Source organism: Labrus bergylta, chromosome 20 (assembly GCF_963930695.1).
Source record: "Labrus bergylta chromosome 20, fLabBer1.1, whole genome shotgun sequence".
Taxonomy (NCBI): domain Eukaryota; kingdom Metazoa; phylum Chordata; class Actinopteri; order Labriformes; family Labridae; genus Labrus; species Labrus bergylta.
In genome coordinates, this window is record NC_089214.1 from 4,973,673 (window position 1) to 5,101,671 (window position 127,999).

The 127,999-nt window shown below is 40.2% G+C and overlaps 4 protein-coding genes across 12 annotated transcripts; 2 read left to right on the plus strand and 2 right to left on the minus strand.

Moving 5' to 3' along the window:
• Nucleotides 1-1,358: 1,358 nt before the first annotated feature.
• map3k15 (mitogen-activated protein kinase kinase kinase 15) lies at nt 1,359-26,317 on the minus strand. 2 transcript variants are annotated; one of them, XM_065948797.1, is made up of 30 exons: nt 25,556-26,317; nt 23,306-23,445; nt 22,843-22,866; nt 22,427-22,507; nt 21,773-21,966; nt 20,682-20,850; nt 20,477-20,583; nt 19,106-19,276; nt 18,803-18,915; nt 18,336-18,495; nt 17,820-17,970; nt 17,625-17,732; nt 17,054-17,103; nt 16,068-16,163; nt 15,804-15,891; nt 15,592-15,725; nt 15,358-15,485; nt 14,931-15,061; nt 13,399-13,504; nt 12,118-12,275; nt 11,848-12,031; nt 11,329-11,506; nt 10,452-10,626; nt 8,644-8,829; nt 7,741-7,846; nt 7,266-7,509; nt 3,415-3,527; nt 3,213-3,319; nt 3,044-3,120; nt 1,359-2,448 (listed from the first exon to the last, which is right to left on the minus strand). In XM_065948797.1, exons 1-30 carry the CDS (start codon nt 25,863-25,865, stop codon nt 2,355-2,357), a joined length of 4,083 nt encoding a protein of 1,360 aa, XP_065804869.1. In that variant the 5' UTR covers nt 25,866-26,317; the 3' UTR covers nt 1,359-2,354. The 2 variants fall into 2 exon arrangements, with proteins under 2 accessions (XP_065804869.1, XP_020513073.2); XM_020657417.2 differs by lacking the exon at nt 22,427-22,507 and having other exon boundaries at nt 25,556-26,316.
• A 1,442-nt stretch (nt 26,318-27,759) lies between these two features.
• On the minus strand, nt 27,760-62,649 carry sh3kbp1 (SH3-domain kinase binding protein 1). 5 transcript variants are annotated; one of them, XM_020657423.3, is made up of 19 exons: nt 62,395-62,648; nt 55,003-55,160; nt 43,864-43,978; nt 42,776-42,882; nt 42,412-42,550; nt 42,126-42,205; nt 41,090-41,179; nt 35,584-35,650; nt 34,742-34,836; nt 34,463-34,558; nt 34,278-34,329; nt 34,082-34,153; nt 31,688-31,826; nt 31,511-31,581; nt 31,267-31,373; nt 30,915-31,046; nt 30,180-30,391; nt 30,035-30,098; nt 27,760-29,488 (listed from the first exon to the last, which is right to left on the minus strand). In XM_020657423.3, the coding sequence occupies exons 1-19, from the start codon at nt 62,396-62,398 to the stop codon at nt 29,450-29,452; spliced, it is 1,839 nt and encodes a 612-aa protein (XP_020513079.2). In that variant the 5' UTR covers nt 62,399-62,648; the 3' UTR covers nt 27,760-29,449. The 5 variants fall into 5 exon arrangements, with proteins under 5 accessions (XP_020513079.2, XP_065804873.1, XP_065804874.1 ...); XM_065948801.1 differs by lacking the exon at nt 34,082-34,153; XM_065948802.1 differs by lacking the exons at nt 55,003-55,160; nt 62,395-62,648 and adding an exon at nt 52,707-52,993.
• An 11,571-nt stretch (nt 62,650-74,220) lies between these two features.
• tfr1b (transferrin receptor 1b) lies at nt 74,221-87,021 on the plus strand. Its single transcript, XM_020657429.3, has 19 exons — nt 74,221-74,338; nt 76,855-76,903; nt 77,029-77,233; nt 77,736-78,009; nt 79,168-79,305; nt 79,628-79,712; nt 80,203-80,325; nt 80,426-80,521; nt 80,729-80,868; nt 81,420-81,589; nt 81,706-81,825; nt 82,239-82,324; nt 82,408-82,471; nt 82,555-82,622; nt 82,704-82,771; nt 83,349-83,439; nt 83,877-84,104; nt 84,213-84,362; nt 84,745-87,021. Exons 2-19 carry the CDS (start codon nt 76,871-76,873, stop codon nt 84,955-84,957), a joined length of 2,352 nt encoding a protein of 783 aa, XP_020513085.2. The 5' UTR covers nt 74,221-74,338; nt 76,855-76,870; the 3' UTR covers nt 84,958-87,021.
• A 919-nt stretch (nt 87,022-87,940) lies between these two features.
• On the plus strand, nt 87,941-105,639 carry tnk2a (tyrosine kinase, non-receptor, 2a). 4 transcript variants are annotated; one of them, XM_020657418.3, is made up of 22 exons: nt 87,941-88,147; nt 89,132-89,234; nt 91,318-91,959; nt 93,514-93,676; nt 93,907-93,977; nt 94,181-94,393; nt 94,905-95,054; nt 95,184-95,279; nt 95,399-95,580; nt 95,717-95,843; nt 95,962-96,108; nt 96,334-96,428; nt 96,933-97,127; nt 97,935-98,026; nt 98,178-98,222; nt 98,320-98,555; nt 98,982-99,185; nt 99,284-99,936; nt 101,652-101,787; nt 102,457-102,552; nt 103,431-103,558; nt 104,285-105,639. In XM_020657418.3, the coding sequence occupies exons 3-22, from the start codon at nt 91,825-91,827 to the stop codon at nt 104,289-104,291; spliced, it is 3,171 nt and encodes a 1,056-aa protein (XP_020513074.2). In that variant the 5' UTR covers nt 87,941-88,147; nt 89,132-89,234; nt 91,318-91,824; the 3' UTR covers nt 104,292-105,639. The 4 variants fall into 4 exon arrangements, with proteins under 4 accessions (XP_020513074.2, XP_020513076.2, XP_020513077.2 ...); XM_020657420.3 differs by having other exon boundaries at nt 91,318-91,944; XM_020657421.3 differs by lacking the exon at nt 102,457-102,552.
• The last annotated feature ends 22,360 nt before the right edge of the window (nt 105,640-127,999 follow it).

Consider the following 127,999-nt stretch of genomic DNA (forward strand, 5'->3'; position numbering starts at 1 on the left):
AAACTTTAAGACTAACTTAATTTTATTATGTCCAGTTCTGCACTTTTAAATAAAGTCGTGATGGCTGACTCACAGTCACCAATCGCATAACAAGCAACAGCAAAGTCAACGGTTAACGTCACTTTCGTCACTGAAAGGTCATTACGTACGCAGGGCTCTCAAGTTTTGAACTGAGTTCAGAGTGAGATTTTGGCTGCGGCGGCAGTTTGGATAAAATCTGATAAAAGACACATAAATTCGTACAAATAAAACTATTTATTGACAACATTTCTTAGTGCAGGGGTGCTTATCTGCCCTCCCTGGTGGGAGATTGTGTGTGTGTGTGATTATGGTTAGTGTTGTGGTTTAATCTGGTAAATTTATGACTTTTTTCTTGTAAATTTACGAGTTTAATATCGTAAATTTACGAGAATAATCTCGAAATTAAAAAAAAATAAAAATAAAAAAATATGTGGCCCTAATCCTCCGTCGTAAAATCTTACCCGGATACAGCAATGCTATTTATTGATTGGCTGTTGGGTAGCTGTATTTCTTTTTATGATTAGCTGGTGCATGGCAAGCTCCTTCTGAACTCTATGGGAAACCCCTTTGATTCCTATCTGTTCCATAGTTTAAAAAAATAGCGGAGCAACTTGGTGGGCATTATCCTGGTAATTTATCTGCGTGAGAAATACAAGGTGTGAGCGTGTGAACAGGTTGAAATGTGTGTTAAGAGCATTGCATACTTCTATATAATAACCTATATTTGGTTTATTATACACAATTTAAAGTAAAATTCTACATTACTTTAATTTGAAAAAAATATTGTGATCCAAAAATGTCTGAGGGTCCCTTTGATGTTAGCTTTCCTACATCTATTATAGCCTAACCCTTTTTTAACCGTAGACTGTAGCCTACACAATGGGTTTTTAGACACAGCCTGTAGTATAATCTTACAGATTGGCTAGCACAACTGCTGTACTGCAGGTTAAGTGACCCATTTAAACCCGAAAATCAGATACCTTTCCTTCAAAGATCAATAGTGCACCGGATGTAACCAAATACTGAAATGTGTTATTTGAACACTATCACTGGCCAAGGCTACTGTTTGTTTACTGTTAACAGAGTAAAGGAGTGAAAGTAGAATAGGCTTAAACTCTCAGGCATGAAGGATACACAAACAACCTGTCAGTGAAATGAGATTTGTGTAAACTACCAGCTCAGGCTGTAGATAACTGTCTATTTAAAATTTGGATACCTATTGACGGCCTCTATATTGGGTCTGACGATTGTTCAAAAAGAATCACAATATTAAAATATTTAAGCATCTACTGTATTAAAGCACGTGAAGAATATAGACGATACCATAACCCGAAAAATGAAAACAATTTTTATAACTTCCTGATTTATTGCAGTTGTAAAGCCATCATGAAACTGACAAGCACATAAAACAGTTGGAATAAAAAAAACATAGATACAGGTACACACAAAGAAGAAACTGAAGTAATTTCATTGAAAACACAATGCACAATAAATAACATGCGTAGAAATGTAAAGGCGATGATGCAGACCGTTCAAGATGTATGTGCATGCTTCAATAAATCATCAATGTTGCCACATTATTTTACAAAACTTAAGGCCTTGAGATTTCCGTTTGGCATTAGTATTCTGTCATCGATAGGGATTCCCGGTGATATGTGGAGGATCATCACTGCACAGTTTTGGACTAAGGATATATTAAATATTGAAAGTATTCCACATAAAACAAAGACTTTATCTTAAAATTTGGCAGAAAAACGAGGGCGTAGATGGCCTAGCGGTTAGGTCGCGCCCCATGTACAGAGGCTATAGTCCTCCAAGCGCGCAGCCCGGATTCATGTCCGACCTTTGGCTCCTTTCCCGCATTTTATTCCCCACTCTCTCTCCATAGATTCCGGCCTTTCCACTGTCCTATCAAATTAAGGCAAAAAGCCCCCAAAAAAGGGGACACACTTGGAAAGACGTTGATAGATCAGTCTAAAAGTCATGGAAATCTTCCAAGTGATTTAGCATGTTTTATCTGAGTAGAATGTATGTAAATTGATATTACCGATAATTTGTCATTACAGACGCTGCCATACGTAGACATTTAAATGCACTCACAAATACATACAGTTGTGCCTGCACTTAAGCGCTTTGGTCAAGTGTGACAGTGTGTGAAGCCGAGCAGTCGAAACACAGATTCAGTCAGTCCTGCATGTGTGAAAAGAGAGACATAAACATGAAAAGGCACTGAGGAGAGAGGAAGAGAGTAGAGGCAGCAGTGAAGGGCTGACGGTGAGCAGATGTGTTTCTGCAAATCAAGAGTCCTCCAGAGTTGTAGTCCCTGTATCCCATCATGCATCATCTTCTGATTGGTCATCAACCCTCAGCCTCTCTCGCTCTCTGTGCCGCTGGATGGCCCGCCAGATGCGGCAGAGGACGCCACCCCTACCAGGAAAGAAATGTGAAATATGATAGATGTATGCATAACGTATTCTGTATGAGGATGTCAAAGGCTCTTTTGCTTCTTTTGGATGGAAATACTTATCATCTGTTTATTTTTAAATCTAAATCTAAGGTAGTATAAGACATTATGTAGACCGTTTAAAAAGAGAGCTGATTAAAAAAGTCTCACAGTTTAACAGTAATTATGATCAGCAGGCTTAGAATACATGGAAAACTTTTCTACAACTATTTGTTAATGACACACTGATGTGTCAAAGCTTTCAAAGATGAGCCCACCACGCCTGCTGAGTTCACGTTTTAAGGTTTTCTTCTCTTGATGATGTGAACGCTGGACATTTCTTTAGAACCCGGCAAACTTAATGTCAAGATAGCCTGAAGCTTTACGAACACTAAGTTTACTAAATAACCTTGGTATCTAAATGTAAATGAAACCCTGTTGTTTCTTAGAACCTGCAGACCAGGGTGTGGGCCTTGAAGGTACCGTTTTTATTTGTGCTTCATCGTTCTACACTTTCAGAACTGTCAACACATCGTTTTTAAAGACTTATTAAGACCAAAAAAACACGTTTGTTGATACCTGAGATGAAGACAGCGGAGGTCATCTCTGGAAACTTCATTTAGAACGTCAGTCAGTGTGTATTCCTCCAGTACGAACTGCAATAGAAGCACACTCAGCCATCAGGTTAATGCGTAAAATAATGTGCTTAGGTAATAAACTGAAGTTCAAAGGCTAATTGGTACTCTACCTTATCTATTGTGTCAGCTTCTGCTCCCTGCTCTTTCAGCCAATCGGTGAGCTGCTTATCTGGCTCGTGGTCCGCTGGGATGTGGAAGATGGATGGAGGGGAGATGTCTGTAAGACAAATGGAGGGTTTGAAAAGGAAGAGACGCACACGCACACGCACACGCACACGCACACGCACACACACGTTCGGTCAGTTTGTTTACCCGGTGGTTTGTGTCTGACTCTGACCAGCTCCAGGTCATGTGTTCTCTGCTGCAGGGTGGACTTCAGGACGTGCTGGTACTCCTTCTCCTTTTGCAGCAGCTCCTCCAGCAGCCTGCAGGGGGCACCATAGAAAACTGTGACATCTTTATTATACAGGCGTTCAGTAAGGAGGTCAGGGAAATAGAAAGTGATCATAAAGCTAAAAAAAACTGCTCCTTTCTCCTCCACTCTGTCCTCTTGAGCAAAATTTAAAAAACCTACAAAAATACAAACAAAATACCTTTCAAATTAAAAAGTGAATTCTGATCATCCTGGTCATCAAAAATTAACCTGGGATTACAATTTTTTAAAAAAGCCTAAACTATAAAGATACATAATAAACATCGCACAGAAAGTAAGGAAATTTGTGTTTGGTTGATTATTTCTTTGTGGTAACAACACTTCTGAATAACCCAGAATAAGCTGTTTGGCATTGGCAGAGAAGATTTGGCAATTTCTTTTGGGCACAACCCACATGCTCAGCTCTGCTGCTCATCCCACAACTGCATGTTCCTTACAAATGTGGCCCCATTTAAAAGGGAAATACAGGCGTTCCAACAGTATAAGATTTGCATTGTTACAACAAATAAATAATCTACCAAACACAAATGTCCTTACTTTTTGTGCGATGTTTATTTAAAAAACTCGTAAATAAATAATTAATATAATTATTCAAATTGTAAAGGTTTAAGATAAATGATACATGCTAATGGCTGTAGTTTGATATCTACTATGTTATACAGAAGTATGATTTATAAAAATATCCACCTGCCAAAATCTACATACAAAACTTTCTGTATGCGCATGTAAAATAATGCACATTTTTTCTTATTATACTTTGTAATGAATCAGTCCAACACAGTTATCATGTAATGGAACAAGTTTCCTTACTACTGGTCTAATAAGCACAATATATCCTAACATCCGTCTGGAGGAGATAGATGTATTTTCAGTCACAGACATAAACTTCTAATCTGCTCAATTTGTTCAAATGTTTGTTAAATCAGTGAAAAGAGGGTGAAACTCTCTTCAAAATGATTGAGAGGACAACATTTCCTTGTGTTTATACGGGGGCGGCAGAGGCATGCCTCTCAATATCAGAGTGTAAATCAGAAGAAAAAAAAAGTCATTATCTGATCATGCAGTGTGAGTGATGAAATATGTCCTAAAGTCATGACGCACAACAGCTCCTGACAGGTTGAACGCGATTAACGTGGAGCGTATTTCGCAAGAACAGAGCAAGCAAACCACTCATGGTTGTTTATATAGTCTCACTGCCTACACCCAGGTGGAAGTGATACCAAGAACAAGAAATACAAGCACATCCGTCCTTTATATTTTCCAAGGTTTTTTGGGGGGACTTTTTTGATGCCTTTATTTGAGAGAGGACAGAAGATAGAGACAGAAATCAGGGAGAGACAGAGTGTGGAGCGGCTCAGGTAAAGGAGCCACAGGCCTCCGTACATGGGGCGCGAGCACTAACCACGAGGTTACCCGCGCCCCCCTCTGTCTTTTCATTTTGAAGTAAAATAAATATTATCGTGGTGTAATCCAAAAATACAAATAAACACATCTTTTCAAACATTTTTATAATGTCTGAACTAAACAGCTTCAAAAACTTTCCACCATATCGCAAAGTTTCAAAGGAGGTTTAATAACACCAAAGAGGGGTGGATGAAAACCACAAAGACACCACAAAGGCTGTGACAAAATGCTACAGCGACAGACGTGTGGACCTCAGCCAAGAGGAAGGCCACTTAACTTGAATACTTAAAATAAAAAATGGACAGAACTGATAAGAGACTCGTCATTCACTGAATAGTAACGTCCATGTATTCAAGTGTTTTGGAAAGTGGACACTTTAAAATGTGAGATCTGCAAAGGTCTACATCTGTCTCCCTCTCTAGTTAGTTAAAAGGTCTCTTTAATGCTTTGGATGTTCACTTTTATAATGTGTGGTTGTGAAAGTATTCCTCAATCATTGCCAGCTCTTATCATCATTTCATTTGGTTCCGCCATCACACAAACTGGAGGAGCATTCCAGGAGAAAGGCGTTCGGTATGTTTGCTATTTCAGCAAAAGCTGCCTCCCCCACCTTTTCTCTTTTTTTTGTGTTTACGTGGCAAGAAAACATGAAGTCAAGAAAATGAAACTCATTTTGAACTTTCAGTCTACATCCATGCTACCAGCTTGGACTGTACTTAGCCCTTTAAATTTATATGATATAGAAAAAATAAGGTTTGTTGTGAATTTCATGACATCCTGTATTGTTGATGTCATGAAGTTTCACTACAAACATACATGATTTAATTTCTGAGGTAAGTCTCTTAGGTGCATCTTCTTTGCAAAATATTTAATATATTAAATATATCCAAATATTTGTGGATTTGTTTTACATTTATATAGAATGAAATATATTTGTGTGTGCATTGAAATACATTTGTGAATCCTTCTGTGTGCATTTGTGAATATTAAGACTGATCTAACTCCATACCTTTGCGTCAAATTTCATGGAAATCAATTTAACTTTGGTGAATATTTCTAAGGCAAACACAAAAGTGTCAACCTGATGATGCCACAGAAGAAAAAGCCAAGGGATCAACAAATTCACGAGGACTTTACCTCTCAATATGACTTTCATGAAACCTTTGCCCGGTGTTATTGTGCAAACTACCATCGATTATTTGGTTTTTCATTCTAACTGGTGTCATTTAAAAATTGTTGGAGTGGTTAAAAATGGTAGAAGGTTAAGATTTAGTTAAGTGGAGATTTTGTGGTGGAGCTTTTTATTTTGACTTTAACATCATCTATTTATGTAACCTCAGCGTATGTCATCACTCTGTGGTATTCAACATGTGTCACAGGCAACCTTAGAGGTTTGCTTTCTAATGTTTTCTATTTGTGTGTGTGTGTGTGTGTGTGTGTGTGTGTGTGTGTGTGTGTGTGTGTGTGTGTGTGTGTGTGTGTGTGTGTGTGTGTGTGTGTGTGTGTGTGTGTGTGTGTGTGTGTGTGTGTGTGTGTGTGTGTGTGTGTGTGTGTGTGTGTGTGTGTGTGTGTGTGTGTGTGTGTGTGTGTGTGTGTGTGTGTGTGTGTGTGTGTGTGTGTGTGTGTGGGCATTTCGTGTCTGTGCAGGTGCACAGTCTCTTTGTCTCATGACCTCTCTTATTCATGACTTGATTTCACACAAAGCAAGCGTGCCTTCAGGCAATTTTTGTGTGTGTGCAGGAAGTACAGTAGTATTATTCAAAAGCATTTCCTCAACTGAAGTTTCCAACAACAAAAGAAAACTTTGGCTGTTCTATTTCAAGAGATACCTATTGTTTTCTATTTGTGCATCAGTGATCTGCAGAGGTGTGACTTTGTGCTAGTATGTTGCATTTCGTAACTTTACTCATATAATAAAGACTCTAGGAGCATGCATGGGTTCAAATCCCTGTGAATGTTTTATTTCAATAAAACTGAAGATGCTGTTGTTGCTTGTTGGGAAATAAACGGCAATCTGGGGCCGGATTCACAAAACCTTCTTTAAAAAAAAAATGTCTTAAGTGCTGATTTCTTTTTAACTTAAGACAAAAGTTAAGAAGATTAGATATTTTCACGAAAAAAGTGCTTTTTTTTTCAACTTTCTTCATACATTTTTTCCTAAGAAAATAAATAACATAATGTAAGCCTTTAAATTCATTCATTTAAACACATTTGAGACAATCGATTTGGATTTTCAGTTTTAGTAAACTGGTCTTAGGGTTAGGGTTAATTTATTGTTAATTTGTTTATGTGTCAACACCGAGTCAGACAAAGAAAAAAATCTTACCTATTGGTCTCCTGTTTGAGCCTCCCCAGTTGAGCGGCAAGTTGATGATACGGGCGCTGGTGCTCCTGGGAGTGGGCAGAGTTTAGCGTACTGGTCACGGATTGGATGGGGTCAGCGGTCCCGGTCCCGGAGTCGTCAGCATGAGGAGCTACAACAGGACCAAACTCGGCTTCTTCTTCATCCACTTCGTCTTCCTTCTCTGCTCCCTCGCACTCTGACGCCGGGCCAAAGTGGGTCTGCAGCTCTGAGGGTTTAATGCTTGAAGGTCAATTTCAAGGTCCCCACATTTTACTGTATTTTTCAACCGCAGGGCTCTTCACACAGGACCTTATGTTTTGAGTCCACATGACATCTCATGAATATTTACCCTGATATTTATGTATAAACATGCAGACACATGGCAGATCGCTTCTGCGTGTGTCCATTAGATGGAGGTGAACACTCAGTTTAGACTGCAGCCATCTGATGCACCCACCTGGTATCAGGATGGTGATGGCAGCCTGCACAGCTCGGCGGATGATGTTGTCCATGGCAAACATCCAGTGAGGTTTAATGTGATGGTTTCTCAGGACTTTGTTTACCTGAGGACGTCACACATTAAGAAACAAGTATATATATTTAAAGTTAAGATAACGCCCTCACACACTGAAATCACACACTAGTTGCATTTAATTCTACATCTCTGTACTGACAAGTCAGATTAATCACATGCAGCTCGAAAGTTAAATGAACTGTATACATGTAATATGGGACATGTTTGCGCAGCATTATTACAGTTGTATCTGAAAAAGTCAACATGCAGGACATTTGTCTTCCAATTTGCTTGCACTTTTTTAAGGCACTGCCTCTCTACACTCTACAATAATTATAATATAATAGTCTTCTAACCATCCTTTATCTAGCCATTAGCCAACCACAAACGAACATGCAAATTCCACACAGAGAGGGGGGGCTTCAAACCAGGAACCTCCTCGCTTTGAGGCAACACCTCTAATCACTGCACCATCATACAACAACACATATTGTAGTCCTGTATATGAATGTTTAGAAATAAAATGAAAACAAGAGTCCCATTTTTTCAAAAAAATTACTTAAATCATTTCTTTCTAGAGTACATAGGAAGATGTTGAACTAAATCTGAATAAAAAGAACTGATGTTAGCTACATATATCATTTTTAAAACAACAATAATTTGAGTCTTAAATGTTCTTTTACTTGTTTTCATCCCCTGTAACCCTGAATACAAGCTTGTTAAAAAGAAAAATATATTTTTATAAGGCTTATTAGAATCTGTTTTTAGTGTACCATTGCGGCTATGGACTGACTCAGATGTACTGTATGAGGTTCTGTAGGGATTTAGGCTGTGTGCGGAGCTTACCGAGTCCTGAAAGCCAAAGAGGACCAGCTGAATCTGGTTGATGGAGGTGGAATCGAAGTCCAGGTCCAGCTTGAGCTTGGAGATGGTGGCGGCCATGACACGCCTCTCGGGGGAATGGATGAAGTCTCGGAGGATGCAGATGATCTGCTTGATGTGGTCGACAGACAGCTGGAGCTCCTCAATGCCCTGTACAAACACATACATGTACATATTTAGACAGACATTCATAGATGTGGACGCTGACTGAGCACCGGGGTATCAATGTGCCAATGGAAAGCATAAAAGTCTGATAGTTGGTAGACAATGAATGCCAGATTGATATAAATGAAGGTTTTTAGACCTTTTAAGAGAGACATTTGAAGATATTCTTTTCAAACATTTGCTTCAACTAACACCATTCAAAGGTTTTAATAACATGTACCATCAAAGTCTGCCAGGGCAGGTCAGTAAAGCAACCGTCTCTTGTGCCCCCTGGTGGTTGTACCCAAAAAGACACCGTGGCCGAAAACGAATACAGGCTTCTTGTCTTGTGTTATGAGTTTAAATGATATTAAAACTTTATAATACACATAATAAAGTTGACACTTCTGGTCAAATTGACTTGTTCTAACAGGTGGGATAAAAGCATCTGAAGCTTTTCCATTATTAATGTGGTCTTAAAGACCAACACATAACCACAACCTCCAGAAACGAGAGCTTCAAGCAGTTCCTTTAATTGTTATCTATATTTTGTGTTTGTTTGTCTACCTATAACATGGTCGCTCTCTATTTGGGATTCTAAACTTTAACTCTATGTTGCCCATCTAAACATTTTTAATATGGAGCTTAATGGAGAAATGCAAAAAGTGAATTTTTACACCGTTCATAAGAATCATAACTGTTATAAATGTGACTCAAGTTGACATTTTTGTCTCTTCTTCAGTGAACTTGTAAGTCACATATGGACATCATGATATATTCTACTGGATAATGATTCACTTCATCACTCTCTGTCCATTTAATTCTGCTTATCTGAGGTCGGGTAGCGCTCGCAGCAAGTGCAGTAAGTCGACCCAGACTTCCCTCTCCACAGCAACATTTTCCATTTCCCCCTGGGGGATTCCGAGGCGTTCCCAGGCCAGACGGGACATATAATCCCTCCAGCACCTTCGGGGTCTACCCCGGGGTCTCCTCACAGTGGGGCGTGCCCGTAAAAAACCTCCAAAGGGTTTTGTTACACTCTGTTGTTATATAATCACCTAATGCAAGCTACAATCTTTTTGTTACTATAATGAGGTTTTATTTTAGGTAAGCATTTCCATCCAACTGTTTTATTATTATGCAGAAATAGAAAATTTGCACAAAAGCACATATTATGCACAATGCATAGCATCGAGTGGATTTTGTTGTTGGGAGCTAAAGTTATAATTTTTTTTATTCTATGTTAAGAAAGGGGATTCATTTAGTTGTCCAATCATACACATTGTGCACATGGCTCATAGTGTAGATAGGAGTAGTCACATTGTTTTCTATTGCTTCACGTCCAGAGGATTTACGCTGAACTTTCAAAATTAGCCTTCAGCTCTTGTTCCTCAAACGTGGAATCATTTACACCACACTCTTAAGACTGACTCCCTGATTTCTATTGGACAAATCAAGTCAAGTATCTCTGTGCAAAGGTTTTCACTGGGTATTGTTCTCTGTGGTTTGCTTGGTTTGATTTGATTGTGCCTTTTTCTTTTTTTTGTATCCGTACTTCTTCGTAAATGAGAAGTCCTCGATGACTTTGGCAGCTTAAATAAAGGTTAATGAAGAGGCTGAAACAACACCTGGATGTGGTTCTCCTTCAGGTTGGAGATGACCTTTGCCTGGTCTTCATTGAGGACTTTGTACAGGATGGCCCGTCTCTCGCTGTCCTTCTTGAGCAGGAACAGACCGCCGTCCCTGTCCTCGGGGGAGGCGGGTGCACTGCGGTCCTCTGACACCGAACCTTCATCTGGAACACTGCAACACACACACACACACACACACACACACACACACACCCAGACAGGCACAGTGTGATCCGACTGCAATATAATATAAGACATCTAGCACAGAACTGATTTACAGCTGTGTGACGCCGTGTCCAGTTTATTTACAGATACAAGCCTCTCCTGGCTACTCTGTGTGCACAGGAGAGTGCAGAGACAGCATGAGTCAGCAAGTGCACACATATACACACACACACTTGTCTGTGCACACGCAGGTGTGTGTATGTGTTTGTGTGTGTGTGCCTGTGCGTGTATGCTCAGTGGCAAGCCAAAGCTCATAAAATGATCAGAGCTCATTACAGTACATCCGAGTTGTTAAAGGCAACGGAGCGCACTGTGAGCACGATAAGACCACCTGTCACAGAAATACACACACTTTAACGCACACTCACGCACATTCACATCATTTCACACATTCTGTACTTCGCCCGCTGGATTTTTCATGCGCTTAACCATAGTTAAGGTAGTATACGTGTATATTTTGCATTCAAATTGAGTCTGACAGGTTAACATCAGTGCTGCAGGCAGGAATATATTTTTGAACTTTCTGTAAAGCAGCAGCATCTGAATCAAAGAATATCCAAAATATTAAAGAAGTCTGAGCCTCACCACTAAAAATGAGCACCCTGTAAAATGTTTAGACTCAGTTCATCTGGATCAACTCTATACGAACCTCAGGTAGTTGGAGTTGGGGGGTTTGAGTAGATTCTCGGAGCCGGAGTTTTTCTTTTTCTGGAAGAAGACGTCGTGTTTGGAGTCGCAGTCGGGGCTCACGGAGCCATGCTCACTGCTGCTGCTCCCGGCGGCCTCGCACTGCAGCTGAACGGGCAGAGAAACGTTGTGGATGTAGTCTGCAAAATCATCCAAAACAAGAAGAAGACATGTGTGAGTCTGAGAAGTTAGTTTAATATGTCAACTTATAAGGAATCTATTTCTATTTCTTATTTGGAAAACTTTAATGTAATCTCTTCAATGTTTGAATTTGGACTGCAGTTCCCATTTTAAACGCTAGGTGTCAGAGTTAAATATTACTCCTTTAATGTGTGCAAATCGGATCTTGACAACTTCAGAGCAGACAAAGCCCTGCACCCCCCCCTGAGATCCTCAGGGCACCCCACTAAGGGAGGCCCGTCTAAGAGAACCAATGTCTTGAAGGCTAATATCAACAGTTGATTTTGCTTATTGATGCAACCTGACGGTTTGAAGGCGATCTTGCTCTTCTTTCCCTTCGTGGTTTGTCTGACAAAAGTGTCTTTGAGGAGGTCTGAGGCGATGGCTCTCTTGTTGGGGTCCGGCTCAAAGCAGCGCAGGATGAATGACTTGGCCTCCAGTGACAAGGACTCGGGGATCTCTGGGTGGATCTTAAACATGCCCACCTGTACGATAAACACAGTAACACCAAAGGATTACCACACAACAACAATCCCTTTATGAGGAAGAAACACATGTACTCCACACCAACCTTAAACATGGCCGCCTGTGGTTCTCCCAGCTCATGAAAGGGAGGTTTCCCAGTGGCCATTTCTATAATGGTGCACCCCAAAGACCAGATGTCAGCCGGGGCGCCGTATCCTCGAGGGCCTTTATCAATGATTTCTGGAGCCATGTACTGAAGAGTCCCTGTAGGCAAAGAGCCGATAGTAACCACAAACAAACCGTCTCAAACCAGATAAGGAGACGCAATAAAGACACTGAGAATGAGCAAATCTTTGTCTGACTAATAAAGTGAAACTGAGATTTTGATAAGAATGTGTGTGGACAGGTGACAGAAACTGGAGTTTTAGCACAAACACAGATTTTTGACTGCCACAACATCAGATGTGTTATTGGGAATACACGCTTTCAAAGCTGTACACTGAATGCACATTTCAGTAGAAGATGAACAAATTCCACATGATTGAAGTTCATTTCACTCTGAAAAAGACGGCGCACATGACATTTAAAGTCCCAACGATGACCTTAACATTTAGTATTTTTGTCTCTTAGTATTGATCCACAGTCGGCAATGCAGAGACTTAGAATATGTAGTTCTCTCTAAGTGATGATAAAAACAGTGAGAGATGGTGAGCGCTATTAAAAGACTGAGTCAGAGGACAGAGAGGGAAGCAGCAGAGGAGAAGGACACACACACACACACACACACACACACACACACTAACACACACACTCGCACACACCTGCTAATGAAAGGTAAACACCCTTCTGCCTCTGCTTGATTAGATAATCTAATTACACATCTCAGTGGCTGCTGGAGAAGGCCAGATGGTCAATGAATGTGCATGTTTGTACGCGTGCACACACACATCGGGACACGCTGGTGTGTGTCTGAGTGTTTCCATAGAGGCTGATAGCAGCTCTTGACATTTTGAGGGTCATTTGATATTTACACTCATACTCCGCAGCATCTCGATGACTCCATTAATGCAGGGAAGACTAAACCACGGGCTTGTGATGTGGCAGCGTCTATTGCAATAAATCCATTTCTGGTGCGGTTTCCTCGTTCTGTGTGAGTCAGGTTGTTTAGTAAAGAGTTCTTTTAATAGTTGAGTGTCTCCTTTTTTGATAGATTAGATTGGTTTATATTTGTTAGAGATGTTGACTTCTTGAAGTCCATTTCGGTTTATTAAAAAATATCATTTCAGTATTTTGAGACTTGGCATTTACACATACAAGTCATACTTCAGTTACTGAGAGGACAACAACGATCTCTATTATATTGTGTTTTCAATAGTTAACAAGTTACCTGTGAATGTCTCTGTACAGGGGTTGACTCCCGCCAACCGCTTAGAGGTCCCAAAGTCTGAGATCTTCAAGACGCCACTGTAAGTATTCACCAACACATTGTCCCCCTATTAGAGAAACAGACAGAAACAAAGGAGCTGTTTACACAGATATGTTGGCACAGATAAAAAAAATATGAAGTTAATATTTAGCCCTCACATACAGCCAGATGTCAACGTTATCTTATGTAAAGTTCAGTCAAACGTCCATTCATGGCCCGGTCTGTCTTTGTCTAAAGGTGTGTGTGTGCGGATTATATACTTTGGTAAAAAAACAAAACAAAACAACAACCAGCCATAATTCGACCTGATGGATCAGTGGTTCTAAAAGTGGGGGTCGCAAAACTCTCAGAGGGGGGAGTCCCTCACTCAGTGCTTAATTCTGTGAATGGAAATGACTTGTATTCTGTTTCTAGCCTTTCTTACAGGAAATTACAAAATTAACAATTTGATCATTTTGAGGCTGTTGTGTTACCAGTGAATAGACATATTAGAGTCAATCAATCAATTTTTATTTGTATAGCGTCAACTCATAACAAGTTTTATCTCGAGACACTTTACAAAAAGCAGGTAAAATACCTTACTCTTTGTCTGTTAACATTACAAAAGAGCAGGTAAAAGACCTTACTCATTGTTATGTTACAAAAAGCAGGTAAAAGACCTTACTCATTGTTATGTTACAAACAGCAGGTGAAAGACCTTACTTATTGTTATGTTACAAAGATCCGGCCTATCCATCATGAGCACTTTAGCAAAGCAGCAAAAGTTACAGTGGTAAGAAAAAACTGCCTTATTAAAAGGCAGAAATCTTCGGCTGGATCCCCGGCTCATGATGAAACAGCCTTCACAGGCCTAGACTGCACCGGGCTTGGAAGGGGATAGGTGGAGAGATGGGATAAAATGCAGGAAGAGGGATAGGGAGCAAGGGGGTGGGGGGAGGCAAGCCGTCCATCAACAATCCGGTGGGGAGGGGGGTTGTTCTGGCAGAGTGTGTGTGCGGCTGTGCGAAAAGTGAAATGCTTGAACCATCTCTCGGGACAGCGGTGATCTGCAGTTTCTAGCACCTTTATTTTGATGCTCGCCAGCTGAAAAGTTTGGGAACTACCGTGCTAGATCCACGTACGAGGTGGATTTACATCCAGTGATTTGCATTGCTTAGCGTAAACATGTGTCACTTTAGCTTATTTCCCTAACATTGTATGAACATGCATCGCTTCCAGATTTTACTGTGTGAACAAAACACATTACTGAATAAAACAAATACACAATTTTGTCATTTTTTTCTGGCAAGGTTTGGCTGGAGAAAATGTTCCTTTTAACTTAAACAAATGAGAATTGAGATGAATGAAAGATCATTTTTGACCTCTATTTTTATTTTGTTTTCAGAACTTTTTTGGGGTGAAGTCTGAACAATCAAAATAATCCTTACACCACAGTGATGCTACACTTGAACTCCATTCCCCGATATTGTTTTTTTTAAAGCGCGTCTTTGTACCTTTATATCTCGGTGGACGATCTGGTTCTCGTGCAGGTACCGGAGCCCCTCCAGGATCTGTCTCGTGTAGAAGATTATCGTCGCCTCCTTCAGCGGGCCCCATTTAGACCGCAGCAACGCAGACAGGCTTCCTGGAGAAAGGAGAGAAGGATTGTCCAAAACCTATCATGAAACGGGAACATGACCAAGGCAGTTAGAGAGACCGCCCAGTAACTGAGACGTCACAAGCATCGATCTCTGAAACAGGCATCATCAGATCTAAAGATTATCTGCCTACGCGCCCTGAAATTAGATCTAAAGTACAAAGCAAACAAAGACTTGATGTGGTGTTTCTTTGATACATTTCTATCTCACCTACAGGGAATAATTGAGTTCTTAAAGAAAGCACTAATAAAAGACTGTTTTACAATCTCCTACAAACACACACCTCCAGGTACTTGTTCCATGAAGATCTTGATGTATCCGTTCTCAGAGACAGATCCCAAGTACTGGACAATGTTTCTGTGCTTCAGGTACTTGTGAAGGGCAATCTCTTCATGAAGGGGCTGAGAGTATCTAAACACACAGGAAGAAAAGTCAATCCATCGTTTATTCTGCGACAAAACAAACTAAAATAGAAGATACAGTTTTCTAAAAAAAAAAAAAGAAAACTAGGATTAACCTGCTGTCTCTCTCAGGGATTTCTTTGATGGCGATTCGGACCTGGTTGCTGAGGTCTCTCCCAGCATACACCACTCCATAGGTGCCTCTTCCCAGCACCACCCTGTCTCCTGTCTCATCTGTGTCGTACTCATACTGTAGCACAGAAATGCTCGAATGAGTAATCTGATGTTTTCTGTTAAATACATCAATTGAGCTTCTTTCCAAACTGACCTCCAGTGTATCTCCGTCTCCTTCGCCCTCCAGCTCCACAGCGTTCCCCGACCCGTCTGTTATCATCTCCTTCACCATGGAGCAGAACCTGACGTCCACATCGACAACACAAGCAGCAGCACACATCATAATAACATCGTTATTCCCCCAAGCCACGGCAAGTCGGTGGTCATGTCAAGACAATCGCACAAACGTACAGTACAAACACTAACACAGACAAGCACACACACCTACACAGACACATCTAGAGGTGTGTGTCCTCACCGACCGCACTGCTCTTCAGTGGAGAAGTAGATCTGGAAGTCGTCCGAGTTGTCGTGGACGTAGAGGAAGCAGCAGCGTTCGTCGAACTTACTGATGCTGGAGAGCAGAGGAGTGGAGTTACATGAATCTTTACCTTTTGTTTATAAAAAAAAAACATGATCTGAAGCAATGTGGATCAAATCCAAATGTTCTCTTAAACCATCCTTTGAATATGTTACTGGACTTAGTTTGTTAAACGCAAAAAATAAAACCAGTGGCTCAAATCGTGTACATAACGTTTGCAGTTGAATTTATTGTTATGTGCACGATTTCAGTCATTGGTTCCTTTTTTTTTGTGCTCATAATGAAGATAATTCCAAACTTTGTACAGATTGGAACATTTATTTTATTCAATTGAATTCGACCATTTGATTAATCCCTCAAATTGTAAGGTTGTACATGAAGACATAAACAAACACAGCGATGAACAGACAACAAATACTGACACATACGAGCAAAAATATGGAAGAAATACAGTAATGAATAAAAACTGACTTTAGGCAGACATAAAACAACTGAAGAAAAAACAATGAAATGATCTGATGACCCTAGCTATTCTGTGTAACGCATTGCTCTGGAATAACCTCAAACTCCCCTTTCCTGTTTGCTGATAAAAAAAAAAACCTTTCCTGTTTGCTGATAAGAAATCACAACTCGATGATTAACTGTTTGAAACTTTGCATTGAAATGTGAAGACAGGACGTCATAAAACCCTTGGAATAATCCTTTGATCTAAATTGGTAAAACAGCACACTTGTCTATGTGTGAACGACCTTAGAATAAACACAACTCAGGAACACAGCCGTCTGCCGAGATTCTTTTTTTTTTAAATGTCAGATATTCAACCCTTAATTAATGGGTCAAAATGTCAGTTTTTTTCTTTTTAAGATGATTCACTTGAAATAATCAGAAAACGTGCACGTTCACCTCCATCTTTAAATACATACCTTATGCCTTTGATGGACATCGCGGTGAAGTTCCACTCGTGGATTCCTTTCTGTAATTCAATTCAATTCAATTAAAAAAACTTTATTTGTCCCTGGGGGGCAATTCAAAGGCACACAGAGCAGTAAATTAACAACAGTGCAAATAGATGAAACATATTAACCTAAATATAAAGTGTCACAGTGTAATGACAGTTTTGTCCAGAACTCCCATTAAATATATTCATATTGGTTATGTTTTGTCTCTTTAAAAGAGGCCAGATTTCCATCCAACTGAAGCCCAAATGTAAACCTCATTCTCCCCAAAATCCAACAAAGACTCTTTTATAAATATCAGGATGTTGATGTATAAAGATTTTCCAAATTTTCCAAGTGGATGAGATTAGTAAAATGAGATGAAAACACCGTGTAAAATACAAAGATGGGAAAACTGTGTAGAATATAACTTATTACTACTGGGTTTATTTTTTGCTTTACCAGAAATTTTCTAAAGCCCTAAGTGACCGATAAGTGTCGGTGTAACAATGCAATGATACGTGGTTGAAAGGTATTGGCTGAGTGGTGATGTTCTCACAGTTTCTGGAGGAGAAACATGCCAGATCGACACGTTCTTCTCTTCAGCCTCGTTATTGATGGACACGTAGGAGGGCTGGTAAACTTTAGTTGGCTCCAGAATCAGCACCTAGAGCAGAAAGATTCACAGGAATGTTAGTGTGCACATCTACATATCTGCATATCTGCACATCGGATTATGTTTCAGAGTTTGTACTGGAAACCGCAGTCGATTGGTCGTTCCCTGCGTGGCCTCTACGATGATGTCCATCCAGAAGTTGAGTCTCTCCCTGAGGGGCGAATGTTCGACCGACTGCTTCTTAAACCTCTGGATCAGCTGCAGGTTCTGAACCACAGACTTTAAATACCTGAAAAAATACACAAAAATGATCATTTCCATGGAACCAAACGAGGACACATACAGTAGAACTGCATCATAAAGGACAAAAAGAATGAAGAGTAACTGTTTCTTTTACATCACACTCCATTTCAAGAAATGAATGGTTATCATTTTGATTGTTACGTCCTGCTAACTCAAAATGTAGAATACATCCCTGACGATAAACATACTTATTATAAAAATAAGATGCATTTCAGTTGTGCTGCTGCATTAAAATACATTATTTTTTAGAAACATACAGTTCCTTAAAACACCAAGGTTCAAGACTGCACTTTTAATGATTACGTAAATGAATTTGAAAAACGTAGAAAAAATAAATATGAATTACTTTACCAGAGAGGTGGCTTCAGTTTGAAAAGCTTCTCCGCAGCCTGAGTAGCTTTAGGGATGTCGCTAGCTAGCATGCTAACAGTGAAAAACTGGCCGATGTCCCAGTAGTTATTCATCTTCTCCAGCGAGCCTTTGCGCCCAAGCAGACTGTTCAACCGCACACCTAAGACAACCGATTACACACGTGAAAACATCGTGGAAAATTCAACCCATTTTATTTTTTTATTTCATTTTTTACATTAAACTGTTAACCTTAAGTTGAACGAGTAAGTAACGTTTCTGTAGCCAAATCAAAAAATTGTCCTCATGTGTTGGAAACTAAACTGCCATTAATGCATCACAGATACAGTACACAGGAAATAAACTGACTCATGACAAAAGTTCCAACTGAACAAATAAACCTTGATTCGTCCCGGTTTGTGGAAGGATTTCATAAAGTCAAGTTGGTGTCGGGTTCAGGATATTCTTACCTATTTTCCTCAGTTCCATGGAGCTCTCAAACTGTTGGCCAGCAACTATGAGGAGGACTGCGAGATTGATCCCCGAGTAGAGAGTGGGCTGCAGCTCAAAACCCTTTCTATACCTGCAGGTGATAAATGTACAGTAAATAATTAGATTCAGATCTTCAGCATTTTAATCCAGAAAGATAAGATACATTCATAATAGAGTTAAACGAAGTTGACTCTAAGTGTGGCTGCTAATCAAACACATTGAAACTATAATTACTTAAAGAAACAGACAAAACATATTCTATAAAGTGCAGACTGTCTCACCACTGTATGGCGTTGTCCCTGTTTTTAGTGTCTTTGCAGTCTGAATCCAGAAAGATGTCCTTGTATATCCGTCCACAGAGGCAGAACATGTCCGGCGCAGGATGTTCACACGACTGCAACACCTGCAGCATCACCTCGAGAGCCTGCTCCCTGTCTCCAGGACTATTTCTCCTGCACATATACAAGTTTATCAATAAATGCAAGGAATATTTTTAATAGTTATACAGCGCTGGGTTCTTAAGTTAGCTGAAATAAGTTTAGAAAGATTCATTAATTCAGTCCAAAGATCAAAAATAAACTCTTGTGTTTGACTGTAATTACTGATCATATTTACAGGCTAATGAAATTAAAAGTTCAATCAGTGATTTACCACACAACTTGACACACAAAGTAAACATACAGGTGGTTTTAAGATGACTAAACGTTACTATAATACTAACATTGAGTCAAAAGCTGAGATGGAAGCTACTATTCTGCTAGCTAGCTTCCATTAGCAGGAGTTTAATGTTGTGTAGCGATGCTCTTCATCATGACAGGATTTAACGCTACAAAAAATATATGTAAAGCTAGATTTTATTATTTCAATAAAAGTAATAACATGCATGATAAACATAAATATCGTATCCAAATATGTGACTGAAAGATTGTATAACCCCAACAAATAACACAACTATGACGGGAGTTAAAAGAGTAAGATTTCAGTGATTGCTAATTTAGCAGTTAAAAGCTTTATATGTGATTTTTCACACTTAAATATAATATAAATCAAGTCTATAATCTGAAAATAACTCTGTGAGTCATGACTGTCTACAATGGGTGTAACACCTGAGTCCCACTGTCTGTGATGTTTTCAGAGTTTTCAGAGTCCTATCTTCAGTTTGTTTACATCGCCAGGACGGCCGGCTGACTCCTCCCCTCGTGTATAAAAGTTGTTTAATTGAGGGACTAGAGAAAAGAAGAATAACATACTGTACTCACTGCTTAACTGTGTTTCTAGATCACGCTCATTTCAGGTAAATTTACATGCAGTGTGAAGATACCAGCATAATAAAGATCGCTAGCATTAGCATGCTAACACAACAATGCAGCGCAAGTTGTTTTGGTTTCATGCTGGTGCTCAAGGGCGACATCTGCTGGATCAAAAAAAATCACATATAAAGCCTTTAACGTTAGCTAGTGAAGCACAGCTAGTGTTTTCTTCTAGTTTGGAAGAAATGTAACCACTTCCATATTTAGTTAAAAAATTATATTTTAAACACAACAAGAGCTTAGTTAGTTTTATAAAGTTAGGCCTAGGGAAAAAGAGATGAAAACATATCAGGTAACGCTTTAGTTAGAGGCTAGCTGTGGTAAAATCCAGCCTCAGCGTACCTGTTGAGGGCGAAGGCGTAGTGAAACTGGATCATGGGCTGGGTGGCCAGATCACACGTCGGCAGCATCTCCAGAGTCTCCACCAGCTTAACCATGGCATCGTAGTCCTTGGTGGTAAGATATGGAATAAGGCTTTAAACTTACATGCAATGCAATTGTGTTTATATTGATCCTATAGTGTTTCTCCAAATGAAGACAGACGTACCTGTATGTCCCTGTAGGAGAACAGCAGGTTCATAACGATGTCCTGGGTGAGGACCTCTGTGTTGTCGATTCGTAGTTTGATTCGGGAGAGCTCCTTGGCGAGCTCTTCTCCCTGGTACTTCTCTCGGGCCTTCCTGATGTCATTTAGGAGGGTGTCCTTAAAGGAAGCACTGCAAAACACAAAGAGACAGTGACAGTAAAAAAAAAAGACAATAACATGCAGGAAGTAGTCGTAATAACAAAAGCCTCTTCTCTTCTTTAAAATCTTTAAATCAGGTGAAAAAACAGACCATGTTTTAAACATTTTCTACACATAACTGTTCAATAATGACATATCAACATTTTTGTTTCTTCCATTTCCCATCTGCACAGCTGTCCCAAGAGTCAGCCTCTAGTCAGACACTTTAATGACCACCTCAATTACTTAAATAGCACCTTTAATTTAATGTTTGCACTGCCTGTTATTTAACGTCTGTTTTTTGATAATCTGCTTTTTAAACATTGCTGTACATATATAAACAAAACAACTTCAGAAGGTCAACACTTTTTTATTTTTTATATTCAGGTCTAATTACAGATTTTTTCCTCAACTGTTTATAGGTTCTTGTTTAAATTGCACATATATTTTTATTTGTATCCCTGCACGGGTTATGTACATTTCTTGTATAAGTCTATTTTTAATTGCACAGTTTAAGTTTGATTCATCTAGGGGTATTCTTTAAATCTTTTTTCAGGTTAATATATATGTATGGCAGGGGGAGGGGCGTCGGTTTTGTGGTTTAATTTGTATTAAATGTTTCATATCATGTACGTCTTTTTAACCTGCTACTGGATGCTTTGAACTTCCCTCGGGATCAATAAAGTATCTATCTATCTATCTATCTATCAAAGTCAACCTTTTTTGATTTGTCTAAAAGCAAAATCAATGTTCTCTCTTTGTAATGTGTCTTCTGCTCCATTAGGTTAAGACACACGCAGCCACTCTAATTCAAAGCTGTCAGTTTGGGCCCTTCGAGACGCGATACCCATCACGTCTCAGGTGAATGAAATGTTTCTTCTGTTTGGTGATGATGATGCCTAAATGTGTCTCACCAGGATGTGACGTGGATGTCCTTCAGCAGGCTGGTGAAGCGGTCGGTCAGGGGGACGCAGAGCGGCCCCAGCAGGTTGTCCCAGCTGGGCTGCATGTACTCACTGGCCCTGCGCTGAGCGTCGCTCTCGCAGCACATGTACTCATGGTTAGGAGTCACTATGTAGGGGATGAAGTAGTAGTTCCCACTGGATGCCTGGAAGAAGAAAAGAGGGGGGGTGTTCACGTCAGGAAGACTGTTTTTTGTCAAGGTAAGGGAGGACTCAGGTCTGGATTTTCAGTGCTGGAGATACACAAGCAAGATGCTGTTGCCAGGTGTTAAAGGAATCAAGGAAGGGAAATGGATGAAGAAGGTAGAGATTGAAGAAGGGATCGGTAAACAGAGCATAAGGACACCACTGAGATTAGTCATCATGACCACTTCAGCAAAGATAAGTTGTGTTATTTATGTCTATTTTTAGGGTCACTTAACACCTCTGATACATCCACCATGTCTGTGAGTCATTTCATTCTTCTTCTACTCTGTGAGTTGCATGCTGTCACATCCCATCGGGAGGTCAGTGTTTTAGCTCCTTCTCCATTTTCATTCTGAAATATTGTTATTATTAGTTCCTCAAGGTATCTCCCATCATGCCTTGGTGCAGCATGGTACCTACTTTATTACGCAATCCAGAGCCTCTGTACTCTGGAGGCAACTGAACCCAGGGAAAACCTACAGCTGGGGGACGAGAGGCCTTCTACACACGCACATAGAAACGAAAAGAAAGAAAAGATATATAGAAAATCTGTCACTATGATAAATGGGTAATACAAGCGCAAGTTTCTATCTGGGGACCCTGGCATGCATGGCTTTGATTGAGTGTCCGAGCAAATGTTCAAGGGTTTGTGCAGAAGAGAGAGAGAGAGAGAGAGAGCATGTAGATATGCATTCCTGCATGCATTGCCTGAGAGTACCACCAGTACTTGTCTAAAATATTATTCCAGAAATAGCAGAACAATCTGTGTGAGCATAAATCACTGTGAAACACACACACACACACACACACACACACACACACACAGAGAAACTTACTGTGTTCTTCTGTGCCACCATGTCCTGTAGGGAGATAAAAAACAAAGAGCCTGTGAGATCAGATTTCAAGACTTGAAGTCAAAGTCAAAGTGTGTATTCTCGAGGCACACTTGAGTTGTATCTTCTCATACTTTGAAACAGCTGTTTCCTCCTGGCAACACAGTGCAGCCCTGACTGGACTGCACACACACTGACCACATGCACACCAACACTCTCACACACACACACACACACACACACACACACACACACACACACACACCCACCCACACACACACACACACACACACACAAATACAGACTGTAAATAACTGTGTGGATCACTTTGTTCTAAAGAGGTGCACAGGAATGGCATGCATGAACTCTAAATACACCAGCAGGGCATTCAAATATGTATTTGTGTGTGTGTGTGTGTGTGTGTGTGTGTGTGTGTGTGTGAGTGTGTGTGCATGTAGGTGTGTACCTTCAGTGACTGGGCAGTGTCAGGGTCTGTGTCATGGTACAGGATGACGTTGTTGGCCATGTCGAAGCTCTCCCTCACGCCCAGATGGTAAAACAAGGAGGGCTGCCGGAACACATCGCTCATGTCCACAACCGCGATGTCTGGAAGAACGGAGGCGAGAAGAAAACACAAAGAAAAAAAAATGTCTCTGAGCACATTCTTCAAGGACAATGGAGTCAATGTCTGAAGAAGTGACCCTAAAACAATAAAGTGACCAGAGAGCACAATATAATACAATATGACACAACACAACACGATATGAAACCACACAATACAACACACACTACATAAGATATGATACAACACAATAAAGTAATATGCACTTTATTGTTTTCATGGGGGACTCTCTGTTGGACTCAAGTGCTTTACACCTTTTCCTGCATTCACGTGATAGATTCAACTATAAAAACAAACCAATCCACATGTAAAGTGAGCAGCATTTATCACTGACAACCAAATACGACATTTGCAGAATTCTTCTCGTTTTGGAAATAAAGAAACCGTTATCAGCATGACAAGTCGTGAAGAACGACAAAGAGCTTCCAGTTGTCTTTCATTGTGTGTTTTTTGTTCACTCGGGTAGTTTGGAGGTCCTTAATTTCCCTTGGCGCATTGTAAGAGGATTAAAAACAAAAGGGATAAAGGTAATTATCCCTTCTAGTTTTCTCTTATCTGCATATTTTTAACAACAACAAAAAAACCAGAAACAAGATGAGGAAGAAAGACTCAAACATACATAATGATGTGAGAGTTAATAAAGAAAAGATGTCGAGAAAAAGGGCGTCAGGGCGTTATCCCGGTGTACAGAGGCTGAAATCCTCAAAGCAGACGGCCCGGGTTCAAATCCGACCTGTGGCTCCTTCCCACGTGTCATTCCCCACTCTCTATGTCCTTAATGTCCGACTCTATCCACTGTCCTATCTCTACAATGAGGGCATTAAAGGCCCATAAATAACTTTTTGAAACAAATTTAAAATGAATATGACTAGTTGAGCTGAGATCCGTCTATTTCAGTGTACTGAAGATGCTGAATTTGCTTTTTAAGTCACTGTAATTATCAACATGCTAACATTTATAATGGCAGCGACAGGCAGCGCACAGAGGCGTAGCACAACATCTACAGTTGAGAGTGTCATGTCAGGGCATGAAAAGTACAGGTTAAACAGTCCCTGCCCTCCATTGCACCTAACTGACTAACTGGGAACCTTTTTTTTTGCCTGCAATGACAAGTCAAATGTATTTCTCTTCCCTTCATTATCACATGCTTCTACTGGGCATAAACCAAACATTTACCAAAGTGTATCTTATCTAAAAGTGGAAGGATTTCCAGGAACTATGACATCATCAGCAAATAAGAGTTTAACTCAAACAGGTGTCTTGATAAATATTATCAGTAAGATGCAACACTTAAGACTTAACATCTATCACAGGTCACGAGGGGTCAAAGCTCATCAGAAACCATTTTTATTGAATAGTGCTGAAATGTATTGCAGCGGTGTGACTTTTGACATGCTCTGATCTTAACTCCTCGTGTTTTAACTTGGTAATTTCTTATCTTAATTACTTTGTCTATTTATTTTTTTTACTTTACTTTACTTTATTTACTTTTTATTTTTATTAATATTATATATGTTTTTATCCTTTAACCACTTGTTTCTTTTTCTTTTACTGCTCTTACCTTCTTGTTGCTGTTATCTTTTGATTTGCTTTTAGCTCTTTTAGTTTCTTACATATTTTAAAATCTTTGCTCCTCTTGGTCTCAGCTCATGTTGCTGGGTTCTTGTGTTTCCTGGGTTCTTATGATGGTTCTTATGATGGTTCTTATGATGGTTCTTGTGTTTCCTGGGTTCTTATGATGGTTCTTATGATGGTTCTTATCATGGTTCTTGTGATGGTCTGGTTATATATGTCTGTTGGGCATCGTGTACTTTGGGTTCTTTTCTGTTGAATTGTATTTAATTATTTTTAGTATTTTGCATTTGTTATGTTCTTGCTGTTGTTTATGTTCTTCTGTGTTTGGTTTAGTTTGTTCTTGTTCTTGCTGTTTGTCAAAGCACTTTGTCAACCTGTGTTTTTAAAAGGTGCTACATAAATAAAGTTATCATTATTATTATTATTATTATTATTATGCTCAATTTATGCATTATTTTGGCCATACTTACAACTATAGAAATTCATAATCTACACAGGTATGTAATATGACAGACTCACCTGCATCGTAGAAACTGTCCAGCACTGATGTCTCTCCAAAGTCCAGCCGTCCGAAGGTGACGGTGGTCAGCAGGGCGCTTTCTGAGTCGCAGGCTCTTTGCAAACACTGCAGCGCTCCGGACTCTGGTCCTCTGGCCATCCCCGCCTTCAGCCCGTCGTTCAGGACGTAAACTACCCGCAGAGAGCGCTGCTTGGCGGGTGGACTCGGGCTGGACACCTCACCCCTCTCCCGGTCCCTCTCCACCAGGCAAACCCCGGCTGAGTGTTCCCCTCCCATGTCGGTGACCTGAGCGCTTTGCCCGGTGTCCATAGCGAGGTTCAGGGAAGTCTTTCTATTTTATCTACTTCCTTTTCCCAGTAAATTTCCACTTTGGGCTCCCGTACTTCCTCTATTGGGTTTCTTCTGTTGTGTCCCGTCGCTCACTTGTTGCGCACCTGCCGCCGGAGAGGAGCGCGTCTGAGTTTGTCCCCCCGCATCTCCGCCTCATTAACTCACATCACCTGCCGATTATCTCGCACCAAGAAGCCCGCTTCACCCACAGACCAGATCCGACCAGATCCGGGGAGAAAGAGGAGTCAATGTCGAGGGGTTGAGACCGACAAAAAGACATCCAAAAAAAGATATGAAATATAGGCTACTCTTTTGATTTCCTCTCGTCTTCACTCTGGTTGAAAAGTTTCTCTCAAGGAGTTTGTTTGATTCAGCAGGACACAATCATGACCGTGCTGTTCACAGCCTGAAATGTCATCCTTGTCTCTCCGGTGGTCTAAATATAAATCTGTTTGTCCGCCTGGTCCACTCCTCTTAAACTGCAGCCAAGTTATGTCCACCACATGGCTAATAAAATCAACACAGGACTGACCTGAAATCATATTCCCCTTATCAAATATAAGTGGGTATGTGGCTTTTGTGACTTACATTTTCATACATTTTGCCTATTCTAAAGATTTAAAAAAGTTAGTAGAGGATTAGGGTCAGACATGAGACATAAATAATGATAGGAAGATTTTTTTCCCATTAGCCTATGCACTTAGAGAATAAGTTGAAATGTCCAGAAAAAAGTTGAAATATTGAGAATTAAGTTGAAATAGGGTACTTTTTTTTTTTTTTTTTACTAAATTGTACTCAAATTAAGCCTTTCTTTTGTATCCATTAATACTTAAAGGTGTCTATTTCTAGCTAATGGTGTTGTAAGCTAGAGTGCCTGAATGCTTTCATTACTGTTAATAGCTTTATAAAAGCATAGCAAGTGTTTAAATTGCTGTAGTTGATCTTAGCCATGGGAATTGTAATGCTAGCCATGGGGAATGATTACCCTTTAAATCAAGTAAATATTAATCTTTATGGTTTTGATTTGAATTGGCTTACCAACAGCTTTTTAATGATGTGAATTTGCTGTTGTCCAGCTGACTCATAATCATCCAAATCTTCCTAAATGAACTATCAGGACGTACTGAAATTCTGCTTTGGCTAGATATCTACTTCAAACATCCATATTCATGACTTCTAGTTCAGCACAGAACACACAGGCTCTTCTTAATTTGGTATAACATGATTTAGAAGGTAAAACAACCAGAGAGTATTTAATGTAAACTGTTGTCCAGTTTGTTTAAACTGGTGCAATGTTGTTTTACAGCATCGTCATGGTTTTTGACATAAAGCCTCAAAGGTCTACAGTCAACCCTTTTAGACCACACACATGCTGCATAAACAGTCGTGATTGGCCATTATTTAAATGTCAAAGGGATTCAGAGTTTTCTTGTTTGTATTTTAGGAAGAAATTGAATCTTCTTAAATGATAATTTCAATAACAAAGCATTAAACATTTCAAAACAAGTGGATGTTGCAGAAGTTGAGTTGCATTATGTGTTCTGTCACATATTCACAGATTTGGTCTGTTTTCTTTTTTTTCTTTTTTTAAATAATGCTGATGCAGATCTCTTGCAGTGGTTTCAATGGTCGTTGAATCTGAATCAGCAACTTCCACTTCTCTGTTTACAAAGACCTTTTTTGTCTATCTGGCAATCACTCTTTAAAAAGTATTGACGAAGGAGCAGTAATTGCTTGAATAAGTCTTGTAACGAGCAACAGAAATACACAGATTTCTTCCTTCGCTGTCTACTACACACAAACTTTTTTTTCCCCCCCTGGCAGATATTTGAAGAACTTTTGACATTAATAAAAAAAACAAAGTAAGCGCACATACAGTACATAATAGCATCTTTATTACACTGAAATATAAAAGTATATATTTATCACTATCCTGGAGAGAAAGGACCAAGTCAAGAAAACAACTTGTAGCCTCAGTTGTAGCAGTTTTCTTGTTGTCATACGAAAGAAAGAAAGAAAGAAAGAAAGAAAGATAGAAAGAAAGAAAGAAAGGAAGAACAAATATTTGGAGTCAAAACAGGAAGGCCACAGTGACGGGTTGCCATAGATTCTGTGCACATATAAGGAAGGGAGGCAAACAGCCGTACATGCAACCACACACACACATGCACACACACACACATTTTTCTTCATTAACCTGTGAGGTCCTTTCAGTGACTACATTCCTCAAACCCTGTCTTTAACTTTTCCCTGCTACCAAAAGAGCACCAGGAACATCAGATGCATATGAACAACTATTTTGTTATTTTGGGGGATATGATGCAACCAGCACAGTTGTTTCTTTACGTTTCTGGAGTCATGAAGCAAAAATTCAAAAGCAAAAAGATAAAATGATACGTTTTTTGTCCGGAAGGCAATACTCTTAACAAAACAAATAAGACATATAGGGTATGTGCACACAGTTTCATGTGCTTTTCTGTGCATAATCTTTTTTTTATCTTTTATTTTCAGTCAAATTTCTATTTGAATTTTGTCAAATAAATTATATCTACTATGCTAAGCTACTGAGCTGCAATCAATAGCTGAATTGAATACATTACAGATCTTGTGATATAACTCCCAAGGATAACAGCCACTTTCCCGAAATGTACATTTTGAAAATAGCACCTACAGTAGGCTACAACTTGTCATGTTGATAGGATTTTCATTTCATTTTAAAATGATGGAGGAAGAGTCATGATGTGCTTTTAAGTTTAACCTCCATATAGCTAAAACATTTAACCACAAATTTATGATACTAAGAAGAAAGAGCTGCAGGTAAATTAATCAACGCTTGTTCTGATGCTTCAAAATCACCAGCCTGCAGTGTACCACAGAAACATCAAGGTCCATTATGTGTCCATTTACACTAATGCTAATGATGTGCCTTCTTCAAGTGTAATGTTTTAATCAACCAAAATCCTAAACCTTACAATAAGAGGTCAGGTCTGGCCAAAACAACCTAGCTTTACAAAAGGTCCCCATTATGTTGGATTAAAACTCCTGTCCCCATTTTGTAGGAAAAATAAGAACTCACTCTCTCACACACACACGTACTGATATGAGGCAAAGGCCGCAGAGTGGACACAGAACAGCACAGAGGTCGTCTGAACCAACTGGGCTACGGATGTCGATTTTTCCGAGTTTCCTTCATACTTCTACATAAAAAGTACCAGTGAGACCGCCGAGGCAGCCGTGACATCATTGTGGCAACACTCACAGCCACAGGACTCGGTCAGTCAGTACCAGTGGCACAACAAGTAATCGGCAAGATAACAGTAAACTTAACAGAGAAGCCTCTTTAACAGAAAAATTGAAAGAAAGAAAAACACAGGATAAGGCGGCATCGGGGGAGGGGAAGGTGGCTGTTTCAATATTGATGTGTTGTTGCTGATGTTGACCTTGACGATCATTTGGCACAAACTTTGTTTTGGCTGTAGTTTCTCGGGCCAACAGTGAGAATGTTTTCAAACGCTGGCCTCTGATGTGTCGGTCATAGTGCACTGATGATAATGATATATTCTTCATTTTGACAGGTTCTTCTTTATGTGCTCTACTTCCATCTGTCAAACAAAGAGATATGAGGTTGTTTAAGTTCCTGCAATAATTGGTATTTAATTGCTGCCTTTTACATTTTATCTAATCTAAATTTGATTTGTTTTCAGGCAGTGTTTTACAAAGAACACAGGTTATTTATAGACCAGGAAACATTTAAGAACTCTTGTTTTGAATTGAGAAAAAAATAGGTGTTGGAAGGAAGATTTTTTAAGCATTATAGTACTTTAAAAATGTATGGATGCAATAAACAATGCATTAGAAATACCTTATTTCTAACTATACATGATGAGTAAACTTAATTTTGCTGAACATGTCATGATAATTTATGATTTTTAGGTTCATTCTGTTGCCACTTCTAAAATATAATCACAAGTGAAGTAATACATGCAGAAGCAAAATGCTTGTTAGGTACATAATGTAGGATATTTTTATTGTATACTTTGATTTTCATAGCTCATTTATTCAATTATTGCCTCGATTTTTTAACCTTATAAAGTCAGAATGGTTGGATTAATGTACATACAGACCCAGAACTCTGTGCTGACCCTCACCTGTAAACTAAGACGAATCTTCTTCTCTTCATCTAATGCGTTCGACAAATGCTTCATCTCCTGCCTGAAATACACAAAAAAAAAAAACACATCAGCATAATGACTCTTACACACTTGTACGCAAACACCTTGGTGTGTGTTGTACCTGTGCTGGCTCTTCAGCAGTTCTACAGAGGACCTCAGGTCTCTCAGCTGGTTCCTGAGTTCCTCAAGTGTTGGGGGGGTCAGAGGTGAATGGCGGAGCTCGGGGGAGGGGGTCAGACCCGAGGAGGAAGACGGGGACACAGGGCGCTGGCTGGAGTTCGGCGGGGTCAGGACAGAAGGCTTGACGGGCAGTGGTGCTTTACAGTCAGGTACCTGAAGGCAAATAAAGACCCAGATCGGTCATTTTAAGAATTTAGATGTTATATTTTAAGGTTAGGTCATATTGCCCTCAACATATGTGACCTTAACTGTTAGTGGTGTTTTTTATGATTTTGAAGAGCTGGCAGAATTCTAAATAACAGATAATAACAGAAAATAAGTTTTCTTTAAATATTAACAATTCCAGATCAAAATGGGAAAACAATTTGTCATACGGTACATTGTGAGATATTATAAAAAGCTCCAAACAAGCTATAACTGGATATCTGCTAAGCACGATGACATGTACAGTCGTGGAATATATTAAAATAGCCACTTTTGACTGGAAGACCCTATTATTTTTTTCATTTGTAAATGCACTCTAGCTGTAATGTTTACATGCAAGCAGTTAGTCTGTGGATCAAGTGCTGATAAGAGCAAAAAACCAATATTTTTAACATTGCTCTCAAACATGAAAACTGTGCTCTGCTGCCCTCTGCTGGATGAAATAAATACTGAGCAGTTAAAGTGGCCGTACAGAGATGTTGTGGAGTCCTTTCCTCAGGGTAACTTCCAAAGGTTTGAGGGTGACTGTTTCTAGTTCCTCCCTCCGTCTGTCCTTTCTGTCCTCCGCTACAGGTAAGTCCATATCAATACTGGACAAGGAAGACTACAGGAGAAAGAGAGAGAGATAAATAGCTTTAATAATTCAAGTAATTGAAGTTAATGTATATATCTTTCACAGTGACCTTTGACAACTAAAATCAAATAATTGTACCCATAAGTCAGAGTAGATATTTGTACTTAATATAAAGACAATCCCTGGAGTATATCAGGAAATGGAAGGACTAACAGAAAATGTGAAACAAGCCAACAATGAGAACACTTACTGCTGAGATGATCTGTGAGCGAGGCCGGCGGTCTGTGACTCGAGGCCTAGATGCCGTCGGATGACTCAGCTTCTCCGTTGACAACACCACGGCGTCCAGGTCCGCATCTGTTCAAATAGAAGCACAAAAACACACTTTTGTTATGTTAGGTTTCACCTGCGTACAGAGACAAACAGAGCGCTCTGACAGCTACTGAGGAACCTTATCTTTGATCTCATTGGTCGACGCTCCTCACCAAACTCACCAGTGTCATGTGACCTGTCAGGGGCAGAATCTGGTGTCGAAGCCCCGCCCTCAGACTTGGGGCTTTCACACCTGAGCAGGTAAACCATACAACAACATTAGGCTGTGTATGCTGAGATGATTATGGGATTTTTCTTTTTTTGTTCGTAAGAGTGTGCATGTATGAGAATGTACTGACGCTAAAGTGGGCGGTCTCTCTGGGCGCCGCGGAGGTTGTGAGGAAGAAGAGGAGGAGCTAGTCTTTGGGGGGAGGGGTTTCTTTGGGAGGATGGATGGGAGGGATGGCTTGGGGATTTCTCCAAACTTGCCCTCTTCACCTACACACACACACAAACCAAAAACACATGAATGATCAAAATGACATATATACACACACGTGGTGAGGAAACATGCATGATGAGAAAGAAGAAGACAGGAGTTCAGAGATGAAGGTAGGAGCTGCAGCAAGCTTAAGAGGATTGTGAAACACAAAAAAAATGAAGAGGAAGAAGAAGAAGAGGAAGAAAGGTCTGTAGTTGCCCCAGGCTGGCAAAAGAGAGGAAAACAAAACAGGATTACAAGGCCAAGTAAGGTTCAGGAAAATCAGCTGTCAGGTAGGATTTGTAAGTAATGTTACGGTTTGTATTATTTCTATTTGGGTTATAAGTGTGCATGTCAGTAAGCTTGAGATATGAAACAACTGAGAAGTGAACAAGTCAAAGAAACTGCTGAGGATAGTGTTTTTGTGGGTTGTTTTTAATATGAAGAGCTTCTCCTTAAACTCATTTAACTGTAAAATGTGAATTATTTGCTTGATATTTATACTGCCTTTTATAAGAGATAAACTGCCATTTATCTCTAAAAAAAGTTTTACACATTTAATAAAACATAAATTAAAAACTTTGTTGAGGATGACTTTTTTTTTAAATTAATTTCTTTCTCATTAATCATCTCAGGACCCCTACAATTTATCTTATGACTCTTTACAGGGGCTGGAGCCCTAGTTTTGGCAGAGGACCAACATAAGAACTTACATTAGGTAGTTTTTATGATCATTAAGCAAACTGTAACAGCAATTTATACTTATGTTATTATCTATTTATTTTTAATTCTTTTAGTATTTATTTATTTATTTATCCATTTATTTACATTTTTGTCAAAACTGCAGCTCAGCTGATCTATTTTTTTTATTTATTTTTTATCTATTTTTTAGTATCTATCTTTTTTTGTACATTCTTAATTTTTCTTTTTTATTTAAATTGTACTGTGTTCACTTTTTGTTTGCGATCTTTGCTCTTTACTGCTGTAACAATGTAAATTTCCCCGTTGTGGAATAAATAAAGGATTATCTTATTTTATCTTATTTAAATTAAGTTGATGGATCTTTATTGTTTTTAAGCATTTTGGTTAAAAACAAATCATAGTAATGACAGTAGTACACTTTGCTTTTTGATGCATGTTTTGCTTTTTACATTCATTTTTTTATATATACTATATATAAAGGAAACTTCTTCCACTGCTTGCATCAACTCAAAAACAGAAAATGACTCCAGAATTTTTGAATGTATTTGTCATGTGAATAACGCTCATTGGTAAGATGCACTGAGATAACATCAGAGACAACTGAGAGCTTGTGTCTCGCACCAGTCTGTCGAAAACAAAACCACAGAGCTTGAGACTTCCTGTTGCACAGACTGTTGCAGACACCGTTTTTTTCCAATAGAATTAGTGTTCCTCTGCTTCAAAAAGGAAACGAACATGCTGTAAGCGATTATTCCGCGGCTCTTGTTTCAACATCAACACAGAAACAAAGAAATCTGCTGCATGTTTTGCTCCATTTACAGCTGAAAAAAAAACACCCTCTAGCATAGTTACTGCTGGAATAATTATATTAAGCATATCAAGTGTCAAAGTTAGTAATCTATCCACTACCAGCTGAACAGAACAAGGAGGGGCTGTTCTCACAAAGATACTTTGACTGATCTCTAGTTAAAAAAACAAGTTTAATTTGTCCCTGAGATTTTCTAAATCAAGTTGGACTATATCACAAAAATAAAGACTGAGTAGTTTCAAGCATCAACAATTAGACATTTTTACCTTCAAGCTAATCAGGGCTTAGGACCGTGGTAACAGCCTGGAAGTTACACCAGTGCTGACCACATATACTATGCTTTGACATCCATTTTTTATTTAAGATAATGAAAGTGACTTCCCACCCTACAGGCTCAAAAATGATACTTCATCTGGCACTTTTCAATTTTAAGGTAAATAACCGTGTCACCTTCAAATTCTACAAAAAATTATTCTGCCTGTGGTGGATGGTTGAAACTGAGCAGTAGAATGCAGATACTACGAAGGCCATTTGTTATACTCTGAAAAAGTCTTTATCTACCCAGAACTTATTGGACCTGTTTAGCATAGTAATAGCTTTTTGCAGCAGGTTATTTTCCTGAATTCTGACTATTTGTTTTATCTATGCCACAGTCAAAATGTATTTTTGTGAAAACAGCCCCCCCAGAAGAAAGTAGTTAGATGCTGCAGGAGCTGCAGGTTGAAGGTCGGCAGAGCAGGGCCAAAGTCATCATGACTGTACCTCGATCCTGGTCCCTCTGTGGCAGATGTTCAGGTCGCTCAGGAGGAACCTTCTTAACCTCCGACTTTTTCTCTACAAGTCAGAGTTCACACGTTTCTGATTTCTCTTTTCTATCCATCTTTTTTTTTAATCCTCTCAGAAAACCAAAAAATATAGATACAGAAAATGAAAATGAAAACACACGGTGTTACTGTACCTGTGTTGTGTTTCGCTGAGGGTGCACTGGGGGGAGGCGGCTTCTTTGGTCTCTGTTAACCCACACAGACACAAACGCAGATTAAAAAACACTTTGAGGTTTTCTCCCCTTTTTGAGACGCTCTCAGCTACTTTAATCACCGTAAACAAAGGATATTTTGCATGTGTGTTCCTGGCAAAATGTACCTCTTTCTCCGGTTCTAGCAGCTTGACAAAGTTATCTGGAAAAACACCTTGCCTTCCCCCGATCTCCCCCATCCACCAGCCTGCATCTGCACAGTCCTGCACAGAAAAGAGAGAAATGTTTGGTCTGAATTCCATCTTCAGTGTCTGATGGGATGCATGTGAGTGTGTATCTGGATGTAAAATATGTTTCCATTACAAACATTAAATCTAACTAGATGATGCAAACATGCAGCACACCCACACACAGTAAACACACACACACGTAATCGACTCACTGACCCTGGTGATGATGTTGACGATTTCTCCCTCTTTGAGTGAAAGCTCGTCTTCATTTTGTGCTTCATATGGAAAGAGGACCTTACATTGCTCCCGTCCTGCCAATCAAAAGGCAAGACAGAGTTAGAGAAAAACATCCACAGAACTGAGAAACAACATATTCAGTTTAAAAATCTGTTATTCCAGCTTCATACTTAAAAGACGAGCTAATTTATTCTTTTAAAATATTCAAAAAAAGGAAATCTGGGAATAATGACAGCTGACAATGGTGTAATCGGTTGTTCTGTAGTTACATCAATGAGGAAATCACACATTTAGCGGTTCATTGCCTAAAATTAGAGTGTAAAAAGATTTTCAAAAGGACAACAAGAAGATCACAAATTTATAATCTGATGTAACAAATACGACATCTGAATTCAGCACAGGTAGTTGTTGTGATTTTGTGAGTTTGAGCTCATTTTGACGGAAAACGTGTGAAATTCAAATTCAGGGTTAAGAAAACAGCAGTGTTTGTTTTGTTTTAATCATCATGATAAGGTTTGTTTTCCTTTTAACACAGCTTGTTTCTGCTTTAATTTGTTTACAACATCTTGAAGGAGACGTTTGCACAAGCAACTGAAACCATCAAGATGGAAGCATTTTCAAAATAATGGCTCGTCTTGACTAAATTAGAATAACATCACAATTTACATAAACAAGGCTGCCACAGAAGTAAACTTTAAAAGTGAGTCTGGGAAATATAGGTTAAACCCTTTTTATGCATTTTGTTTGAGGTTACAATTGAAACAGTTTATCAGACTGTTTAAATTAAACGTTTGTCATTCAGTGAAGCTCTATCTCCTCACCTTTGGCTTTGCTGTCAGGTTCAGTCTTCATGCTTTCAGGAGCCCCGCTCGCTGCTTTCTCGTTGACCTGAGTGAAGCACAGACAGAAGAAACTGTTTGGTTTTTGACACCTTCATGTAAAATGTTATCATCTCAGTGTCACCACACTCAGGTCTGCTCAGGACTTCCTGTGCATGCTACGTTCAGTCTCGACAAAGATCTCTGGAGGATATTGTGACCCTGTTTGATACAGCTGCTGTTTGTGTGAAAGTGACAGCAGAGTTAACTTTCAGGAGATGTCACAGAAACTGACGTCTCTGGAAGATTTCTTCAGCATGTAATGAAACTATGAATCAAACGTATTTGGCATTTACAGTGTAAAAAGACATATTGGACTTAAAGATGGGTTCAGAAAAAGCAAAACCAAACATTTTTTCCCAAATGTTAAAAACTACTTCCACATGTAAACATAGCCCTATTTTAAAGCTTTCTTTTCTTACCATAGTATCTGAGTTAAGAAGTAAATTACCGACACAACTTTCAAATAAACCTCAGACTCCCTTAAGGTTTTACATTTTAAGAAATTTTGTTTGCAAAGTTATTCTTGTTCATCACAAAAAATGGTGCTCTTAAATGACACAACAACCTAAACGCTCATAAATTCAACAGCTACAACTCAAGCTGTTTTTTTTATATAAAAGTGTTTATGAGAACTATTGAGAAATTGTTTTTTTAATGGTACAACAGCAGCTTTATTACACAGCTTTATTCTTTGTTTGGATCCCTTTTGCTCTTTAAAGGCTTTATATGTGATTTTTTGATCTAGCAGATGTCGCCCTTGAGCACCAGCATGAAATCAAAACAACTTGCGGTGCATTGTTGTGTTAGCATGCTAATGCTAGCGATCTTTATTATGCTGGTATCTTCACACTGCATGTAAATTTACCTGAAATGAGCGTGATCTAGAAACACAGTTAAGCAGTGAGTACAGTATGTTATTCTTCTTTTCTCTAGTCCCTCAATTAAACAACTTTTATACACGAGGGGAAGAGTCAGCCGGCCGTCCTGGCGATGTAAACAAACTGAAGATAGGACTCTGAAATCTCTGAAAACATCACAGACAGTGGGACTCGGGTGTTACACCCATTGTAGACAGTCATGACTCACAGAGTTATTTTCAGAGGATATACTTGATTTCTATTATATTTAAGTGTGAAAAATATATATAAAAGCATATAAAGCCTTTAAAGAGTATTTTGTAATATTCCCAGGATGCACATGAAATCATTAAAATGAAAAAAATAAGAAAAAGCAGTTGTCTGGCACCACTTCAATTGACGCTAGCTAAGTAGCTAATAGTTCTGTTTAGCTAATTGAGCTAAAAGCTAATGGTAGCCTGCTATCAAGCTCACAATGACATTGACAACTAGCCTTTTTATGTTTAGCCTTCATATACCGTTTACTGTGTTCACCATCTAAGTTTAGCATGACAGCATCCTTTTTGCTAATTAGCGCTAGTCAGACTGTTGTCCTCAAAGCGGGTTCAAAAACAGCCTGTGGCTCTTTCCCCGCATGTCGTTCCCCACTCTCTCTCTCTCTCCCTGATATCCGACTCCAACCACGATCTTGTCTATAAAAATAAAGGCATAGAAAGCCCAAAAATAAATCTGAAAAAACAATTTTTGGCCTGAAAGTGAAACATGAAACATGGAAGTTGAGGTATCACCAAAATCGTAAAATAGTTGTGATGATGTTTTACTCTAAACCACAGGGGTGAAGCAACCAACTGGCAGTCATTAGCGATTTTAGAGTAACGCTGTAAGCATGACAAAAATGTGAAAATCTACTTACTACAAAAATAAAATCGTAGAAAGTAAAAAAAATTACCTAAAATAAATAAATAATCCTTTCTCTCTGCAGCTCTGTCCCACAGCTCCAAACTGACCAGCTTATTAGAGAGGATGAGATCAGGTTCACCACAGAGCTGATTCAATGAAGAAGCCTGAGAGTGTGTGTGTGTGTGTGTGTGATTGTGCGAGTGTGTGTGTCCTGTGTGTTCTGTTAAAGGAGTCGTTGTTTTGCGGCTGGAGTGGATCCCTCGACAGTATTTGTGGAACCAGGGTGGCTCTTCCACAGGAAAACACACACATTCACAAGACCCAGTCTGTCCCAAACACACACACTGCTCTGTTCTGTTAGAGGGAGAGAGAAAAAAACACCACCACCACCTCCTCCACCACCACCAGCTTCCCTCCTCCTCCTCCTCTCTCTCAACCCTTCCCGCTCTCCCTCATGTGGAGCCGGGAGCAGTGAGATATCTTAACGACATCACGGGGAGGTTGAATGTCAGAGTATCTCATATTTAAAAAGTGCCGCAGAATTAAATCCCAAAACCCAGAAATGAGTTAGCATTTGCACTTGCTGCTGCTGTATCTCAAGTCATTTGGTTTCTTGGGTGGATTCTTTGCAATGACTATAAAACAATGCTTACTGAAAGAATCTGTATTTTCTCCCTTTCTCCTGCTGCAGTTTGGATATCTAAATTCCAATTAAGGATATCAGAAACAAGCGGCAACCTCTGTTGAAACAAGAAGCCACTGCGTACAGTAAGAGCAAAAACATGCAGTTCCTTGAGTGTCCACTAGAGGCTGGCTCCAAAAGTCCATATTAAATGCCGATTTTCACAGCAGAAATTAACATGTTTACAGCCTAGTAAAAATAACAGTTTTGGTCTTTATAGATCATTTCTTTTGTTTAAGATGTACAGGGCATCACTTTTTTTTTTTATAGCCCATCGTTTTTGAATAATTAGGGTTGTGATCTGACCAAAAGGTGGAAGCATTGTAGCTCCTCCCTCTTTGCCCGTTAAGTGGAGTTAGCATTTCCAATATGGGGACCGAAATGTCGTTCTTCCTACAGACTCTCCAGAAGCCAATGGGTGATCCCACTGAGACTATGTCCATGTTTTAAATATGACCAGGAATAGTTTTTAATTTGAGATTTTATATCAGGTAGACTAACAACATTTATGAGCTTTAAAGATAAGAGCTTCTCATCTTTTCTGGAAATATCTTCTTGTTTGAACCTAACCTGACCTTTAAGTTGAATTTGCACTGTGCATATTGTGGTTTTAGTGTTGCAGAGGCAGGGGATTCCAACACTCATGGGGTTTTTTTTGTGATACCGTCTCATGGATGACACTTCTGGGAAAGAGTTTACACTGCAGACTTTTGTTTCACACTGAGCACTCAGCTGATCTCAAGGACAAGTGACTTTGACGCACTGCAAAGACACAAATCTGCAAGACACTTCCCCTTTTTTTCACACTGGCGCTAACAGAGCACTGGCTCTGATTCATCCTGATGCAAATAATCATCCAAATTATTATTTCAAGCTAGCAAAGGCACTCCAAATGTTCTCAAACTTGCATTTAATCACTTTGTGCTTCACTTTTATCACTTTGTGCATCACTTTTAATCACTTTGTGCATCACTTTTAATCACTTTGTGCATCTCAACTTTGTGACATTTGCAGGCAGATCAACCACACAGTTGACGTGGCGTCATGTGACTCAAAGACCCCCTCGTCCCGGATGGAGACGGCCTGCTGTCACCTCCTCAGAGCCTCATTAGAGAGCAGAGCGTCTCGTCTCACCATAAAGCAACATCACAACTTCCCGCTCAGCAGGACAGGCTGACACACATCCTTCAGGGCAAACACACACACACACACACACACACACACACACACACACACACACATGTGATGTGGTTTCATCTCTTTGTGGTTGAGCTACTCAAAAAATGATTTGAAGGTTTCAGCTAGCGTCATACAGAGGGAAGATTTTTTCTAAAGGCTTTTATTTAAACTCAAAAACAATGGATTATGAACCTCGTTTTTCATAGAGCTTTAAATGTTCTGATGATCAAAACTTGTTTCCAGAAGCCGTTTCACTCGGCCGAGATTGGCATTTTGGAGAAACATTGATTACTTTTCAATTCTTTTAAAACAAAATAGTCAAATTTAAGGGGCCGTTTCCCCAAAACAACAAAACCCTGGAACCAACCTTTTTACTTCTAGAATTGGTTTGATGCAAAGCAGATATCTGCTTTTAAAAACATCTTTAAAGCTTTTGACTTCTTGTCAATTTTGGCGCCCACTGTGGGCAAAAACGGTATTTCATATTTACCTGCTAATTTTGTCCTGTATAAGTATTTTTCAAAGACAAAATATCTCATCATGCATTCTTTTAACGTCCACATATATTACTCACTGAGTCTCTTCCCTGAAAAGTAAATAAATAAAGTCTGTTTAGCAGTTTGCTGTTAATCTCCTTATCCAACACTGACCCGGTGGCAGCGATAACAGGAATTAGAAAATATGTTTCTACAACACTTTTTATCTTGATTTTCTTGTCATTTGATTTTTTTTTCAGGTCATATCGAGACATCAGTTTTAATTACAGTCTGTTTCATGACCAGCTAAAAACTGCTCACAGCAGCTTTAAAACTCGGGTGTACTCTGCATTTGAAAGTAGATAATTAAAACGTTCTCTAAATACGACAAAAAAATCACTGGCAAAACCACACGTTTTTCTTTGTTATTTCCAAGCACCAGGCCTTTAATTCCCAGCCATAAATTAGCATGATTCGAAACATTTTTCCCCTCAAATCAGTATTCCCTGCCCTGAAACAGCCTTTAAAGTCTTATTGTGACTATGAAAGGAACAATTTACTGCAACAGAAACGTTTTACTTTGTTCCTAACTTTTGTAATCTTAATAAGAAAACTTGACAAAGCCTAGTTTTCTGCATTTCGTCATGTGATAAGTTACTTAAAGATAAAACTTCTGTGTAGCTGAACAGTTTAATTTAACATTAAAAGTGCACATTACGCAGAAAACAAAGCTGGGGATAATAGAAGGAAAAACATGAGCGCATAGAGGAATAGAGGAACAGAACCTACCGTCCTCTCCTCAGGTTCAGTCAAACTCAGACAGACGGAGCTCCAGCAGCAGCAGACAGAGTGTGTGACTGTGACTGTTTGGTGTGTGTGTGTGTGTGTGCGAATGTAAACGTCAGTGAAAAGCTGTATCACCTCCCTCCTCTCTGCCGCTCTCCCTCCCTCTCTCTCTCTGCCCCACCGAGCTCTCACTTCTGCTTTGCTTGTCAAATCCCAGCAGGGTGTGTGTGTGTGTGTGTGTGTGTGTGTGTGTGCGTGTGTGTGTGTGTGTGTGTTGTTTTGTGTCAACACTAAAACGACTTCCTGTGCCGTACAACTGTATCCAAGGAAGGGGAGGAGCCAAGAAAATAACGGGGACTTCCTTCCCTCATTGCACACAATACAATGATCACAGTATCAAAAAATGTATGATGTGAATGTGTCCAAGGTTTGTGTGTGTGTGTGTGTGTGTGTGTGTGTGTGTGTGTGTGTGTGTGTGTGTGTGTGTGTGTGTGTGTGTGTGTGTGTGTGTGTGTGTGTGTGTGTGTGTGTGAGTGTGTGTGCGTGTGTGTGTGTCAGTGTCTCACCTTGTCCCCCTCTGAGTCCATGTCTATAGACCGTGGTCTGAGCTTGATGGGCTGATCTTTGAAAATGTCACCAAAGCCAAATCCTTTGACCTAAAATGATGAAATGACATAAAACAGAGTAAATGTAAAGGTACACCAAAAAAAAGGTGGTTTTTGTGGTTTGCATTTCAAAAAGTGACCCGTGTAAAGCTTCAAGAACTTGCCCTTATATAGTTTGCTTAGTGGGCGGCAGCTGCTGCAGTCAGCTGAAACCGTCTGAGTGGGTTTACTGGGAAATTTTGCACATTTTCTGCATACAAAGTGTCAAAAAAAAAAAAAGAAGCCTGCACTTGTTACCAAAGTGCACTGAATCTCAGGGGAGCAGCTCAGCACAGCTGTAAAAATCTGTTTTTACTCTCTGCACCGGAGCTATCTTTAGATGCTGATGGTGAGCCCCGAAGAACGATAATCTGTCTCATCTGGGATTTCAAGTCTCTGCCTTCGTTTGTATTTCAAAATCGGTAAAACTTAAACCCTGATCAGCAACGAATGTCATCAGAAAACACAAGCTCAGATGATGTTTTAGACAATTAGAAATGTAACAGTGTTTTTAAATTGACTTCTACGCAGTTTTGCCCCACTAGCAGAGCAAGGCAAAGGCTGTGGCTTCTTATGCACAATGCATTCTGGTACATGTAGTCGATGGTGGTAGAGCTCGCAAGGCAGGAGAAGTCGACTTTCGCTGTTTTTGTAGAGATAGGACGGTGGACAGAGTTATAAGTCCGGAGAGAGAGAGAGAGAGAGAGAGAGAGAGAGAGAGAGAGAGAGAGAGAGAGAGAGAGTGTGTGGAACATTTTGCGAGAAAGGAGAGACAGGTGCGAAACCAGGCTGCCCGCCTGAGGCTGCCTGCCACGCTCACCAACCACCAGCACCACTCGAAACTGATCTTTAGCTGAAGATGACGGATGATTTACATGAAGTGAGAAAGTCAGATATTTCCCTCCTAAAGGCGGTGAATCAAACATTGAGAAGTCAGGAGAATGACATCATCGTTTACCTTCTTGGGCTGGATCTCTCCTGATCCCGTTTCTGACCGACTGTCTGCTCCATCACTCTCACTGCCTGGACTGTCCTTACCTACACACACAGACACACACACACACACACACACACACACACACACACACACACACACACACACACACACACACACACACACACACACACACACACACACACACACACAAACATAGACCTTAGTTATGCATGTGAAAATTCTCACATCTAAAGTTGTGGTTTACATGTGGATTATCCTCCTGCTTTCTGATTGGCTTTCGACTCACTGGTGCGGCCGCTTCGCAGCTCCTCCTGAGACGTGTCTAAAGACGGCGTCTCCGACTCTGTCAGGATCTCTTTGGTGAAATTGGACGGAAACATTCCAGTCTTCCCATTTAGAGACCCCTCCCACCAACCCTCCTCTACCTGAACACACACACACACACACACACACACACACACACAACAAAAACAACACGGAGTAACTTACAGAAGCAAAGATTTACAAACGTACTGGATCAATGGTGGTGAAAATATCTACCCTGGATTCAACTATTTTTGAATATTGTTAATTGCAGTATTGATTGATTATTTGTCTGAAAGGTGCTGTATAAATAAAGTTTGACTGATTGATTAAATAATCCGTCTCACCTCTGCGATGATCTCAATGACATCTCCTATTTTCAACCCTAGCTCGTCTTCATGCTGAGGCACGTAGCTGAACGCTGCTTTACACCGTCGCTTACGGATCTGCTCTCCTGCAGACACACACACACACACACACACACACACACACACACACACACACAGGACAAGAACACAAACAAACATATTTTAGGCTTACATGTGACATAACTAGCTTTCACACTTATCCATACTCAGGACTTACAGTGTGTGAGGATGTGTGTTCACTGACTTTTTAAACACTCTCATGACCGAGGAATCACTTTTAAACTTTCAATTAAAGGACGTCTTACTGACCAGCGAGGACGCCAAATGCTTCACGCCCGGCTGTAAGTAGTTTGCTCACACTCATTAGCCTCCTTATCACTCTGACTCATTCCACACCAACAAGGCCGTTTAAAAATAACCCTGTAGTTCTTCTACTGTCCACGAGGTGGCACTCCTCCTCAATATAGAGCTGTTGCATATCAGGGTGTGAAAGCAGGCATCATGAAGTCCTTAGATCCTTCATTTGAGTGAAATTACTACTTATAATACTTGTTGTATCAGTGGCTGTTGTGTGTCCTTGTGCTACATGTGATATGCATTGAACATATAAATATAGAACTCTATATACCAAAGAGGACTCTTCTTTAGTTAATTAATGGGAGTGTAAAAAGTCACACACAAAGATCAACATCATTACAAAGACATTTTTACAACTTGTTTCAAAGGGAGAACAGAAAATCCCTTTGAATTCGATAGGCCGACACCACGAGATAGTGATTCTCATGTAATTGGTAATGATAGCCTTCAGATGATTGTAATAAAGGACATTAAGGTCCGTTGGTGGAGTAACAGAGGTCATGGAGTGGTATGAAGAGAAAACATTCAAAAGTACAGGTACCTCAAATACTGAGTTATATTCCACCACTGAGTGTGTGTTTACACTGACAAGCGAGGAATGCTTGACCTAAATCTTTCTTCACACTAAGAGGATCTGTGTTTGAGACTGAAGACTTAAACCTGCCAAATGACCACAATAAATGTGTGTGTGTGTGTGTGCGGTCAGGTACCTCTCCTGCCCGGTCGTACGCTGGAGTCGGACACGGGGCTGGCCCTTCCATTGGAAAGCTCCGATCTGATCATGCTGGTCTGTCCTCCATCCCTCTTTGCCTCTTTCTTTATCTCCTGCGAAGAGAGAGGAAAAGGAGGTGAGAAGTTAGGAGGAGGGAGGAGGAGGAGGAGGTGAGGAAAGGTGAGAGAGAAATTACACAGATTCAGGAGAGAAAATGAAGGTGACAGAAACAGAAATAACCTAATTGTGAAGAAGGAATGTCACTAAAGGAGTCGCCTTGTGTTTCTCTCTCCAGGCTCTGCTGAGATGTTACCTTCCCTAGAAATGGACTGACTGATGAGGACAGACTGACTTTGTCGTTTGTCCACCAAAATGTGTACAAACTTCCACTTTGACTTCAGTATGAGCGTTCAGATTTTGACATTCCCTCCATGATTTATCTTTATTCCTTTCACAAGAAATGGTACTGGGAGAAAACAAATGAAAGACATAATGCCTTTGGTGCAACAGAGACCAAAAAAAAAAAAAAAGTATTATGGAAACAATGTAGTCCTTTTTCTCTTTGCTTTAATTGGATTGGGCAGCTCAAGAGAGACAGGAAAACAGGGCAAAGAGAGAGTGAGGTTGAAGAACACCAAATGGCAGAGGATCGGGGTCAAACCCAGGGCCAGGGAGTCGAGGATTTTGCCTCCTGTATGTGGGGCACCTGCTTACAGTCTGAGCTAAACTGGCACCACGAGTGAATTCTTGTTATGTCTGATCCAAAAAATTACATAAAAAAACAGATTTTCTTCTGAAATAAATACAGCTATAAAGGTCAGCAGCTTATAACAACCTGCATGTATTCTTAAACACACAGAATGAAAAAACGATAACAAAAGATGACGTCGAGGCTGGAGGGGAATCATGGGAGCGATTCTCCATCTTTACCTCGATGAAAACTAGCCCAAAGTTGACCGTAGTCGAGACAAACGGGAAAACAGACCCGAGGAAGACAATATGTTTACAGTAGGGCTGGGCACGTTAACGCGTTAAATTTGCGTTAACTCATTAATTAATTATCGCTGTGTTATATTTTTTTGTCAACAGCTACCAGCGACAAATCTAGCGACTTTTTCTGGTGTTATTGGAGACTTTTTTGGTGTTAGAAACTGACGTGAAAGCACGTATTGCTCTGCAGTTACTGTCCTCAAAGAGCAGCGAGTGACCCAGCTGCAGTCAGAGAGCAGAGAGGAGACCCACACCACTCTGCGTCCAGACTGCAACGAATGCAATAAGCTTTAGTTCTGTATTTATTTGCTTTGATTACATTGTTTAAGTTGAGAAGTACTTTTGAATTCATTATTGGATTTTGCGTATAACAATGCGATTAATCGTGATTAATCACAGGAACTCATGCGATTAACGCGATTAAAACTTTTAATCGTTGCCCAGCCCTAGTTTACAGACAAGCTAATGCATCCAATCACAATTTACTAAACATTTTATCCACAGCAGCAGTATGGTAGCTTTTAGTAGCAGTTCCTGTTATCTTATGAAACAGTCTTTGACGTAACATCCGGTGATTGGATGGATGACAACAAGTGTTCATATTTATCAGCCAAACGATCAGACGAGCTGCCGGGGGAAACAAACGCTGTGTGAACATCTAAAGCAGCAGAAACACTAAAAGCACACAGAGGGTGAAAAAAGACGAAGAGGTCAGAGGTCAGAGGAGCGGCTGGAAAAAAAAGAAACAAGATTAAATGAAAGAGAAATCGAGGAGGATTCTTTCTGTCCCTCGACCTGCTCCACCCGGAGACGATGGGATCCTCGGAACCTGGATTCAGATCCTGGAGATCAGACATGTACCTCACAAAGGGAGATCGTCAACATTGGATGCACTCTCACAACATCCAAATAATTTTTTTATAACACTCAAAACGTGGTTTCAGGTGTATCGACAACTGAATTATTCTGAAATGTATCTATGAAGATGTGTGGCACCCTAACTTCAGCAAATAAATCTGTGAATGACTAATCTATCCCTTAGAATAAAGGCCCTCCTGCATGGTAAGTGTGTGCTATAATCCTGTTTATATTATTTAATACATGCAAATTCAACGGTATCTGTTAATCCCCTTGTGCCGTGCTGCAGAGGCAACATTGAGGTATCAGTATTAAAAGTTATTAATCCAGGAAATCCTTTATTGTTTACCTGCAGGCAAACCAGCTTGTAAAAGGCTTTGACAACCATCACTGCCTCCTTCACTGCTGCAACCTTTCCCTCTGCTGACTCTCTGTCCACATGACTCTCTGTCACTTGAAGAAAGCATCACAAGACATCAGGCGAAACTGATCAAGAGAAGCGGAGGGAGACAGGAAGACACACACGCCGAGCGACAGAAGAATCAACAAGCGGGCCGATGGAGGAGACAACAAACATGGAGATGTTCAGATTGGAGACACACACACAGCAGAAAGTACACTAGCCATGACGGTTCACATCCCTTTACCACATTCATCATGACACTGTTTCATAAGCCCTGGCCTGTGGCGAACGCAGCCCAGTGAAGCATACGGGCCTGGGTATACTGACTCACAGAATCTAGCCCCTCATGCACACTCCGGTTGTGTTTGGCCTGGTGCGGTGCGAAAGCCTTAATGAGCCTCTGAGATCCAAAAATATACAACACGGGAAGACGTTTCCTAGACAACAGCAGAAGATCATTTTAGGCTAAGAGACATTTTAGGAGATACAAAGGTTGTGGAGTCGACATAAGACTGTGATAAGTAAGATTCTGTGTTGAAAACAAGCCCTCGTCTTGTGAAATTAAATCATAAAGTGGGTACTCTGCAGAGGAGAGATTCACATTCAACAGAGATGAGGAGATAATTCAATTCTGATAAGAGGAAGTGACAGATTAATCCTCAAGGACAGAGCAGAAATTGTTTTCTAAATCATAACATGTGATTACTGAACACAAAGAAAGATGTGTTTTTTCACTACCAAGCATTTTACTACTCACCATGCACACACCGGCAGCAGGCTAAAGGGGGGGAAGCTAGAATGCTAATATCATGCTGTGGGCTACTGCTATGTTCCAGTTTGCAATTTTTTTAAACTAAAATAGACTTTCTAACTAAATATTTTAATTTAACTGCTTCAAAATTGATTAGCAACTGCAATTGTTAGTGAAAGGAGGTTCATATTTCAAGGTCAAACAACAGAGCCGCTAACCCAGTAGCAACTGTTAAACACTAGCTCCGGTCCCTGTTTTAATTAACCAAAACAATACACTGTGCTTGCAACACCTATTTGTCTTTATGTCAATCAATGGTGTTGCCAAAGCTGTTGCTGTTTTAACCACTAAAAAACATCACTAATACAAGACGAGTCAAAGATCAATACTGATTTGTCTGTACATGTGTCAATCAATCTCTGGTTGCGGCTGTTGCTTAGCTAGCCTAGCTTATCATGTTTACAGGATCCGCTGCATAAGGACAGGCAGGTGTCTAAGGGCTGCTTGGGAGGGCAACTTTGCATACAACATTGTGTAACCATTACAGGTCACCGATCTGCGGAGTGATACATGTTATGTGGCTTTGCGGTAAAATTAAAGTGTCCCAATTTGGAGGTTGGAAAATGTGATCACCCTACATTACCGCTCCTCCATTAGATGTGTTAACTGATCATTTCCCTTCTTTCGAGACAGAACAGCAAGCTTCAAAAACATCCAGATGTATTTTCTATCCATGCAGTTAAGGTGTCTAATTAAATTAGACAGTTAGCAAAACAGTGCACAGTGAGCAAACCATATTCTAATTTCATGCAACACACAGGTAGTATTACATTAAGGGTTGTGTTTCCAGCGACCTGATACGTGTGATGAGCTTAAAAGGAAACAATTTTTTTGCCAAGACTGTATGTATATGTCTGCCATTTACAAGTCAGGGTAATTTGTTTAGCCGTTAGAAGTATACCCAAATAGAAAGGAATTTGTAGGCTGTACCTGCTGACAGAATATAAGCAAGACTGTAAACATGAAAACTCTGTCAGTGTTCTGTTGCTGTGTTGCGTGACCTCGGCCGAATACATTCTGAGATAATCCACAGTCTGTTTAATTTCCTCATTGAACATTTACAGCAGAAACAGAAATATTCAACTATTCACCAGCTGACGTTAGAAGCTAACTGTGTGTGTCTGTCATGAGGAGCAGCGCTGGATTGACTTTGGTTTACTGTGACCTGAAAAGCGTAATGAATTAAACATTAAGTACACTTAACAAAAATAATTGCATTACTCAACAGTAAATCAAGAAAGCATTACATTACTCAAGAGGTGTTTCCACCACTTAGCATGCCATTAAACAAGTCAAAAGCCATCACAACCATTTCTCTACATATTCTCTTCTATCTTCTATTTCACAAGTTCAGAAATAAAATAAAAGAAACATTGTGGTTTATCAAGCACATTACTGTGAACCATAATATAGACTAGGCTACAACACCTAGTCTATTTTTAGTCAAGGTGGCTTCAGTGTTGACACACTCTCTAACCAAGAAAAATGCTGTGAAAAGCAATAGAAAGAAGGCAAAGCAAGATAGATATGACACAGCTAAAAAAAAAAAGAAGAAGAGAACAGTGGGCAACTTGAATTACATGTAAATAAAAAGACTGTCGATATGGGAAGGTGGTAGCTAGCCAACAGTTTCATGGCTGGTAAGTAGAAGCTAGCGACAGGTGGCGATTTGCAGGAGGCCCGGGATAGCTGGTTAGCATCAGATAGTCAACAGACAACAGAGTGGGGGATTTCCACACAGCACTTTTATTCTACAACTTTATCGACCATACAAAGTCAGGTCTCCACGACACTATAACTGAACATAAATGAACAGTAAAACATAGATATCCTGCACTAACTCAATACTGAAGTTGAGAGTCCTTTCACGATCTTTCATCAGACAAGATGACGGTCATAGATATACTCTCACAAACTCAAAACAAATCAGAGGCACCACCTTTTGGTGCTTTGTGGTACTACTCCTATCTTCTGACTGTTATGTAGGTTAACCAGAAGGTTCCAGCTAGTTATACATTACGCTGTCCAACAAGATGACTTTGGGGTTAACAACCCATGTAAATAATAACACTAGGGATTCAAGTAGACTAAATATAAAAAAACAAAGTGATATAAGAAAGTTCGAGCTAGTAGAAAAGAAAATTAGTCATCAATGGTAAAAGCTAGCAGTTAAAACTTCACGGGCTAAATAGAGAAAAAAAACTGAACGACTAAAAGTCATAAAGCAGCTTACATTAAATGTCAATAACCTACGGTAATAGCTAGCAGCATAAAAGGACATGTGACTTTTGAAAACTTTGAAGATACCAAAAGGACCTAGCTAGCAGCCAAAACAAATATGAAAAACTTTATTGTGCCAGCGGATGCTAGCTAGCAGCATGGACAACATCAAATAGAAAAGCATCAGAGTTACCTAAAGGGGCTAGCTAGCCACTAAGAAGATGGCGCTTTACCAGCAAATTTTGATAGATGTAGAATTATGGTCCTTTTTTGGTATTCCCCAAACCTCCTAGCAAGACTATTCAACTAGCTAACAGCCAAAATATCAAAATAAATACATAGTAGGGCTGGAACTATATTTATTTATAGCAGTGGTTAGGAAAATATTTAAATGTTTTATGATTTCTGTCCACTGAGATCAGGTCAGTTATCTTTCCTTGGTCAGTGTTCACAGTTGAAGTAGGCTAATGCATGTTGAACCAGGAAGAGACTCTCATGTCCTGCAAAACAGATACACACATTCATTGAGGAACTTACATACAGACGCAGACACAGACTGACTGGTAAAGAAGAAACAACATTTTTAACTTGGAGACTCAGACTGCATAAGCCAACCTACGCAAAAAAAAAAAAACCCACAGCAGCTTATTTGTTAGCCTACAGCTTCCCTTTTTAAGAGTGGGGAAGGAGAGGCAGTGTTTACTGGCTGTTTTGGTTTTATGCTTCATGACAAGCAGTGGATGATCATTGCTAAAAGCCATCTGTTTTCTATTCAGGCTGCTTGTTTTTAAATAATTAATAGATTTGAGTTTGGAACTGGAGACTAATGACTGCATGGCTTTTCAAAAGAAATCAAAGGCCGACTAACTTTATTGTTCATGGAGACCTTTGTTACACAGCCTTCATGCTCTGCTGCAGTTCCTCCTGTGAGGATGTGAAGGTAACCCCGAGTTAAAGGAAACCCAGCTGAAAAGAGAAGAGGAAGACAACGTGATTCATCGTATCAGAGCAGGAAACACCTGCATAATGTAGGCCGCAGTGGTGGCAGTGTGTGTGTCTGTGTGTTTGTGTGTGTTTGTCTGCATAATGTGTGATAGCTGACAGCAAGTATGTTATTTACACAGCTCAGCTTTAATGCTAAACATTGCCTTGTGCATCCCCAGTTGCCGGACCTCTGACCTTTCCCTCACGTCACAGATAAAAACAAAGTAATGCAGTGTAGCAGCTAACGCCAGCTGTCTTTTTAACACCGAAAATTAATCTGTAACTCAAGGACAAAGATAGAGAAAATGGGGAAATAAAAATAGAGCTTAGCTTTTAAAAATCCTTGTGTAACGCAGAGAAATAATGATGCAAAATATTATTTCCCTTCTTTTCATAAGTGTCATCCTTATTGCACAACTCTTTAGTCACAAAGTGTTGACACGAGCTGTTTTTATAAAGATGTTAATATACAGAACAAACATTTCAAATGAAAGCTCTAACAACAGAAAGATTAATCCACAAGATCATTTTTAACTGTTAGATTTATCATTGTGTAGAGAAAATGACAAACTGAGACGTCTTGGTTTGCTTCTTTTCTCTGTTTTTCATCATTTTAATGTACAATATGTGGAACTTTATAACTTTGAGTTCAAGTTAGAGACAAAAAGACTTTGAGTCCGACACAATATGAAAGTAATTTTACTACATTTATAGTCTTAAAGAGAAGTTTATGTCAAACTGTGTTTATGTTGTTATGTTGTGTTTATGTTTGTGTTTATGTTTAATTATAAAAAGGACTTAACTTACCTAATTATTATTATTTATTTTTTTTTAACTTCTCAAACTTTTTATTCCAAATTTTCGTTCATTTTCAGACATCAACAGCTAAAAACCGCCAAATCCAGTTGCTTCTTTGCAGTGTGAAGAGCAATGTTCGGCATCTAATATCAATTTAGAGCATGTGATTCTAATTTGTAACACCTACTTATCCAATCTACAGAGGTCAGGTGATTTCCATAAACACTTAGCCAAGTTGTTATTGTCAGTATATCACCTTTTGAATTGAACTGAATAGTAATAGTCTTTAAAGGTTTTGAAAGGAACTTTGCAGAAGTGTGGAGTTCCCTGCTCTTGACAAACAGCAGCTGCTTGTGTTTCTAGATCTTTGGCCGTACAAAACATGGACCTAGTCTCTGAAGGGACATTATGAAGCCTAATAAAGGCGACGGCCATCTTGGAAAGCAGTCAAAGAGGTGGAGCTGAGGCAGACCGAGTGAATACCTTGTTTGCTGAAACAACCAACCATACACGTTCCAAACGATGAAAACAACTGAAACCAAGTCGACAGCTTAAGTTCAGTCAGCCTTAAGCCTCCTGGTGAACAGCTACAATACACTCGCCTGAGTTTTAAGCCTTAACTAAAATATATAATTCATAAAAATAAAACTCAACCCCAACCCAGAAGTGTTTTTGAACCAGACTGTGACCCTTTGTATTACTGCTATAAAAAAGGTTTTCTCAAATGGGCTCTGATGAGATTTCTTGGCTTTTGGAGCCAGCCTCTAGTGGACACTCGAGGAACTGCAGTTTTTCTGCATTGGCTTCACCGGAAGGCCGCTTGGTCTCGATGATCTATTGCTACAGAATTTAAAGGCATGGTTAGTGTCATATCCATGTCACCAAAGAGAAGTTTTTCAGGATAAAGAAACTTTAGCTAGTTAGTTGCACAGCTAATCCGTCTGAGGCTTGGCAAATACACATAATTTACTCGCTAATTTCACTAATGCTAAAATAGCTGTAGTAGCTTATAGTTTTGTAATATCAGAAACATCCATTGCTTTTCTAAGTCAACTCATTAAGTAGATAAGTAAGTAAGAAAAGTTTATTTATACAGCACTTTGAAGAGCAGACATCACAAAGTGCTTCACAGTAAAAGCTTCAAGTCCAGGATTATCAGCTTGTTAGCCATAGCTAATCATACATTTGTGTTACAACTCTGAGGGGTTTTGAATTTAGAAATAAACACACCTTTGTGTTAACTACAAAACACGCTAACCTTATGACCTTCACAGCTATCTGGAATGAGTGTCAGCTATGACGGCAACATCGGGGGATGCTTGCATACCATCACTTCCTGTTCCCCCCTTTAACCTGCCTGTCCAACATCCCCCACTTCCTACACACACACACACACCCACACACACACACACACACACACACCCACACACACACACACACACACACACACACACACACACACACAAACAAACACACACTCATCAGCTTTGCTAAGCTTAATGTCACTGATTCCCATAACTGCAGTCTTGTGACAGACCAGTCTGGTATTACTGCATTACTCACAGCCTCCTTTCGCCTCGCTTCACACACACACACACACACACACACACACACACACACACACACACACACACACACACACACACACACACACACACACACACCGGACACACACTCACACTCAGTCTTCACAGGCCCATTGTCCGGCTGCCTGACACTGAATGAGAGCTGTGACATTCAGTCAGCACAAATAAAGCCTCGCTGCACAGTCACCAACCTGACAATACACGGACTTCTCCAGCCTCCCAAAACGTGAACTCCGCTCGCTCTCAGCGTTAAATTGTGGCAATTTTCAACTTCCCCTCATGGTACAGTGAACCAGACACTTCCCCCTTCTCATCACGGTAAACATACTATTCTATTACGCATATCAGAAGCTACAGATGACTCAACTTTTCCTTTTTCTTTATTCTCACACTGATACCTGTGTTTAGTTCACTTTGAGCCACTACAAATCGATGGTTTTGGAAGTTTTGGCTCAAACTAGAGCATCAGATCTACTGTACAGAGACACAATCTAAAGATATCGTAACATAAATGACAAACAGTAGAAGGAGAGTTGTAAATTACCAACGAAATAGCTTGGCAGTCAAAGACAAAGTTCTCCAAGGGGGACTAGAAAGTGTATCATATTGTATGGTAAGTTCTCAGATCCTAATGTAATTTTTTTCAGTTTCAATAAACCAAAAACCCTGCGATTTAAAGTTTTCTATCACAGAGGACAAAGAAAAACACAAACTATTTACATTTGAGAGGTTGAAACGTGAGTATACTTGTGAATGAATAAGGCCAAATAGCTATGTATCTACAAGATTTGTAGACAAATAGCTACTTCAGAAATATAGAAGAAAAGATTCAAGATTCATCTCTGAAGCTTCTGTCCTTGTAGAAAATATTCATGTTTCCCCAAGTGTTTACAGCCTTGTGCTTCTGTATCGTCAACTTGTAACTGTATGTGTGGGTGGTGCAGTCACAGTTTAACTCAAACAACATGACAAAACTGCAAAGTATAGAAAAAAAACACAAAAGTTAAGGGGAGAAAAAGAGGAAGTCATGCTAAGTCCAACAATTTTTTTGCCATTTTTTTTTTTTTCTGTGCTAAACCGCTGCCAGCTGAGGACAGACTGCCAACAAGACTCGTGGTGCCTGAATGTGCTGCAGGAGCCTCGAGGTGCAAGTATGTTTCAGGAAAAGTTCTTGTTGCATCATGGTTGAAAAGCCCATGAAACCTGACACTCGATTTGACATGAACCCCTAAAAGAAGTTCTCATTTGTTAATGAAGATTATCGGTGCAAAATGTGCATCAAGTTTGTAAGTTTCATTGCGTCATGCCTGTCTCCATTAAGGCAGACATTAACATTTAGGTTTGGCTGTTTGTAGTATGAGAAGGTCTTTAAGGATTGAGTGTTTTATCTCAATGTAGACACTTCATTTGTGTTCACTAGGTCACATGCAGCAACAGAGCAGGTCTTTGACCTTTACCAAAAATCTCCCAAACTACACGGCATGTAGTTCTGAAAATTACCCGTGCTAAATCTTTCATTGAGATCATGATGAAACCAGCCTTTCCACTACTCTCTGCCTCTGCCAGGGTGCTCGCTTCTGTCACACTAACCCAGATGCCAAACTGCCGCTCAACAAAGTCACGACTGTTTGCAGTCCTGAGTACACAATGGAGCAACAAGATCCAAATCGACATCAGGCAGGTCTAAAACCCCAACATGTTTCCAATCACAGATGGAAGGCTCATCTGTTGGTCTTCTTTTTGGCCAATTTAAACATCAGTAACAAATAAACATTCTCCTCCCAACAATGGCTCCAGGTGGAGTTTGTGAACCTATTTATTCAAAGTGTTGGAAATAAATCTGCTCGTAATACAAACACCACGACAACATTTATCAAGAGTGGGTCATATTCTATCAGAAATAGAGTGCAATACCTATTCACTGCATTTTCTCCTCTTATCATTCTTTACCCATTTTTTTTGTCATCGCTGTCTGAAATTAACCCGCTGTCTTTTTCTCCTTTGGCCAACTATCTTCTGTTTAGATAACCCTCATGCATGTCACTCTGAGGATTCATGAAGTGATGATGGGGTGAGTCAAAGAGCCAGGGAAATCTTAGGACATTTGATTTTTTTAAATATCAATATTTGGCATCAGCGATGCATCACAAAAGTCAGGACAAAGATACAGCATCTCAGGAAATGTTCAGGAGGTTTGTGCATTAGTGGAAAAAAGAAACTCAGTATAATGTCTGACCACAAATGCATCATTACCATAAACTTCCTCAGTGCTAATTCTGACACCAAATCGTATCTCACCCTTCAAAAAGGATGCCAACCTCATCCGTGAATGAGCTGTGTTTTCTTTCACAAACCAGCACTGCAGTGACACACTTCACTCCGCATGTTTATTCTGCTGCTATTTATGGAGGGCCTCTGGTGGTTTTTTAATGAAGCAAGCGAGACACCGAGAATGAGGAGAGAACAAGAGAGAGAGCGATTACTCACCCTGACAAAGTTATCTGGGAAAAGCCCCCTGCGTCCGCCAAGCTCGCCCTCCCACCATCCTCCATCATCCCGCCGTATGTTCACGATGATGTCGCCCACCGTCAGGCTCAACTCATCGTCCTGCTGAGCCTCATAGTCGAACTCCACCACGGCCTCCACTGAGACACAGGGAATAAAAGAGAGGGGGAGAGAGAGGGAGCGTGTGTTAACAAAAACCCACATTAAAAGGTCAGACAGAGCAGAGGTGTCACATGGCTCTTTATAGTTATTTCCAGGCACAGGGGTTCTGATTAGGTTGTTTGCGCAGGTTTTTATATCTTGACCTGAAACTGGGCGTGAAAGAGGAAGCCATGTACGGACAAACACACACAACCCTTAACCAACATCTATAAAAATCTACATTTAAATGAAATCAATCAGGGCTATAAAACTGCAGAGATAAAGGCATAACTCACACGGTAAATTTAGCATAATGTACATTTTCTCAGCACCTATCCTGTCATTAAATCATAGTCATTTTACACTCAATCCTCTACAGTTCAGTGTTTCATTTTCAAACAGGAAACCAGCTTTCACTTGCTCATTTATGTGACCTTGAGAGTTTTCTAGTAAACAAATTACAGTTGTGTTTCGCATCCAGTGGTTTTTTTTCTTTGTGTGTCCTTGAGATCTGACAAACGTAATGATGCATTTCTTCCACCATAAAACCAGGACTTCCAGTGTCTTCCACTTAGGATGAGTGATGAGCAGCAGTGTCACAAAACAACATCTGTTTACATCCAAGAGACAACGGCCTCAAGCTCACATGGTAGTTATGGTTTGTTGTTATGTGTAGTTGTAAAAGGCCTGCTGTAAGTCTGTCCACTCCTTAGACATACAGTAAGTGGGGTCTTAAGCTAGTGAGCAAGTTGCACAAGACTGAAGACTGAAGTGGTTGCATATGATTAACACCAACAAGGACATGCTGCTCTCCTCTTCCAAACACTCTCTCTTGAACTCTCACAGTTCTGGTTTGATACTTTTAAAAATTCATCTTGATCTTGTTAGTTTCTACAAACTTGCCTCCCACAGTTTTTTTCCCAAAGTCTTCTTACATCAAGGCATGCATTTACACCCAACAGTTACGTAAGCCTGTTTTCCAGGGAACAGACCCCCTGTAGTAGCAACAGATCATGATTTAATTGGACTTTCTAGATTGAATGGATGGACGTCATGTTTGGTCCTTTCTCGCACATTTTTCAAACAACAGATCCTGCGTCAGTGTTTGGTAATTGGCACCTTAACTGTGTCTGAAAAGATTAGAGTAAAGAAAAGGTCTAATAAAAAGCTGTTTCCAATAAAAGCCTTGCCATAAGTAGCAGCTAGAAAATATGCACACGTCTTTTTCTTCTTGTTTTTTATCACACTTGCATCAACACAAACAACTTGTGGCTGCTCGTGCAGCTCATAATAATGTTTTGAATGTGTCATATCACTTACTTGGTCGCTTTCTTAAACCCTAACCTTTAAACAAACACACTCGTGCACACTCATATTGACCACTGAGGCCTGCGTAGGCTGCTAAATGAGGGGGTGGAGGAGGGCGTTTCGGGGGGGGGGGGTTTGGGTAACCATGGGGATAACTGGGGTAGCTTGCGACGACTCTGACAGATTGGCTTCTTCCCCAAAAGGATCTCTGCCTCACACATATAGTATCATACATGTTTCAACACATTTAATGCATCACCAAGCGAAAACCACAAGAGTGACACGCTAGCCAAAAACAACCGCACATATTGGGAAAGCAGCTGTGTAAAAAGTGGAAGGTCACGGCGTCTTTAGGAGTTTAAATCAATGGGAAAGGAGGACGAGGAGGAGGAAGATTTCCACAATGCTTCAAGATGAAGCAGACAAAGCAAATGAACGCAGTCCAACTTGGCCCCGCGCTCAGATGGGGAGGATATGATTCTGGCTCAAGATAACTAAAGAGATTACCCGCAGATGAGGCGGCGACGTGGCGCAAATACCGTCTTTGTTTTCTATTTTTGTTGCTCTCAGCGGTGAAGTTTGTGAGGAAGTGTCAGATACCGCTGCAGCAGAAGAGGAAAGGTTTTAAATTAGGGGAAGTATGTGCTGTGAATTAATATCGTGTAGCAGTCGTCTTGTGAACCACCAATCGTTAGTGCTCTTCTGAGTGGCAGATCGGGAAGAAACACGGCAGTCCTTCCACCACCCACGTCAGTCAACAAACACACAAACTCACTTTACTGCTGAAGAAGAAGACGACGACAGCTTGTGGCTCAGCACAGGACATCACAGAGTGCAAAGACGGCTGCACGGTTTAAGTGTCACAAAGTTAAAGCCAAGAGTCCTAAAAAAAAACAGGGAACTTATCTGTGCAACAGATGTACAGCAGCCAGCATTTAATATCCCTGATGGACACAAGCACAACAATGCACTTTACAGAAATGTGCAATGCCAGTAGCTGCATTCTTAAAAAGTATACTTGATACTGATATTCTGTATTTATCTTATTTGTAATCACATCCTACAAAAAGACAGAAGCCATGGCTGAATTGAGAAATCTATTTTCTGTCCTTAATGGCTTTATATGTGATTTTTTGATCCAGCAGATGTCGCCCTTGAGCACCAGCATGAAACCAAAATGACTCACGGTGCATTGTTGTGTTAGCATGCTAATGCTAGCGATCTTTATTATGCTGGTATCTTCACACTGCATGTAAATTTACCTGAAATGAGCGTGATCTAGAAACACAGTTAAGCAGTGAGTACAGTATGTTATTCTTCTTTTCTCTAGTCCCTCAATTAAACAACTTTTATACGTGAGGGGAGGAGTCAGCCGGCCGTCCTGGCGATGTAAACAAAGTGAAGATAGGACTCTGAAAACTCTGAAAACATCACAGACAGTGGGACTCGGGTGTTACACCCATTGTAGACAGTCATGACTCACAGAGTTATTTTCAGAGGATATACTTAATTTCTGTTACATTCAAGTGTGAAAAATCACATATGAAGCCTTTAAAACTAGGCTATCGTGATAAAGCCTATTTTTTTTGTAGGTTACACATGCACACTGTAGTGTATTTAGAGTCAATGCTACATGGGCTACAATGGCCTATCCAAGTCTGAAACCTCCTCAGGTCTGTAAAAATTGGTCCCTGATATCCTAATTTTCCACCTAGCATGCTATCGCAGCAAATGTCTGTAGAGCCCACATTAGCATAAAGAAATCCCTGACCAGAGAGCTTTACAGTATAAATACTAGAATAACAGAAAAGCTTTTGTTTGGATGTCATTCAAGACACAGATTATATGTTTATACCAGGTGTTGGTGGGGTAACAATAACACACTGTAATCAATGGGGGCATGCAGCGAGAAAGCCTGCACTCAAGCCCTTCCAGAGAGGGGGCGTGGTCAAACACAGCTCATTTACATATTTAAAGCTACAGACACAGAAACAGCCTGTTCTGAGCAGGGCTGAATTAGAGGGGTTTATAGACATGATCAAATACAGGATCAGAGTGGATTTAGAACAAGAAACTTCTCCGACCTCTGAGACTCATTTAAACTTGTTGAGAAGGAGGATAATATTTGACCTTTATAGATTATTTGCACACACTCTAACACTCATGTTTTGTGGTGATACATTGTCTGTTCGAGGATAAAAGTGACAGTCTGGAGGCTTTAACAAGACAAGACGCTGAATATTTGAAGCCTGCAGACAAAACAGAACTCCCACTCGAGCGGTCAATAAAACACACATACAGGAACAGAGCCTCCTCTCTGAGCAGCTGCAGTGAGTTTAGATAAGGGGAAACTACTCGTACAGACAGAGTAAACTCTGCAGAGCGAACGCTGAACCTGTGTGTAGTGGTGGATTCTGTTGCTGATGATGTCAAGAACAGCTGCAGGTTTCTGTCTGTAAAACATTCACGCTGGACTGCAGCCCAATGGGAGTGAAAAACACCCACTCCAACTGTGGATCGGGATCCCAGACTTCAGCACATTCTCCCACATGAAATGACATTTGCAACTATTCTCTGCTCATTATTCTGTCACAGTTTTTTTTTAAGTTACATGTCACGATTGACTTACTCAGCTGCTTCGGTTCAGCAGAAGCAAGAAAGAGATCGACAGTTTTCAATTCCTCTAGTGAAGGTTGCAATAATGTATTTTTCTTTCTGTTGAGAGTGATGCAATAGGCAAACTCGACTCTTTAACAAACATGTCACTGTTTAACTGTTGAATGTTTGCACAAAAATGGGAAGGATGTGTCGTCAGTTCAGTGGGAGTGAAGGTCACAGTTTTAGAGAGACAAAGTGGACTCTTTTTTCGCCTTGAAAACTGCAGCAACGGTAGAAAGAGATCATCTAAAAGTGTGACGGTTTGTCTTCATTTTTTACCTCACCTTAAGGAGTAAACAAAGAAATAACCAAAACAACAAACTACCACAAGGCTTTTATCATCATGTATTTTTAAGTAAAATCTCCTTGAATGTTCCACACTTGTTTCATACTGTGTTTCTATGATACTTTAAGCTTCATAGTTTCATTACAAGAAGCTCTTTGAATTGCCTTGTTGTTGAAATGTGCTATATAAATAAACCAGCCTTGCCTTGCCTTACACTACACATGAAGAAGCCCTACAAGGGAAAGTAGAAGAATTTGAATTTATTTATTTAATAGGGACAATGCAATTTAACATAATTTCAATACAAAGCATTAAATTGATGTGCTGCATAAAGAGCATATAGCTATTGCTAATTTCCAACTCGTGTCCCCAGTTGGGCCTTTGTGTAAACAAACAGATGTACAACATTCAGTTACATAAAACCCCATAACATGATATGAGGATACATTAAAATACATGTACAACAATACAAATGTTATAAACCAGTTTAAAATAAAGTTTGAAGATATTAATTAAAAGTGGGTACAGCTCTGGCTTGCTTTGAGCATTTCACCAAGAACATGATTAGCATTAGCTACAAACGCTCTGCTGCACATCAGTTTCACTAGAAACTGTTAACTGCAATTCCTTGGCAAGGCAGAAAGATGCCTTCCTGACTTGTAATTGTTTTATTTTTATTCTTTATTTGGTGTCTTGCCAAGCATCTGAGTGCACCCATTGTCCACTTCATTGTGTAAACCAGTGCCATCTAACTTTTTTTTTTTAAAAATGGTTCTGCAATTTGGTGTTTTGCACTTGTGATGCAAACGGCGGGATTTCTCACCCGACTTTTACCGGACTTTTTTTTTCGGCCAGTCCCCGCTAAAATGTCCGGATGAACTCAGGGTGAGCTGGTGAGAAAACGCAGCATGTAATATTCTCTAACGCTCGACTGGTGCGATCTTCATGTGGATAAATAAACTGCTTCATACTCTTTTCTGCTCACCAGTGTGATATTTTACACTACGCTGCGGCTCTTCAAAAGGAAAAAAAAGCTGTTCTTGAACTAGTGTTTACCTAGCACAGGGCTTTTTGTCACATGCACTAACTATACATCCAGCATGTGTCATTCAGGGTGAGGATGCCATATTTTTTTATCCGCCATAACAGACTTCTTTTTCACGTCGTGACTCGACTCGTGACAGTGGAAACTTAAATTCAGGGGGGCAGACTGGACTGGCATTTCTAGAAATTTCCAGGAGTACATGTGTGAAAACAGCTATTGAGTGATTTTTGTATGATTCCTGTAGAAGCAGATGTTCAATATAATATGTGGTGTTTGTGTATAGGATCTCACAGGGTGACGGTTGTCTATATCAGGTAGGTTTGTTCCACCTGGAAGGAAAAACTGTTTTTTGACCGCTAAGCAGTGGCATGCAAATGTTACAAGCGGGTGTTTATATGGTATCAAGATATGGACACGTTGAGCCAAATGGACAAGCCATCTTTAACAGTGACCTCAGTTATTAAAATGTTATCAAACGTGCATGCTTAACTTCAACGTCAGGAAATACTGAAGACTACAAACCTTGTAAAGTTGCTTATTATGTGAAAAACTAAGATGAAATTGCAATGGATTTTTACAGATGTAAATACCTTAAAAAGTGGTCAGTGATGATTTTATACTTGTAATTTTAATGAAACGATTATTAGGCAACATATTATTCTCATACAGATGTCAGTAAGGATTAACACATGTGACGGCCCTGGGGAGAAATGAGCTTGGCTTCCCACAACACATCACCACTCCCATCTTTCTGAGCAATATATATGCACCCTGTCACCTTTAGGTTAACACACTTAACTAATCCAGTAAATGCAACTTCAACTTAACAAGATAGTTAAGACTTTTGTTTTCCCTGTATTTAGTTAATATGGTGTGTTTAAAAGCCCCTGTGATTTCCATTTCAGTTTATGTTGTAATTTAGTGGTGCATAGTCATCCAATTTAGCGATTCATTAAAGTACCACAGCACATAAACACACGAGAATCTGGGGACTCGTGATGGGCTCTGATGGTGGTTAAATTGCCTGATTTAGGTAATCCAGCCTTGACGGTAACTGTGAGTGTTTCCCTTGAGGACAGCTGTGCATTGTTTGTTTACATGCAGCAGAGGCAGATGTCCAAAGGAAAGTATCTGCACCAACAGGAAGAGAAAATAGGTATCCTGGAAAAGGGCTGCAACCAATGACTATACGCTCATTACAGCTTTATATTGTTAAATGTATTTATGTAGCTGCTTGAGAGTCAAGTTCTCCTTTCGCAGGGACAAGTCATGCAAATGAATGTCTTCTAAGTATAAGCACAGATGGAGAGAAAAAGGAAGTATCACCTCCGGCCATGTCATCTAAGAAACATTAGCCTATACTCGTGCAACCAAACCTGCAAACAATTAATCTTCATGCAATGTGTGCAACAGCGCAGTGCTGTGGGAAACGAGGGAGAGAGGGAGAGAGAGAGAGAGAGAGAGAGAGAGAGAGAGACGATGGGAGGAGGAATGTCATGCGAGTCAGGCCCGTTTCATCCACAGAGACGGGAAGCTGGAGAGAGTCAGAAACAGTGCAGCACAATGGGGCAGAAAGAAAGAGAGTGAATGTAAACGTGTCAACATCTGCAAAGCATCAATGTGACCGGCTGCTTTCCTGAAATCTCGCTGCTGCTGCTCCTGCACACCCACCCACCCACACGGCGACCTAATCATGAATAAAAAGGCGCTGAGAAAGACTGTGCGGTCACTTACAAACAGCTCGGTTATGACTAAAGACAGGCGTCAAGGGGAGGTGAGGTAGGGAGGGGAGAGAGGAGGGAAGGAGAGAGTCTGAACCCAGCGCGCATCTGGACCGGGCGTTTATTCCTGCTCATCCAGATGCGCAGAGGCGCCGGAGGCTATTTTTGGGGCATTCTTCAAACCAGAAGCGGAAAAAAAAAGCTCTACATCTTACCCATTTATGTCTCCCGGTGTGCTGTTAGTGCTCCTGCAGGCTGGTTGGTCCACGGGAAGGGGTGGTTGCTCCAGGTGAAGGGGGGGTTTGAACCTCCTGTTCGCGGTACAGATCCGCTACAGCCGAGCTGAAACGGGAGGAGCGTCAGATGAAACCATATTCCTTCCTCTTTCTCTCTCTCTCTCTCTCTCTCTCTCTCTCTCTTTGGTGACACGACAGAGGAGGCAGAGCGAGTATACCCAGAAAACGGAAAAGCGCTGATGAACAAATCTCTCTCTCCCTCCCTCTCCCTCCCTCTCTCTCTCTCTCTCTCTCTCTCTCTCTCTCTCTCTCTCTCTCTCTCTCTCGCTCTCTCTCTCATGTTGCCTTCATGTGCAACTTGTACATTCCGGCTTCGCCAGCGTTTTTTCATACGAAGATGTCACGCAATTTGTTGCACTAATACAGATGGTGTTGTCACCGCGTTATGTGGGGACAGCACATCTGATTACTTTAAATGAAAACTTTGATTTCACCCAGTTATTTTTAGAATTATTGTATTAATCTCTTAAATGTCTATCTATTTTTATTTAATAAACAGAGTATTTCCCTTTTCTTTTTTTTTAGTATTCTACAAGTTAACAGTCATTTCCTTTCAACCTAATTCACTTCTCCTTCTTTGTCCTTTATAATAAAAACATAGTGAACAAATAATGTGACGGCTCTGGTTTGTCCACGTCACATTTTTATCTTGGCATTGTTACCTAACCTTTCTTTAGACAGGTATGCTAAATTTGAATAACAATAGTGTGAATGCTGTAATACAGCATTCACACTATTGTTATTCAAATCTTTATTATTATTCCCCTTTTCAACTCTCCAACAGTTTGTGCTACTTCCACCATTCAACTATCACACTATCCGGCTTCTTCGGGACATGATGGTTATGACTTTTCTACTACTTTAACTTTTTAAGTTATTTCACTTTTTCCACAAAATGTTTCCCTATTCAAATGAATGGGAAAATTTTCCACTTTTCAACTTTCTTCTCAGCCTTATAACTTTGGCTCTGTTCTGCCTAGAGCAGAGGGGGGCCAAAGTGCGGCCCAAGGGCCATTTGAGGGGATTTTTTGTGGCCCGTGACTTCAAATGAAGAATCAGAAGATTTTGGCCCGAGGCCTTGATTAAGATCGGCACATTATCTTATTTTTCTTTTTCATGTTAACAAGGGAACAATATTCCTAAAATAGAAAATGTTCAGTAACATGTATGTTGTTGTTTTTTTTTAATCTACAGCTTTTACTATTTTCCACATTTTTTTGTAAACTATGAAAAAAAACGTATGCACAGTTTTTGCAAACAAGCGGACTGTTGTTTAACCATTTAATGATCTGAGCTAAATGCAGAAAGCTTTTCCAAAAACATGAACCACGTAACAGGCTTGATTCTGAGAAAAAAAACAAATAAAGTAGAACAAAGAAATAAAACTATTTGATTTCCTTTTATTAAAGGATTTCTTTAGCGAGCCTTTTGATTGTGATCTTACAAAGCCTTACTATTTTTTAAACTATATTTAAAAAAAATCAAAACCTGTGGCCCGCGAGCGATTCTAACATGTCAATTTTGGCCCGCAAGTGAAAAAGTTTGGACCCCTCTGGCCTGGAGACTCCATTTTTACTTTAAAACGTTCACACACTTTTCCACTAAACTACTTTCACTTTGCGTTGAGTTGTTGAATGGGTGTGTGTGTGGTGGAATGTTCGGGGCTAGAGTGCGTGACATCATCGCTAGAGTGGGACAGAGTTCTGACATAGTTTCAAAAATCTCCCGAACAAATTGCTCTACTGACCACAATGTTCACCCCACACGAATAAATGTACCCTCAAAATGTAGGAAAACTTGTCCTCTCTCACACATTGAGTTTTCAGGACAATCAGAGCAACGTTTTTTACACTGTGAGCGTCAAAGCGACAGGTGGTCCAGATAACTCACCATCTGGGATAATGGTAAACTTCAGCCAAACTTCCCTGACCAAACCTCTTGGGACTAACTTTTTAGATCGCTGTGGTTTCCACATTTCTTGGATCCCAGACATGAAAATCACATCAAAGCGTTCGGCCATTTGTCCTCTTGCTCTCAAAGTCATCATTTAGCCACCAACTCTTAATTTAAGCCCTTGAAATGAGCACTCAATAGGGAGATGTTTTCCCCTTTTTCTCATTGTCTGACTGTATCTTCTACTTGTTCTATCACTTCTACTACTGTTTCTTAATATTCTACTTCTTGTTCTTCTGCTTTTACTACTTTTACTTCTTCTACCACTACTATTCTTATACTATTTCCTCTTCTACTTTTTCTTCTTCTACTTCTACTTCTTGTTCTTCAACTTTTACTACTTTTACTTCTTCTACTACTACTATTCTTATACTATTTCCTCTAATACTGTTTCTTCTTCTACTATTCCTTCAGCTGTTTCTGCTGATTCTTCTTCATTCAGCAGTGTTTTGCAAAACATTTCAGCGGTCAGCATTCCCACGCATTTTCCGCAGGTAAATGCAAATTGTCTAGTTGAAACATGTGCTCTCATTCTCAAGATAGAGCTGGAGTTAAGCTGCACCTGATGAGAAGTCTGAAGGTGTGAGTAGTAGTTTCACCTTCAGAAAAAAAGACATAAATTCCAGTTGATCAAGGGGGTGTCTTTAAGGTCACCATAAACCAGATCTTTAACTGCTGTGTCGTGACATATGAAACATGATGGAACCAATCACAAGATAGAAGGCGGGACATAACGTTGGGATCGGGGGCGAGCAAGTTTAGGACTTAAGGGTGCTCGGCTCCTAAAGAGATTGTGACAGGACGTTCAGAGTGTTGAATGGGTTTTCTGTTATGATTGATGGTATTTGTAGAGGAACATATTTCACTTAAAAAAATAGTATTGATTATTTCTGAAGTTTGATCCGATTTTAAAAAATCAGGTAGGGCACTTACCCCTTATATTTCAGGGGTGCTGAGATTAAAGTCTTTTAGTACCCATAAAAATGGTCTGAAATCATACGGTATAGGGATGATTTTTAGTAAGCAAAAAACAAGTAGACGCTCCTGAGTTCAGGATGAGTCATCAGACATTTGAAACATTATACAGAAAGAAAAAAAATTGGTGTTATTTTGGGTTATAAAGATTCTCAGATAGTGATTTATTGAAATATGTCAGACAAATTAACATTTAACAATGAAACCCATGATTAATGGGTAAATAGTTTTATCATACATGGGGACTTGAGAAGTTAACTGAAGTATGTCGAGCCTGTTAAACAGCTTTTATTATGAAGCAGTAAAGCAGTAAGTTAATTAATGTAGTTAAATAATTAATTATATGGTTTATTTGGCCTTTAAATGTTAACTTGGTCAAAATAAAAAGGAACGTCTCTTGTTATTAACTTTCATTGCATGTTGCACAGACAACAATATTTCCTACAGCCTTTGAAGGTAGCAACTGTAAACACAAAGCCTCGCACCTGTGTAAGCCACATCTCGCGATAACTAGACTAAAGTTAACCCTCGCACTGCTCAACTCAAAGTGACTCTGACATTCTAACAGTGAGCACAATCTAGTGTCCTGATTTATACACTTCAGTGAAAGATAGTTTAAATATCACACACACACACTCTAACACACACACACACACACACACACACACACACACACACACTCTCTAACACACACACACCCACACACACACACACACACACACACACACACACACACACTCTCTAACACACACACACACACACACACACACTCTAACACACCCACACACTCTCTAACACACACACACACACACTCTCTAACACACACACACACACACTCTCCAACACACACACACGCACACTCTGTAACACACACACACACACGGACACAAACACAATCTCCCTGTCTAACACACACTCTTTAACACACACACATACACACACACACACACACACACACTCTCTAACACACACACACACACACAGTCTCTAACACACACACACGCACACACACAGTCTCTAACACACACACACACACACACACACTCTCTAACACACACACACACACACACACACTCTCTAACACACACACACACACACTCTAACACACACACACACACGGACACACACACACTCTCCCTGTCTAACACACATTCTTTAACACACACACACACACACACACACACACACACACACACACACACACACACACTCTCTAACACACACACACACACACACTCTCTAACACACACACACACTCTCCCTGTCTAACACACACACACACTCTCTAACAAACACACACACACACACACACACACACACACACACACACACACACACACACACACACACACACACTCTCTCTCTCTCTCACACACACACTCTCTCACACACACACACACACCTTGCTAAGCCCTGCGGTGTTGTTGCTCCCTCTGGATCAAACAGGGAGAATGTGCTGGCAGCAGCAGAATCAGGCCGATGAAATGATGCAGCAGTGGCTCAGAGAAGAGAAAAAGAGAGATGAGGAATCGAGATTTTTCCCAATCAGCTGTCACTCAGGTGGAGTACAGTGACATAAGAAGCTGCCAGGACGACACTGAAGATGATCTGATCTGATAAAATACAGCACAGCTCAGGAATGACATTCATATGACCGGAGGTAGTCAGTCAGTATTTTTGTCAATTCATCTCAGGTATCTCTGACGCAAGAGAGATGAAACTTGTGCAACCTTGACTTGAATGTGTAAATGATTTTTTTTTTTGGATAGCACTGCAAGCTCTTATTATATCGCCTTTATCCGTGAAAGTGTTTTTCAATGTTTAATGCTCGGTTCAAACTCTCAGTACCATTGAAAGCAGCTCTCCTTTCAAGTCTCTATGAAATGAAAAACACATTCCAGTTTTAACCCAATCAGTGTTTCTGTTTTTACATGTTAATTTATCTGCCAAGTACATTTCAATAAAGCATTATCTGAGGATTTTCACAGCAAAATACCAGGTTTTTCTCTTCCTGTAAACATTTTTAATGTCTGATGACTCATCCTGCACTCAGGGGCGTTTTTTGGACCAATTAAAAGCTTCAAAATGACCCCAAAGTTATGTCCCGACTTCTATCTTGTGATTATTTTAGTTCTATCCCGTTACAGTTTACACCGCAGTTCCGTTTAATGTGTAAACGTGTCATTACTTTAATAAAGGAGTTAACTGTGCAAACACATCTGGAGTGTTGAATACACCTCAGTGCATTAAGTTTATTGCTTTTCCTCTGCTGTTGTGTTTTCTGCACCCAAACAACATCAGCACACCTGACTAGTTTAGGTTTAATCCCACTGTGCTAACCTGTGATAGCCAGGCAAGCTAATTTTGTGCTTTTAATGTAACCACTTATAAAATCGCGACATGCTGATCCCTTCTCAAATCAAAACAAAAAGCTGATTTGAATAGTTTTATCATGTCGGTGTCATTATCATGGCACACAAGCTGTAACACTTGATATTAAATTGAAAACAAATTTTGCGACACAACTGTCCCGAAAGAACTGTTAGCAATAGCGGTAGGCAAGTAGTCGTGTCCCCAACTAAAGTCATAACAAACTGCATGGCTCTAGTTTTACTTAAAACAGACAGGTACAAATATATGAAGATATCATTTTGAACATTTTTCTTCATCCGGTAAATACAAGGCTGTAGACCACAGCTAAGTTAGCTTAGCCTGTTCGCAGAGACGAACAGATGTCCAGCTAATAACATGAAAAACTTTATTTTTATTTACTACCAATCAAACAGAAAACTTATGACATGTACATTTTATAGTGATGCTGTGACTATACAGGTTGATTTTGTATTAATTTGTCTAAAGCCAGGCTAGATGTTTGTGTCTGCTGTCGTCGTTATGCTAGGCTAGCTAATGGTCTCCTAGCTAAGTAGCTAATGGACACATATTAGACGGGTAATACTTATTTCAGTCAACTCTTGTCACTACAGAAGCTAAAGCAGTTTATGTCAGCGGTTAAAACCTTGATTTGTTGTAAAGCTCTTTCAGTTCTGTTTTCTAAATCTGTGAAGTATTTTTGTATTGTACCACCACAAAAATATATTTCAAGATAAGTCTTTGCTGCATGCTTCAGTGGCAGCTGTGGCTCAGTCGCTAGAGTCGGTCGTCTTCTAAGCGGAAGGTCGCGGTTCGATCCCCAGCGCCTTCAGCCACATGTCCAATGTGTCCTTTAGCAAAACACTTAACCCTGTTAAGTCACCCAACTTGCTTTGTCTTGGTGTATGAATATGTACGAGTGGCAATTAAAATACAACATTTAGAGTGCTGACCGTTTTTTTCTTGTATGAATATGTACAAATGGGATAAATTACTTCTGATGGTCACTTTACATAGAAACCTCTGCCTTCAGTGTGAGTGGGTGTGAATGTGTAGGTGTGACGTGCGATGTAAAAGCGCTTTGAGTAGTCAGAAGACCAGAAAAGGCGTTATACAAGCTCAAGCCCATTTATCATTTCAGTTAGAAAAAGACACACTTGTTGAGACCCTCCTTTGAAGCAATAATTCACATAGCTGTATTCCTAATCAGCCAACAAAAACACAGTGAAACACCATTCTGTCAAAATAGCTGCTCTGAAATGTAAACAGAATGTAAAGACATTATATAATTTTGTCTTATACAAATATCCTCCCACAGGATGCCATCTTTGCTGCTGCTGAATGCACAGTCTGCCTTAAGAAAAGACAAATTGATTCCTCATCCAGAGATGGAGGCTTATTCTCTCCTGAGATTAGAGGTTATTTTCACACACAGCGCTAAGCTGACACCATCTGGGACAATGTTGCTACTGCATGACGTTTTCAGCCCCAATTATAATTTTGCCGCCTACAGTTCATGTGGGAACACACACACAACCACACACGCACAGTGAGAAGACTGAGAAGTGCAGAATCTATATTTCTAACACGCATCCTTCCTTTTCACACGTTGGCTGTCTGATGGCAGTCGGGTGTATTTTTGGAGGCTGCAGAAACATTTTCGGAAACCTCACGTAATCCTCCCAAAAAATCATTGACAAATGTTTTTTGACTTTAGTCATTAACATAGCAGAGCAGATTGTGCAGAACAAGTTTAATCTTTGACTAGACTGTTCTGTTAAAGTGAACAATACAGCAAAAGTCACTGGCAGCTTTTCAAAAGTATGGCGCCCCCTCCTGACCGATCATAATAAATTCCTACATACTGTAAACCAGTGGTGTCCAAACTTTTTTTTCTTGCGGGCCAAAATTGTCGTGTTAGAATCGCTCGCGGGCCACAGGTTTTGTTTTTTGAAATATAGTTGAAAAAATAGTAAGGCTTTGTAGATCAGAATCAAAAGGCTCGCTAAAGAAACCCTTTAATAAAAGGAAATCAAATACATTGATTTCTTCGTTCTACTTTATTTTTTATTTTTTCTCAGAATCAAGCCTGTAATGTGGTTCATGTTTTTGGAAAAGCTTTCTGCATTTAGCTCAGGTCATTAAATGGTTAAACAACAGTCCACTTGTTTGCAAAAACTGTGCATAAGTTTTTTTTCATAGTTTACAAAAAAATGTGGAAAATAATAAAAGCTGTAGATTTAAAAAAAACCAACATACATGTTACTGAACATTTTCTATTTTAGGAATATTGTTCCCTTGTTAACATGAAAAAGAAAAGTAAGATAATGTGCCGATCTTAATCAAGGCCTCGGGCCAAAATCTTCTGATTCTTCATTTGAAGTCACGGGCCGCAAAAAATCCCCTCAAGGGCCGCAAATGGCCCTTGGGCCGCACTTTGGACACCCCTGGTGTAAACACTGGTTTCTGATTGGTTGAACAAGTTGTATCAAAGACTCTTTTAACCTTTTAAAAATACCACATACAATGTTGTATTCTATGTGTGAACACTAGACATACTATCCAGTCACTACTGGCCAAAAGTTTGATGGAAAACCATTACAAACCAGGAGTTACATATTACTTATAAAATATCTCAGCACAGCCGATATACATAAACTCCTTCAAATGTATGAAGTTGATTTTGATGGAGTGTGTAGATGGCTGGATTCTTCAGAAAATGATTCACTAATTTGAATCCTCTGAAATGTATGCTTAAATTATCTTTTACTTATTCAAATCAGAGATAGGATTCAGATTTCATAATATAATGAAAATACATTTAATTCTATATAATCAGATACCCTATAAAAGGATTAAGTACTGCTGTTTCTCCTGACATATTTTATCTTACAGTGAGCATAAATAGAGCTTTATTACAGGCCTTGAGGTACACAAAGGGCGTGCGTTGGCAGAAACAATGCAATGTTTTCTGATACTGACCCTTAAAGTTACAGTAACTGACTCAAACGTCTCAACAGTGTAAACCCACATCCTCCATGTTCAGGGGTTTATAAGCCCTGCAACAGTTTGCACCAACAGATGACTGGCAAGAAACCATCTGCGGTGACACAGTGGAATGAGATCATGTTACAGTAAATCTCTTCCCCCGCAGGATGATGTTACGCGTGTATCACTTCCAATCTAAGGGGATTATTGTCTGAAAACAGGAGCAGTGTCTCCTTCACTGTCAGTTTTTTGGTATTTTTAAACACTTAGATTTCAGGTGGTGCTTGGAATTTAAAGACAAGTGTAACAGCTAAGAAGAGTGAAAGGCACTGCACAGATTGTCTGGATAGAGTCGACATTGAACAAGGAAACCAGAGTAATCTACACCCAGAGTTCAGAGTGTTGGAGTTTTGTTCATTGTATAAAAGGTGTGCCATGTTGGAATAGAAACCTTAGACGGCGTGATAACAGTAACTATGGGAGTAAGCATCCTGTCAGTTAAAAAAAAAAAACTCATTCTGAAAGCTATGCCTTTGTGGAAGTGTTTTAAACCAGCAGTCCTTCTAATGGCCAGAAGGAGAAATCAGATTATTTAGAAATCTAAATCTAAATTTAGAAATCTCGACTCAAGCGTGGTTGAGCCGAGCATTATTGCTTATCCAGCCTCTCATATATCACTTTGGGCTCCAAAACAACCAAGATGGCGTCTACAAAAGAAAAAAGAAAAAAGGGCCCAAACCATGGGTCAATGGGTCAAAGGGTCAACAATGGGTCGCTATGGCTAATTCCAACTATTATCCCTAATGTTTGACCTTTGAGGGAAACAATGAATAACATCTATAGCATTGTATAGAAATGTATACTAACTTTGTTTTGAATCTTTATGTTTATCAGGGGGAATATTACATATTGCCCTAGAATATTAATATTATATTATATAATTATATATAATAAGGTCCTATTGGGTGGTTGATTTATTTTATCAACTTGTGTTTGAAGGTTAGATTGCCGAACACACAGTAGTGATAGCTCAGCTCAAGCTGTGCAGATAGCATAATCTGCTTCTGTAAGCGTTATCACTTCGACAGGTTGTAAACCCAACAGGATTAAACTGTGTACCAACATTCAAAGTAATCTTACCTTGAGGAGACTGGGAAAGTCAGACAGCTCAGACGTGACTGCTGTCTCCAACTCCACCCACTGAATCACCTGCCACCGTGCAGCTCACCTGAACGTCTCACCTCCTCCCCTGAACGTCTCACCTGCTCCCCTGAACGTCTCACCCGCTCCCCTGAACGTCTCACCTCCTCCCCTGAACGTCTCACCTGCTCCCCTGAACGTCTCACCTGCTCCCCTGAACGTCTCACCTGCTCCCCTGAACGTCTCACCTGCTCTCCTGAACGTCTCACCTGCTCCCCTGAACGTCTCACCTGCTCCCCTGAACGTCTCACCTCCTCCCCTGAACGTCTCACCTGCTCCCCTGAACGTCTCACCTGCTCTCCTGAACGTCTCACCTGCTCCCCTGAACGTCTCACCCGCTCCCCTGAACGTCTCACCCGCTCCCCTGAACGTCTCACCCGCTCCCCTGAACGTCTCACCTGCTCCCCTGAACGTCTCACCTCCTCCCCTGAACGTCTCACCTGCTCCCCTGAACGTCTCACCTCCTCTCCTGAACGTCTCACCTGCTCCTCAGCCTCGAGGTTTTAAACTTTGTTATAGCTTCACATGCACAAAATGAACCATAGATACAGAGGTTTCAGGTAACCTAAAGGTCTGTTTATTTAATTTGATAGAGGAGTAGCCTTCTTTGTTTACATCTGTTACAGTCATAAAGTCAACATGTCTGATAAATACAATTAAAAATATAGATTTTAAATGTTGTTTAGCTTACAGTTTTTGCACAAACTATCTTGAACTTCCTGGATCTACTTAATCTCTTGTTCAGCCGGTTCAGAGTCATGAGCATGTCCTGCAAAGAGATTACACCAACAATAGGTAGAATGTTCTTGAAAATGGAGCTGTGATTTTCATTGTGGAATTAGTTGCACATCTGGTTAGGCATGTTTGGATTTATTTCCTTTAAGGAAATGTTTGAGACATTAGTGTATTGAAAAGTGAAACATTTTAGGATTACAATTACTCAATAAGCAACACTAATAATATCAAGACTTCAATCACGTGAAGAAGAAGGAAGAAGCCTTTATGTGTATTGAGAATAATACAACAATGTTTGCAAATATGAACAAAAGCATGTTAAGGGTCAGGAGAGACATCGTGAAAACCATCATAAGAACCCAACAGCATGAAATGAGACCTTGAAGGACCAGATGATGTGAGTAAAAGAGATCAAAACATTAGAAGGGAAAGGAGCAATAAAACACAATAACAGCAGTAAAAAGGTAAAGGTGATAACGAGATCAAGGCAATAACAGACTTGCTTTTATGTGATGTCGTCTTCTTAATGTCTTTTCTTACTGGTTTTACTATTTTTATCTTCTTTTACTTCTTACTGTCCTTTTATTCATGCTCTGATCTTAACTCCTCTTATGTTTTAACTTGGTAATTTCTTATCTTACTTACTTTATCTATTTATGTTTTATATTTATATTTACTTTTTATTTTTATTAATATTATAGTTTTAGTTTTATTTGACCCTTTAACCACTTGTTTCTTTTTCTTTTCCTGCTCTTACCTTCTTATTGCTGTTTATCTTTTGATTTGCTTTTATCTCTTTTAGTTTCTTACATCTTTTTAAATCTTTGGTTCCTCTTGGTCTCAGCTCGTGTTGTTGGGTTCTTGTGTTGCCTGGGTTCTTATGATGGTTCTAATGATGGTTCTTGTGATGGTCGGGTTATATATGTCTGTTGTGTATCGTGCACTTTGGGTTCTTTTCTGTTGAATTGTATTGAATTATTTTGAGTATTTTGCATTTGTTATGTTCTTGCTGTTGTTTATGTTCTTCTGTGTTTGGTTTCGTTTGTTCTTGTTTTTGCTGATTGTCAAAGCACTTTGTCAACCTGTGTTTTTAAAAGGTGCTATATAAATACAGTTATTATTATTATTATTATTATAAAAGCAGTATAAGAATTAAAAGTGATAAAGGGAGTAAAGTAAATCAATTAAGAGCAATACAAACACAGATGAAAGCTATACGGGGAATTAAGAACAGTATAAAAGGAATATAAAAACAGTAAAGAGGAGATAAAAGCAATAAAAAGAAGTAAAAGCAACGCTGAAATTGAGAATAATAGTGAAATATAGTATTTGAAAAGATGAAATAACAAGTGAAGAATGGAATACATTGAATATAATGAGGGATAAGAAAACGACAAGTCTATATTAGTGGGTTTTAAGAAGACATTTAAAAGAAGTGACTTATATCCTAATAATAAATTAGTACTATTATTCGATATTTCTGGACCACGTTTGGGAGCGCGCGCTCACTTTAACTGTGTGTACGTGCCTGATGGGGAGATGACGTATGCGGAAGTGCCGTAACCTCCATAAGGACGGAACATCGCTGGCGCTGAACTTGTGGCAGCAGCGGAAGACACGGGGTGTTTGCTCGCTAAGGAAGGTGAGATATGACTTCTTTCATTCATTTCTTGATCATAAACTCAGCCAGTTTTGTCGGCTGTAACAGTCGCTGCTCTCAGCTGAGGACTTAATCTTTAAAAAGGACATTAAAACACAAAATGATGTCACCTGTCCTCTGCTTGTAACATATGGGACCGCCATTCCTGTCATTGTTAATATGACATATTACAGCTATTATCAACGAGATATATTTTTCTTCTGTCTCTTTGGGATGCAGAAGTATTATTTTTAACCAAAGCACTCAAATGTTTCCATTAAAAAAAAAAAAAAGAAAAAAAAAATTAGTATTTATTTTCTACGACCTTTTCTACGTTCACCCCGCCCCAGTTATATCAGTCTATGCATCCTTTATTTATTTTACTTATTACAAAGCTACTAAAATTATATAAATAACTAGGCCTAAGTAGGGTTCTTGATAATAATACAAACATGTCCCAACAGATTCATAAAAGATCTGGTCTGACATGTTTTAATTTCAATGTAAAATACAGATACTTGATGTGTTTATCTGCTTAATTCTAATACTTTGCTGACTTAAATGTCTAAATTGCTTTTGGTAACCGTGATAATGTTTTCAGCTTTATTCTAACATTTCTGAAAAAATAAAATAAAATCACTGGCAGATGAATAAATCCAAGAAACATTAATTTCCTTATTTTAGTTGTTATTAATTATCTGTAAGTGATTATATTCAGGTCTCACACTGATTCAATTAAACGAGATGTTTCAAACTGGTCCACATGTTGGGAAGAATAATTTCTCACTACTATTTGAGATTACATCAGCCAAACCACAAAATGATTCATCAATTCAAGTGAGTGCAGGTCTTTATCGAGTACTTAATCTGTAGATTAGTTCCTTCTTTGAAAGGGATTGTTTCCACTTTTATACCTTTTATATCATTTAATAATTAATCTGTTTTGATGTTTAGCTGTTGGCTTGTTGTGTAGTTAATTGTATGTAGATTGTGTGCCCCCCCCCCCCCCACAAAAAAAAGCACAACATTGTTTTCTCCTTCTGTGAAGCATGACAAACTGTTTAAAACGGAACCAGATAGTCTCCATCTTTCTATCTATTTTTAGTTTTCTATAGTTATTGATTAGATCCAATCGATAATGATTCTTGACGTAGAATCAGAAGCTATCTCTTACATCCGCACAGTAATGAGGAAGTGTTTTGAAAAGCTGCTGAGTTCTTTACATTCCTGTTTATGAGGACGAAAAGGAAGGGCAGAAAGTCTGTTGTCAGTTACAGGCTCATTCCCGTCAGTGCTCTCTCGTTCTGACATGTTTATAGCTGACACAAAGCTGAAAAGAAAAGGTCGTGTTGTCATGATGTGAAAACGAAACCTCTGATGAAGTTATCCGTGTTTCTAAAGCGAAGGTCAAACCGGTTCTTGGATGTCATCTGAGGCTTTAGAAATGTTGCATTGACACAGGATTTATAATGGTTTGTAGCAGTTTCCATCAGAGTTCAAATACCGTACAGTTCACAGTGATAAAGGCTAGGAATGATGTCTTTATTCAAATAGCTACATTCAAACACAAGTGCTTCACATGGGACAAAGAGATGAAGAATGAAACCCGTGGGAAACGATTTAAATGAAAAATGAGGCGGCACAGTGTATCATGATTTTGTTATTTCAAGACAAGAATTTGCTTTCAGCACATCCCGCTAGTCTGAAATTATTGTAGTAAATAAGAACTATTTATTTTATGTTTGAAATATCCCAATGAATTCATGTCATTGTAAAACAAAACTGCTTTTTGGATGTTACATGTCGCAAACTCCAATTCTGAGTAAAATGTGCAAAAAAAAAAAAAAAAAGCAGATAGACGTACAAAATGAGTCATAGCTCAAACCTTTAATATTTATTTTTATAGCACTTAATTTCATGATTGCAATATTGAAGTAATTGCCCATTGCGTATTTCTCTTACACCTTGTTTGAATAGAATCAGTTTGATGTTTAAAAATACGATCAAACTAAATCGATGAAGTCAAATATAGTTTCAGAGTAAATTAATTATTAGAATAACTTTAAAGGTGCCCAAAGAGACAACATTTAAAGTGTGCAGAATAATAACAGAGGTCCAGAATGATGAACCTCGAGAGGAGAACGGTAGCGAGGTTGATCTGCAGAACAGAAAACCAGAAACTTCAAATCTTCAGGGCTATCAATACACCAAACACACGCACGCACCCCCACACACACCCACACCCACAGACATCCATAATACCGTATAAATAAATAATGTTTCTGAGAGTAATGCTGTTTTTGGTTTCTGCCTCAGTAAATAAAAGCCTGTTTTGAGAGGAAACACACCCGGCCTGCAGACTTACAGTAACCCTTAATGGTCGTCTCAATAGCAACTCTGTTTGAACATGACTCACCATGCAAAACACCCTCCTCGCTCTTTCTATTTCCTTTCAACTTTGTCATTAATTAATTAATTTGGTTACATATTCTTCTCTGTTTCCTGTTCTCTTTCTTTAGAAGAACATCAGCAGCAATGGATCAGATAAGGTCTACGTTTAACAGCATGGTGAGTGTCAGTTACCTTTATTTAAAGGTTGTAATATGAGGCCACCAGTCCTCGCAGGCAGCTGTGAGACTGGGAGGGGTCACAGTTTCCTCATCATAGTTGCAACTCTTTTCTTTCCCCTGCAGATTAAAAGTGAGCGGTACAGCAGGTTCACTCTGCAGCCGGCAGAAGACGGAGAAAGGCACGCGGAGGTCAAACTGTCCGATGATGCCACAGAGGCCGAGGACGGGCAGGCGGGAGGCTCCCCGAGCTTCAGACCTGCACCACCCCATCAAAGACGGCGCACCCTTTACTTCCTGATCTTAGGAACTCTTCTGATTTTCATCACTGGTAGGCTATGCTCATTTATTTTTGTATCTTTAGTCGTTTTTGAATATCGACAAGTACCAAAATAGTAATTTATTTTAAATCACATCAGAAATTAACTACGAGTCACTTTAATTTTTTATTAATTTGACTATTACTCTAGATTATTTTCTATTCAAGTCAGAAAACAGTGAAAATAAGAGTCTTGTTTTGTCAAAACTCATAAATATTTAATTTTCTAACTATACAAGACAAAGAAAACAGCAAACATGAGGAGTCATGAAATAGGGACGTGGTGAGTCAAACGCCTTAGAAATCTTTTCATCTAAAAGTGAAAAGAAAATATCTATTTGGCACCAGTGATAAAATTATTATTATTGCCATATTGTTCTTTTGTCCCACCCCCACTGTAAACCAACCATAGAGGGACTGTTTGATGCACAGTTAGGCGGTGGAAAGGTCTGAGATGTGGAAGCGTATGATCACTTTTAGTTTCATAAACCCATTCTGCCCTCTTGTTTTTCAGGCTACCTGGTCGGCTTCATCAGTCACCGTAAACCTCATGCAGAGACTGCGAGCTGTGACACTCAGCTGGCAACAGAAAATCTGACCAGAAAGACGCCGACTGGTGTCGCTCCGACTGGTGTCGCTCCGACTGCTGTCGCTCCGACTGCTGTCGCTCCGACTGCTGTCACTCCGGCTGTTGTTCCAGTAGCTCCAGCAGCTCAGATGGACTGGGCGGACGTCGCCGAACTCCTCACGCAGAAACTCACAAGCCAGGCCTTCGACACAACTCTGAGGTACGCTGATCACGTGCACAGCCAGTCCTTTACCGAGTAAATAATCCTGTCGCAGAAATCGACTCGGCTATGTAATACTAATACTGCCAACAGTGCAGAACCCGACAACATGAGCTGAGACCAAGAGGACCTCAGATAACACTAGGGAAGATCGTTTTAAACAAAAATTAACAACTTGGATTCAGCCTTACAACATAACACAAAATGAAAACACATATAAAAAATCTGAATGTACTGCTTGAGGGGGATCAGAGAAGATTTGTATTTACACAGTGAGAGTTATTACATAAGAGAGATAACACCCAACAAGTTTCATGAGTGTAATGGACGGCGCTGACCCAAAGACAGAGGCAGGCGACTGCTTCCCCTGAGGGCTCACAAACTTAAACCAAAGCAGTGGCTCAAAATGTGCAGTTTTAAGTGGCAGTAGGAAACCTCCCTAAGGGGGCCCCATCTGACAGCACTCACTCTCGATGCCCTGCTACACATTGCATGCATTACTGCTTTGAAAACCAAAGTTTGTCAATGAAAGTCAACAAAGAAAATGAAGGTGGTTCTGATAACGTTCTAAAAACGTTCGGGGATAGCGTTCTGAAAAGAAGAGGGATTATGTGTCTTTACCGTCTTTAGGAGAGGATTTTTGCCTAGGGCCCCACCAAACTTTGGAATCGCTACTGCCCAAAAAAAACACCCCGACTACAGCAGAGGTCTCTACGTGTTACTAATATTACTGTCCCTAAAAAAACACAAGCTGCTGCTGCTGCTTGATATTAAGGGATGAAACGATACTGTAGTAGACAAGAAAATAGTTTTTTGTGGACGTGTGAACCACAAATTTAACGCTTCGCACTGTGAATTAAATATATTAAACGTGTTATTTATAATAGGCATCCAACCCTTTTTAAAACGCAGCAGATCGTTATTTTCACCAGGCATTCGAGAACCACACACATATCCTGTGTTCACACTTTGAGGAAATGAACTTAAAAAAAAAAAAAAACAAGAGTTGACATTTCAAATGGAAGCCAACGTTTTCCAAAGAAAGCACATGACTCATCTTGGTCTTCCAAAGTGTTTGAAATGTAACTAAATTAATAATTTTCAGAAGAAATAACTGTTTCAATGACAGCAGCAAAATGACATGTTGTGTCTTCACAGTGAGTTCGATAAGCTGAAGCGTTCAGCAGGGAGCGAGGAAGATATGAGTCAAGGCAACCGCATCTTCTCAGATTTCAAGAAGCTGGAGATGGATCCATGGACGGACATCCACTACGTTCAACTGCAAAAGCCTGACAGGTGGATACAAGTCTTTCTAATACTTGACTTGTTTAAATCAATGTTTCGGATTGTTTAATTTCAGACTTATCTCTGAAAAATATCAAAATATGGTGTCAGGAGGGTTAGCCTGATAGGGGTGCTGTTTTTCTGGGGGTGGGGTTTATACAATGATTTTAATACCTAATTTCCTCCAGTTTGTTTTTTCAAGTTGTTGAAGCAAAGCAACAGTTTTTTCTCTGATGTTTGTACTTAATGAGTTCATTCATAAAAACACTTATGATGACCGAACAATAGCCAAAGTGAATGATATTGTAAGCAGCTCTTGTCTTCTGATTGGCAGCACTCGTCCAAACCGGGTCACCTTTGGTTCCAATGTGTTTGAGCCAGCAGGATATCTGGCATACAGTGCTACTGGGAATGTTCAGGTGAGATCAAACTCTCGTTTTCAATCCTACATTTAACTCTTTTTTTTTTTTGGTGCTTTTAGTGAATTGTCTCTGGTGCCATCAGGACGTCGTTATGCCTGTTAAACAAACCGTGATTCTGAATCATTCATCCTCCTTAGGTTTATACATTTTCAATGTCTTTATCCTTTTAGCACCACCGATCTTTTACTCTTTTATGTGACTAATGGTCTTTTTATTGTCTTTTTAATCCAGTCCGGTTGATAACTAATGAGTCTGCTTAACACTGGTATCTCCACTTAGGCCGTGTTCTATATTTGATCTCTTTTATAGTCTGTACATCACTGTGTCTTTATTTATGTTTTCTATGTACAAAGCTGCTCCAAAACAATTGCCCTAAAAGGGATTAATAACGTTGTTTGAATTGAATTGCTTCTTGTTTAAATTAACTCACAATAAAAATATGTAAGGGCCAGAAACAATGATTTCTATTTGATATGTGTGTTTGCAGGGGAAGCTGGTGTACGGCAACTACGGCCTTCAGAAGGATTTTGATTTCCTGCAGAAGCAGAACATCGTGCTGAAAGGCAGCGTGGTGCTGCTGCGGGCGGGCAATATCAGTTTTGCAGAGCAGGTATCGTTTGCAGATTCGATTGCTACAAATGCCACCTACACTGCACTCACTTTCTGAAACTCAAATCTTGTTTTTTCATATTTCCTCTTCATGCCTTCAGGTGGATAACGCTGCTAAAAACGGAGCTTCTGCTGTTCTAATCTACCCTGACATTCAAGATTTCAACTATGTCGCAGACACGGCGCTCTATGGACATGTGAGTTTGCACGCACAACTAGTGGTGTGTTGTCATCTGGAGAAGTGGGTGTACTCTTAATTTATGCCCCAAATGTATTTTTTTTTTTAAAGTGACCCGTCCAGCAAAGGATAAACGCCTGTGAAATGTAGCCCAAGACTAGTCTTGCAGATTTAGTCCACCTTAAACCGGTAAAGAACGGTATTTAATCTGTTTTGTTTTTTTCAGGTCCATCTGGGTTCAGGAGACCCTTACACCCCTGGATTTCCCTCCTTCAACCACACACTGTTCCCTCCCACTCAGTCGTCCGGCCTTCCCAAAATCCCGGCTCAGACTATCACTGCAAGCATGGCTTCAACTATTCTACAGTAAGACTACCAACACAGAAAGACTCCCAAACCAGCACATCTTCTAGTTTAACATAATAAACACAACTTATGTTGTTGCAAACACTGTTTCTGCACTACCACCCATTAGGTTTAATAAACGAGGCAACGAGGCAATGTGGACAACAGCTGAACTTCATACTATTAAATCTCTAACCCGACTGACAGGCAGCTGTGGTAGCACATTGCTCATCAAAAGGAAGCCACACTCTAAAGCATACCCATCTGTATTGTGAATTTAACTCTAGATGGGAAGATTATTAACAAATGGAACATGATGCTTTATAGAAAACGACTGGAACAAACGATTGAGACCATAAACTTTTTAGGAACAACTTATTTAATAAATGAGCTGTAGGGATTTTTTAAACATCATCTATCTTTAAAGGTTTTCCAGTAATGGCTGTTTTTATCAGCTGATTGTTGAGTCATTGGGGTTAATTCATTTTCTGGATTGGCTGAACTGGAAAGTTTGCCACAGCAGTAAGCTCACCACTTCCCTTGCCTGCGTCCCTCTCTCCTCCCCTCTGAAGGAGAATCGGCGGTCCTGTGGCTGATGCAGGCAGTGGTTTTAAAGGAGGCTTTGATGGGCTGACGTACAAACTGGGAGGCAGCGAGAACATCACCGTCGAGGTGAACAACGTGCTCGTCAACACGGAGATCCACAACGTGTTTGGAGTCATCAAAGGATTCACTGATCCTGGTGAAAACCCACTCCTGTTTCCCCTCCAATATCCTAATGTTTGATTTTTCTTTTTGGTTTCTTTATACAGATGTAATTATTTGGTGGTGGTGTTGTGTTTTGATGTGATCCTGCAGATCGCTACGTGGTTCTGGGAGCTCAGAGAGACGCCTGGGGTCGAGGTTACGCCAGAGCTGCAGTCGGCACCTCAGTGCTGCTGGAGCTGGCCAAGGCTATTCACGAGATGGTGGAGAACGGTAACAAACACTTTGCACACTGTACACAACACACAATGTTTTAGGAATTATAAACAGGGATATTTCACTATTGGATGTGTTTCTTCTTTAATCTTGAAATTCATGCTCAGAGAATAGGATGATTTACATAAACACATTAGCATATCTGAGGTCAGACAAATAAATTAGATACAACATAAAAAGGCGCTAAAGTTAATTTGCTTGTCCTAGAATTAACACTGATCTCAGGTAACTGACACTACACACTTCTGCTTAAAAAGTGAGCCATCATGAAGAAATGATCAAAAACCCCTCTGCTTTAAAAACTAAAACATGTTCATGTTTTTCTAAGTTTTGGAGGGTTAAGATAAACCTTCTTGATGTTTTTGCAGTATCTTCCCCTGCTTTACATACATGTGATTCTTTTTTATCAGATGGCTTCAGGCCTAGAAGGAGTCTGGTGTTTGCAAGCTGGAGTGCCGGGGAGTATGGAAGTGTTGGCGCCACCGAGTGGTTGGAGGTAGGAACTAAACCGCTTCCATCTGAACACACAGGCAACCCCCTGGAAACGTTCCTGAACATGTCTCTTATCGTTGTTTTCAGGGCTACATGTCCTCTATTGACAAAAGCGTCTTGACGTACATAAACCTGGATGGAGTGGTCATGGGTGAGTAGAGTTCACATCTGCAGCCTTGTCTGTTCTCACATGTTGTTCATGTGATAAGTTAACTGAGTTTGTTTCCTCACAAGGTCGCGGGAGCTTTATAGCTTCAGCAAGTCCGCTGCTCTACAGCCTGTTGGAGAGCACCATGAAGCAGGTATGAATGACTCTGAACGAAAGGTGTTCCATTATGTTCAGATGCAGCAGTGTATTAAATCTCACTCCTTTTGTTCTGTAGGTGAAGAGTCCTCTTGGTTCTGGTTCTGTGTATGATCTGGTGGGAAATACTGCCTGGCAGGCTAATGCGTAAGTGGATCAGTAGTTTGTGAAACCCAAATCTTAAGAGAGTTTTTCACAAAATGTTTCCTTCTGAGACTTTTAAAAAAATGTGTTTCTCAACACAGTTTTCATTCAGGGCTGGGATGTTCTGGTGCTGATCATATTTTGTTACCAGTACAGAAGCCTTTAAACTGCCTTGTGCAGTTTTCTGGGTAATGTAAAGAAGGGCGCAGATGACCTAGCAGGTCGCCGCCCCATGTGCGAAGGCTATAGTCCTTTAAGAGGGCGGCCCGGGTTCAAATCCAACCTGTGGACACAACTGCCAGAAGAGAGCGTTGACTAAATGAAAGACATAAGATTTAAATCAGTTTGTATTTGTTCAGAGAACGTATACAAGATAAGAGTGTATTTATTGCAAGTTTTTGGTACTCTGTTTTGCTACTTTCACATTCAGCAGGTACAATAAAAAGATTAGTTTTGATACAAGGCCCTTTTAGATTTCTCCTTGCAAACAATCCCAACGTTTCGCTGAAGAACAAAGGCGTTGTTAGACTTTCTCTTCTCATCGCTTGTTGATATTAACTTGACATTACCTTGTGCGCAGACTGAGGCCGATGTCAGCGGACGACTCTGCTTATCCCTTCCTGGCTTCCTCTGGAATCCCCTCCGTCTCCTTCCACTTCATCTCCCCCAACGTGAGTCTTGATGCAAAACAAAAAACAGACATTATTCACTGATAACACTTTGTGTGTAGTTGATAGCAGACATAATCCGATGAAGATAACTCCACTTCTGTTGGATCAGTTGATTTTTATAAAAGTAATGGAGCAAGAAAAGGATGAACAACACATTTAAAGTAAGACAACCACCATTTCAACCACTGATCAGCTGGTAAATGTAGTTTTTATGCGTACAAAGAGAGCAGTCTCATTTCCTGTTTCTTTGCAAAAGTATTGAAGACAAATGAACAAGATTTCAAGTCACTTTATGTGACCGCAATATTAGTTAGTAAAATAAAAAAACAATGAGACTTTTTTTAATGACGTGCAGATGATTCTGGTTTAACATATTTTATTGTGATGTACATTGTATATTCCTCTTGTCATTTCCTCCTGTGTGTTTATGTCTGTAGACTGAGACCTACATGTACTACGGCACCAACCTGGACAACCTAGACCACCTCAACTACCAGACCAGCCATCGCACCGGTGAGATGGTAGCTTCAGCGGCGCAGTTTGCCGGTCGGATGGCGCTGAGACTCGTCCACGACTACCTGCTCAGACTGGATGTGAGCCAGTACAGCAAAGTCGTCACAATGGCTGTGAGGCGCGTCGACATTCGCATCAACCAGCTCAGAATGGTCGGCCTCTCCGTTTGTTTCCCTCCTTTTGTGAATCTTTTAAAAGTGCTTCAATGTGTGCTTGTTATTTTAAACGAGTTTATCTTTTCTGTACTTTTCCTCTTGCAGTCTGGTCGGCTGAAGGAAGTGAGTCCCTCCTGGTTGAGCGACGCCCGCGGCTCCTTCAAGCGAGCAGCTGATGGCATCAGTAACGCGATCCAAAACACCGACTTAAACGACAAGGAGGCCTGCCGGATCCTCAACGATAGGATCATGAGGGTACGCTCTGTTCTGGGACAGAAGCTATAGAAGTTTGTAAATTTGAATACATAAAGCAAGGATGACAGAAGCAGCATATTATATTTATTTTACTTGGGTGGCCTGCCCTGGTATCGTCTATGTGTGGTTCTTCTCTTGGACTTGATTTAAAAGATTTGTTGTTTCTGAATCAGATGGTGTTGTTTCTTCTCTTTTTTAAAAAAGAAGAAATGTTCAAATCAGCTAAACTTTTAACCTAAAATATCACAATTAAAGATACTGGAGTAATACTACTTCAACATAATGAAGCTGTAAGCTTTTAGCAGCTCTTGTATTTGTGCTTTATTTAAATATCTCACGTCCATCACAGGTGAATTGATGTTCTTATTTTCAACCATTCTAGGTTGAGCACACTCTCCTCTCTCCGTACGTGTCCCCTATCGAGACCCCCTTCCGTCACATCCTGCTGGGTCGGGGCTCCCACACTCTGGCGTCCATCGCAGAGACCGACGACATGAAGCAGCTGCACACCGAGCTGGCTCTGGCTACCTGGAGCCTGCAGGGATGTGCCAACGCCATGATGGGAGACATCTGGGACATCGATAATATAATCTAAATGAAAAGGGACAGAGGGAGAGAGGGCGTTTTTAAAAGTGAAGTTAGAGGTGAGGTGTAGGGCAAGAAGGAGCTCCAATGTTAGCACTTAAGCACAAGCTGTCAATCAGAGGTCTAAGCCATGCGCTTAAAAAAACCAACGGGTTTATAATGAGATTATTGGGGTCTTAAACTTGAAGAAATCTAACGTTACTGACAAAGAAGTCAGGGGATTTTAAGCCTCTGTTTTGACCTCTCGCCAGAAGATCACTGAGAAACCTTATTTATACTTCAGTTTTTTATCAGTGGCAGTGTCCACTATAAAAAGTATTGTTTTGTCTTTTTATACGACGTTATCGGAAGCAGTGCCTTCCATAATTATGACGGTTATACTGTCTCATCCTACGGCAGCATCTGCTAAAGAAATGACTCCTCAACTGTTGCTGACAAAAGAAGCCCCTGATGAAGTTACATATTTATTTGTCACAGCCTTCATTTCTTCCTTTCTATGTGCAAGATTGATTCCAGGTGAAAATAATGATTTATCTACACGTACAGTAAGTATGGAGAGATGTCAGAGTTTAATGGTCCTAAACAAAATAAATATGATTTAAATGTTTCGAGCAGCCCCTAAAAGGGATTAGCTGGGCATCTCTGTCTTCAATTCGGTTATACAACAAGCATCAAAAGGAAGAAATGAAGAGTTGAAAATACTTTTTTTTTATGATCTAGTTTCAGTAAAGATTTAAATGTGTAAAAAAAAAATACACTGAAACTGATCCCTTTTCTAAATTCCTAAATGGACCTTAAAAAATAATATATTTAAAGACCTCAAAAGCCAGAGATAATTCACACAAGATGTCTGGCTGGATTAATTCAAATTCAAAAAAAAAATGCTGGAAAGCTCATCCAGAAACAAACAAAGCATTGATGATCCATTTTTTAATCACACAAACTGAGGTATTTGAATCTATAATTTACTGAAAAGCCATTAATTTTTGCAACGTCTTTTTGGAGCAGTTATTCTAATACGATGAAGTTATCGGGAGCAGTGCCTTCCATAATTTAGAAACCCATTATCGGGAGCAGTGCCTTCCATAATGACAAGAAGTGATGGTAGTTTTTGCCTACCAGTGCATGAGTGTGTGTGTATGTGTGTGTGTGTATTTATCGGGAGCAGTGTCTCTCATATTTCACTCGAAGGGTGGAACAACTTATCGGGGACAGTGTTTCCCAGAGTTTTATACTTGGTGTATATATTTGTTTTTTCTTGGTCTTTTTTTTTGTTTTTGTTTTGGGGATTGTGTGCGTGTGAAGGCTCAGTACTGAGTACTAGTCCCGCAGCTCAACTTTCTGTTTCAGAAGTGTGTTACATGTTTGCTGTGTTAGACTTGTTAGACCTCTCCTTGTGTTTAGGGACTTTAAAATGTACAACAGGTACTTCACCTACATATCCACTCTTCAGAACAAGCCGTCTTTGCATGTGTTTCACCAACAAATTTACTCTTCACTGCATGGTACTTTGTTGCTTTGGGAAGGTGTACAGAAAAAGACAGATTACAAAAGTTCAACAAATGTGTTTTGTTATTAAGATTAAAACACATTTAATAGGTTATTATGATTGGCCTATTTCCTTCACATAGAGGTTGCTCAGATTACTTAAAGGCCTCTTAGACAAAATTATAGTAAATGTAACTGAAATAAAAATAATGACTTACTTTACAGTGCAGGAACTAAACAAACCTCGTAATTTAAAGCAAGTAAACATTGTGCTCAAAAGACTAACATCGGTCTGTTATGGACAAAGAATCCTGTTGCATCCATTTTAACATTTACTCAACGATGTCACGTTTGCCGGTTTGCTTTCTGGTGTTTCTTCACCTCTTCTGTTGCAATAATCTTTCATGAAACTGTGTGGTCAGGAAACAGCTTTACTCTGTAACTGAAATACTGTGCGTGATGTCGAACTACTGACTTTCAACACACTCCTTGATATGATGTCTGTACTTGAAAATTAAGTTCTGTTTCTGTCGTCTACGATTTCAGCAGAAAAGAGTAATACAACCTTGTTGCTTAGCATTCAGTACATCTGTGTGTGACCTTTTTTTTTATATTATATGATTCAGTTTTACTCTGAAATGAAAGTATTTTCTTCCAGGGAGCAGAGAGTTTTTGTCAAATGTGCAACAGACCATTAGATAGATAGATAGATAGATAGATACTTTATTGATCCCGAGGGAAATTCAAAGCATCCAGTAGCAGGTTACAAAGACGAACATGACATGAAACATTTGATACAAATTAAACCACAAAAACCGACGCCCCCCCTCCCATACATATATATTAACCTGAAAAAAGATTTAAAGAATTCCCCGAGATCAAACAAACTTAAACTGTGCAATTAAAAAAAGATTTATACAAGAAATGTACACAACCTGAGCAGAGATAAAAATATATGTGCAATTTTAAAGCAAGAACCTAAAAACAGTTGAGGAAAAAATCTGTAATTAGACCTGAATATAAAAAATAAAAAATAAAGTGTTGTGTTGTTTATATATGTACAGCAATGTTTAAAAAGGGAGATCATTAGACATTATAAGATTAAATAAAATGTAAAAATGACGAGATGAATTAGAAATTATGAAGGAAAACGTCATCATTATAGTATGTATTATTCTTTTGAGATTTAAAGACGTGTTAAAAAAAAAAAGATTAAATCTTTGAAAATATTTATTTTTATCTCAAAACGATTTCTTATTGTAATGATTTAAAATTGTGATGTGTTTAACAGTAAGGCCATTTATGTCCTTCATTTTGCTTTTTTACAACTGCTGTTTTCGATTATTTGTTTGTGTTTATTTTAATGGGGGGAAATTGGCCCCAAGCCCCAACACATTTCAGTATCATTTTTAATCTGCACATTTATTTTGAAGGCTTAACCGGAAATCACATTATTCCGCTCGTTAATATTAACTGGAGCGCACTATCTGCGCGTAAGCGACGCACGGTGACGCTCACAGGTCACGGCAGGCGCACAAGGCAGCATCCCGGAATAACGGAGGTGGAAACCGAGCGACAGAGAAAGAGAAAAATGAATCCGCTGAATACAAAAGATTATCGGTGAAGCTTCATCTTCTTCTTCTGGGGTTGTTAGCGGAGGACGGAGCTCGGACTGACCGGAGGACGAGGGCTGAAAGCGGACGTCTTCACAGGTCTGTTTACCGGGAGGAGGAGGAGGAGGGGGGGGGGGGGGGGGGGTTATTTATTTTCTGGCAGCTCTTTCTGTGCATGTTGCACCAAAACAAACACGATAAATGAATAAAAACATGCATGTTTAGCTGTTGTTTCCAGGGGGGGATGCTGCAGTGTTGACATGTTTACAGACAGACAGTCAGCTGGTAATTAACGTGACTGAAGCAGGAAGGCTAATCAGCTTTGAGAGGGTTGATCAATTAAGAGTCTATTCTGCTCTATTCATCAAACTCTGTGTCCATCTGTCTCCCTCTTATAGCCTTTGACTCGTTGAGGTTTAAATACAAAATATGTGATGTTGACTCATAATGCGGCAAAGTGCGCTTATAATAAACACATGTCATATAATCAGTCAGAATCAGGGTTATTGCCTTGTTAGATTTGAGATAAGAAAGACTTATACTACAAAATACAAGGAGATTACTTACTGTACAGACTTCTAATAAAAAAAATGAAAGAAAATAGTGCTGTAGGCTATGATGTTCAATGAACAATATTAGAAAATGTAGGATATGTAAAATATAAGTTTGTACAATTTCATTTTTATATTTTTGCATTTAATTTAGCAATTTGAGGATTTGAAGTGTTTAATGTCTTGTTTTTGTCTTTGTTTTTGTCTTCTATTATTGTATTTTTTTTAATTTAATTGATGTAAATATGTTTGATTTTTAACTTCTATTTTTATTTTTAATAATTATATTCCTGTTTCCTGTTTTCTTGAGTTGCTGTAATGCAAAAATGTCTCCCATGGGGGATCAATAAAGTTTATCTTTATCTTTATAAAGATAAAGAGTTTTGTGCACAAGATCTTAAAAAAAAGACATCTTACATGACTTCACAGGCTCAGTAAAATCCTTTATTGTGCTTTTGTTTTTAAGTGAAATAAATTAAATGTTTTCTTTGGTAAGTTAATGGTTGTGAAATTGTACATGCTGTGTCCTCAGATGAGGAGTTTCTCTTCATGGCCTCCTCCAGGTGACCTCTGGTGACTTCAGTCACTCCTGGCTGCAGCTTTAAACTCCTGAACCTCCTGAAGACGTCTGCAGGGTGAGACAGATTACAGTTACACATCACAAAAAAAACTGTTGGAGACCTCTGCAGATAAAAAGGGCTGAGCTGTCATTTACTACAGCAAAAAAGCCAAATACCACCTGCATTACTTCAATGCACCACTAGGAGTGCCCCCCCCCCCTTTTGAGACACAATTATGTATGACAACAACCCAGCCACAGAACTGCTTTACTGTAAAAGTAGCAGTACTGCAATGTACTCATCATGGCAGATCAAAGTCTTGTAAAGTAAAAAATACTCATCCTGAAGAACGGCCACATGCAAAAAGATGATTTTAATTTATTAATAATAATAATTATTGGGCTTATTTTTGCTTACTAAAGTGTATTGTGTGAATTTTGCCAATGATTAATAAAGCTTTATCTTCATCAATAGAAAAACAGTTTAGTTGTTACATACTTAGAATTTATTGAAACTGCAAAATAACTCTCATCTACTCAGCATCTAATAGTAGAAGTAGAAGATAATAAATACTAATATTTCCCATTAAAATGCTACATTCCCCTACAAGCTATCATTCAGTGAAAATGTGTGATTCACAGAAATAGCCGCCTCCTCTTGAGGATATTAAGAAATCAGAACATAAATAAATGAATGCCAACAGTCCTGATTGACTCTCAGGTGTCTGACGCTGAGATGAAAGAATCGCGCTCTGCTCGCTCTTCATGTCGGTGAACGAAAGCTAAATTTAGATTTTCTATATTTAGAGCGTCGCCCTCGATAAAACTAAAGGCAAATGAAAGCTCTGATTTTGTGCTCGTTTAGGCCGCACTGACTCGCTCATCAACACATGTGACATCATCTGGTGTGATGTTCACACTGGAGCCGTTTCAGCACCACTTCTTTTCATCCTGAAACACTTGTTTCGCTCAAAATGACGCCTCACAATTCAAACAAGCCCCACTCACATGAGTTCTTATTATTCTTCGATTTAGTTAATTATATTTATAATGAGGTTCACAGGATGAGGCAGACTGGATTCATGTTTGTCAAGAGCTCAGCACGAGCAGCGATAAGCTTTAACCAAGGATACAGAAAAAGATGAAATGCTGTTTTATTTCTCATTTGTTCCTCATGTTGTGATTATTTACCTGACTGTTAAAGAGCAGTCTGCTGCTTCAACCTGTGGGATTAAAATAAAAGTTTAGTTTAGGTAATCTATTCTTTGCTCTGCACAAGTAGGGTTCAAATAAAAACAATTCATCGATACAGAGAGATTAAAGAGGAGATTTGAAGATGTGAGAGTATTTCGACAGGCCAGATGAAGCATTTGAGACTTACTACAGATGTTAAAGATAATAAGAAAGTATGAATTCTGTTTGAGCAGCCTAAAATGTAACAATCCAGCAGCACATACGTTAAAGGATGACTGTGCGTCATTTTACACGTAAAGACAGCAGAAATCATTTTCACTGTGACAATGCTGTGATGCTAATGTTTGGCTGGTTTTTGTTTCCCGTGTTAACTATCTGAGTTAAGCATGTGAGCAGAGGTAGCTTGATATTCACGGCGTACAGTGTTCTCTAAGTTAAAACAGTTCATCAGCAGCATAAAAACAAAGATAGAGAAAAGATGCGATCATCAACTTTGAGAATCTGAAACCAGAATCAGTTTGACCTTTTCTTCACGCTTTCAAAAATGAATCAAGAATCAAAACTCATGGCTTTCATTTTCTAATGTTTTAATTAGTTTTATTAATTGATGGTTTCTTTAAAAATAGAAAAAGATCAGAAAATCGCTTTAAATGTTTCTTTGTGTTTCAGTTCATATACTGTAGTTATCTCCTAAACTTTAAACTAAACTAAACTCGGTTTAATGACGAATAAATCATAAATAAGTTTTACTTGATGAGTGACGACAGTAATAAAGCAATCAGTCTTTATATATTTATTTATTTCCATTCTTTAGAAATGCTTGTTTGGGTTGATTACAGGCTTTGCTGCCTTACCATTTGCATGTCTCACAGATGCATGCCGGGAACTGTCTTCCTGCTATTTTCCCTTTGGCCTGACCGTTCATCCATTTACCCATCCATCTGTCCACCTATTTGTCTCTGCAGTTTCTTCCCCTCCTTCCTCCAAGATCTCCCTCTCCCTCACTCCCCTCCCTCTCCCCCTCTGGTCCTCTCGTCGTAGCTGCTGAATTATTAAACATCAGACGGTGGGCTCGGCCGCGGAGCCAGAAGATAGATGGGAGAGCTAGCCAGATAAAAAAAGATGGAGAGAGAAAGAGGGAGGCATGGAGGTGTCCGACACAGCAGGAGCCCGTGAGTCGGCAGGGCGAGGGAGAGCACGTGTGGGAGGGGAATACGGAGAGAGTTCATAGATAGGCGATACGGCTGCTGAGAGAGCGGCGTCAGATGCCTCCCGGTGCGTCGGTGTCCGTGTGTGTGCATGCTCATATCGATTGAGCAGAGAAGGTCACAGAGCTGCGAGGAGATTAGCGAACGAGACTCGCAGAGCTAACGCCTCCTCTGAATAGCAGCTAGACAGGAAGAGGACAGACAAAAGAGGAGGGGAGAGAGAGAGAGAGAGACGAGGAGAAGGACGAGAGGAGCCGCTACAGTATGGGGGAGAGCTACATGTACCAGAGACTCCCCTACGCCAGAGGACAGGAGGAGGGGGAGGAGGACGAGGAAGAGGAGAGAGACAGCAGCAGGATCAGAGAGAGAGTCGGGGGACAAATGGTAAAGTCTGAAGTTGTGAGTGGATGTGCTTTTTTTTTTCTCTCTCTCTCTCTTTCTAGTATATTAGTGTGTGTGTGTGCTTGTACAAGATCAGTATATTTCTGTGTTTATGTGCCAGGCGACGAGTGTGTTGTGATTGTGTCAGTGTATGAGTAATGTAGGTCTGCGACCACAGACTTTTGAGTGTGACTTTAATTTGATTAGTCCAGTAGTTCACAACCCCGGCCCTGAAAAGAGTCTTAGATTACCGCCATATGTTCTGTCTCCATAAGTCTTTTAACTAATACTCTGTTCGTCTTGTTAGTTTGATTTTACTCACAGTATCTGTTTTTGTTGTTTTATTGGGATTTACATATCAGACTTTTTTGTTTGATAAAAATACCTCAGCAAATTCAATCCCAGTGTTTGATTAGCAAGCTGTATACGCCGGTGTCAGGAAGAGAAAGGAAACATTTGACATACACATTGCTTCTTAATTTTAAACTAAAACCATTAAAGCATATACAGTATATAAAAATGAACGTGTGAGTTACTGAGTGCACAGGGGAGTTGGAGAATGCATATAATTCAAACCGGCAAATGTTGTAGATGCAGATGAAGTGGCAAAGAAGAGAAAATATAATCATAGACGAAATGCCGTGCAGATGAAGCTTGTTCCAAAACGAGGGTGAACCTTGGATTGGCTTTCTGTTTGCATAGGCAGGTGCCAAACATTGGAGGTTAGCTTGTGCTAACGATATATTTTCAGGTGGCTTTCAGTGTAGGTACAAGCTGTAAATGGACATGCATGCTGGTGGCGATGAACCGAGGAGGAGGGGCCCAATATGGGTGTTGTGTTTACAAACTGCAGCGAACAATGATAAGGACTCTAGCGTTAACTTATCATGAAACAGACTGAAATGTTTTTTTATGAGCTACAAAAGCGAACAAGATCATCAATGACAAGATTGACTGAGTGAAGTTATTTGTCTGTAACCGCTTCACCAGGGTAGGTGTGAGACGATGCCAACGCTAAAGAGCAAAAACACTGCAGTTCCTCAAGTGTCCACTTGCAGTTCCTCAAGTGTCCACTTGCAGTTCCTCAAGTGTCCACTTGAGGTTGGCTCCAAAAAGCACTGTATCCCCAATAGGTCCCACATTAAAATGCTGATATTTGGAGCATAAATAAACATGTTTACAGCCTGTTACAAAAAAAACAGTTTTATTGTCCATAGCCTGTTTCATTATTGGGGATGAATATTTCTTAACTAATCCGTTTTGATTACATTAAAGGCTAATGGATATGCATAATTAGGGGCAGGCTGAGAGGACTGACAAGTGGAGTGCTGTAGCTGTTTGCATGGAGGCCAAAGACCCGCCTGATCTCCTCCTCTTTGACTGTTACTAATGTGACTTAGATCATGTCCATGTTTAATGCAGTCTATCATGAAAAGATGTCATCTAGTTGGCTCTTCAAGGAGAGGAGTGCTGTATACATCTTGTATATGCCCATGGAGCACAATGATGTGTCATCATACTGTATGTGTGCCCTTACATTTATAGCAATGGAAGGTAAATGTGTGTGTGCAGATGCAGTGTGAGGAGGGGACAGAGTGGCTGCTGGAGCTGCTGACAGACGTGCAGCTGCAGCAGTACTTCCTGCGGATCCGTGATGAGCTCAATGTCACGCGAATCTCACACTTCGACTATGTCAAGAATGAAGACCTGGAGAAGATCGGCATGGGACGCCCTGGTATTACCTGTTATCTCCTGTTTTCATGTTATTCTAGGCACCTTTAAATTTATTCTGACATTTAATCTCAACCAAACGCTGTGACAAGTTGTAGTTTGTGTTATTTCTGCATCACTTTGATATTTTTGGAAAATGAGATGTGCATTGGTTGCTTTGGTGTTCATTGTATATTCTCAGAATAAATTGGCTAAATGTTTTGTATAACAAATCTTTTCATTTTGTTGTTTCAGGTCAGAGGAGGCTTTGGGAGGCCGTCAAGAGGAGGAGAGCACTTTATAAACGCAAGTCGTGGATGAGCAAGGTGCAGTGCTACTCAGTGTACTCAATTATGCAAAAACAAATATTTAGCTCGACGGTGTTTAAAAAAGTTTCCCAATTAAAACTTAACTTGCTTTGTGACACTAAGAATCTGACTTTAGAGGCTTTTCAGTTTACCTGTTAATAGTGACGGTGAGCGATAAAAAGAAAACTTTTAACTTGCAGCTTCTTCTTCTGGACCTTTAGGTGTTTCCCGTAAAACGGCCTGACGCTGACCCCCAGCAGCCCATCCCTCAGGGGCAGGGCGCATCATCCAGCACCCCCACAGGAAACAGCGACTCAGCCGCCTCACTAACCTGTCTGATTAGAGAGTCGGAGCTGCAGCTGTTTGAACGTTTAGGAGACGGGACATTTGGGGTGGTGCGAAGAGGGGAGTGGACAGGACCCAACGGCAGAGTGGTGAGACCAAAAAAAAAAAGTGCAATATTTTGTGAAACCCCCCCATATAGCACTTTTGAAAAGAAAGTTGCAGAGTGCGTTACAATTCTGTTCTGATGAATCTTGTGTGTAACTATGGAAATTGAAGGGACCCAGAATAGAACCCTGGGGGACACCACAAAATAGGAACAGTAGAGTAGGAGGCATTTCAAAGCATAACAGAAAAGGACTGATTGGAGATGATCCACATTAATGACGCCCTCATAGTTTTATAGATGGCTTACTGATGCATTGTAGTAAAAAATAGGTAAAGTAAAAATTTAGGGAGAATGTCACTGGTGCATGGGAGAGTAATAGCAGAAAAAGTTCATGGTGTTTTTGGTGTTTCACTGTTATGTATGGTTGCAATGACTTCCAGTGAAGTTATCTTCTAGATACAACTTCAACATTGTCCCACTAGACACTCTGAGGGTTAATTTATCACCTATCACCAAAAGCTGATTGCATTATCTCTCCCCCTCTGTCTTTCTAGTTGACTGTGGCAGTGAAGTGTCTGAAAGCTGGCGTGTTGGACTCAGACGGACTGGACGATTTCATCAGAGAAGTGAACGCCATGCATTCACTGAGCCACCAGAACCTCATCCGCCTGTACGGCATCGTCCTCACACAGCCCATGAAGATGGTAAAGCATAAACACACTCATTCCCACTCGTCTTCATGCACAAATACACGCTTACTAGAAGATATAAGCACTGAAGTCACAAATAAGATGCATAACGTTATGTTTTATATTCCCTTTGTTTGCATGTAGGTGGCTGAATTGGCGCCTCTGGGCTCCCTGTTGGATCGTATGAGAAAGCGTCAGGGTCACATCCTTATCTTCTCCCTGTGTAACTATGCTGTGCAGGTCAGTTGCAGATCTCCTAGCAATTTTTCTACCACTAGTGGAGCAAACATGTTGAAACAATGTATATTGTGTAAATGTAAATAGTACACAATGTAAGTCACAGCTGTGTTGGCTTGCAGGTGGCATGTGGTATGGCGTACCTGGAGCAGAGACGTTTCCTCCACAGGGACCTGGCTGCTCGAAATGTTCTTCTGTCCACAAATGAAACTGTGAAGATCGGAGACTTTGGCCTGATGAGGGCGCTGCCAACACACACAGACCAATACATCATGGAGGAGGGCCACAAAATCCCCTTTCCATGGTGAGAAACATGTACATGTCCTCATCCCACAAACTGACTGATTCTGGTTTTTCTCTCCTCATTTTTCCAAACAAGCTTACATTTTCTCTTTCTTGTCGGCGTATCTCTGTCTTTCTTTGTCCCTACCTCTCTCCAGGTGTGCTCCTGAATCCCTGAAGTCTCGTTCTTTCTCTCATGCCTCTGATACCTGGATGTTTGGGGTCACTCTGTGGGAGATGTTCACCCACGGACAGGAGCCGTGGATTGGCCTTAATGGAAGTCAGGTACCTGTATGCACACATACAAACTTATGTTCTACCTTAACTCTCAAGTTCAATTAAGCTCCTGCAAAAAGTAGAGGTCAAGTCTGAAGTCATCATCTTTTTATGCTTGTGTTTGCAGATCCTCCACAAGGTGGACGTTGAGGCGGAGAGGCTGAGTAAACCAGAAGACTGTCCTCAGGATGTCTACAACGTCATGCTGCAGTGCTGGAGCCCCAAACCTGAAGACAGACCAACTTTCATCGCCCTCAGAGACTTCCTGCTCGAGGTAGCTCCATGGTTTAATACCAAACTTGTGATGTGGCAACATCATAAGTGCTCGAACTGAGATACATCAGCACAGTGATGTAACATCAACGAATGGAAATAAATTGTGTTGTAAAAGTTCTAACCTAATTAGGTTCACCTAAAATATAAAATACTAGACAGGTAATTAAATGAATAATGTACTAATAGCCTTATTAACATTAACATCTGTATTTGTGTTGTGCAGACGATGCCTACAGACATGAGAGCTCTGCAGGACTTTGAAGAGGAAGACAAGCTCCAGATTAAAATGAACGACGTCATCACCATCATCGAGGGAAGGTCAGTGTGCCGAAGAAGGAAGTCATAGTCTTACAAATTGTTTAATTTTTGCCAACAGGCCAGATTTTAAAAAATGTAGTGACGTTTAAAGTAGCATTTATGTGCGTCAGTTCAGAATGAAGGTCATGCCTACGAGACAACAAATGCTTCTTTTGTTGTTATGAGACTCCATGTATTGTGGACGATTACACTAATTGCTGTCCTGTACTGCCATAAGTGAAACATTGTGACTTCTGGTGAGGGGACAGACATCTATTTTGTCTTCTGTGTGGATTTAATTCAATTAGGGCTGTCATTTCAACATTTCTGTAAGTGCTTTTGATTTTCCAGACTCTTTTTATTGTAGTTAGGAGAATACTGTAACTGTTGGATTTATCCTGACAGACAAGTGGAAAATGTGGACCCAAATTGTAGAAAACCTCATGGACATGGAGATGCTTCCACTATGATTTTCTGTTGATATTTTGTCTTTTTTAAAATTTATCCCCATGTGTGTGTTTTCAGGGCGGAGCATTACTGGTGGCGAGGTCAGAACAGGCGGACGCTGCGTGTCGGTCAGTTTCCTCGTCATGTGGTGACCGCCGTCGCTGGTCTGTCAGCCCACGATATCAGTCGACCTCTAAAACACTCCTTCATCCACACTGGACACGGAGACACGGACCCTCACAGGAGCTGGGGACATGCAGATCGCATAGACAGGTCAATAACACCTGGGACTCAACTTAAGTTTTTTATTCCTATAATGTAAAATAAAACTGTGAGAGGAAGGCTTTATATTAGCGTTCGATTTACAGTAACTGCTGGAATATGAGGAGACTTTGATGGTGTCACTGAGCACAGGGGATAAGAGATAAGTGCAGTCGTACAATAAATACTCAGATGTATGTCAAAGAACAAAAGATAGAAAAACAGTAAAGCAAGCTGTAGTCAAACCGTACTGTCAAAGATCAGTAATACTATTTATACTCTCTCAAGTTGAATACATTTTTATTGAAATGTGGTATTCAGGTTTTTTGTGTATTATAAATAGAATTTGATGCCGATGTAACTGTAGGTTACACTTTGAATGCAGGAGCTTCAGTTGTAGAGTACTTCTACATTGTCGTGTTGCCACTTTTACATATGAACATCTTCCACCTGTGTCCACTGGGGGGCAGCAGTGTGTCACCTCTGTTTCACCAAGAGATGCTGTTTCTGTTCAACTTTGTCGCAACACGCTCCAAAGAAACCTCACAGACGCTGCAAGAGTTTAAAAAACAAACAGTCAGTGTCCTGATGAAGCAGATTGTTCTTAATCTCAGTCGACTTCCTGCTTAAATGAAGAACATTTAACGGGCAGTGATGACAGCAACAAAGTGTGTACAACTCTTGGGCGTGGACATAATGGGTTCAGCTGCTAATTCATTCATCTTGTGGTGTATTTGTTGTGATTTTCTTGTTTATGGGGGTTCCTTAACAACTGGTGTCCTTTTTAATCATGTTTGTCTTTTGTCTGCTCCATTCCAGTCTGTATTTGGGGAACCCCATGGACCCTCCTGATGTCCTCGGAATGGATGCAGGCACAGCAAGGCCCACAAAACTCCCCAACCGTGCCAAGAGTGAGTACAATCAAGATGTTCAACCACACATTCGGCAGGTTTTTTTAACTGTGTGTCTCAGATTAATGAAGAGAACTGAGCTCGTTTTTCTGTCAGTCATTTGAAGTCACTGAGTGAAAACATTTTCTGAATCTCTGTCTCTCCTCATCAGAGCAACCCCCTCCTCGTCCTCCTCAACCAGCTGTTCTACTGAAGAGTAAGTTCTTCTTTTTCCTTATCTTTGCTTCCTACATGTACCTTTCAGTACATGTGCTGTTGTTTCCTGACTCTGGTGTTTCCGTTCGTTTTTCCAGAGCCCTTCTACGACTCTGTGATGGACGACTACGACGATGACGAAGACACCGGCGCTTCCTCCGGGCTGAAGAGGCTTGGAGTGTCTCTGGGCCTGAAGCTGCGGCCGATGGAAGGCGCTGTTATTCGCTCGGCGAAGAGTGAGGTATCGCTCATCGACTTCACCGACGACAGCTTCAGCTCGACCACGCCCTCGCCGCTCACCGAGACACGGCAGCCGGATGAGGACACTCTGAAGGTAAAGGAAACTTTGATATGTATACGACTAAAGCAGAGTAAAAGCTGCCTTTATGAAATCAAAGGATTAAAGCTGAATCAGCAGTCTCTAAAATGAGATGAAGAGATGATGTTGCAGATCAAATAAATCAGTTTATTAATGTTTGTAGCACCAATGCACAAAATACTAGTGTTCATCAACTAAGTACAGCATAAAAAGTAAAATATAACAACATGTATTCCCTTTCGGGATAGTCATGCAAGAACGTTTGGTTTGCGTTAGTATTTTGTGTGTTGAAGATGTTTTTACAGACATTAAACACAAGTTCGTATACCTCTAGTCACCCAAATCCTTCCACCAGGTTCTACTTTTTACACAAATATATATTTAATATTTGAGAATTTGGGACTAACCCTTTTCTCGTCTTCTCCAATGCTTCTTACTCAGGACACTCCATCCATCTTGGACTGGCCCCTCCCTCAGCCGGCTTACGATGAGGTGACCACAGACCTCGAGGACCAATCGGATGACCAGGAGGTGCGGACCATTACTAAGGGTTTGAATGACGACACGGCAGCTTCGAACAGTATTGGCATGACAGGCAGGAGTGAGTCGCAGTCAGCTGATCTCTTCCAGGAGCTACAGAGAGAGGTGGAGACTTTGGACTTATTTACACAAATACATCAAACATGTAAACAAACAGACAATTACTCCCCTAATGTGTCCTGTTGGTTTTTTCTTGGTTGTAGGTGATGGTGAAGCTGCAGGTTCCCATGGCAACAGGCCGTTCCCTCCCCTCCTCCCCCCTCCCTTTGCCTCTGGCACCTGTGGGTCCACATCGACAAATCTACCTGCCTCCTCCGTCCCCTTCCTCCAACTCCACCTCTTGTTTCTCATCCTGCTTTGAGGACCGGCCTGTGCTGCCCCCTCGTAGCCCCGTCCCCCCGATGCGTCCCTCCAAACACAACCTCTCCACTCGCTCCGCACACCCTCAGTCCCGCTCCAGCACCATCTCCCTGGGCGACCCGGAGGACACGCCTCCTCAGATCCCGCCCAGAGACCACGCCTTCTCCCAGCCGGGCTCACGCTCCTCCTCTCCTCTCCCTCTGGTGCCGCCGCTGTCCTCCACCCCGGTGGCCCTGCCTCCTCCTCCCCTCTCTGTCTCCCCTCGCCGGGCGTCCGGACTCCTGGGCCCCCTTCTCTCCTCCAACTCGTCTATCTCGTCCCTGCCTCAAGTGACATCACAGTCCTCGCGGCTCACAGCTCGTGGCTCCAACTACTCATCCAGCTCTTTACTGGATCCTCTCTCCTTTCGTGAGGGGCGGGGCCTGTCCTCACTGATTGAAAGCTCCCAGAGCTCTGCTCCCGCCCCCTTGCCTGATCGACCAGCGTATATGGAAAGGTGAGTTTCTGATATCAAACAGTTTTACCATTATTATAATAACAACAACAACAACACTTCAAATGGCCAATTCCGACCTTCCATTCACTGTTCCCAGCCTATAATAGCCAATGAGAGACTGAGTTTTAAAGAGTCGCCTGCCCCCGATCTGATGCATCTAAATCTGACCAATTTAGCAACTGTGCCAAAGACTGACCTTTTTTTAAGCCAATGAATTTCCAAACGTGTGGATATGCCGCTTCAATCAATAACTGGGGGTGATTTATTCATGCACAGCAGGGATGCAACAATTCTCAGTATAATATTGAACTGTTTGGGACGGCGTTCATGGTTCAATACGCGCTTGTGAATTCCGTTTTCTGCATACATGTAGCTTCCATGCATTGTATTTCTCTCTGAATTTGCTCTGTTTGTGCGTGCCTGTGAGTCCATGTGCTGGGAAGAGGAAACTCCTCCCCGCGGGTTAATGTCCAATCACATTGCATTAACGTTAGGGGAAGCTGATGCGTGCAATCTGGTGTCAGATAACACACATTACTTCTACATGACGAGCGGTGAGCAGAGGCAGCAGTTTGAGGAAGAAACCGTCTTTCAAATCGGTGCTGTGGGGACATTTCGGTTTCAGCGTTGAGTATTTAACATCGTCTGCTCACGTCGTTTTACACGCGTTGCGTCAGACCACAGCAGGCTGTAACGTTGCTCATGTGAAGCTGCTGATCGTTACACAGGCAGACACCAGCTGTTACCTGCATGATGCAGACGAGGTTGGAGAACGTAGAGAAAATAAGAAGCAGCGGCTGAAACCAAGTAACCGTTTCTGTGTGAAAGTCTGAAAAAAAGATAAAAATGCTGTAATGTCTTCCTATTTGTACAGCAGGTCTATCCCTGAGACAATACACCAGGATTGTGTATAAATAGAAAGATGATTTGAATAAAAGTGTAATAAAGACATTGTATTTGAATAAAAAAAATTGTCTATTTTTTAACTCCTTCCTGTTCCTGTAAAAAAGTGCCTAAAACTCCAAAGAATAAAAATACCTTAACTTAAAGTTACAAAATAACTTAACAACGGCCCGGGCCATCACCAACCGATCTAAAACCGCGACCAAAGAACTGAAGTGTGCATTGAACCCTGGGCTGACTGTGTTGTTGCCTCCCTTGTGATGTTTTGAATAAGTTGAGATTTATACAAAGATGTGCTATGAGTCATGATTTATCAGGAGAAAACAGGCAGATTTATTACATCGAGCACAAAGGGTCAACTTTACCTTCATGTTATAATAAATAAACAGCTTTCCTAGCGCATTGCGATTGTTGATAAAATAGCAGAAAGACTGAAATATCCTGATGTATTGGCAGAGCTGTAAAGCTCACAGAACACCCAGCGAGCAATCACTCAATACAAAGGCAGAAAGTGCTCTTTGACTGACAGCCTGACTGACCTGGATTTGTCTCCTATCGAAGTGTTGTTCACTCAGGCAGAAACCTTCTCTCTCTCTCTCTCTCTCTCTCTCTCTCTCTCGCTCTCTCTACACCTGTTCCATTGTTTTGTTTTTGTTGTGCACAATCTGACGTCAAGTCTTAAAAAAGATATTTTTAGCGTGTACATTATTTTCTGTCTTTTGTCTTCAGTCCGCAGCTGGACTACATATTAGTAGTTTATTTTACGTTAATTCATTCACACTTATTTTACATCTCTGTGGTTTTCTTATCAGATATGGAGCAGCCAATATGGCGGCAGTCAAACCCATGATACAACAGCCTGGAGGAGCCAAGCCGAACTCCTCCTACAACAACAATAACGGGCGTACTGCAGCTCCCAGCATGCAACAGGAGCAGAGCCTCACACAGGTAAGGCAAAGGATAACAGAACACTCAAATTCTTCTTGTTTTTAATGAATAACTTTACTTTGACAGGTAAGCCTGATTAAATACACTAATACATAAAACTAAATATGTGCAATAGAGAAAAACTACAACCTGTGAGGACGCACATGGAAGTCCCTTTAAAGCCTGTATTTTAAAAGAAAGTTACTGTTGAAACTGATGAACAACAAAAAGACGTTTTGAGAATGACAAGACTCGAGCCTTTGTGAAACAGAGTGCAACGAGAGTCATTGACATAATATGTCACACAAACACACCTTGTATCTTTTAGCACAGTCTTCCACCGTGAATTTGACTCTTTTAGCAAGTTTTCCTGCATAATTCATGCACCACAACAGCAGGTGACGCTGTGAGTCAGTTCAAACTCGGACTGAATCTGACAGCAAATGTGAACAAGAAGATGTTCTGTCATAAACTCACCTGCTGGCTGCTTATCTAGTTTGAGTTACCTATGTCTCTCAGATATTTTTACTCTTACTCCTGTTGTCAGCGTTGCTTAAAAGAAGCTTTCTATTAAAACTAAATTGACCCCTGGGCACAAACTGCTGTAATACGAGCTCAAACTATGTCCTATAGAGACTCATAAGGCTAGTTTTTTTTTATCAGACAGTAAGTTCATGGTATGATTGACAGGTCCAAGGAGCAGTACACGGTGTCACGCTAGAGGAGTGTCAGGCGGCTCTGCAGAGTCACAACTGGAGCGTCCCTCAGGCTGTCAATCATCTGAAGGTACACTAACCTGTCACACCTTCGTACTTTCACATTTCCGTACGACTTTGTCAGCCGGGAAAGGTCAAACTGTCTGGAGTTCAAGTTGTCACCACTACCCCACAGCAAACTCTCTTGAGATTTAAACATTTAATTAATTCAAATAAAAGAATTGAACTGGTTTCTATCATTTTTATGCAGATACACACAGACACATGAGCACACGTGATGGATTCTGGGTTCCTTCAGGGTTTTATCTCGTCCCAGAACAGTGATTCTTTTTAGAAAAAGTTCAAGGAAATACCAGGATCCTAAGTCCAAGCTTCAAACACTAAACCGGGTGGCAGAGCGTATACTATATATACTTTGATACGGTTTGTCATCACATGTATATTGTATGTTTGAATAACCAGTTTGATCAAGTAAATCAAACTACATTCTTTCATTAAGTAGTTTTGCTTTGAATACATTTCTTCCAGCTGTTAGAGACTCAGGTTGTGAATTTACATAATTGGAAAAAGAATCAAACCTGAGACTGTTAAATAGCTGCTTTGTTTTTTTTATTGGATGGCTGTCATGGCCAAGATGTTAAAAATGTATTTTAAAGTAGAAAAAAAAATAGTAAAAACAGGGGCGCTGGTGGCGCAGAGGTTAGTGTGCGCGCCCCATGTATGGAGGCTGTAGTCCTCCAAGCGGGCAGCCCAGGTTCAAATCAACCTGTGGCTCCTTTCCCATCATTCCCCACTCTCTCTCTCTCCCTGATTTCCAGCTCTATCCACTAACCTATCTCTCCATTAAAGGCACAAAAAAACAAGAATAGTAAAAAATAGTAAAAACAAGCACAGGACAATTAAAACAAATTGAACTTACACTTTCTTTTCTCACTATCTGTATTTTAGGTGGAGCAGTTGTTTCGTCTGGGCCTGCGGTCCAGAGCGGAGTGTGAGGAGCTTCTGCAGCGCTGCAACTGGAACCTGGCAGAGTCCAGCACGCTCATGCTGGACTCATACGGACCACATCGAAGCATGTGGGTAAAAGTCAACTATAATAATACTTAAAACAATGACAGGACCTACAGAGTCTATGGGGGGAGGCCTCAGGGTTCAATTCTGGGATCAATTTTATTGTCCCTATATGTACACCTTTCCTGGATAAACTTTCTGTAAGGATGTCATTTATAATCATCGGTATGCCAAGACTCTCCTTCTCATTGCTAAAAGTTCAAGCTTAATGTTTTTGGTGTGGCCTCACCCCAGGTCTAAAGCCTCATTTATATTTATACTATAAGGTTTGAGTACCTGGAGTACCTTGCCCTGTGAATGGTCTACACTTTCCTCTCTCGGCTTGCACCACATTTACAACATTTGGATCCCGAGTCTAATTATGACGAGAAGATTCATATTAAACATTCCCTCCATTCCACTCGAATGCCGTACAGGCGTACGCCGTGCAAGCAGAGAATGTGGCAGAACCAGAAATTCAGAATTCACACTGCCAACTCACGTTTGTAGGCGGAGTTTTGCAGACCTTTCGCTCCCAAAGGGCGTAGGCCACTTTGGCGTCGATTAAACCGACCATTTTTAAAACTTCAGCTTCCACTTTTGCAGACTTCTAAATTGGCATGGAAAAAAAAGAATCTTTATTCCTACTTTTCCTTTTTTGAAAAATTGTGCAGAGATGTTTGCAGTGACATCACAGATCTTGTCATTTTGCACATATGAAGCCACATGCTCTCTCCGTCTGCGTCTTTCAGGAAGTGACAGCAGGAGGACAAATTGAGCCGTAATCAGCCACTGGCGAGCTCCGGATGTCACCTTGGTCAATATCCTGACCTGACTGGATGGCTCATCGCTCCAGGGACACAGTGACTAGTTTGTAATGAATGGTGGAACACAAAGCAGTATACTGTATGTGCCTCACATAAAGTACTGTGAATACCTGACATCCCCTATGTCATACACGTGCATGTTTATCATTGGCCATCAGCAGGCTTGTTGAATGAGTCACACCATTTACTTGAATAGTAACGTTTATTTTTCATTATTGCATTAATTATGAGACTTTATGTTCTTCTGTTGTAAACTCTGAATGGGTGTGAAATGTGCTGTGAATGCCTGCATGTTCAGAGGAGGGCAGATATAATCCTACATTGAAAACACTGTAAATGCCATGCCTTTTTGCTGTACACAAAGCGATTTTAAAATCAGGGAAATGTCAGCTAACGTCACAGTTGTACCTGTGTGAATATGTATGGATATGTTGCTGTATTGTTTATAGCACTTTACAGAGTGTGTCCGTGTTTGTCGGACAACTTAACTGCTGGTCAGAAGATGATGAACAGAAATAAATGTAATTAGCAAACAGCTGTTTAGGTATTATGGAGGCATTCAATGTGAAAGGTAAACTATCTACCATGACTTATGGATACAGGGTATTAGCCTCTTGGTTCAACCCCTCAAGTCAGATATTTAATATATGGATGTAGATTTCTTTTTGTTTAAGTAACTGCTGCATGATAATCAAATACAAGCATCAAAGGAAACTGCTATTTGTGACTTTGTGCTTGCTTAACGGTGCAGGTAGTGGTCCCCAAAGCTGAATGTGTGTGTGTGTGTGTGTGTGTGTATGCAGATCTTAATCATGTGATCACTTACTGTTGAGGTAATCAGCTTAAAAGAGAAAGGAAATGCTCACAAGTGGTCTATTCATGCATTTGCTTTGAATGGTCAGAGGTCAGTAGTCTTCTACAGGACTTATCGGTTTTGGGTGACATCATCAAGACCACGCCTGTGTGTGTGTGTGTGTGTGTGTGTGTGTGTGTGTGTGTGTGTGTGTGTGTGTGTGTGTGTGTGTGTGTGTGTGTGTGTGTGTGTGTGTGTGTGTGTGTGTGTGTGTGTGTGTGTGTGTGTGTGTGTGTGTGTGTGTGTGAGGCATCTCTACCCCCTTCTCATGCCCAGCTGTTAGCTCCTGCAGTCATGCTGCTGTACCGTATGTGACGCTGACTGCATTGTACTGCAACATTAAAGCAGCTTATTAACAAAGAATGCAAATATTGCCTCCATTGTTTTTATAATAAAGTGAAATTTGAGTCGTCCTCTTTTCAAAGCTGTCGATGTCCTGTCTTATTTTCATTAAGTTCTTTTAAAGAAACAGCCAACATTCAAGTGTCCGCTCGAGTCCATGCCACAGTGTGAATACAGAAAATGTTGATACAGTCGTTATCTTTGTGAAATCACATGAAAATGGCATTTTGGCCATGCAGCAATCTCCGGTGTTGAAAATTAAGCCAATATGGAGAGTTGCAAAAGCCGTAGAATCCCCATTAGTCCACAAAGTATAATGTCCATTGTTACTGCAGAAATAAACATGCTTACAGGCTGGTACAAAACACAAATTTGGTACAAAGTTGCTCCTCAATGTCTTTGATTGGACTTTGATGGTACATAAACTTTGACTTGTGCAGCCGGTTTCTAGTCGTCTTACAACTCAAAGCGTTTTTACACTACATGTCACATTCACCCTTCAGTACAAATCCTTTACACACATTCACACACTTCTGGTGTAGCAGTTTGGGGTTCAACATGTGGCAACCACTTCAACCTCCAACCACTGATCCACAGCCGCTCTAGTGGTTGAAGAAACCAACCACTAATGGGTCGAATTCTTTATAAGTCATCTATTTTTGGTTTTTATTAGGGAAGCGTTATCTGTAAATTTGCATTAAATGTGGGCGTGGCTAAGTCTTTTATTTGCTTTCAAATCTCTCAATGGCCCTGCCTTACCTCTCTGAGCTTCTACACCTGTACACGCCCACCCGCTCTCTGAGGTGGGCTGATCAGCTGCTCCTGAGGGTGCTATGGAACGATATACCTCAGCACGTTAAACAGGCCTCTTCTCTGCCTGTTTTTAAATCTCTTCTTAAGACCCATCTCTTTTCCCTGGCCTTTGTCACACAGTAAGACGTCGACTTATTCATTTATTTTTTGCGTGCCTATTCATTTTACTCGTGTTATGTCTTTTAAATTGATTCTGTATTTCACATGTAGTTTTCTTTTATCTCATGTGAGCTGTTACGTATTTTATTTATTCTTCTGTACAGCACTTTGGTCAACTGTGGTTGTTTTAAAGTGCTTAACAAAAGAAGATGGATTGGATGACAGGCAGACAAACTGCGCTTGTGTGCTACACCTCTTTGTAGGCTGTTTGAAAAGTGAGGTAGATCGAGCGTTCATACTGCAACACCTCAGGAACCAATGGGTGACATCATCGGGACCATGTCTATGTTTTATATATATGATTTTGACGTTAATTTATTAAATAATTAATAAATGTATTGTATTTTTTTTTATTTAATTGCAAATGACTGAACAGTTTGTGAAGATAAAAGTGCTCTGTCTGCTCCAAAAATACAAACTGAACCGTATACACAATCTAGATTTAAAAAAAAAAAAATCTAAATATTGACAAGTGCATTTTTCTTCGATCACACAGCTCTTCTGTATTGTGTCCTTCAAGCTTTTCTCTGACGTGTCCACATGAAATCCCAGAGTGTCCGTCTAAAAATGTTTGACTAAAACATGCTTTTAGTCACCTAAGATCACGGAGCTGAGTGACATGGTTCATTCAGTGCAGAGGTCCTCTCTCTAATGGAAGTCTCGTCTCCGCTTCCTGGGGGATAAAACCTGTGACATCATCAACACACACACATACACAGACAAAACACACAGGTCTCCCACACACACACTCACTCACAGCTTTAATTCTGAAGTGATTGCAGCTGCAGTGCATTGTGGTCCGACTCCTCAGTGTGATCCCTGGACAGCACAGTTCAGCAGCCTGACCCCTCCGCTCTGCATTTCACCGCTACAGCAGTAAGCACTCACAAGACACATTCACTGATGCTGCATGGGACACACACACACACACACACACACACACACACACACACACACACACACACACACACACACACACACACAAACACACACTCACGATATGCAGGAGATTGTAGCACGGCCAACACATCCTTTTTTGTCTCATACACAAAAACAGTAGGTTTTAAGCTCATGTAGCCGCAGGGAGTCATTATGTTCCTGCTCCTAATCATCACTTGATGTCACAAGGGCACATTTTTTTGTTTGTGTCAATGACTGCATGTTTTTTTTTAATGGCAGCAGAAAGTAACTTCAAATATAGCTTTGCAAGATTGTCACAAGGAATATGTTTTGAACATAAATGACCCGTATTTGTCTTTTTAAGCTAACTTAAGGTGCAAAAATGATCAAAATGATATCTCTCTCTGATAGTTGCAGGTGTGAGCCACCGATGTGAGGAAGGGCAGAGAAAGAAGACGCTCAAAGCAGCAGGCAGGCCTCCGACAAATTACAAAATACAAAATACACCTTCGCTCACTGTTTTGTAGAAGAGGCAGGCAAGTTAATTTGTTCTTAAAAACATAACAGCTCTGAAACTATTACAAATTAAAGTTTGACTCTATCCACTGTCCTATCTCTCAATTAAAGGCACAAAAGCCCAAAAATAAATAAAATAAAGTTTGATTCTTCTAATTGGTCATTTTGCTCTTTTTGTTTGTTTGTTTGGTTTTTCTGGGGGTGGGGGTGCTCAGCTTTCTTTCACCATGCAATATTGTTTACAGTGGGAGTGACACCCACCTGGGGGAGGGGTTACTGCCCTTTGTGATGTCATGAAGGCAAAATCTCCAAACGGCCTGTTTGAGCACACATTTTCTGAAAAGTGGAGCAGGCAGAAGACGGAGAGGATGAACTTTTCTCATAGTTGGGAGATTTGAAGACGGACTAGGGACACATATTAGCGTTAGAAAAACATAGAAAAGTGTATTTTGCATGACAGGTGACCTTTACGTTTTCGGATTCATCATGGTGACTGTTGTAATTAGTTTTGGGTCTTCCTGTTACTTTGAACATTTGTTAACAAATAAAGAAAAATTAAACAAAATAAATAAGCCAACCCCTGCCTCCCTATCAATCAATACCTGACTTTAAGCTTTTAAATATACAATATATGATCATGTTTACTGTGTTTGGGTCCTTTTCCTGCTCTGCTAACAGTGACAAAGAGACACAGAAATATAACAGGAGGCTAAGTAACTGGCATTGTCAGGATTGTCTATTGCAAAAAAAAACAAATGGATCCTTGTAAAAGGATGGTGTACAGGAATATTATTTCTAATTTGAAAAACGTTCTCCTACGTTGTAATTAGGAGATGTAAACATCCTACAAGAGTGGAAGTGGATGAATAATGAGCATTGTTCCGAGGTCCTTTGTATAAATCTAATTTCCTCGCTTTCTTTTCCACAATCGAAGTGTTCATTTCTGTGAGAGCTGGTTTGTGCTTTAGCAATCAATGAAAAAAAAAAGAACAAATTTAAACTCAAATAGCCAACTCAGTTATACACGTGGTAACCACGGTAACATCAGTAAAGAACATTAAGTTTGTGCTTTGTAAATACAATCACTTACCCTGAAATGGCTAATCGTTTTCCTCTCACCTCCAAAACAGACTCTCAGCTGTGAACTTAGCTTTTTTACTTCCTTCCATTCACCATGCACCTTAACTGCCTCTGCTTTATCTGCTCTCATGCACTACATCACTTTATTCTGTCCATTTTATATCAGTATTCATACAGTTCTGCTTAATTTATTCCTGTTGTTTCTTATCCATCATTGCACTACGGTCACTTTATTTATCTCATTTTTACCTTTACAGTTATATTGTTTATATTAGTTCTGTTGTTCCATTATTCACCATGCACCTTAATAACTTCAATCATTTAGTATTTGCCTACTTGCATATAGTTCTGTATATATATATTTATTTATCGTTTACTGCACATAGTTCTGTTTACATCTGTTAGTCCGATCACTGTCCACTCATATCTACTCTTTTATATTTTGTATTTTTAAGTTAAGTTTAAGCTTTAAGTTGTATTTAAATTGACACTTTCTATTGAGGTTAAAATGTTTCGTTTACTTACACTGTTGTTAATTTACTGCTCTGTGTGCCTTTGAATTGCCCCCCGGGGACAAATAAAGTTTTTTTAATTGAATTGAATTGAATTGAATTTTCTAAAGCAAAATGAAGCTACTATTTATTCTCACAAATCCACAACAAAACACTTCTACCTCTTAAAGGAAGGTTTATTAGATATTTAGTATTGATGTTGGATTTTTCAATGATCTTCCAAAGCCTTTCAGACATTCATCTCGACTCCAGACACACAAGGCCAGGCTGAGGACGGATATTTCACTGATGAGCTCACCTGCCCGTGCTCCACCTGGTACAGAGTTATAAAGCCCTGTGAGTCGATACACGAGTCAATATTATGGATCTATTAATTGGATAATTGATAACTTCGATAACTCTCCCAGTCCCGCGTACAACCTCGATTGGCAGCTGTGGCTCCACGTGAGCGCTCCAGCCTGACAAAATAATAAATTTAAGAGACAAGTCATCTTTTTACAGCTTTCACAGCGGTCTACATCATGAATGGCATTTTTTCCCTCTTTCTTTGTGTGTTTGAGTGCTTCTCGTGTGACCTGGGATTGATTGAAAATGACCTCATCATCATTCAATCATCAACCATTGGACAAGCACCTTGGGAACTTTACTTTCAAGCTTACTCTGAAATTATTATTTTTGATCAAATCTACCTCATTTGAATAATATCATCTGCCAGTGTATGTTCGAAATGAAAATAATTTTTAAAAGGAAGCTCAAATGTCACTTTTATAAATGAATACCGATGTTTTCTCCTGACACACCTTAATGACAGCTCTCCCTCATATTGGTCCGCCTCTGTGATTGCTTATTGATTCCCATGTATTAACTCATGATAGATTTCCATGCTGACATACCGTTGAGCTGACAAAACGAGAATAATAGATTTCCAGTCGACAGCCTCTGAATTTAAATGAACAAGATCTGGTATGTACTTACATAGCCTCCAGGCAGACTTTAAATTGGAACACATCATGATGACGTTTTATTTACACTTGCCCGATTGCCATTTTACTGAACCGACCTCGAACACATCACAATGTTACCTTTATGTCACCTCATTAAGTTAGCTAACTAGCATACTTTTTTTAACTAACGGGACTTGCTACAAGATTCAGGTACGCTAACCACGGCTGTTAATGAGGGAGGAGGACGACCCACAACAGAGGCAGTGTGTTCTGACAGAGTTTTTTCAACCCAAAGACAGTCGGAGGTACTGCTTCATTGGCCATTTTACATTTGGAAGTGTATAAGTAGGCAGGTATGTACATTTGCTTTAAGCATGGGCCGGTTGTGGCTCAATGGTAAAGTCAGTCGGCTCTCAACAGGACGGTTGGGGTTGGATTCCTAGTTCCTAGTTCCTGCAGCCACATGTCGATTTGTCCTTAAGCAAGACACTAAATCCCCAAATTCTCCTGCTGCTGCTGTGTCAGCGGTGTGTGAATGTGCATGAATGGATAAGTTAAAACTGATGGCACCCCCCACAGCACCTAAATCAAAATCTCTGGTACCTCCACTGCATTCCACCCTGATGCTTTAAACTGCCTCCAGGGATTCTCATCTGCATCTCTGCTTACACAACAAACAAACCTACTCAACCCCGAGTTGACAAAAACCAGTAGGCTGAATCAATTTATCAACGACCCCCCGGAGAAAACATTTCTGGTGGACTCTGTCAACCTTATCTTGGGGGGGAAAAGGTCTTCCCTTTGTCCAATGAAGCGTTCCAGTGACAATCAAGAGAATTTCATTACCGTGTTGCCGTGATCTCCAGCTTCCCTTTATTCAGACTAGCTCATCCATGTCTCGTTTGAGGTTTGATGCAGCACTCTTAACACAGTGTTACATGATTCCGTCCAAATGGTGGACCTCTGTTGGGTTCCATACATCAAACTAAAAATCATCCCAGCTGTCAAGGTCTTTTAGATTCTTGTGAGTCCATTTCCTCTGATTCAATTCCAAACAACCCGTGTCCAGTGTTAGTTAGCTAACACCACCATCACCACCCATATCCATTTAAGATCTCCTCTTCAATCCCTGAGTATCTTAAAGAGATTCAAGTATTTTAGCTACTTGAACTCTAGAATGAATCTACTTGTGCTTGAACCTAATGGTTCCCTATTGCTTCCACGGTTTCTTTCACATCCTGTATCATCACTGTATTCAGGTAAAGACGTCACATAAATGATCTTCTTTGTCAGAATCCACAATCTTTCTATCAGCACATCAGGCCCTGAGAGGTTGCCATGGTGTTTTTGTATGGTATCTTGATCCTTGGCTTGGCTTTGGAATGACTAACACTAGAATCCATTGATTTTTCTTGACACAACAACAATCAGTGCTTTTGACCACATCCATTCTTGTTGCCAGTCTCCTTGACATTGTTATTTTTAGAGCTTTTAACCACTGCAATACAAAACATGTTGTGTAGAAATTCAGTCCAGTCCAATTCAGTTCAGCAGATACAGTCCAACATCTTAATTACCACTTTGCTAGATTGCCTGTTTCTGTCAGTCCTGTGTGTTTGCTGCCAGTCTCTTCATATGTACTTTTACTTAATTTATTTAATTTAATTATTATTTGTTTATTTTGCTTAATGTCATATTTTGATGTAAATTTCATTTTTTTTAAAATTCATATTCTATTTTAGCCTGTTTTTGGTTATTTCTTTTCAATTCATTTTAATTTAATTTAATTATTATAACCAACTCAACACATTATATTTTTATTTCTCATTATATTAAAGATATTTTTGGGCCATTTTAGAAGAGAGAGAGGAAATGTTGGGAGGAGAGAGTGTGGGACGAAATGCAACAAAGTGCTTAGGCTGGATTCCAACCCATGGTGGCTGCAGCGAGGACTAGAGTCAATGTACATGCTGGGGTGGGTACAACATAATCGTTAGGCTATCCGGCGTCCCAAATTCAGGCATTTTAATTTGGAATTTGGAGAGAGTTTGGCTGTGTAAGGTGCCTTTGCTTGGGGTATCTGGAAGTCTAAGCCAGCCTGTGAGCTGTGACTCGACAAAGACCGAAAAAACTGTGAGCCTAAATAATCCTCGGGAAGTTGTTCTGAGGTGGATTGTTAAACAGAATCCATTTTGATTAGGCGAGAGCAGCAGGTAAATCAGTGTCCGGCTGAACAGTAAGACTCTCAGGTCAGCGGCTTCAGAGCTTGTGTGCGTGCAGAGCTGATTACTTGTAGTAATCGTTTCCCTCCTATTGACAGACCCATAGATTCTCGATCACAAATTAGTGTAGCGTTAAAAACAACTGTGGGCTGGATCTAACCACCACAGCACCCTTGGGTGGGATTTCCAGGGAACCTTAGAGCTGTGCCCAACACAGATGGAGCAAACTGTGAGCCTAAATCAATTTCAATTAGGCAAGAGCAGGCGGTGGATCTGTGTCCGTCGGGAAGATAAACCTCTGCAGTCAAGGACTTCAGAGCGCAATAACATTGAAAGGCATGCAGAGCAGATAACATCAACGCAATCCAAATATGATGTTCTATAGTTTATATTCTAATCTCTTATTTTCACTTAAATGCTTTATATGTGATTTTTTGATCCAGCAGATGTCGCCCTTGAGCACCAGCATGAAACCAAAACAACTCGTGCTGAATTGTTGTGTTAGCATGCTAATGCTAGCGATCTTTATTATGCTCGTATCGTCACACTGCATGTAAATTTACCTGAAATGAGCGTGATCTAGAAACACAGTTAAGCAGTGAGTACAGTATGTTATTCTTCTTTTCTCTAGTCCCTCAATTAAACAACTTTTATACACGAGGGGAGGAGTCAGCCGGCCGTCCTGGCGATGTAAACAAAGTGAAGATAGGACTCTGAAAACTCTGAAAACATCACAGACAGTGGGACTCGGGTGTTACACCCATTGTAGACAGTCATGACTCACAGAGTTATCTTCAGAGGATATACTTGATTTATATTATATTTAAGTGTGAAAAATCACATATAAAGACTTTAATGTCATATTTCTGTTCAAAGCTTCATCCAAAGGCAGCTGAACTGGTTGACGTTCCACCTCTACTCTGAAAGGTTTCATCTGCTTTTGAAGATGAATGTACCCCTTCCCCCCCCCCCCCAGCAAGCAGGACTGAACCCCTCGATGTCTGATTAAATATATTTTGGTCACATAAACAAAATGGAGGATTATCACTGCCATTGTCCTCGAGGTTTAGAACTTGGGTTGCTAGTAAATCGTAAAGTTCGGACGGGTCAGGGAACACATTTCGCCCAAGGGCACCAATAAAGTCTAAGTTTGAGGCCGTTTCCTTCTATAGTTTGATTTCTTCCTTTACTCCTCTTCTGACGTCCTTCTGTTTGCCATCTGTTATCTGCTCCTGGGTCCAGTCCAGTCCATCAGACTTTGAGAGAGAAACACACTGAGGACAGAACTCATTACACTGCATTCATAAGCTTCAATGACGCAGATCTTGTCCTGAAAACGTGTCGTCCTCTTTTTTGTTTTTGGGGCTGTTTGTTGTTGTTTTTGAACCGTGACTTAGAGGGCAGACAACTTGGAGATAAACAGAGCTCTGAGTCTGTTTGTGCGCCTGCCAAAGCTGACCAAACACTGTCTGGCAACCATGCCTGACTGGGGCTCTAATGAGTGTTCTTCAAAGGGTCAACATCTTCGAGACAATGAAAGACGGACACAAACCACACACAGACCATAAGCAGGTCAATTAAAATGGCGTATTATAAAATTCTTAGGATTTCAGAAATCTGTACAAAGAGACAGAGATCAAGGACATTAAGTTATTCCAAATGATTCCCATAATCTGTGTCTGGGAACAAGACATCATCTGTAGACCTGACAGGAAGGATTCAGTTTGGAGTCACAATGTTTGAATGCTGAAAAGTTTCATGTACAAAATATAGAATCATCTAAACCAAACTTTATAAACTACTTTTTGTGTACTCTAAGGATAGAAGCTGCTGAAATGTGGCAGATTATCAGAATACTGGCTTGCGCTCTGATCACAGAGAGAGTGTGATCAGGGAGCAACAACAGTTTTGTTGTGTTTACATATAGAGGTGGTTGAGAGTAGCCTTTTTCCAGCGTATTTACATTGGATAGATTAGATCTAATGTAAACAATGACTCCCTTCTCAGGTTGGAGCAGACTATAAGGTGCTGTTATGATAATGCGTTAGGAGGATTCACTTTAGTGTCTTTAATGGTAGGTGTGGTTGGTAGGAGGAGAAGCAGGGTCAGTACTGATGTCACACCTGAGGGGGGGTGTGGTGGCTCTGGCCCTTTCCGAATTGTCACAGTTCAGTAGGCAGTACTATTCAGTATGGAGTTTCAGTATACTGAACTTTCATGGTCATTCAGTATGCATTTTTTGGGTCCACCTCAGTATACTGAACATTTCAGTATGGATACTAACTTCCGGGTTTGATGCAGTATGGATCGGATGCGTGCTTTCAGGAAATGAATTGTGTTTTACCACCCACAATGCTGTGCGAAATTAAACGTAAATGAAACCGTCTGAAATCACTACTTTTAATTAACAACAGAAAATATAAGAAATGTCTGCATTCTTATAAAACCTTTCTCCCTCTATTTAAAAAATTATTTCACTATTTAAATGTGTCTTTATTGATTTATTTGATATTCTGTATATTACTGTATTTCATTTGTACTTTCCTTTATGTACTGTATGTTATTTAGTTATTAAATCTGCCTTTTACTTGATTTACATTGTGATATTGTTTTTTGTTTACCTGACTGTATCTGCGTGTTACTCTTGGGGCTCTAACAAAAAAAAACAGGTGGATGCGGCCGGTTCGGGAAACGTAAATGACGTCACTTCCATACTGAATGAATCAGACGAAGTAGGGACAAATATCTGCCTACTGTGCGTGCCTACTGAATAGTAGGTACTAACAGTATACAGCATGGATAGTACATACTGCATACTGCCTACTGAAAGATTGAGTAGGTACTTGGCAATTTGGATACGGCCTCTGTCCCTGTAACCTTCATTAGCAGCACCTGCGTAGGAGCTGGGAGGGGGGATTGGTTTTGAGTGGAAGAGACACCACAAGGGAGATGCGGGGACGCAAAACACCTGAGAGACTGAATCTGAAGTAACGTTTGTATTTGTGTCGACTCTTCACGGGTTCTTTGCACATGAATCTAAACTGATATGAAAGAGAGGGCTGGCGGAGGAGATCGCAACCATGTGACTCCGTGGTCCTGTCATAGAGTTTTGTGTGTTTTAAAACGCTTTATAATGTTTAGCAATTGTCATTTGTTTAACACTTACAAACCATGTTCAGCACTTTGATTCAAAGAGCGTTATAAATACTTGCATTAAAGTTATCCCTTTGATTTCTGCAAAGTCAAGGTGTTACTGTTTCATTTTGAATGCAAAACTTTCCAATTTTTTTTTTAAACATATTTCATTAATCCCTGAGGGAACTTCTAGTCTACACTCTGTTATTGAGAGACAAACTTCCCCCGGTTCCCAACCCGTCCCAACAGACTTGTGTATCTCAGTGCACATTTTTACTTTTACAGTGATGTCATAGATAATTGAGTGGAGCATCTGTGCCACCTCCTGCTTGTCTAAATCACTTCTGTTAGCAGAAGTTAGGTTGCGTTTGCATTACAGTACTGCATCGAAAAGGTCACAGTTTTTTATGTGCATGCTGATTTCCTAAAATTTGTATTAGCATTCATGTGGAAGCCTCCATATTTGATCTCTGAACTTTTGATAGAACAAAACAAACGTTTGACTAGTGTGCTAAATTCATAGACACGCTTTACTGCGTATGTAGCATGCGACTTTAAAAATACATTCAAGTTGACTGATCATGTTATCAAAATATTTTTTTCAGGGCTGCAGAGATGACATTGTGAAGGAGCCTCTGCAAGGACAGATGTTGAAACTTTCTGTCCTGGATGTGGGATGTTTCGTCTTTGTCACCGGCTGAAGTCTGAGGATAGAGCATGCACCGCAGAGATTATAAAATCTTATGATTTGATTTCATGCTCTATAGATAAAAAGATTTGACGAATACAGAAAAGCAGATACTGGTGTGAGAAAGAGGGGAGGCAGAGGCAGAGAAGAGGAGCTCGTGTAAGGCAGAAAATATGATTAAAGTAAGGTGTGTGTATCTGTTCTTCTCTGCACAGACGTTCTCCTTCTTTCCGCCACCTGTTTCTCTGTAGTCAATGTAATTAGCAACATAATGCTAACAGCTTCGATCGTGTCATTTTAATTTGACACATGCATGTCTTCTTCCCTTTAGCACCAACTAGAACTGTGCGCAGGACGTGGCACTGAGCAGGGAAATTTGATTTAATTTGATCTGATTGCATTGATTGAAGGAAGGAAGTAATTGGATATTTTTTTTATAAATACCTACACACACACACAAGAGGGAGAGGGAGAGAGATGGACGAGGCAGACTGGGTAAAAATGACTCATCCTTGAACTGGGTTGAAATTGATTGTGTCAAACGGAGAGGAAAATGTGTTCTCCCTCCGGAGAGGAGAAGGACACAGACGAGGCAGGAGGGTCAAGAAGGAGAAAGTAAAAAGGTTCTCCCAGGAACAAAACAAAAGCACACAAAGGTGCTCAGCAGCTCAAACCCGAGTGCATTTCATTTACTGTGGGGTCACACTCTTGACCTCCTGGGGGTAAAAAAGATTAGACATGGCTTCATGTTTGACTTCCTGAGAGCACACACGCAGCCTAACAACAACTCCTCCTTATTAAATCCTTGACATTACTTTCTTCTTTTCCAGTAGTTTCTCCTTATTTTAGTTCTTCGTTTACCCTTTTCTCTGATCTACCAAGCCAATTTATTCCCCTTAAAGACATTCAGGAACAACCATCTCATTCAGAAGTCAGCCCAAAGTCCTCACTCCACCTTTGACATGTAGTCTCCACCAAACTGTGAAGGCTCAAGACTGCACCACTGTGAAATCAGTTACTGCTTGAGTGCTTTCACCGATACTCTTTTTTACAGCTTCTTCTCACGCTTTGGGTCGTGTTGCACTTATGTAGATTTTGCTTGAAGGAATCTGTGACGCTCTGGGGTTAAAGTCAGGGACAAATGGAGTTTAAAAAAGCTACCAAGAACAATAGGAGCATAGACATTTATGCTCATAACTGGAACATCCAGATTATGTAACGAACAAGCTCAATCTTTAGTGATGATGTATCTGAATGAACAAGACGGTCTACTTTGTGGTGTCAATCAATTTTGAATTATATGGCAAAAACCACAACTTAACCCTCACCAAAAAACAACATGTAACCTTTTCCCATCTTAAAATAGTAGTTTCAAAGTCGATCTAATAGTAAAGTAACAACTTTCAACAGGCAGAATAGCGTTTCTCCCATGTCCACCGATCGCCCCAGTTGCCTCCTTATAACACTATAGTTGCAGCTGGCCGCAGATCTCTCTCGATAAGTGCGTAAAGCTTTAAAGGCACCAGCCAGCTAGCCCGTCTTGGTGCTGTCTGTAACACTGGCTAAGGCTAAAGGCCCTGACACACCAAGCAGACGGCAAAGAACCGTGCAGACGCCAATTCAACATGTCGAACCAGCTGAAAAAGGCAGACAGGGGCTGATGGGTAGCGACAGAGCTGGTCACACTGTAAAAAAACTAGGGCGACAATTCCTCACTGTGGGTCCAACCAGAACCGATGGCCGACGATCTCCTTGGTGAGAGACAGAGACTGTGATGGGTGAAGCTATGAAGTTGCTCTAGCCCCCCTCGAATTTTTTTTTGCCAGTGTGACGTCTTGTCAGTGTGAGATCACTGATCTAAGCCCATTGGCTCGTTGTGGCAAGCCCTGCAGCTCATGTTGCACACCAATTAACTTCTGTAGCACGCCCACGATATGCCGTAGCCTGCGGTAGCACAGTAGTGCTAAGTTGCTAATGTTTTTGTTCCCCTCGGAGCCAAAGTGGCTGCATTCCCAATATGGTAAAAGGGGCGTGACATTTCTGAGAACTGTGCGGAGCGACTGACCAATTACGGCAGAGCCGACAGGCCGACCAGTCAGATCAGACTTGGCACACGTGGGGACTCTGAATGTGGGCACTTCAGAACCTTAGAGAGAGAGTCAGAAGAGAGCCGGTGCATGGAGCGGCAGAACATGAAAACAGACACTTTTTTAGAACTTTAGCTATTGTGAACATACTTTAGTAGGTACATAGATTAAATATACAAACCCCAAAAAGGGCAGAATATGACCTCTTTAAGTTATGTCTAGTCTGTAACCTTGGTTATATTATTTAGACCTAACATTTATCAACCAATGAGAAAGCACTTTGCAACACTTGCATGGGAACTTCCTTTGCACAGGCAGAAACCTCGAGCAGAACCAGAACCATTGGCACACAGACGTTTGTTGGACCAGATGGTTGGAGAAAGTGAGATAATGAATCTCAATAACTTCAACAGCGGCAAGGGAAAGTGCTAAAAAACACCTATCGCTATTTGGTAGATAGAAAAGTCAACAACCCTGCATGACTGCATGCAGGGAATTTTCCTAAATATTACCTAATGCATGCGCACATCAACTTGCCCCAATTTCACATGGAGATATTGAAAGAGCGGGGCTGGCAGGAAAAAGTCTTTGTGATGTCAATGTGAAAAATGTGGCCTTTGGCATTCATACATACACAAAACCTCTGAAAATTGAACCTCAGCTACAGGGACTTAAAACAGCCCTCATTAACTCAAGGTGAGACCACCCTGCTAGGACACAACTATTAATGGAAAGCCTTTAGGCATTACAGAAGTCAAACCCTTGACCTTTAACATATGGAGTTCTGTCTCTGGACACTCCTGATGCAATAAACTCAGAGTGCTGTGGTTTGTATCGAGAAATAACTTTGGTCCTGGTGTTAGTGATTGGCGTATAGAATGAGAATCTGGCCCCCGGAGGAAGAACAGGATGTGTTTGTCTTTGTCCCTTCCTAAACCTTATTATCATGCTCCTTTGTTTGCTTGGAGGATGACATGCGGATTCTCATCTAAATCTTCAATGATGAATAGAACTGTCGATAAAATGTACCCTCAGCTCGAACACACTGACGGACAGAGAGGCAGAGACAGCCTTATGCAGTGATAGTCCTTCTAAAACTCATATGGAAGTGAAGTCGATTAGAAATCTCAGTTAATGCTGTGTTGCTACCTCTGGGATTATCTTACTCTACATGGTCAATAATGCGGCCCAGTGTCTGCTGTCAGTCAGATCCAGGATGGTCATTTTCTGATGGAGGACTCTTTGAATTTGTTGCAGGAGAAAAAAAAAGAAGGAATTTCCTGAAACAAGTGGGAAAAGGAAAAGCATTCTGAGTTGATCCTTTTTATTTGAGGCGCTTGAGAGGTTACTCTACCACAATGCCCGCCAATAAAAAGCCAACCAAAACACTCACACTGCAATGACATCACAAAACATTCAAAAAAAAGTGCTAATTTTTCAAAATCCCAGCATTTTTTTGCCAAAAATGTGTGGCTATTCAGCAGTATGAAGCAAGAACAAGACAGATTGTGCACACCTGGTACTCCGGAACAAGTATAATCTGTAGCTCTTGTATCCTCAGTTCGGCTGACCTTTCAACCCAATGTTGAATTGTTCTTGCGAGCCTTGTACTGATTTGTAAATTCCTGTCACATTGTAACATTTTGTTATTGGACGTTGAAAATGCTTGGTCGTCATTGTTTCTTACCATTCAGAGTTTGTTAGAGTAGTCGGAGTTAGGGCCCAACCGATTTTTGGGGCCGATATTGATGTTGTGAAGAGAAATGATCAGATACCGATATATAGACCAATATCTTTTTTTTTTTTTAGATCTGTAGAGATTGATAAATAAAGATATACACATTTATTGTGTTGATCTGTCAAATGCAGTGGTAACACATCTGAAAAGATACTTAATGAGGTAGATGGTCACTCGACTGGAAGGTAACTGTGCACGGGCATGCGTTACTGCTTCACACTCTGGAGAGTCATGATGCTTGTTGTAATCCATACAGCACACTCTGCATGGTGACAGCCAGAAGGAGAACTGCTAGTGTAATACAGATGATGATGGTAATGACGATGGTTTTTGTTTGATAACGACGACTTATAAGATGGTTTCTATACTGATTAGAGCTCTCAAGAACTGCCCTCAATGTTGTGCTTTGCCTCTGGTCACTTCCTGTCAGCACCTGTGTGTCCAATCAGACTCAAAGCTGATCGTTTGCTCTTACTGACATTGTTCCCTTTTTTCTAGATCCTTGCTTGTGTTGTTCTTACTCTCTGATGTACGTCGCTTTGGATAAAAGCGTCTGCTAAGTCAATTGTAGAATTGTAGAATTGTAATATGATGATACTCAAATGAAATGCTATTTGACTGGTGAATAAATCTAGTAATATAGGAGCATATCTGCGGCAAAATAAGCCGATACTGAACGTCTCTTGATATGCTAATATCGGCTGATATTATCGGTTGGGCTCTAGTCTGAGTGTATGTAATAAAGTAAGTGATTCACCTGCCTGTCACACCCAATGAACCTGGATGCATCTAGTGTTCATTTTTGGAGTTAAAGCATTCTGTCTTCAGGTCTAATAGGATACGACATAGCATATGAAGTGCTTGTTGGTGCGTTGCAGACTCAGTTGAGCTGTTTCAGTTTGAATGTTCTGTTTGTGTGCCCAGTTGAAAATAAAATGGTGCTATTTAAACAATTAAGCAAAAATCTAAACAGCACCTGACTGCAAAAGGTGCCACAACGACGTCAGTTTCTACTTATACAGTAATGCCAAAGCACAAATGACTAATGTATACATAAGAAGAGGGGGGGGGGGGGGAGAGAACATCATGAACTTTTCATTTACCGACAGCAAATCACAACAAATCAATGTCAGATAAATGAAGTTCATCACAGCTTACCTCATATTAGCATATCTTGAACAGATCTCTCAGAACCCATTTCTCTTGCCAAGAAGAGTGTTCTTTTTATCTGTCAGACCTTGATAACACCTTTCCCTGACAAGAAGGCATTACGGGATGAAATCTTCAGGTTTTCAGCTGCTAAGCATCCATCAGCAAATAGTCCTATTTAAATTGAAATGTGTGCATCAGATGACACATGTAAACACTCTTTGTAAGAGCAAGGTTTGACAATACAAAGAGAGGGCACATAAAGGGTGCTGGTGTGGTATGTTTTAAAGACACAGATTATCAGAAGTTCAACCATTAATAAACCCCTTCTGGTCTCTCAAGGACACCTAACAAAAGCGTGCAGGGGTACCAAACAATGTAAGACTTTTCAATAAGCATGATTTGCATGTCTTTGGATGAAAAAAACATTCATGGCCTTGGGCAAACTTTCCGTGGAAACTGAAATCAACACTGTGCAGAAAGAGTTGTGTATTCTGCACATTTTACTTTCTCTTACATTAGCAATCTCCACTTTTCTGAATCTGCGTTCTGATGAAAATACTTCTATTGCTCTGACCCTGAATGAAGGGAGGAAAGAATCACCTGGATCCCCCCAAGTGTCACATTTGATGGCCCAAAGGGGGATGAACATCAATTCCATGTTTGACTGAAAACTGGACAGGGTGAAATTGGGAATAAAGAAGTACTATAGTATGTCCATAGCTTATTAATAATTTCAACAAAAGCCCCAAGCCCTGATTAATTTGTTAACCCTGATGTTAACCCCCTACTAAAATTTAATTGACTTTTAGATAAAGCTTTTGTTCACTCCATATCTTACCTACTGTGTTGAAGTATGGGGAAATACCACATTAGAAAATAAAGTCATAAAAACCATCAGTAGAGGTCCATATACAGATCCATCAAACCCCTTATTAGTTCAGTTAATGTTGTTAAAATTTCATGAATTAGTAGGTCACAGTATTCTGCAAATTATTCATAAAGCTGAGAAGAAAACTTTGCCAACTGACACCCTGAGAAGAAAGTTAGAAAGTCATTATAATTTTAAAAGGAGCCAATCTTTAAAAAAAACAAGACTCGTATACTGTGTCAGGAATCAGTTTATGGAACAATCTCAACAGAGAAAACAAAGAATCTAAATCAGACATGATTATATTATATATTTGAAGCCAGTGTGTTCGGGCAATATGATGAAATGTGTTAATTAAGTGAAGTTTACTCTTTTTTATTTTTTATCTTGTTATTGATTTGTTATTGTGTGTTTTTGCGAGCTGATCTTGTCTCATTAAGGACCTTGGGCTGCATGTTTGCATGGAAAGTGCTATGCAATAGAAGTTAATTAGTATTGCTGTTAGACGAATTTCTGATGGCTGAACATTGCATCTTGTACACACAAATCAATAAAAATTACTTTTTGTCTTTCCTAAAAGTCGAAGTGCATTACAGTAACCCAACAACCGTGCTCTGTAGCTCTCTCTATCTCCTACTCAGGTCTGCTGTAATCACATGCCAGCACTTGCTAGAGGTCAGAGTGTCACCCTGCACACTTGAGATTGGAGATTGAACTCTGTGTCTGTGTGTCTTTTGTGCTGGTGGTTCATGCGGAGGTAATGGTGTGGATAAATTGATACTGATGCTTTTCCCAACTCAGCCACTCGCTCACGGCCAAACAAGTCCCCTGGCAGAGTGAAGGCACAAACCAGAGACGGACGGAAAAAGAAAGTGAAAAAGGAAAAAAGCATGAAAAAATACGAGTGCCTTTTATCTCACTCTGCGTCTGTTGTTTGTCTTCTTCAATGAGAATTAATCAAGAAAAAAACCCTTTGATTAAAGGATATTTACTTCTATCCTCGTCTACTTTTTGCTCTTTGCCCTCGCTATCCTTCCGTTGCTTTCCTGTTCAATCATCAATTTATTGGCCGGACGGCAAGAGAATCATCCAAATGGAAAAGCAAAAGTAATAGACTTTGATGCCTTTGATGAAAAATGTCTTTGGTCATTCTCAGTTTGATGTTTGGTTGGTTTGATAAGGTTTGGCGGTGGAATGCATACCTTGAGGTAGTGCCTTTTAAATATTTTTGATTGTTGAATTTTCCATTAGTGAGCTGAATGTCATGTTTTCTTTCATGTGGAGATAAACACTGCATCTTTTTAACGCGCTCATGGGACGTGCTTTGCAACAAACTGGTGATTTTATTGGGTCAGTGTGTAAAAAAAATGGTTTGTCGTGTTGTTGAATTTAAAATAATATATAATGGTATATCTATATATTTATTTTATATTTATGATGGTTCTACATTTAATTTTATCGACCAGAGGTATTTTATTTTTTACACGTTTTTAACATTTCAGGGAAAAGTTGGCCTCATCTGTGGGCGGCCGCAGCTCAGTTGGTAAAGCCGGCACATCAATAGCTTGTGTTTTCATTAAAAACATGGCTGTATTAGACTTCATGAAACATTGATCTTTTACAACAGGATGATCTGCTCATCAAAGATTCAGTTGAGAACTCAGCCAAAGATGTGATTCTCTGTGATTTTTCACAATAAACTAAAAAACACCTTTTGAGCCGGCTTATTTAGTCGTGGCAGGAGACAGAAATAAAAGGGAAGAAAAAGCAAAGATTGGACATATCGTCAGTTATGTTCTCCTTCCTTGTCCTATAATTGATCAACGCAACTTTTTTGGCCTTGAGGCAGAAGGTATTGTTAATCCCGCCCTTCTGGCTCAACCCTTGTCACTCATCTTGATGAGCTTAGGACGACATCTCGCCTGAGGCTGAAATGATCCATGGCCGCACTGCAGCAGCAGCCAAAGCAGGAGGAGCAGATGGAGAAAATTACAACATCTGCACCACAATATTGAGTCCTGGTTTTAATTGGGACTTGTCTGCTGCATAGCTAATAACTCTTGTTTTGATGCTGCTGTCTGCTTTCATGTGTGTCCTGTCTAATGTAACACAGTCGTCATTCGATACGTCTTTTAGCGCCAGCGACATCAAAGTTACATTTAAATCAGGACTCATGTTTCCATACAGCCTGATAATCACGCCAACATATATTATTCATGTGGAAAAGTTGTACATGAAAGCTCGGATTAGAAAATAATTCACACTACTATAACTCTGTTTTCACACAGCCCTTCTTTGTGATAATCTTCCACACATACGTGTTTAGACATTTTCCGCTGCGTGCATACAAGCAGCTCTTTTATACTGAAGATGAACATATGTTTAATAAGGACTCCCACATTTCTCTCGGCCTTTTCTATCTGGATACAACAGCACTGCACCTTCTCCTCCTGTTTGCTTTTCGCTATCTGGCCACTTTATACGCCACAAATGTCTTTAAAGCAAATACCTCCTCAGTAGCCGTAGAAACCGACAAGGCTGCAAGCAGCTTTAAATGGCCTTCACAGCCCTCTCATTAAGGCATATGACAGTCGAGGCTTTTCAGCTCAATGGGCACATGTTCAGAAACGAGTTCAGAGACGCTGATTACACGTTTTTACAACGGACATGATCACCGAGGTGTCTGTCTGAATGCTGCCAGGGACGGCCTCCAACATTATAACATTCACATCTATTCACTCTCCATCTGCAAACATTTTTTTTCCATTTTGTTCTGGTGCTTATTGACCTCACGCCTCTTTTCAGCTGGAGTCAATGCGCCTTATTGGCATGGTACTTAACATTAATCAACATTATTGGCAAAATGTCCAAATACTACTGGAAAATGTCAGAACAATTAGCTGTGGAATAAATAAATATCAGAGTGAAATCTGAAGGGAAACATTAGGCCTGCTCTGTCCTTAAAGGCTTTATTTGTGATTTTTTGATCCAGCAGATGTCGCCCCTTGAGCACCAGCATGAAACCAAAACAACTCGCGCTGCATTGTTGTGTTAGCATGCTAATGCTAGCGATCTTTATTATGCTGGTATCTTCACACTGCATGTAAATTTACCTGAAATGAGCGTGATCTAGAAACACAGTTAAGCAGTGAGTACAGTATGTTATTCTTCTTTTCTCTAGTCCCTCAATTAAACAACTTTTATACGCAAGGGGAGGAGTCTGCCTGTCGTCCTGGCGATGTAAACAAACTGAAGATGTGACTCTGAAAGCATCACAGACAGTGGGACTCGGGTGTTACACCCATTGTAGACAGTCATGACTCACAGAGTTATTTTCAGAGGATAAACTTGATTTCTATTATATTTAAGTGTGAAAAATCGCATATTAAACCTTTAATTATATGTTTAAACCCTTCAAAAAGAAGTATCTCCTCAACAAACACAACACTTCAAAATGCATCTGCTGTTGTCAGAGCACATACCAGTGAACATAAAACAGCAGGTTGTCAGAAATGTTTCAGAAAGTTTAGATCAATTTCACAACCTTCAGCTTTCAAAAGTCTGCGGATGTGCTTTGGTTATATTGAATAAGTGATTAAGGAGATCCGATTGAATGAAATCACACAGATTCATGTCCCCACTTAACCTCCAGATGCCAGGGATGAGCCTCTGGTGACTGCAGGCACATTTCCCTCTCTTTTCCATCCAGTCCATTTCTGGATTTTGTCAAGTATGAGCAAAGAAAGTTTAAAAGTGTCTTTTGCTTTATCTGAGGCCTGCAGCCATTAAGAAAATGACAAATTTATTTCATATTTGATACAAAGTCATATAGCCACTGACCCATCACATTTACCCTTTGACCAAACACCACACACGATACAACACATGTGCAAAAACATGCAATTTGATGCTAGAATCCTTCCTTGAGGTATGCCTTTTATTTATTTTGATTGTTGAATTTTCCATTAATGATTAACGTCATGATTTTATTTCATGTGGAAATAAACATCGCATCTTTTAAAGCGCTCATGGGGCGTGCTTTGCGTCTATCTGGAGATTTTATTGGGTCAGTGGATAAGAATTTGTTTCAAACTTTAATGCATCATCAAGCTGTTTGCAGAATATCATAAACATGAAGTTTTTTTTAGCTTCATAATGTTTTCCTGAAGTCTGTGTGTGTGTGTGTGTGTGTGTGTGTGTGTGTGTGTGTGTGTGTGTGTGTGTGTGTGTGTCTGTACTCTGCCACATTTCCGTTTTCAAAAGGTTGAGAGAGTGAGATTCAATTTATCTGTGATTGTCGGGGTTTTGCTTCCTGAAAGCAGCTAAACAGTCAAGCTGGGAGGTGAAATAGGGTTGTCACACTCAGGTTCAGATGAGGTGAAGATTATTTTCTCTGAATGGATTAAAACTCACGCTGACTTTTTATAAAGAGTGTGTGTGTGTGTGTGTGTGTGTTTGTGTATGTGTGCTCTCTACTTTCAGTGTATTACTTAAACCGCTAAAACACTTAAATGATGGAAATAACTTGCTCAATGTTTTCATTATGGCCCGACCGATATCACATTTTTGGGGCCGATACAGCTATGGATATATCGGACGATATCTTTTTTTGATCTATCGCCGATCTTTAGACATAAAGAGATACAGATACACAAACATTTACTGCCTTGATCCCTCAAATGCAGTTGTCAAACACTTGTGGAAAAGATTTATAATGAAGACAAGATGGTCACTCGACTGGAAAGTAACTGAGCATGCACGTGCATCACCGCTTGACACTCTGGAGAGTGATGACGCTCGTTGTCATCCATATAGCGCCCTCTGCTGGTGACAGCCAGAAACAGAGACTGCTAGTGTAATACAATGACACTCAAATTAAATGCGTTTGACTGGTGAATTAATTTTGTAATATCAACGCATATCTGCGATGAAATTAGCCGATACGGATTTTCACTTGATATGCTAATATCGACTGGCCGATTTATCAGTCAGGCTCGAGTTTTCACTCGGCCTGTGCTTTGAATTACGTGTTCATGATGATATTCCAAGAGCCTATCATTCATCCTACAGAAGCCCAGAGGGACAAAAACTTACAGGCCCTCAAAAAAAGGGATCCGATATTAAGTACGTTTAAGTAATAATTAAGTGATTTATGTATCAGATATCGGACTGACAGTGCCGATCAACTTCTCTGTTTGCCACAAATTGTCTCCATGACGACGTCGAGACAAGATGGATCAGCTCTTTCTATATGATCAAAGTCTGTATCCATGTACTCCTGTCAAATAAGCCGAGAGGGAAAGACATGGGCAACAAATGCTGTAAAGAAAAGACAGCCGGAGCAACAGAATTAGCTGTGCAGAGTAAAGACGGGCAGGATAGAGTCAGCTTCATTGATTTCTGTTCTTTTCTTTTCAGTGAATTAACATTCCTGACCCCTGACACCCAGCTCTTACCCAATGAACCCATAAATAACCCAACTTTTGTACCTGTTGTCGAAATTTAATTCATTTGAAATAATGACCACCTCTTGGGTTAAAGAGTGATCTCATGGTCTTTGTTGCTTTATTGATTGTGTTGATTCTGTCTTCTGCTCTAACCTGTAATTTATTGTAATGAAATATACATGAG

Excerpts from the sequence above, each read along its gene's own strand:
- map3k15 (XM_065948797.1), bottom strand. The coding sequence starts at position 25,865 with ATGGACACCGGGCAAAGCGCTCAGGTCACCGACATGGGAGGGGAACAC. Across the intron at positions 13,505-14,930 it reads TCGTCCACCGAGATATAAAG|GGGGACAATGTGTTGGTGAA; the intron begins GTACAAAGACGC and ends TTTCTCTAATAG. Across the intron at positions 12,032-12,117 it reads CACAGGCGGCCATGTTTAAG|GTGGGCATGTTTAAGATCCA; the intron begins GTTGGTGTGGAG and ends TTTATCGTACAG.
- sh3kbp1 (XM_020657423.3), bottom strand. Across the intron at positions 42,883-43,863 it reads CGTACGACCGGGCAGGAGAG|GAGAGCAGATCCGTAAGCGA; the intron begins GTACCTGACCGC and ends GTGTGTCTGCAG. Across the intron at positions 31,582-31,687 it reads GAGAGACCGCCCACTTTAGC|GTGTGAAAGCCCCAAGTCTG; the intron begins GTCAGTACATTC and ends TTACCTGCTCAG.
- tfr1b (XM_020657429.3), top strand. The coding sequence starts at position 76,871 with ATGGATCAGATAAGGTCTACGTTTAACAGCATG. Across the intron at positions 80,326-80,425 it reads ATATCAGTTTTGCAGAGCAG|GTGGATAACGCTGCTAAAAA; the intron begins GTATCGTTTGCA and ends TCATGCCTTCAG. Across the intron at positions 82,472-82,554 it reads CCTGGATGGAGTGGTCATGG|GTCGCGGGAGCTTTATAGCT; the intron begins GTGAGTAGAGTT and ends TTTCCTCACAAG.
- tnk2a (XM_020657418.3), top strand. The coding sequence starts at position 91,825 with ATGGGGGAGAGCTACATGTACCAGAGACTCCCCTACGCCAGAGGACAG. Across the intron at positions 95,844-95,961 it reads TTGGCCTTAATGGAAGTCAG|ATCCTCCACAAGGTGGACGT; the intron begins GTACCTGTATGC and ends TTGTGTTTGCAG. Across the intron at positions 96,109-96,333 it reads TCAGAGACTTCCTGCTCGAG|ACGATGCCTACAGACATGAG; the intron begins GTAGCTCCATGG and ends TGTGTTGTGCAG.